We start from the raw sequence: 144,179 nt of genomic DNA on the forward strand, positions 1-144,179 counted from the left end.
TAACTCGGGATAAGTGAACCTCATCTCTGTTTTGTGGTTATTTTGTGTATTGATGTTGCTGAAATGAGAAATCCACCCTGCAGTCCTCACAATGATTTAAGAGATGCTCAGGCACTTTTTTCACATTATTATCAGTACTTATAAAGAGTGAGAGAGGAAATGCTTATTCAAGTTACAAAAACATGAAAGAGGAAAAAAAAAAAAAAGAACCTGCTTCACGTTGATTTTCCACATTAAAATTCTTTGTCTGTTTCAAATTTAAAAGCGAGTAATAGCTAAAATATGCATTGGGCTCTGAGAGATGCAGAGCATCAGTGCAGACCCTGGTGCTCTTTTCTACCCTGAGTTCTTCAGGAGCCCAAATCCCTCAGGCTATTCCAAAAATATTCCAGCTCCTCAGTGCCATGCCAAGGCAAACCCTGCCAGAGCCACGTTTCATTCTCTGTTTGCACAAATATTGCACCAACCCTTCCGAGGACAGAGGTGTGTTTTCTTGGGTGTTTGCACTTTGCTATGTAAATTCTCAACACTCAGCACAGCCAAAAACCTGTTTCCTTCAGCTGAAATTGATACCACAGGGTTTTTTTCTTTTCTTGTCTTTTTTTTTTGTTTTGATTAAAAAATACCCAACAACTTCAGTCATTAAACCCAAGCCTTTATTATTTACATAAATTGAAGTCATGGGTATTTTGCTTGTATGTAGACTGAATTATAGTCAGTATTTTTGATAAATATGAGAGAATTCAAATGAGATAGAACTAGGTAAAATGATATATCACATTTTCTATAATTAAAATATAGTAAATCTGGAATTTCAGCAGAAAATAATCCAAATTAAGCCCTGAAATCAGCTCAGTAACAGTTCCATTAACTGAGTGTTATAGCCAAGACAGATTTTGCTTTTTTGTTAAAGAGTGAATTTGTATCATAAATTAAAAGTTTCACCTTGCTATAAGGTAACCTTTGGAAACAGGCAATTCTAATTTAAGGCTTATGTTGAAAATGAGACTTCCAAATAAAGCTCTGACAATTTTTAATTTTGTTTTTAGTAGATAAAATAAACACATCAACTGAAACCCTACAAGAGGAAAATAAAACAAGCTCTACATAGGTAATACTAAAGAAATGTGAAATATCAATTTTCAATATTTTTCCATTGAAATATTGAATTCAAAACATTGAATATTTAAACATTGGCTCTTTGGTCAGTGTACACAGGAGTGTTTCACCCCAGCTGCCTTTGCAGCTGTGTCACAGCACCATTGCCACATCTGCCATGGATTACTGCATGGAGGAGAGCAGTTTCAAGAGGAATTAAATATGGATTCAACCTTCTGGCTCAAGATGTCCCTGAAGTGCCAGGAGCATCCCTGGGGACAGGGGACAGTGGCTGAGTGCTGGCTCTGCTTTTCCCAGTACTCCAGGAGGGGCTGGGGAGAGGCTGGCGTGGCACAGCCTGGCAGGACCTGGGCTCTCAGCAAGGTGACCCTGGGGTGTTCCTGCGCCACGAATTCGTTCTTGAGAGAGGCAAGGGGCTGAGAGCAGCCTTTCATAAAGGGACACAGATGTTTGTGTTTATTGCACCACCTGAGCTAATTAAAATTCTTACCTTTTTCAAAAAAAAAAAGGAAAAAGCTCCCCGTGGGAATGAGAAGTGGCTTAAAAAAAAAAAAAAAAAAGAAATTACAGATGGGATAATGAAAAAGGACTATTTTCAAAATAAATTATTTGGTTTAGAGTTTTTGAGGAAAAAATGAGTATAGTGACAGTGATGCCCAATTTCTCAGCTTGCTTTGTTTGAATCAGGATATAAGGAAATGGATTTGTCAGAAAAGTGCCTGAAGATCCAAGGGAGATGTGGAGCACCTCGTTTGCTTGGGAGGTTTTGTACTCTACATTTGAGAGGGAAAAGAGAGGAAGAAAGGATCCTATCCTGGACACCTAAAGGTGGCAGCCTTTGGCAGATAAATACTGCCATGGTGCTACTGCTGTTACACGAATTCTAAAGATGAAAAATCTTGTTGTGCATTTCCCAGATGTTCCTGAGCTTTGCCATATCCACAGGGATTCCTGAGCAACACCCACAAGAAAATACCAGTGAAGCTACAAAAATTAATACCTCAGTTGGAGGCGCACCTATCTGACATTCTCTTTTCTTTCATTGCATGTTTTATTTTCAAGGACTAAATTCTTTTTGTAGTGAAGTAGTTACTGACTATAAATTGAACAACCCCCTCCCATATTTCAGTGAACTGCTCTTGAAACCAAAATTTCAGATAAAAGAAAAAAAATAAATCTTTAATCTGAATTAGTTTTAGAGTCAAATTCTTTTGCAGAGATAAAAGATTTCTGTTCACAGATAGGTTTCTGTTTACCTAACAACTGACAAATATTTTCTAAAGGTCTGAGAATTTTCCATACCATCTTGATACAATTGAATAGAAGACCCATTTAGACTAATGAGCATTAAGATTAAATCATTTACTCACAGATCAAAGGAGATTTTAATTATGTAAACGAGTTGTTCAGAAACACAAAGTGTTCCATTAAGCTTCACAATTAATACATACAATATTTATGAGTTCAGACTCTTTTCCTTGTTAAAAATTGATTGTTACATCAAAAAAAGTTTCCCTAGATGCACTGATTGAAGGAAAAAATATTTTAAGCCATAAAAGTAGCAGGCATGCAAAACATTTTACTGCCTTTTGCTTTTCCTCCTCCTCCTCATTTTCCCCTTCTCTTTTTTTTGGTGCTGTTGCTGCTCTGAGTGCCTTGTCACCAGATGTTCATTATGTGTACAAAATATTGAGTTCCTTAAGTCCAGGCTTGCAGAATGGCCCTGCCAAACTGCAGGGCTGTCACTGGGCTCCCAAACCAAAAAACCTCCTAAAACACCCCCACTGAAGGTGTCCACACTTCCTCTTTCTTAGAACATGGGACAACAACAGCCAATGGCACAGTGCATAAAGGAGCTGAGGTTTGGTTCACTGGTGAGAATCACAAATTATCTTTTTTTAAGGGAACAACTTCAGGTAAAATGAAGCATAAAAGGTCCCATCTTGCTGCTGACAGCTATTACAATAGTGCTGCACAGGGTAGATTCTTAAATCACTACATTATTTCTAACAGGCAAGATTAAAATAAATGCAAAGAAAACAAATGATGGAAAGAATGCTGATAAAATATGCAAGCTGGATTAGTTATAGAGTAATTTATTTCTACTAGAAGTTCTACTTAGGAAAGCAAATCAAAAGAATGGAAATTTGCTGACACTAAGTAATCCTGGAAAACACAGAAAGTGCTTGTAAGAAAACTGATGACTGGTTAAGAGGGATGAAAAATCCATTGCAATTCTCAAGACCAGAGGTTTGCATCAGAAAAACTTTCTATGAGATTAGCTTCTAAACTTGAAAACTTCATTAAAAAAAAAAAAAGGCAGAAGTTTTACTTGAGGTGCTGGGGCATAATTGTACCCCTGGCTGCAGAGTAAGCCCAGGAAATTAAACCAGATCACTGGTGCAGGTGCATCTGAAACCAGAGACTGCTTTCAGTCAGAGTTTGCAGCTCAGGCTCTGACAAATGTGGAAATTTGACCAGAATAGTCACTGATGATTCCATGTTAGATTTACAAGGAAGAAGCATAAAATATTTAAATATGTTATGAAATCTGTACCATTGTGCCAGAGAAAAATTCCAACACCTTCAACATTCTGTCTTAACAGAGCAGCTGAATTTTGTGGCTTTTTTCCCATATATTAGGAGCTCATCATACTTTAGCTTTTTCACTCAATACCATGATCTTATGATTGATCCTATTTATTTCTGGTTTGTGTGCAATTTGATGCTGATGCCAGAGTTATTCTAATTATAACACAGTCAACAGAATGACAGAAATCTTATGTCCTGAAACTCCATAAATAATTCAATGGAATTCAATAGTTTATGTTCATTGCAATCCTAATAAGGCCACAAACTTATGGTCAGCTTTCAGGTATTTTCTATGCATTTACCTTTCCATTGAAATATAACTGCATCCCAAACCAGCATCACTTGCCATGCTCCTAATGCTCCTGCTTTTGGATACAGATGGTGGAGAGAAAAAGTTTAATTCACTACTTATCTATTCCCTGCCCATCAAAATAAGTGTGAATGTAAATTATCCCAATCACTTTCATGCGTGGCACATGAAAACTGAGAAATCTGAGTGTTTACATTTCCTTTTGGCAGAGGAAAAAGTCAATTGAAAATACTTTCAGTACCTTCTTGTTAGATGTTTTTCTCACCCCCAGTGCTCTCGTTTTCTGTGAAGCCTGGACACAGCCTGGGCACCAACAACTCCCCCCAGACAGAGCAGGAGAACACTGCAGCACATTCTCCTTCCACAGCAGGGCCAGAGGGGCTCTGAGGTGAGGGAGGGAATGTTCGGGGTGTCCCATCCATCCTGGAGCAGCCCTGGAGCTGTGGGCTCACTCCTGCTCCTCTCAGCCCTTTGCAGGAGCTGTGCCCCCAGGGCAGACAGGCCCCAGGCTGCACCCAACCCAGCTGATTAAGATTTTCCCAAGGGATTTCAGCTGAGTCCAAGCCACGATCCCTGTCTGCTCTTGGCAGAGCTGGGTGTGATGCCTTAGGACTTCAGCTTTTCTATTTTTCGTGTATTTGTAATCCTGCAGTTCTTTAGTGTGTGACTCTAAACTCCATGTGCAGTGGGAGCTGCTGCTCTCCCATCTTGGGCAGACACAACAATTCCTCTCCAGGCTGGGAACCAAGGACATCTCACTGCCTCAGGCCCCAGAGATGGAAACAAATGTGAATTTGGGGGGGGGGGGGATTGGAACTGGGGGTGAATGACTTCATTACCTGAAGCGGTAATTAGAAAATTAACCCCCGATATGCAAATGGACCAAGCTTATAAAAGTGTGCAAACCTGTGACCTGTTGTCAATTTTAGGATGTAGCCCCTGGGGGGCTTCATCTGCCCTAAATACACCTGAAGACCCTTCAATAAATGTAACTGCTTTTTACTCCCTTAACTTTGTCTGGCCTCTGTTTTTAGGTAGCCCCAAAAGGCACCAAGTGCACCCTCAGCACCTCAGTGCTCTGGTTTGGGTGGGCAGAGTTATTGAGACACAAAATTCACATCTCCCTGGGGCTCCTGTCATCTTTGAGGACACTGACTCCAGTTCAGCCAAAGGAGTTAAACATCTCAGCCTGGAAGAGGAGGACAGAGCAGAGGGAGGCTCTGAGTTGGAGACATTCAAAGGATCGGGATTTCCATGTGGGTGACAGCTGAAAGGAGCTGGAGCTTCAGGAATTTCAGATGGATGAGATCCTAAGGGGCTCCTCGAGTGCCTCAGGGCCGCCTAAGGTACCAAGGAGCCAGGACAAAATGTGCCATCAGTGCTGCCTCGTGGGCTGGACACGGCGGCACCTTTGAGGTGCTGATACTCAAAACACTCCCCAGTTCTTCCAGGTCACAAATAAGAGCAAGCAGCTTCCAAAGTTGTTGTGAGGTCTTTCCTCCTTCTTATATGTTTGGTAGAAAACAACAAAAAAATTCTGTCTTTCAAAAATATAATTTCCTGTTTTTCTGGGAAGGTGGTGAGTTTTTAGAGGTACTTTTTAACACCCAGCAATATCCAGTATTGCAGAAGTAAATGCACGAAGAGCACTGGTTATACATTCACATCATTGTTATTTCTACACAGTTATGTCTTTCTCCAATGGATAAATCACCTGAAAACTCAAGCCCTAAAACTGTTTTGGAAATTTCCTATTTTTAATATCTGTCATTTACATATTCCAGTTAAGTGGCAGAAGGAAGCAGAGTTCAGAGCAAGAAATGAGGTGATGTAGCCTCTGTCACTGCAAGGGTTTCTGCTCTGTATTGTTCAGAGCTTTCCCCTGCCCACTCCTAAAGGACTCCAAAAGAGAGCATTCATCACTTTTATTAGAAAATGATTCCCTAGTTTAGCAGCTGACAGCCACAAAAAAAAAAGTTTAATTTTTTCTTAAGTTTTAGCCCATTTGTCCAGAAGAAAATCAATGCTATCCCAGCTGCTTGCTCTTTTAATTTGTGTATATCCACTTTCCTTACATTATCTTTTCTGTTTAGTCTAACCAGACCAAAAAGGATGAATGTCATATATTTGTTTTTAGTGCGCTCTTTAATGAATCTTTATTTCTTCTTCTTCAGAGTGAAAAGACAAGTAGGAGGATAAGAAATTATATAACGTTAAAAAAATTTAAATATTCAGAATATATATATGCCTTAATTGAAAGTGCTTTTACAGCAAAACTATTATTAAAAAACACACATAGTAAAAGAGAAATCCAACTGAGCTTCCTTGTGAGGCAAATTGAAGCATTCAGGCCCTTCCTTAACCCTTCTACAGCAGTTTGAATATGAAAGAAAACCCATTTTATCCACCAAAAGAAAATTTATCCAGGGGGACATTAAATGAACTGAGCTAAAAAGAGAAAAAGAGATAAAGCTACTATGTAGTTTTCAAAAATCACAGTTGTTCACACAAGAATTGAAAGTGAATGTATTTGTAACCTGTCAGATTCTTGAATTTAAAAGTCTTAGTCCCATTTCTCCCATGTTCCTTTCCATGGGATTAGAGCAGTAATGATATTTTTATGTCATTTGCTGCTCCCTAGTGGAGATAAAATATAATTTCAAGGTTAAAAAGAACAAGAAGACAGAAAGAGATCAATTATTTGTAAATTTTGAGCCGCAAGGAAATCTGAGTTACTGAGTCTGTGCTGCAGTGCCAGGGCCTCAGTTCTGAGGTGCAATAACCCCAAGGTTGAGGGTTTGATCCCTGCATGGATCATTCATTTAGAGCTGGACTCGGTCCTTGTGGGCCCCTTCCAAACCAGAATATTCTGTGATTCTGCGATGTCTCGTAGAGGACAGCCCTGCAGAGTCAGGCAGGGCTTTTTTGAATATAAATGTAAAGTTCATAATGGAATTAGTGAGAGTGATGCTTGCGTATCAAAACCCCAAATTTGGCTCCTGTTCTGCTTCAGTTGATGAAATACACTTTAAAATCTAGACATTTAATAACCCTAAAAGCCTCTAGTGCAAAATGAAAAATCACTCGACAAAAAGAAGAAACTTTTTTGCTTAACCTGCACAACTTTTTAAATGTGAATATTCCTGTGCTAACCCAGAGCTTTCTGTTTGTTTGTTATTGCCTCTCCCATGAAATTGATTCCCTAATTTCCTTGAGTGCAGAGAAGGGCTCATCTGCTTTCTCTAATCACAGAGGAAAAAGCAATAAATTATATTCAAGCAGAATGCACTTACAGTACCTTCCTGCAGTTGGTACAGCACGTGCACTTCCAGCTGATTCTCCCATCAAAATCCCATCAGTGTGGCCACGTCACCTTATTCTCAAACCTTATCATTTGCACAGGTTTTGCTTCTGGAGGGGCAACCAAACTGTCCCAGGGTACAATGTGAATTCTCCAACCTCAGCTGGACTGTGAGACACCTCCCAGAGAGTCCCCAACAGGATTTTGCTCAGTCCTACACAGAATTTGCTTTTGAGCCCTCAGGGATGACTCCCACACTTCCAGGAATTCTTCCATTTGCAATAGCACTTGGACCACTTGATTTTCAGCTAACTCCAAAATCAAATCAAATTTTCAGTGGAAAACTGACTTGAAAATTTTGGAGTTGACTGGCAAGGCTGCTCTGAACATTTATTTTAGGAGTCCGGGACTTAAATAGGTGTTTGGCAGCTGAGCTGCAGAGAGACTCAGGGCTGAGTCGCCTTTCAGCCCTGCTCACAGTTACCTCAAACATTTTCCCCATTTTCACCTCCAGACTTGCAGTACTGGGGAAGAAATTAGAAACCTCTGACAGGCAAAGGGTGAAGTGTGAACTGTGAAATTTGGTTTAAGAATTGCTCATCTGAACAGAAAGGGCATGGAGAAGAACAACCCCATTTTGGATTCTCCACCATTTCCCCCTGGTATTACTCTTAGAACAAGTAATTACACATTTAAGTACTGGCAAGTTTAAAACTTCATCTCATTTCCCATTTGTACAGAGCAATTTGTGGGGGTTTCTCTGCAGGTTTGTACAGACACAACATCTTCAAGATCTACCTTGTTTATTGGACTCTTCAGCAATTTTTAGAAATTGTTGCCCTGTGCAGTCAAACAGAATTCAATACCTTATTTATAGCACACATTTGATTCTTGCTTTGTAGTTGTTTCTTCATTGGCAGTTTCAGTAATTACTGGAGTGCTCTGCAGAGCAAGAGCAACGAATTAAGCTTACTGTGAGCACAGATAAGGACTCAGTGAAATAAAAAAAAAAGTTGGGAAAAACAGGGAAAAGGTTAAGAAAAATCAACCTATAAGCTGGAAGAAGAGAGTTGCGTAAAACTTGCTTAAAAAGCCAAGAAAATACTAAATTTACCAGTACTGAAACTTCAGTATCTTCCACACAAAAGTTTGATTTGGAAGAGTAGAAATTGGCTGATTTGCAATATTAGATCCTCATTTCCCTTCCAGCAATGAACTTGGTAAATGCATGACAGAGGGCACCAAAGGCACCTGCAGAAACCAGAGCCATTGCCAGACTTCTGTCTCCCAGAGCAGAGCTGCACTGAAATGGTGACATCTCCTCTTTTATTACCTACTAATGTTATATTTTATCAGATAATTAATTCTCATTTGCTATATAGGCCTAATGCTTTAATTTGCCTTTTCAATTTATCAATGCTTCTTCAAAACCAAACAGCATTAACACCGATTTTACTCTTCCCTGCCAAACTGATTTTTATTTGCAATATCACCCCTTCCAACTTTACCCCCAAAAAGCCACTATTATTACAACTGGCAGGTGTAATTCTCCTGATAGCAAAGAAACAACACTCATAAAATTGTATTTTGTGGCCACTAAAGCAGTGTCAATATTAAGCAGACAATGAGAAAAAACAGAGTCCATCCTTGCTGAAAGAACTGTCCAGCATGGCTCGGTAGCATTGCCTTCAATAATGTTATCTGTTCCACTCAAGGCTCAGAGAGGAACAAAGCAGCTTTTTTTTCTGCTCCTATCCCCTTTCTTGGAGGGCTGAAGAGGTGATGTGCCTTTTGTGTGTGTCAAAGTTCTTCAGGTGGGATTGCCAGTTCTCTGTTTTTAAAGGTTTCCTGGCTCAGTGGGGATTTCACAGTATTTAAACAGACAAAAATTCATCTTGAGAATTATAATCACATCTTAGGAAGGCCACAAGACAAGAAATGATCAGTGTTTTTACAGGGGAACCTCACCTTGGCCTTTGGGTGCTATCATCAACCTCTCAGAATTTCTGCAAATCTGAACACCTGAAAAAGCCCAAACCTATCAGGAAAAACAAAAAAACCCTGGGAAAGACCCCTTGCTTTTGGAAATAAAGTTTACTGACTTTGGATGTACGATCTCTCAGTCTAGATCCCATCTTTGCTGCTTGAATTGCAAGATGAAAATAATATGAAATATGAATATGACAATCCGCGGTCTAACCACTACATGGCACAGAGAGATGCACTCAGCTACCATGGGCAGCACTCAGCACCACCTCCTAATGAAAAATGGAACTCAAATTTTGGGTTGGGGACATAAATTTTCTCCCAATTTTCTATTTCTGATCTCTCAGCAGCTATGCAAGTACAACATCTGTCAGTATCAGCCTTACTTGCACTACAACATACCAGAAAATTCAGGACCAGCCTATGCACCCTGCCTGCACTGAAGAGCATGGAATGAGATGTGTAGGAAAGTAGAAGGTAAACAGGGGTTTTTTCTTGATTTCTTCTACAGTTTTTATTAGTTTTTTCTCAAGAGTATAAATTTTAATTTAAAATGCAAATTTGTACCCATATAATTAACTAAAATGTAGCGGAATTAGTACTGTTAGGAGTGATTTATTTCATGTCACCAAGAGAAAAATCAAAAAAACTAACATGACACTGAAGAAAAATTCCTATTAGTTAAAAGCTCTGTAGCACAGCAAACAATTCCCACTGATGAGTAAAAAAGGAGTTGTTACATATACTGAATGTATCTGAAATGATCAGCAATTAAAAATTGACAAGACTGCTCTAATGGAATGATAATGGCTATCAAGGGTAATATCCAGCCAGAGAATGGGCAACTGAGCTAATAGATCAATTAAACCTACAAGAGAATTTGTGCCCACTGTCACAGTGGCTGTTCCAGGAGCCGATGTTCTACACAGAACCGTCTCCCACAGCCAAGGGAAAAACTAGATTTTTAACAGTTTTGTCTCAGAAACTCAAAGATAAGGAAAAAAATGGAGAAAACGAGTGCTCAACTAGGTGAAGAGAATATTTTGTAGGAAGTATAAAAATTTGCCTTTGAGCCACTGGAATTCGAAATTCCTACAAGAAAAAAAAGGCGTTCTTTTCATTTTCTTTCCTTGTTTTCCCTATGGATGAATCTGAATATTCTCAGAAAGACCAAGAACTTGTTTGAGCTGAAAGAGAAGATTGAAACCCTTGGTTCCCCCACTCGAGAAGCCTCCACCTCCATGGCAGCCCTTGCTGTTGAGCAGCTGAAGCAAACAGATCCACCAGTGTTTTATTTATTTAGTGCATCGCCAGCGCGCGGGCCGCACTCCATCACGGTGACGGCTGAATCCATCATCCCCTACCTGCAGCTATAATAGGAGTGCTCTCAAATCAACAAGTCTTTCCTTCAGAGTAACTGAACTGTAAATTGTCCTTGACCAGTCAGACAAACAAAAACAACCTTCCCTGTTAATCTGCTGAAGACAAACGGCTCGGAGTCTCCCCTCCTGCCAAGAATGATGCTGGTGGCAGGGGTGGTTTATGCGCCACATCCCTCGCGCGGGGCCATTCCGCCCCGGGTTCACCAGCTCAGTGAGGGATGGAGGAAAAGATGCAATCCGACCTCTAAAAAAGTAAATAATCAGTTTGTTTCTAGGGTCATGGGGCTGGTTTTAATGGAAATGAGGTTTCCTGGATCGTTAGGATATATTAGAGAAATGTTAGTTTTTCTGTTGGATAGAGGGAACTTCCAACACCACATCTTACGTCAAACACAGGCAAGTTTTTACTCTTGTGTATGATCAGGAAACCAATTTCATAAAACACAGTTAGCAAATTAACTAATGATGCCTAGGCTTCACTTTTCTGAATTTCTAGTTAATACATATGTGCATAAATTACTGGAAATATTTTTTATTTAGATTATTTTCTGTGTTTCTTGTGGCAGCAACTGAGTGCAAATATTTTCTCTCTCCTCATCACTCTTTGTAACTGACTTTTTAAGGTGTTTTACCAAAAAAAGCATTCCTGAAAGGCTCCATTAAAGAAATGCTGACACATTATGTTACAGTATGTTACAGTATCTTGGGTTCTATCAGTCACATTTCATTACTTTTACATAACATGGCTCTATTGATGCAACCTGATGTGACATGTCACACTGCAGTGTCAGCGACAAACTTGGGCTAAAAAGTTTTCCTCCTCAAAACCCCCGTCTTGACAAAACACAGGAGGGATGACTCCACATATTCCTTTATTTATCACCACAGGTAAATAATTTAAATTAAGACTAAGGCCACGCCTGTGTGTTAGTGTATAATTCCCTGCCACATTTGTGCACACTATGTGCAAAGTGGGTGATTGTTGGAGTGTTTTACTACTGGCACATCTTTATTCAGAACATCCTGAGGTGTCTGGGTCAACAGCTTCCTATTTATTCAAATTTATATTGACTAGCTTCAGAAGGCAAAGCTGACAAAATGATTAATTAGACTTTATAACTCATTGGCAGCCTGCAGTTTAATAGAATTAGCAGAGCTTAAGTTCATCTTTAAATACCATGACGGTTTTAATTTTAAAAACGTCAAATTACATTTTTCAGGCAGCCCCAAATACAAGATGACTTATTCCAAACTTAAGGGAAACCCAAGAAGGCTAAACAGGCACCATGTTTAATATTGGATTTTCATGACAATTTAAATCTTTGAGGAACAGATTAATATTTTCTTTTTCCCCACATTAAGCAGCTGCACTCCTTGGGTAGACGGTGAGTTGAGCAAGGATGAGGGTTTTTATAGTTGGCATGTAGGATTTTTTGTGATCTAATAAAGATTATGTAAACTGGACAATTTCAACAAAAATAGTGTCCAACTCTACAAGGATGCAAAACAGGTAAAAAAATCAGTAATAACGGTGGCATTTTGGTCTTAAATGTAAAAAGGTCTACCTGGCCCTCCACTGGGGACATGACTACGAGGGGTGTCACACGTGCTTGTTTCATTGCCAACTCTTAGTGTAAACTCTTACAATTCAAATACTCATATTTAACTAATATTATTACATTAAAATATTTATATTATGCTATGTATGTGGTATTATACAATAATATTTATGGTGATTCATACTGACAAGCTCAAATTTTTTCAACAAAGCAGCGGATCTCCAGGACACACGAGCTGCTGGAATTCTAGATAGCCTTGCTGATGTGCCAAAATTAAAATCATAGAGAAGCACTTTCAGCACCTGCCTGTACTGCATCGATCTGAAAGTAAAGCTTAGCACTATTTTGGAAGAGTTTTTCACTTTTTCAAGGCAAATTTAGAAACTTCCAATTAATACACACACAGCACACCTCCTTTTATGCTTATAAAAAGTATTTTAAATTGTGTGGTTACCACTTGGCTTGGTATCAAATTAAGTGTAAAAAATGTGCAGTTTTTGGAGTGAGCAGATACTCCCCAAAACCTTCAACTCAGTACAAATGAAATTCTTGTCAGTTTTTGCAACAGTGAACAAATGCCCACGAAGTTCAGAACACTCCAAAGCACAAAACACAAGCTCAGTTTTATAACAGAAAAGTGTCATTTTTATGGACTGCAGCACAAACCTCACTGTATTTCAGATACTCTGAATTAGAAAAGAAAATAAAATGCGCATGGAACACCTTTTATGAAGCCAGAAATACATCTACAAGATGTAAATAGGTTTCCAAGAAACTGCAAGGCATTAGAGAAGCATAAAAAATATAAAGCTAGTGTATAAATATGCTAGAAATTCAGGGAAGGGGTGCATATATATTCTCAGAATGTGTAACAAAAAACTATCCTAACTTCTCTGGATATAGCTGTCTATGCCATGAGACAGGAATTGTGGTGATTCTGTGAATTAGCAGGGAAATGATTTCCAATGGAAAATGACACACTAACTTTTGAACAGCGACGCTGCATTTTGGTTTGCACTCCCTTTTCTGCCATGAGATTCAAGGTTCCCTCTGAACCTGCAGAGTATTGGGAGCAGACCTGGTTTGTTGTGCCGACCAAGAGGAAACTGCAAACCCACAGAGCTGCAGTTTCAGGGGGTTGTTCCAGACAATTCATTTTTCTGCGGCATTGATGGAATTCCCTCTTCATTCCAGGAGCTGGACAGAATTTTCCTCACAGACAGAGTGGAAGTAGCAGAGTGTGAGGGCAGGGAAACAGTAAATGGCCAGGGAGGGGAACTGTGTCCACCTATAAGCAATGGTGACATGTGGATAAGGAAAACAGATCCCTGGAAATGAAATTAAATGAAATGCAGCAGAAATTTGCAGGTTGGGTTTTGATCATGGACATGCTAAGTCAAGAGGTAACAGAGAAATAAAGCATTGCCTGTTAGCAGTGCAATAGCTGAGTATGTGTTTTATAGAAAATGCCACCAGACAGGGCTGATGGTCCTTCAGGAAGAGGCAATTTTCCACTTAGATGCATGTGAATATTAACCTGTGTAGTGCTGTGCAAATGAAGAAGGCAATCTATAAGGGACTTAGAGCAGGCACTCTGAATGAGATTCAAAAGAGCCAATTCAGCATATAGGGGATACATGGCTGATCATAGAGCCATAATGAACAATATCCCTTTGATGTTAATTAGTTGCACTTGATAAGGCAATGCTAGAGAGGCTTTACAGCAGTGGAGTAAGGAAAATCAGAACCTCAATAAAGCTTTCAGCATGCTAAAAGAAATAAGGATTTTTTAAAAAGCAAACCAAAACAGGAGCCCCTAAATTCACTGAATCATCCAGAGAAAGAAGAAAGACTCCATAAAAAGCAGAAATAGATATATCAAATGTACAGTTTTGTCAGAAACATCTACATTTTTTATTTTTTTTAATTTTTTTTTTAATTTTTGTTTTTTTTTTCTTTTCCATACTACTGTAATTATATCTTTGCCTCTTTTATAATCCACTCTTTACTTTCCCAAATTCCAATGGGGCACAAACAGGGTTACCCAGCCTGGCAAGTTGCCACCATCCAAACACTGAACTTGCTCCCTGCTCCTGGATCTTCGTCCTTTGCTGTTTGTGACTCCAGCCAGACACCAAAGTGTTCAAAGCTGAGCATTCCTGCTTTGGTGTGAGGCTCAAAACCCCCAAATCCATTTGAAATTCAGGATTTCAGTCACTGTTGAACACTTGTCCTGAGGACAGGCAGAGCAGGGGCTCTGAATTGCCCCTACACCTTGGTGCTCTTGGAAAACAACAACTGCTGCTGCTTCTCTGCCTTGAAAATCCCATGGGAGAGCACAGCTCAGGGTCACAGGGGCAGGAAAGGAGAAGGACACATGTGGAAAAGCAATGGAAGAAAGGAATTAACCATCCCGTAAACAGTCCAAAAATCAGACCAGCAAAATATTTCACTGAATGCGCTCTATAAAATGTCCAAAACTCCACTAAACTACACTTTCAACCTTTATATTATAGAAAATGTCTTCAGTTTGGGTAATTTTGTGAGTAAATCAGGTTACAAAACAAGTCAAAATGATCCTAAATATCAAGTACAAATTAAAATTATGGTAGAAAAATCCCGTGTTCTTACTGTTAAATATTAAACTTCTGATATCTCAACACATTTGCAGTGATTGTGTTTGCAGCATTAGTTTGATCAAAAAATAAGAAAGCAACCTTATGCATTTCTTATTAAAACCCCAACCCCCTCCAAAAACCAGATCATACTTTGATTTAGGTTCTTATCAGCTGATAGCCTTAACTTCATGGCTATGTAAGAAGATGGAGGGAATGATTTATTGTTGACTGTCATTCTTTCTGGAGATGAATAATCTTCTTCCTCAGTATTAAAGTGGCTTTCAGGCAAATCAATCAACCATAGATCATGTCATAAGACTGTCTGCTGATGTTAATAAAGCATTTGGTAATAAGGAGCTTTATGTGTTGTATTTATAGACACAGATATGCTATAATGTCCTCTTTAAAAAGGGGACAATTTGCCTGTGGCATTGTTTAAAAATGAAGTTTAACACACAAGTTTCTTAGTTCTCCAGCATATTTTATGTGCAAGAGTGCAACAGTTTGCCAGGAGTGCTGTCTCAAATAAAGGGATCAAGTGAGAGAGACAAAAGTGCAGCCTGAGTAATGGACATAATGTAAATTATTATGGTATTTCACTTTTATTTATAATTAGCACTCCTAGTCTTCCTCCATAACCCAAAGATTGCCTTTTAGGTTATAAGGAAGAGAGGGATTAATGTGGAACAGCCTGTATGTGAAGGCTTACTTTAAACCTGGCTCTTCTGCATTGTATATATCATAAAATGACAAGATAATGGATTGTCAGGGCTGCAGAACACACAACATTGCCCCGTGGAACTCCAGCACAAGCACAGAGTAATTTCCAGGTCAGGTGTGCTCAGGAGTGGGTAATTTAAATTATCTATGAATTCTTTCAAGCTAGTGAAAATTCATTACCTCCATACCTCCAATAATAAGGGAAAATGACATTTACTGCAGAATTTAAATATTTAGAGGAATGATTGAGTAATGACTTATGGTCATCAAATGCAGTTTTGTAATTGAACAATGAAAGCATAAAGAATTAGGCTTCTGGGAAATAAGGGAAGTGAATTCTTTCTAAATCCTAAAATTTTGACTTAAATTGTTTGCATGTGTCAGTTGTTGAGCTCTGCAAGATGATATTCATGATTTGGACATTGTCACTTTTGAGTAGAGGTTGGCTACTAAGGAATAGCTTGAATAAATAGCATTCAATAAATGGTCAAGTAGGATTCCTCAGAATTTCTGAGTGTCATGATCATGTCTGTAAAATATTGCAGACATTTTCCTTATTGAGCAGAGACTTTCCCTGTGGGAGTGAAAAAGCCAAAGCCAGGAACACTGACACCACAAGGAGAAATACGATAAGGTATAGCTAAAGCAGCAACCACACTGGGAAGCTCCTTGTAGTGCAAAAAAATCAGTTTTGAACCACAGATGGTGGAAAACAAATACTTGAAAGATTTAGAAGCTCTTTGCAGGGGCACTGAAATGGGGAAATAAAGTTATCTGGGGAACTCTGAGTTTTGTGCTCACGAGGAAACAACTTAATCATTGGTAGGGCAAAGATTAGGAGAGCACACAGAAAAAACTAGGAAGAGATGATGGATAATTGATCAGTTTGGTTGGATTTGGAACAACTGCGGAGAGAGCAGTCATAGAACCATGGAATTGTTAAGGTTGGAAAAGACTTTTCAGATAAGCAAGTGCAGCCATCAACCCAGCCCCATCCTGAGCTCACCACGTCCCATTAACCCTACAGGAGCTGTGGGGGAAGAGCCAGAGCCTTGGCGTTTCCTTGTCTAAGGCGAAACATTTCACTGCATTTCATTGCAATAATTTAATTCTGATTCATGTGTGGGTTTTTGGGTTTTTTTTCCTCCCCTCTTTTCCATTTCCCATTTTCCTCCAAGATGTTGCAGTGGCTCAGCAGCCTCCTGTGTGGGCTTAGCTGGAGAAGCCAGGTAGATTGGTTACCTGGTTATGCTGTGGAGTTATTTCCTACCCTGATGGCACTGAATTAGATTGCTGGAGTACAACCTTTACAATCTGTCACTTCTCCAGATCTTTTAAGTGCCGTTGATATCATCCTGGAAATTTCAATCACTGGAGTAGGAATAGCTCTGGAAATTATTGATGTCTATAATAAGGTAATATGTCACGGCAACAATGTCATTTTTGTATGGATTCCAGCTGGTGTAGATATTAAAGGAAATGAAATGGGAGATAAAGCAGTCAAAAAAGCTTTGCAAAATAATTCAGAAGTCATTGAGAAAGAGGATTCGGGCAGTCAACAAATAAAAAAGGCAAAGCCAAACAACTAATTTTGGCAGTTGAAGGTTAAAAAAGGATAAGGCAATTTACAACAGTAGAATATTCAACTTCTGTGCCCAGCTACCAAACCCCACAGAAATGGCAATAAAACATTGCCCAAGAACCAAATCTGTGAGCAGAATAATTACATCCAGGTGCTGCGATGCCTTTTCTTGGGTATCCCTACCAGAACATCCTCACCCAAAACTGCTCCAATGTAAACTCATCCCAAAAGACAGAACATTGTTCAGCAGAGTGCAGGATTTCACACACCATTTAAGAAACCTCTTATTTGTCCAAGTGGACATGTGCTCTTGCTTGAATAATTTGTATTAAATCCAAATAAAAAAGATCCAAGAGGAATGAAAAATCAAATTTTACCTTACAGCTTGCAATTAATGGAGCTAAAACTACCTATTAAGTCATCCTTCCATATTTTTTCAGCTGAAGTATAAGTAAAATATTAATACCATGTGGTTTACAATATATGCTTTCTTCAATGGTAGTATTTACCTGTCTAAAATAGGTAAAAGTGGGATATTAAGCTCATCTAAAGGCTGGATACCTTTGCAACAATAGCCAGAAAAATTGAACAGCCCTATCTACACTCACACTCCCAATTCAATCCTCTGGCCATGAAGCTCAGGGTGCACAGACACTCACAGGAACCTAAATAAAGGTAGAAAGTAGATTTTTGGAAAATGCAGTTTGGAAGGGCCATGGTCAGAGCACATTCCTCTTTACTGCTGAAGAAGCAGCATATTTAACACGGAGAGGCAGTGTTTGGGGACAGCGTCAGCATCAGAAACACTCTGTGGAGAGTTTGCTTTTATTTTACAGGCAGGTTGGGGGAGCCAACACCTGCCCGTGCCAAGGCATCACTTTCAATGCCCTTATGCCAACACCAAAGAATTTCCATCATGGAAATCTTATTAAACCTTTGATCATCAGCTCTGGCCTCTTTTCCTGCCTCTACCATGACCGCAAATTCCTGTACACAAGAGCGAGAAGGAGTCCTAAGAACAAAAGTGGAAAAATCCTTATTACTTATAAAACCTGGAGATGGCGAGCTGGGTACTGTGTAAATCACCTTTTAAAAAATATATACATGTTTTAACAGCAGCTCAAACATTAAAAGGAAAATTTTAAAAAGTAAAAAGGGAAAAAGAGAAGTTGAAAATATCTTACCGCCCTCCAGTGGTAAAATGCGAGATGAACAAGAGCTGACAGAATTTTCAGGGAGTAAATGTTTTATTTCTTCACCTTTCCTCAAATCTCTCCAAAATATTGCAGATATTAGAAATTTAAATGCTCAAGATAAGATAATACATGTATATTTCAAAACCAGAACAAGTATGTAAACGTATGAACATCACTGAACTTCTGCAAATCTTTCTGTCCCTCCCCCAGTCCAGGCAATGAATTCCTAGAATGGAGATATTTATATTCTTAGAATTCTAATCACGGGATATTAAATTTTAGCATGATCTTGATAAATTTAACCAATCTTAGTGTGGGGTTTTTAATTATTTAGTTCTTTTTTTAAAGTAGGTGAATAGATGGGAACCTCAAAAACATCTTTTGATTTAACATGAAAGGCTGAAAACAATGAACTGCATTGATGTCAATTAACTGAATCAGTACACCCAACATCAAAGCATCCCCATCACCATCTCCAAGCATACCAATATTGTATTCTCATGCCAATGCTCAGTCAGAAGGGTCCAGGGAATGGTTTTTCTAAGTGGTTAATAATGAAAATATAGCCTGATCTTAGGAAATACCTTCCATGAATCACTTTTGATACAATATATTTTTGACAACTTTAACATTTTTTTTTATATTTCCCCTCCAACAATTAGAATCCATCCATAGTAATTCTTCCTTAGATCTAGGTCACTGCAAGGTAGCCATTCTCTTAATGAATTTACATCAAGTTGTTTTGGGTGAAAATTAGAGATACCTTCCAATGCCTCCTCAAAGAGAAGCAAAATCAAACAATAGCTATTGTTCCTCCCCCAGAATCCCTAAATCCAGGGATTTTTCACTGCAATGGTGGGTGCTGGGACGCTGTGGGGCATGAGGGCAACCCCAGCAGTGCAGATCCCAAAGATCCCAGTGTGGTGTCCTGCAGGAACACCAGCTCTGCTGGAAACCACCCTGATCCCAAAATGTGAATTCCTGCAGAGTGTGCCAGGCCTCTGAAGCACCGTCAGATGAACCAGTGAGGGTTTCCAGAGGCTCCACAAACCAGCACAGACTGAATGGTCTCTTGGTGCTGCTGCAGCTTAGCCAGGGCCTGACGCACAAGACGTCAGCCTGGAACTGCCCTGGGCTGCCCAGAAACACAGAGAACACAAATATCTGAGATTGCATTGCATACAACCTGTCTGCTCTGCTGCTCATTAATTCCTCATTCAGCTGTAACATCTATAGCATCACTTTCAGCCCTGGCTGTGAAGTGGCCAAGAGAACAAGTGTTCACTGCTCTGGGGACGAGCTCAGCTCCCTCCCTCCGTGCCCCTGCTCCAGGGGAAATTCCACTACTGCTCTCCTTCTGTTGAGACAGATGACTGCAAACATGCTCTTCTCACAAGCACATAAATGTTTCCTCTCCATCACAGCAAACTATGTCTGTCAGCTGCTCATTTCCTCACAGTACTTCATTGTGTGTTTTGTATTGAATTGTATTTCTGTACCGCAGAACATTGAATTTCTGCGATGAAATTTTCTTGCCTTATTTGAAATGGAAAGAAAGACAAAACCAAAAACAAACCCAAACAAACGTAAAACACTGAAAAACCCGAGGAAAAACACTGTGGTGTTTGATTACTATGGTATATGATTTCTGTGAGGAGCTGCATTTTACAAATTGCTGAATATCTGTGCTGAGGAGCTCAGCAGCTCTCAGGACATACCTGTGAATAATTGACAAAATCAGTTCTGAGCCTGAACTCCTCTTTTGAAGGTCTCTAAACTTGGGCAGTCTGGGGAAAAAACATTTCTCATTTTTCTCCTTTGTTATGCTCTGCTGTTCCTCCAACAGCTCCTGCACTTCTGTGACAACAAAACATTAACTGTGGAGCAGCAATTGCAAAAGTTCTTTTATGAAATCCCATCCATAGCTGCAATCCAGTAATATCACACACAATATCCTTGTGCCAGCCAAACACTCTGTGATTTTGATATTTTTTCACAACTTCAGCTCCCTGTACAAAGCAGCCACCAAGTGAGAGACCACATTAGCCTTTGGACCTCAGAAGTATTTGATGCTTAGCAATTTTATTCCTATTATAACTTATACAAAAATACAGCTTTGAATCTGTACAAACAACTTTTCTGCCACATTTTTTGTCTGCTCAATCCTTTTGTCCTTGTGAAAATGGCAGCTATCAAGTTCACCTGGGTAGTATAAATGTGCTTGAAGAAAACAAAATGTCACTACTTTCAATTACAAGGGCAGCAGATAAACACCAACTCATTACAGACTACTTAAAGCTGAAGTCTAAACTTACTATGAATTACTTTCTAAATCTAAATGCCAATATTATACTTAGGTGTATCGATTCAGGCATATAAACCTATTTAACTCTCTGGGTCAGAGTTTATCTTTTGTCAGGAACAGATTACCAAGGCAAGGAGCACAGTGGTGGGTTTGGATAATGGAAGGAGTTTGCCTTGAGCGCCCAGCTTCATTAGGAGCTGACAAAAGCCTGGGCTTGCAATGCATGTGACATTTCAATGCATGCACCAGGCTATTTTTATATTTTACATAATGCTCAAGTCTGAAATTGGATGCTGAAACTCTGACTGAAAGCAGCTCTGTGCCATACACAAACAGTGGAGGGACCTGAGAGCATGCTCCAAGCTAAACAAGTTCTCCATTGTATTGAGGCTTCAGAGAGGCCCCTGGAAATTCAGTTAATTGGGCAAGAACCATTGCATCAAAGGCCAAGCCACACAATGGAGTTTGTTAGTCACTCTCTGCCATTCCTTATGGAATTACCTGCCTTGCATATTCTAATGAGAATCATGAGTCTCTAAAAACACAATTTTGTATCCCCATCCCCTCAGGTACCTCTGTTACCTGACCTTGGCTCCAGAGGTGACAAAATTAAAGGGTCTAACAATTCCCTGGAACATTTCAGAGCTTTTCTCAGGACGCTGGGAAAACTAAATTACTCTCCTGAAGGCCCACAGACAAAACTCACTACTAAAACCCAAATTTTAACTCAAAACAAGACCTTAGCAGCAGGAAGAGGGATGAGATTGTCCCAATGAATTCAGTGGATGGAGCCAAAATATATTTTTTAGAACAGCAGCACTTTCATTCCTGGCTGATCAGGGTTCAGTTTGTTAAGCTAAATAGAAAAAAAAAATGTTTTTTTTACTTGACTGTATTTCAGACATAGTATGAAATTACAATTCATTCAAAATTCCATAATATTATTTTCAATAAAAGGCATTCTTCAAAGATAAGAGTTTCCACTATAAGCAGTTGCACTCAAATTCTTAATATGATTTATGTGGTACAGAAATCACAGAATTCCTTGTGTCATTGAAGAACTACCTAACTTTCTATGCATTACAAGCATTATTATTGATGTTTCAGTTGTTTTTACAGAAATTCTGATCAAAACCACTAAAAGCTGAATGTACATCTCCAAAATCCCAGCCCAGGGCAGATGTCCATATTTAAACTAGAATTCTGATATTCATTTAAAATCTAAATAATATGGATAAACACAAAAATTTAAAATTTTTCTCTTCTAAATATCTTTGAAAGATTTGTAGGCAACCTAACACATAACTGGAATTAGGCTCTAAACAGACAGGGAGATTACTTCACCCAGATAAATATTTTTATTGTTAGCTTCTTCTTCTTCCTATAGAGATTAACAAAAAAGAAAAAAGACAGTAATTCCCCCCCACCCCCCGAACTTGAAGGGTATTATTCTCATAATTTTCTTCAAATACAGTTATGGTGTATTTTATGTATCATTAAAATACCATTAGGAAAAAAATCATCTTTTTCTTGCAAATTTATAAAACTAATTTCTAAAATCATATGAAGGCAGCTGTACTCATGTGTACTCACCATGAAATATTTTCTTATTTTCATTATGAAAATGCTCTATGTTACTAAAGGTGCTCTTAGATTTCTAAGGCAACAACTCCAACCCCTGGTGACCCCTGGAAAGGAATTTTGGAAGGAGCCAGCAGAGGGACCCCTTCAGTTAAAAATTAAAAATTATCCAAAACTCAACCCTTGAATCCAAACCCACCAGGGTTTTATTTAGGCACAGGCCCAGATAGTGTCTAAAGTACCAAAAGCACAAAAAGCAGCAAATTTCTGATACAAGACAGTGAGGTTTCAGACAAAATAACAAATTCTCCTTTTGTGTTTGCACATTTCCAGTAAAAACTGTGATTTTTTTAACATTACCATTCAATTACATAATACTGAGGATGACTGGAACCCATTTGCTAAATACCACAGTGCCAGGACCAGAGCTAAGGAAATCATCTGGTTTTCTGTTGTTCCTTGAGACTAAATACAAAACAGGGCTGTGGCAGGAGCAGAAATTATCTCCCAAACTGCCCCTTCCTTCTTTCCACCAGCACTTCCTCAGGGTGCAGCAGGATGCTGTCGTGAACGGCGGGAGAAACGCGACACACCATATGCGTGAATAGCAAATCTCGAAGTTTATTGAAAGCTTACACATATTTATATTGGTGTTAATGAAGCTTATACATATTGCAAAAGCTGAGCTCATCATTGGTTAAAGCACACTTAGATCAACTACACCTACTCTTATTTTCTAACAATTATTTTGCTTCTATATTTGCATTCTTCTAACTTCTCTACTTAAGATAACTACATTTTCTGGCAAGCGATTTTCTCCCCCGTCTTCCTGTTTCAGAGAAGGTCACTGTGACTTTTGTCAGTGTTTGGACACTGGTTGCTCAGTTCTCAGCTTGTTTCTTCTATCTTTATCCATTGGTATCGAAATGTCCTTTCTCAGCTAACCAATTATCTAAAAAGCTCTCTACAGGATGCCCACGGCAATGTGGCCCCACAAGGACAATCCCAAGCTGCAGAGAATGAGTGCAGAAGGATCTGCCCTGCTGCAGCTGGGGCCTGGGTGCTGCTGCAATAAACATATCCACAAAGTGTGGTTCTGCAGCAAACACTTCCCAACTGCACCTTTAATTTGAGGGGAAATTCTAGCAGGGAATGTGTCTTCTGCAATTGTTGCCATGGCAGCTTAGCCAGACGCGCTGTTGTAGAAACAATTAATTTTTCACATTGCATGAACTTGGTATTTTAAAACTTTCTGCTTTTTATTCTTCAATTCTGGGAACTCCCAGAATATTATTTTTAGTTAAGAGTCATAGCACCTTTACAACCAGTGCTCGTTCACACTGCTGTGTGACAGCCCCCACACTTCTGGAACATTTATTCTAAAAAAAAAATTTATAAGCTATGGAATTCTGGAAATGCAAATTCAGGAAAGATCTCATTGTGCTGTGTGGTTTCCAATGTTCTAAACCACCAATTCCATGTAAAAGGCAACATGGGCCATCACACAGCTCTGCCTCACACTGAGAATGAAAAGCAAATCAGGTTCCAACCACTACAGATTTAACCTGGTCTTGTCCCTTAAATACATAACTCAGTAAGGTTAAGAGATCCAAAAGAGATCCAATTTTCTAATTACTAATAATGTTTCATAAGTGATCTTATCTACAGAGAAAAAGGTAACCTGGAATCTGTAAACCCTTCACCTCTACAGATGTGCCTCTTTCCACAGATAAACAAAATTTACAACCCAGTAAGTCACTCTGCACAGAAAACTGATGGCAGGTGTACCTTTGAACCTATTTATTAATTATGATACAAAAAGATTCATTTTTGTCAGTGTAAGAGTGATATAATAACAACAGCAAGACACAAGGAAGCCATTTCCTGCGTACAACACAACACTTTCACCCTGCCCTTTGTCCACAAATTCACCTCCTTCCTCTTCAGGCTGTTTTGAAACTTCACTTCTTCCCTCCCTGCAATTCTCCCATTGCCTTGTGTCACTTAATAACTCAAGTCCTCCTTCAAACCTTCTTACACTTGCAGAATAAAGTGATTGTCAGCAGAAAGGCATTCTATTTTTTTTTTCAAATTTTCATCATTTTTGATGGACATGTAAAAATTTACCCTGGGTTGGAAAAAACACTTGGGGAAATAAGTTTTTGATTATCTATGCCAAGGTGATGGAGAAATTTATATATGTACCAGAATAGCAACATGGGAAATAGCAGGAAACAATTTGCAGAGAATTATTTCATGACAGGACAGTTCTGATAATTTGCCAAGATAAAATTTTCATTTAGCATTTCAACAAAAGAGACAACCTAAACATTAAAAATATACCCTGTTCTCTATTCACTGATTGTCTTGAGCTCTCTTCTCCACATTCCTGATGCCTTTTGGCTTCTCCTGCTCCCAAGAACTGCTAAAAGGGAATGAAATCCTGTTGTATTTGCCAAAGCATACGCAGGAATTCTTTCCCCCCTGTGCTGATAAGGATCCCACTGAGGACAGATGGCAGATGCTAATTCCACCCAGCTGACACACTGAGGGGCTTTGATCACCACATAGCAAGGAATATAATAACTTGTGAGTTACTTTGAAAAACTCAGGAGATGACCAGAATTTGCTGGGCAGAAAGCATATGGTCAGCAAAACCTGAGAGAGATGAGCAGGTTTGGGGTTATTGTGTCTGACTTCTCAAATCTGCCCATTTGAGCATTTGGGGCATTTCTACAAAGGTTTCTTACTTCATACATCTATAAAAACATGCAAGAAATTGAGAATTTGAGGATCTCTAAACAGTATCTCCATATATCACTATCTGTGGAAACGATATATATATAATGATATATTTTAGAATCTCTACCCTCATTTCCAATTCTTGAAGGTTTGCAGCACTTTCATAGTAAAAGCAGCTAAATTCTTGGCATTGTGGGATTACAGAAACTCCTCACTAGTAATTTAAATGTGTGTGACATTTCTGGAGTGCACAGTTAAAGAGAAAGGGAGGAAAATATAAATTCAGAACTAAAGGTCCCTAAAAATCCTTCCTGTTTTTTAGAGGTTAAGGTCTGAGCGCAGTTCAGTGCCTGGTTATGCTTGAGGAGCATCAAACCCCAGCGTTCCTGTAGCACAGGGGTAACAAATTCAGTTCCAAATGCATTTAAATATGGATTTTCTCCTGCACATTTGTCTGTAATTAAAGGCTGCCCCTGCCATAGAGCCTTTACAGCAGAACTCTGTTTTCTATCTCTCAGCAGCAGGTGGCTTCCTTCCTCCTGTGTTAAAATTCAACAGCTTAGTCCTACAAGACACCACAGATTTAAACAAATGGCCTTTCTGGATGAATAAAATTTACTTTAACAAGCAAATTAAAAAAAAAATTTGAATAAATTATCAATAATAGGGAAAAACAGAGTAGAGAAAATATGAAATATCTCAGTTGTTTTTTTTTTCTTAGAGAAGTCAGTTGTAATGCATTGGGTCATCACAATGAAATACCCCAAAAGTATGAAATCTCTAAAATAAAGAATTGTACTGTTCTTGTTTCATATTGTCAATCCTTACTTATTTAAAGTTTTTGCAGTATTATCTAAACTACACTACTCTGAATCCAATGGAAAAACAATTTTTGAAAGCTCAGCTGGGGAGATGAACTTGCCATAAATTATTTTCCAAAGTATTGCTTGTTTTTTTTTTTAAATTTATTTCAATGGCATTTATTTTTTCCCCAAAGCAATGTCAACTATTGCCTTACATAACTTTTATTTAATTGAAAATCAATAGAACCATACTCATATAACCTTGGCATTCAAAAATGACATTTCTCCTTTGTTTTTACAGCACACGCAGCAAACAAAAATCAATGCTTTATCTCTCCACACTTGGCTAAAAAGGATAATAAAGCAGCAGGCTCACAATGCTGCATGATATTGATCATGGAGTCTCTCAAGATGAATTACTGAGATTTAAAAATTGTTCTTGGTAAGCCAGCACTACATATTTTTTTATCAGTTTTCACAAGACTCTGAGGGAATATGGGCATCAGCGCATGAGCTAAAATACATTACACTGGGGGTAATTCTTTGTAAAACCCTGCAATGCAAAATGCACTCAAGGAGCACATTTAGAAGTGAATATGTTTGATATTTTTTTCTGTAGGGAAAAATGGTTCAAGTTGTATAATCAAATTCATTGAGACACTCCAATACTTGTGCAATACATGGAGAAATACATTGAACAGATTTGCATTTGCTTGCAGTTTTTAGCAAAAGAGAAATTTAGGACAAGAACAAAGTTACTTTGTAGGCATTACTTCATTTATACAAAAAAATAGCTTTTCAAGATAGGATTCATTTTGAGTGAATACTATAGTAGAGGTCATATCTACTTTAGGATTATTTATAAAGTATGTTTTGAAGAGAAATTTAAGATATGAATTTTTTCCGTGCCATCTTAAAGGGCAACCTTTTATATGCTATCTTGAAAGGATTGCTTTAAGAGATTTTTAAATTTGAAATTAATTGCAACACGAATGTAGCTTAGCAACTTCATTTTCACAGTACAACTCTAATGAATCATTAGCTGCCACTTAAATGTGTACCAAAATACCTGAATCTTAACTGTTACAACTGAAAAGTTATTAAAACCTTTGACTCAGAGGAAAATGGAAAACACAAAGAGGTTTTAGCAGGCTGGAAGGGCTATATTGCTGAATATTAAAACAAATGAAAGCTGCTGTGAAAGAGTCTCACTATAATTCATCTTGGTGTGTTCTCTGCTATGCTTTGATTCTAATCACCTACCAACAGCAGGGGATAAAATACATAATACTGTACCTGTGTCTTGCTCCTCCAAGGACATCCTTAGCTCACAAAAACCCCTCAAAGTCTAGCTCTAACCCTCCAGAATTGTTATTTCACTTTGCATTTATACTGCAGGAAATATTTCTATAATTTCGATGAGGATTTTGATTTCTGGGGAGATTTTCTGGCACAATTTTTGAGATAACGATATTTAGAGACTGGGAATGTCCTGCAATCCCAAGTTCCACTCTGTGGCACTGGGCAGGGACAACGTGGGCCTTTTCCAGCAGCAGAAAGTGGAGGAGGCCTCAGGAAATGGTCCCTGGAAAGGCGTTTGTTTAATGTGGATGCAGAGGGAAGTTCAACGGAAAACATTTATCAGGAGCTTCCGTCCAGAGAGGAGATATGTTGTAGGGAAAAATGCAAATATTACTCAGCAGGCCAAGGGCAAAGGAAATAGGAAATGGGCTAGAGAGTTCTCTGAAATAATCTGTCACTGAAATGTGAGAAAACAGCCCCGTGTGCGCTGCCTGTGCTGTTGTTTTAAAGCCTTCCACAAGTCAGGATCCTTTCGCAGCATTGTGCCATTATCTGAAAGTTGGCTACTTCCAATTCGAGCTTCTTCAAGGTAGGATAAAAAGCTTAATTTGGGTCTTATCTTGACACATCATTTGCATGTTTATTATTTGAGCCTTTGGAGTAACTCATAGGAAAGTCATGAGCTTATCACGGAAACAATACATCTCAGAAATGCTGTGACTGTTGGCTTTGGGCTCTGTGCAATGCCAACCATTCAGCCAAAATCTTTTGGGAATGCCAGGGGGACAGAGCACAGCTCTGGGAGGGTGCCACCTCTGAGTGGGACAAGGGGTGGAGCAGTAATTTTGGGAGCATTGAGGAAAGCTCCTCCAATGCAACCACGAAGGGATAGAATAAGAGATGGTGATCTGAGCTCTGTGTTTTTAACCTTGAAATGCTCAACTCTGCAGGCACCAAGTCTCAAGTATGCCTTCATTGCTGGTAATAAAGGTGCTTGTATCAGTGAAGACAAAATAGATGCTTATTAAAGTTTGATTTTGGATGTTTTTGTGATAATAATATTGCTCAAATGAACAGAACTGTAAGTCCTTACACAAGGGGATATGCTAACAATCCTTCCTTCAGCCATATCTTATGTTCTCCCCATTGATTAAAAAAACTCCAAACAACTTTCTCAAAGGTAAAGAAAATAATATTAGAAATCATAACTGCTGCAATTAGTGTTGCATTATCTTTTGAATTCCAGTATCCTTGTGTTCCTAGTCAATGAAATCTTACTGAAATTGTAGCAATTCCCCAGGTTTGACAAATGCTTTCCATACTTATCTGAAAACACAGCAGGAAGAGAGAGAAGTGCATTATATGGAATATTCACACTAATTCCAGATACCAATAATATGAAACAATGCTCTCTAGGTGCTTCAGCAGAGGAGAGAGGCCCCTCCAGAGGGTGATTTAGAACAAGCAAATTAGAGTCTCTGTCATGAATGGCACTCAGAAGGCTTGTGAAGCCAGGCAAAGTGAATTTCTCCTACAATGGATGGTATCAAGAACATACAAAAAAATGCAGGCCAGGAAGAAGTACAGGAGGAAAATAATCAGCATGATTGCAATCTTGCACTCAACTGGGTGCTTGTCTTTGTCTGTCTGCTCTCCTGTTTCCATTGTTCACTCTCCATATCTTTGCCCTCACACCACTTTCTGTTTTAAACTGTGTTCCTCACCACTTCCTTAATTTATAATGTGGATAAATAAATGACTTCATCCGAAAGGATTGCACTAGACAGTGTGCTCAGTGCTTACCACATCTCTGAAGTAGGCTTTAGTTTATTGTAAATGAGCAGAGGAAGTGGATCTTACAAAGCATCTCCTCAGCGAGGAACAAACAGGGTAAAGGTATCTCATTCATAAAGCTTGAGAACAACAAGAATAATAAAATGACCCTGGCTGATGCAGAGAAATTTGACAGTAAAATAGTGAGAGGCAACAGAACTGAAAAGCAGGGCACAAGTGCAGGAAGAATTTCAACTTAGATTGGCTGAAAAAAGGACAAAGCAATGACACAGATTAGTGGGGAGATGAGATCAGAAAGCATTAAAGATATTCTTAGATATTCTCAGTGATAAAGACATTCTTGGCTTTGTTTTTATTTCTGTAATTGATTGTGCTTCCCTCTGCTCCACTGGGGGACTGGCAGGGGTCCCAGCTGTGCGTGGCTGGAGCTCTGGGCACTCTGAGATCCCACCAGGAGCAGATGCTCTGTGCTGGGCTGGCCACTCCCGGCTCTGGGATGAGTTTTGTTAAACTCATCCTGAGGCAGCTCAGAGCAGAGCTGAGAGCCCCACTGCACCCTGGGGCTGCCCAGAGCCCTGCCCTGGCTGCTTTTCCAGCTCCTTTGGAAGGAAAGCTGGGAGCACAATGGAGCAGGGCACCCCACAGCTGCCCCTGGGGTGCAGAGACAAGGCTGGAGAGCTGACACTGCCTCGAGGGCTGCTCATAGCTCAGATTCAGCAGGTGATGCCAACACAGCACAGCTCTGTTGTGAATGGGAAGGATGAATGGAAAGGATGTGATGCAATTTTCGTGCTGTGCTTTTTATGTTTGTTGGGTAAGTCAAGTGGCTTGGCAGCAAAGAAGGAGTTAAAATAGGGAGAAGCTGAATACACGAAGAAAATAATCCAATTACTTCCGAGATTCATGACTTTTCTATATAATTAGAGAGTTCTACCCTTTTTTAAGGCACTAAAGCTCTGTAGGTAGTGATGACAGCTGACTGTTCATACGCCTGCATGAAGTGAGAGATCAGATCCAGGGAGATTTCTTTAGGAGAGTTCATTCCAAAAACCTCCACCACCTTGCTGGCAGCACCAATAAAAAGCACAGCTCTTGCCTAATTTGTTTATGCAGTAGAGCTGATCCCCTTTGGAGCACATTTGGAGAATAAATGTGGGAATATCACAGGGAGGAGGAAGGTTGCAATCCTCTTGCTTTTCCTGTAAATATTGCATGGATATCTAGAAGATTTAGATGCAATTGTAGAAGAACCTGTCTGGTTATTTTATTTTTTTTAAGCAGAGCATGATTTCTGCTATTAAGTGTTGGTAGACATATTGTGCCATCTACTGAAAAACAGCCAATATGTGTATTGCTTTGTAATCCTAGAATCAAGAGATTTAACTATTTCTGTTAAAATCTGAACAATTTCAGACTGCAACAAGAACATATTGCCTTCACTCACACTGTCAAAAACTTACCAAAGAAAAAATGCCCCTCAGAAAACTCTGCACAGAGCAAGACAGTGCATCATTTTAAGCAGGATTTGTACAAACCATGTCTAATAAGTATTCTGTACTCACAGGAGCATACTCTGGGGCAGGAAAACAAGAACTAATAACTTCTGAGGAATTGACCATTTTCCATTTGGAAACTGCCTGTAAACACAGCTACAGCCCTACAAAGCAAGGTCCTTATCTCTCAGTCTCTTCTGATGAGACATAATTGATTTCAGGCTATATGGGGTCAAATATACTCTGTGTAAATACAGAAGATAAAAACAGGCAGTGATGCCAGGATATGTGAAACAGCTGAATCCACAGGTGCCCATTTTAGAGAGCAAACACCAACTTACTGTGGGCTACAGAAAAGGTGAGTCATCTTTATCTAAGCCATACATGTGTGAGCATATATAGATTTATGAAATTATTATAAATTTATGAATTATTTTTAAGAGTTTGCATTACCCACTTGGCCACAGAATGTACCTGGATAAAAAAAAATCCTTTTGGCCACTACATGCTCAGCAGCAGTACTCAAAAGGTTGATGCAATGAGTCTTCAAGTCAACCAGATAGGGCAGGATCTAATTACTTGACTACAACATCAGAAATAAAACTGCATCATGTGAAGTGTGCAACACTTGAATGTTTTGCTCAGAAAAGGAACAGGGCTGTCTGCTTCTGTTTCACTTAAGAAAATGTGAAGGCTTTACATAAAACCTTGTTTACTACATGTGGGATAATTAGCTTGTCAAATATTAAGACAGTGTCAGTTCTGTTTCATTAGCTAGCTGAAGATACTATAAATTACATGGAAAATGTCCAAGGAATAATAATATCAAAGAACACCATCCCCTGGAGGAGTTTTGGTGATGGTTTTCTTCCTCTCCCTCACTGTGTATCCTCTGCAGAGAATTTTTAGACAGAAAGGTCCCCAAATTTAGCCCACAGACTGGAGTGTAAATACCCAGAAGGGGAGATCAGCTCCATCACAGTCTGTGTGTCATATTCTATTTACAACCCCACCCAGGAGTCTGATGGCTGGGATAACATGATGCAGACAGGCTGAGCGAGGTCAGTGGGGTGGAGGAGCTGGGATCCCTGTCCCTGCCCTCCCACAGCCCACGGACACACATCTGCCACAGCAGCACAGCCTGGCCAGAGCTGCCGCTGTTCCCTGCATGCAAATGCAGCTCAGCACCTTCTCCCAAACGCTCTGGAGCGCTCACCACAAATAACTGCACTAAAAATAACCTGCAAAAATATGCACCAGGAAAAAAAAAAAGGCAGCATCTCAAGGCAGCCGGCTGCTCGGTTCTGCTGGAGCTCCAGGAAATCTCAGAGAGCTGAGAAATCTCAGAGAGCTGGCTCACCCTCTGAAATGAGCAGTGAGATGGTTCTACTCTCTAACTCCATTTAAAGCTGGCTGGATCAATACAAATAAAACCAGTAAATAAAGCATGATTAAAGGCTACAGCACCTTTGAAGGTCTTGGTAAATTTTACTGTTAAGCGATGCCAGTATTCATAACTAGGTGGCTTCAAAAGTCACTGAGAAAGGGATAAACCCTTTTAATTGCAGCAATTCTGTGGGGCCTTTTTCTCAGGGTAAACCTGGATTTTCACAGTCTATTTCATGGATCTTTGCAATTACATGTGTAACAATTTAGAATCATGGAATAATTCAGGCTGGGGACATCCTCTGAAGGTCCCAGCCCATCTAGCCCAACCTTCCTGTCAGAGCCAGGGTCAACTATGAAATGATAGTTAAAACTAAATTTTAATAAAATCAGGTAAGACTTATGCAATAAGAGCAAAAAGATGATACTCCAGTAAATACTTCTATATCAGGTCTTCAATTAGTAACATTTAACAATCATTGGCACACATTTACCAATATTAGGGAAAAGATTGCTTCCTATAAAAAGACTGAAGTATTTTTTTCTATCTATTCATACTTTCTCAAGTGTAAGAATTGGGTACCAATAGTCTGCCTGGTTTGCAGTCCTCTGGAGGAAGCAATGTGGGATCACATGAGGAATGGAGAATTGGGTCTGCTCATGGCTGATCCAGACACATCCACAGAGTCTGGTCTGGCAATAATGGAGAAAACAGCTCGAAAATATCACCCTGGATGTGGGCTGAAAAGACTGATAGAAGTTTCTAGCAGAAGGAAATGTTCTCTCTGTCCCTTGAACTACCTCAGGCCATGCATTCCGGGGAGCAAAGCAATTAGTGACTGCCACAGGCACCCTGGCTCAGGAGGATTTGGTGTGGCTTTGCTGCCTGGCAGGGTGAGCTACAAAGGAATGCCAATGCCTCCCAAACCCAGCAAAATCCAAAGAGAAAAGAAAATTGCACTGCAGATAATATCCCAGCTTTTAGTTTAAGGGATTTGAGGATCTTAACTTTATAAAAATGTTTTTAAAAATCCAATACTTAAAACTGTAATTACAATTCCTATATTCTCAGTTCCAGTTTTTGCTTTTTTTTCCCATGTGCCTACTGTTCATGCTGTCAACACTTGTCTGGTTCATTTTGGTGTCTGAGAACTTTCAGAATTACAAAATAAATGTACTGTATCAAAAAGCCCGAGACACGAAGACTTGTACAACAGCTTGTATTACACTACATCAAAACGGGAAAGAATTTGTGACACCGTTATCAGCTTGTGAGAGCTGATATCACACACAGGGAGTCTCTGGAGATACCAGGAGGGGATTAAAGCTGCTCCTGTAATCCAGCAAGCAAACTGTGTGCTCAGGTCAGAAAGCATTGATAGGCAGAAGTAATGGTGCAGAGCAGACCAGATAACTCCCAGCAAATAAATAATCTGTGGTGGCTCTGAGAACTTTTGCACCAGTGAGCAGAAACTCTGCAAGTAATGTGAAATATGATTAGATCCTCTCCTGATTTCCATTCTTGCTTTGGAAGGCATCATGAAAAAGTATCTCTTGAAAAAATTAGAAGTTTTTCCATATGTCACTTTTGAATGTTGACTTGATCCATCTGTCAATAAGTCAAATGGAAAAAAGTGTTTTGTTTTTTTTTGTTTTCTGTACATGACTGTTCAGTGGGGCTTGGGATAAACATGTTCCATTGCCTTGTGGGGTGAAAACCATAAGGATGCATCTATTTATTTCTTTTTCCCTAACAGCTTAAACAGTTTCATTTTTTCTCAATCCCACAAACTGCTCTTCATTCAGACTTTACACAAACTCTTTCCCCTCCACTGGCTCAGAACTTGCTCATCCCGAATCCCTCAGGACTGCCCTTCCCCAAGGCTGTGCTGCTGTCACCTTTCAACTCCCAGCCTTTCTCTGCTTCCCTGCCTCCTCCTCTCCATCAGCCCTGCAAACCCTTCCTCCTTTCTGGCTGCTCCTCAGTGGGGACGAGCAGTTGGCAGAGGAGTGGAGCCAGAACAGAACCCCCACATTTTTGTGGGGTTTGCGCTTTTGACACTTTTACAGAGCCCTGACCACAGTAAACATTTGCTGTGGCTGAAGTGAATGTGGAGTGATTGGCAATGAGCTGTGAACTGGGACAGCCTTGGGAGGAAGAACCACTCTAAAGTTGAACAGAGGTAGAAAAGACAGAAGAAGTAATTCTTACATAACCCCAGAATATGTCTGGAGGCTTTTTCTGAAACATGGTTTCAGTACTTTTTCAGAAATTCTGTCTCTTTGCTGACAGCAATATTTTTATCATTTGCAGCACAGCTTTATTATTCATCTTTTACTCAGTTATTCTGAGTTAGTTATTATTATTATGAGTTATTCTAAGTTATTAAAATTTGGATGTTTATTCATCTGGTATGGATTAGAACCTTTCACTAAGTGTTAATTAAGAATTTGAATATATCACTTAGTTTCCTAAGCAGATATCCAGTACAAAACCTCTGCTAAAGAAAGGAAAATCTGCCTGGTTTTAAAGAATAGCAGATCAAAGCTGCCTGAGAAAAGGAATGGTGTCTTGTAAGAGAACTGGGATTGCTTTCCAAAGACTAGTCTTAATCCTTTCATATAATATTCATACATGGAAGTAAACTCAGGTCATGCTTCAAATAACTTATTTCAGAAATTAAATTCTGAAGTCTAACTTGAATATTTGTCTAAAAATAGTAAACACGTGACCACAAAAAGCTTAAAGCTGAGTTCCTTTAAATCCTAATGCATTTTGGAGTATTATTTGGGAAGGTCAGAAAAAAAGTTCCATGGAAATGAATTCAGTGTTGCTGATATAGTTTGATGACAGATATTTTTTAATACACCAACTTCAAATAATTTTTGAACGTGGCTTTAATGCCCCAGAAAAGCTGTGCACAAGTTGAGGTCTCTAACCACACAAAAAGCAGGAGCTCATTTATTTGGTGACAAACATCTTCAAGATTTGTATAAATGAGAGAACAGGAACTGGACAGAACTGGTAAAACTGGAAAACATAGGAAATAAAACTAGTATGTCTCCATTTCCATTCGTAGTGACTTAAAATCTCCTCCTAGACACTGGATTGAATTCATAAAACATGCCATGATGTCACCTACTAAAGTCACTAAATGCTTTAACAGCAAGTTGGGAACAATTATTCCTGGATCCTGGATACTTATTCTCATCCTCAACCTGTTTTGTTAAGCCATTAGCTCAATGCATTCAAAGTCAGACAAAAGTTACAGCAATTGCAAAATGATAAAAATATGACTGAGTTTTCTTATTCACCAAAAGACAGAAGCAGAAGGGATAGATTTTATACGAAATTTACTTCCTTGTTATAGTTTGGTGTTTGGAAACATCGTCATAAAGAAGATTTAATTCCTGTATCGCTTAAATAGGCACTGAAAATGATTTTGCTGGTATCCCCTACTGAATTGCTGAAAAAGAATCAGCTTCCAAGGGGAATCAAACAGTTGGAGGCCTTATTTGAAAATCTAGGAAATAAGAAGAAATTTAGGGAACCATTTTCTCTCTATCTAAACATCTCAGTGATGCTTTCAAATCTATTTTGTTTGAAGAAATATTTCCTAGATAAGAAAGAATTACTTGTCTTTCATCTGCTTGGTTCATCTGCTCCTCCAGTTAATTTCTCCTTCAGCATTTAATTGACTCCCAGAACTGCTCCTACTGAGGGAAGCACTAAGTCACAACAGATCTATAAATGTTATAATTATATTTTAAGAGGAACCAGTGGGTTTGTTATAAGTATTGTGCTGTAACAGAAAATGGGTTAGCTTATGTTTGAAGGGTTTGGAAAACTGATTGTTTAGAAACAAAAATATCTGATGTCTTTGTGGCACACAAGGCAGACCCAGGACATGGCAGCACATTTATGAAACCATTACTGGGTGTCCCATGGTCCCCCTCATCCATCCCTGCCTGCTCAGAGAGCTCATTACAGAATTCAAACCTTGGTTCTGCTGAGCTCACAGCCCAGTGTGAGCACACCAGGCTGGGATAACAAACCCAACCTTCAGCTGCAAACGCAGCCCAGCTCTGCCCTTGGCAAAGATGTGAGGGGTACAAAACCAGCCTCAACCTCATCCTGCCCCTTGGGGACCCCAAAAAGGCTCCTGCCTGTGTGAAGCTGACAGGGTTCTGTACCTATACGGCCTGGGCTGCTTTGGAAGCCAGAGAGATGCACATCCCCGTTCAGCAACTCCTTTCTTTGTGCTTCTTACACTCATCATTGCCCAAAATTGCCCATTGTAGCCTTCTCCCTAAAGGCTCCACCACAGACTCCTGACAGCTTGCTTGGGAGAACTTTCTCCTTCCTGCTTCATGAAGTTATTCCTGAGCCAATGGCACTGATCTGTAATATTGAAACTTGAAACCAAAAGTTTTAATTGGACAGAATTTGCACCAAAATTTTATACAACAAACCTCAGCACTGTGTTGGAACAAAGTCCAAACCTGGCAAACATCTTCTCTACAAGCTATTGTGCACCATTCACCTTTGATCTTGGAATAGTTCCCTCTCTGTTGCAAATTTGATGGGCTAAATAAATACCAGGCCATATGCCCATGAGATGAATGCCCACAAAGAGCCCCAGTGTTGGAATAAAAACTATTTATCAGAGAGCAAAAACCTGTTCCTGGACCATGTTTTTGTCACCTCTCCATCGTGGTATGAAAAAATCTAAAAGCTTTTTGTCTGGTGAATGGGAAATGGCATGAAAAGCACAATAATGAGCCCTATGAGCACAGGGCTGCTGGAAGCAAGAATGGGAATTGCTTCTGACTGGAAATTTTAAGTATTTCTTGAACAAAGTCCATACAAAAATCTTCCATTTGAAAATACCAGCCCTGCAAGCCACAAGCTACAAACCCCATTCCCTTCTAAAAAATCTAATGACAACAGTAACCACAATTATCATCCTGCAATCAGCTGAAATTGGATCTCTTTACACCACAGAACAGATAAATGGTTTGCAACAGCAGCATTATTTCTAACCCCCCTTCGTAATTTACATAAAGAAATTAATATTCTGAAAGAATAGTCTCTGGTGTATTGGTGGGAATATAATTAACAAAATCAAGACAGTAGTTACATGAGTATTTGTTTTGATAAACAACAAAATGTGCTGAAGACAATTTTTGGGAATAAATTGGTATTTGTTTTTTTTTTTTTTTTAATGGATGGCACCAGTTGGTCTAAAAGCTTGATTTTCTTTCAGGATTTTAATTACAGCCATAGCAACAAATGCTTGCAAATTCTGACAATAGCTGTCGAGCTTTTTTGTCTTAATCACTCTTCCCTGACTGTGGGGAATATATTTTTAAAAGTATTCATTGCTTAAGCAGCAATTCACCCTAGAGTACAGGACATCTGTCAGGAAGATCAATAAAATCTCAGCCCTAAGGGGTTTGATCAAGGCTGACTAGCATATAAACCACAGATGATGCTCAGAAACTAAGCTAAAAACTAAATTTAACTTCAAAAACTCTCAGGGTAAGAACACTGCCCCTCAAATCCTATCTGTTTTTAGCTCTGTGGGGGACCAAGGGTTTCTATTCCTGAGAAGCAAGAAAAGGCTCTCATTTTGTCAGACAAACCCACGTAAATGTGTCACAGCCATGACTCTTTTGGGGTCCTTGAAAGGCCTTTTTTTTGTCAGCATCTATAATGATAATAATTTTCATTGCTGTTTGTTCTATATTAAAAACTGCTGAAGTTTAACAGCCTCTACTTAAAGTACATTCATAATTAATTTTCTACCACTTGATACATTTTAACTGTGCTTACAGCACTAATCTTTGAACTCAGCTGAAAGGCAAAAAAAAAAAACCAAACCAGGAATTCTTCCATTAGTACTCCAAGCTATTCCATTTGCCATCCTTCTACATCACTCAGGTTTTTTGGCTGGAATAATGGCAATATAATTAGAAAATGAAATATAAGGGCTATTTCTGGAGTCAAGAAGGGAATGACCTTAAAAAATTAAATAAATCTGTGGTATTTTCTTTGCTGTGTCTTGTGGTTTTTTTAAAGTTACATATGACTCATTTTTTGCTTTAATATATATTACTGAGGTTGTGCATAAATCCTTATGCTTGATCTAATAATTTTTTTTTTCCAGAGCGTGCATTTGTCATATGTACAGGGCTTACACCCAGGGATTTCAGTACTACAAGGTGCATTTTTTATACAAAAATTCAACATGTCTTTGGGTTGGGTTTTTTTTTGTTGTTAAACCAATAGCTCTGCACAGAGAAATGTGGTGTGAATTCCTCTTTTCACTCCATAAATTCAGTCTGAAATTAGATAGAATTGTAGGGCTTGCTCATTTCCTGGTGTTCTTCCACCCTTTTTCATCTGTTTTATGCTGGGCTGCTCATAGTTCTTGTGTTTGAGTCCACAAAGCAGGGAGAGCCTGCAGAGCAGGGTGTGCCACTGGGAGAGCACCTTTGGGGTGACACCCCAATATTATTCCTCTCTCAGCGACCACAATCAGACATCAGGAAATCCTGCAACAGCCAAACAAATGCAGCTGAACATCCCCAGAGTTAATTTTTTTTTTTTTTTTTTTGAGGGGGGACATAATTTTACATTTTCATGATGTTATAATGATAACCCAGGATCTCTTTTATTGCCCAGTTTCTGAACTTTTTGTTCAAATCTACAATTCTTCCCTGCCAGGGCCTGAGTGTGATAATCTGCTGCTCAGCATTGTCAGGAAACGTTAACAACTGAGAACTCCAATCCTTCTCCCAGATGTTATAAATGTGCTGGACAGCAAAGTTCCAACCTCCAAGCCTTATATAACAACTAATAAATTCCCTCAAGGTTCAAAATGAGCTTGCACTCCTACCTCATTTTGCACTTTAGCCAATTATTTTTCCTCTTATGCGTCTTCCTTCTTATCACTTATCACAAGAGGATGTGCAGAGCAGGAAATATCTGTGAGACACAAGCAGGCAGCAGGAGCTGTAAACACAGATATTCATTCAATAATTATTGGTGCTTGTGTGCATGCTTAATGTAGAGAAAAAATGAGTAATCAATCAGAAACTGAGATGCGTGACAGATGAGAGCAGATAAGAAAAGAAGGGAAATGGAGAGTTGTAGCTTGGCCCCTCTGGTTGTAGAACAAAGATAAGACTTTCAGTGCTGCTCATCAGTCACTCTATAATTCTTCCCACCTCAGATGCAGCATTGGATAAATGTATTTCCCAGCAAATCCAATCTTGAATCAGATCCTACTGGTTTAAAAAAAAAAGCCTACCTAGGCCTTTTCTTGAAAAATACTCTGGAAAAACTGCCATATTTGAGCACATGCTTTAATGACAGTGCTGGCATCTAGATACTTTCTAGAACTACAAGGAGAGGTGTTTTCAGTGCTTTGAAATGTGGGACTGAAGGCTGTATTAATTCACTACCAAGAGGTTTTGGGAGCATCTTAGAATAGCCAAACCCAGCTAGAATGGGTTTTGTTCTGGGGTGTTCTAGAAAGTTGAGTTGTTCCCCTCCTATGGGTTAACATTCATTATTTCTTTTCCAGCTTTGTCCCTTACTCTCTACTGACATTCCCATGAGCAGTCAAAAGCAAGTTTCTTTCCTTTTAAATATCTTTTCTAAACATCAATGTCAACTTTTATTCAGACATTTGTTTTGAAGAAACCATTACCCTTTGCATTTTTACCCCAAATGATACTATTTGTATTTAAAAATGTCAGAACTTCTGCAGGGAATCCCTGCCCTATAATTAGATCTTTTCTAAGATGTCAGCACTTGTTAGTGCTGCAGCAGAGACAGACTGGTGCAGTTATCACAGTTTGAAGTGATAATGCTTTTCCTAGCATTTGATTATTTAAAAAGTGCCTTTTGTTAATAGTCTGTTTCTATCTTAATATCCTCTGGCTTGGAGGCACTTAAGCAATCTTTCTTGAATCAAATATCTAAATAAGCACCATATTCTCAGTTTGCCCCTTGACTTTCATGTGGACAGGGTTAGGTTCTGCATTTTTAGGAAAAAACGATGGTTAGAGCTTTTAGCTTTAAGATGAAACTATTCCTACCGAAATACAAAACCTGCTGCCTCTACTTCAAACCAGTATTTAATTCTTTATTTAATTCTTTATTTAATTCTTGCACCTTTCAGTCGGTTCCCACACCATCATGTGTGCAAATGCAATGCAGCTTACACATGTAATTGAATTAGTGTGAAACTCTCATCAAATAAAAAGCTGCCTTTAGTCAGACTTCAGAAGAGAGCCCTTGCTAGAGCTGCAAAGACAGAAAGTGGAACACTTGCTCTGAAGTACTCGAGTTTTCTCTCAAGGTGCTATTTTCTCACATTTCTGAATCATCTCAGGCTTCTCTACCACATCGAAGGATGTCTGACACAGATCTACCCAAATCCTTCTCTAACACCATGAACTCCATTTACAATCGTCTCATTTTAATTTAAAACCTGCTCCTGAAGAAAAAAACCCTGCCTTTTATCATGGCAGTTTTGCTGTGAGTGTGATGTTTCCTCCACCATTCCTTACAGAAATTGGATTGCCTACAGGTGCATCATAATGAAAAGGAGCTCTGTGCAGTCTATCTCCAGGTTTTCCAACAAGGTGACACTGAGAGACTTTCATTTTTAAGTTGTATAAAATTGGCTTCCTTACTGAGCTCCAAGGTATGAAGCAGTTTGTGTTTTGACAGCTTATTTAACAGGCTTTGCTGGCTTCACAGACAGTTTTATCTTTGGCCAGGAAACAAAGCAACCAGGGACAGTTCCAGGAGGGAGAAAAGGGCTGAAATAATTAAATAAGAAATAGTAGTGATTCATACACTAAGAAGAAAGGGAAAAACCCATCTTTTCTAATTTAAAAAATAAGTAATTTCAAATTTCTCCTTCTCTTTTCCCTTCTGCAACAGCTCTAATATTCACTGCAATTTGCTCCAAACTCCTGTTATTCCAAGGCACGTGCCATGACTGGGTCACAATTGTCCTGTCTAATTAAACAGCAACAGCTCTCAGAGTCATATCCAAGGAGGCACAGCAGTGCTGCTCACACTCCCTCATGTTCACTCCAAACCAGCCTTTTATCCACTTGCACGTGGCCAAACCACTCACACCCCTGCCTGCATTTCCTTTCAGAGGATTCCCCTTTCACCCTTCAATGTTTCACATTGCCTCCGAGAGCAACCTTGAACATTTCCTTCCATGGGAAATTCTGTGTTCAGTACATGACTTAAACAGGAGATTTTACAGTTTGAAGGGAAAACAGAACAGGACTTGAGCAGGAAAAGCAGCCTAGAACTAAATTAATCCATAAAGTCTGTTTCCACTGTACAGGCAACAGAATTAAAGAAAAAGGTTATTAAGAGTTAGGGATAAACATGGAGCTATCTCCAGCAGAGAAGCAATTCTGAGAGCTCTGGTAAAGAGTTTTAGAAAGCAATTGTATATTAAGCCACGAAAAATGACACTTAAATGTTCATCCCTGTAATTACCCTTCATGATTCAAAAGCTTTGCTCAAAATCTTAACTTCTACTCAACCAGGCCATGTGTTTTGATTTTCTCTCTAGTAATATTTCAGAGCTTATGAGAGTTTTCTATAACCAGGACTTCCAAAGTGGGCGGTTTTAAACCTGGCCTCCAGGAAGGAATAATCTGCTACCAACGTTGGTAGCTACAGTACCCAGAAACAGTCTCATTAAAGATGAGCCCAGAATGGGAAAAGAAGTGTTTGTGCTTGTTTTCCTTACAAAACAGAGAGACTACAGCATCCCCCCAGGTGTGAGGAGCTGCTCTGTGCTGTCCTTGGCCTGGTGGAGATCCATCTCTCCAGGGAAGGGCTGTGCCACCATCAGATGTGTGCAGCACCAGGGTCAGTGTCACCAACCCTCCTGCAGCTTGGGCACTGAGCAGGCAAGGGCATTAAACCCCAGAGTGTTCTGGGTTGGAAGGGGCCCACGGGGCTCATCGGGTCCAACTCTCAGTGAATGCTCCATCCAGGGGTCAGCCCCACAGCCCTGGGGCTCCCAGCACCAGCTCTGGGGCAGCCTCAGGGCCCCAAGTGACAAAGGTGGCAGCAAGGCTCACAGCAGCACCTTCTCCACATTGGCCAGGTTGGGGAAATCCCTTCATTGAAAGAGTGGTTAAGCAGTGAACAGGCTGAGCAGGCCAGTGGTGGAGTCACCGCCCCTGGGGGTGTTCGGAAATGAGCAGATGTGGCCCTTCACACTGTGGTTTAGTGGGTGTTTAAAGGTTGGATTCACTCTTGAGGCCTTGTCCAACCCTAATGGCTCTAAATGTTCACTAACTGTACTTAAATTAGCAAAGCACGGTGGAATGACCCTTTAGAAGGTGTTTATGTGATGTAATATAATGGCATTTCCATGCTGTATAATTGCAGAAAATGTAATCACAGCAGGTTAAACCATTGATCAATTTGAAAAGCAGGGGTTGACCTTTCTTAGCTAATCAAGTCCTTCTAAAAATAAAAATAGATTTTTTTTTTAAACTAAGAATAACAGTGTCATACAAAAGGACTGAATCAAAGTTCAGCAACATGGCAGGTTCATGCAAATAGCACAGGGAAAAAAAGCAAATCAGAATCCAAAGCTCTAGTTCAATTTGCATCTTTTGTGCAATTTCCACTTAGAAAGCTCAGTTCCATTGAACAGAGCCAAGACTTACTCATTAAGTACTGCCAGGTATGAGAAACTTGGGAAATAACTGAGACTCTTATGAAAGATTACAGTGAAATAATGTGGGATCATTCCAATTACTGAGCATCATGGCTCAAATCCCACTGCTGTCATTGTCACGCGCCACACAAGGTTCAAAATGAGCTGGTAAACAAATGTTAATTAGGAATTTCTTGGAAGTTTGAAGAGCAGGAAGGGCTCAGTGAGCTGTGACAAACACTCTGCTGAGCCACGTGTCTTTTTTGTGGCATGGCTCACCCCCAGGATTTATCCTGGTGCAGCTACAGGAGGATCCCTGATGTGGATCCAGCCTGGGCCCTGCTCAGGCACTGAAGAACAAACTCAGCTGTGACTTGAGCAGCTCCACACAGTTATATCAGGCTGTAAATGTGGCTGACATGCCCTAAAAACATTTTATACAGAGTCACAAAATAGCCACACCAATCTGATCAGAAACACCTTTGGCAGTGCCCAGTTCTGTTTCCCATGAAAATCTCATTTAGAGGAAGGATCATCCCCAGGACTAACAGAGCCATTTCCAACAAACTGAGCTCAGGAACTTCCCTGGCACCACACAGAAAGAGAAATATGAAATATGAAATTTGCTGCACATACCCCAACAGCTCCATGCCGATTCAAACAGAGACACAATCCTATTTGCTAAAGTTAAATACATTCCTCCAACTCAGATTTTCAAGCATGACCTGATCAATACCTTGTCAATACTTGGCACACTTCGCACATTTCTGTATCACCTGTCAGTAACATTGAATTTCTTTGCTGTGCAGAAGCCCTTGCCTTGAGTAGTCCCGTGAGTATTAATTACTCACCTCACTAATTTCAGTAGAGGGAGGAGTCAGAGAGCTGCCAGATCCCAGCTCTTGTCTACAATTAATTAACCCTGTGGAAAAGATGTAAAATGCTGCACTGCTGCCTAAAATCCTCATCAGGCCCATCCAGGTGTGCTCTCTGTGCCCACTGCTGTTTGTACAGCTAAGAGTGCAGGAGGCTTTAGGAAACAAAGGTCAAAACCAATTAAAGAGAGTAAAAAATCCAAGCAGTTAATTCATATTTTTATGTCTTTTTCTCACCAAGCTGCAGGCTTTAAACCATGGAGGTAAGGAGCGTGAAGCTGCTGTACCTGAGACCTCCTTGCACACATCCCAGTCCCAGAAAATTGCCTGTCTGCTGTGCAATGTGACCCACAATAATAAAAAAGCTTTGCAGCTAACAACTGCCTACATTCTGTAAAAAAAAAAAAAAAAAATCCTCCCCAAATAACCAAAAACCCATTCTCTCTCCAAAAATCCTGCTAACTAATATTTTTCAGGCTATAAAGCAACTTATAATTCCAATTCTAATCACAACATCATGCACATTTGTAGATCACATCTGCATTTGAGTATAAAAATATTTAGGAAGAAAGCAATAAAGAGAAAGAAGAAAAAACTAGAGGCCCACTGAGTTTCAAAGAAGTGTTTGCCACAAGTTTTAGTACATTCTCTGCTTTAAACTCATTTTCTCAGACAGAGAAGCAGCATTTTGAGCCATGTCATTCAGAGAAATCTCAATTAACAGAGCAGTGGATGTGCCATTATTGCCTAACAGGTTAATAGAATTATTGGCAAAACCAAAACCAATGGACTTAAAACTGCATGGAGAGAAAAAAGAACCAATTTAATGTGTAAGTCTGGAAAACTTTCAAATACCACTCTATTTTTCCCTCTTTACATACTGCAGCTACCCCTCCACAGACACACTTAATTGACTGGAACAATTCTCCTTGGCTTCAGTGACTTCATAATTTGTCATAAGCACCTCACGAGCTGCTGAGGAGACAGACTCTTCCTCATACTGCCAAAACAATCCTATGAAATATGGTTGGGTTTAATTAAAGTATAATTAATGCCTTGAATTTTAATTCTTTCTGCTGCGATCTGGAGATGAAAATATTCCTCTGCCAGAATAACACATTTAACAGGAAATGGACATGTTTTGTATTAATTCCCACTCTAGATCAGCTTCAGGGATGAGGTCCTTTGGTTGAACAGGCAGAACCTGGGAAAAAAGTAACACCCAAAGCATCAGCTCTTCTGCCTGTCAGAACATAGATGTTGAAAATAAAATTAATTCATTTAATGCAAAAATAAAGCTGAAATCTGTTTTCTGAATGTTAAAAGATATCTGAGATTTTCCCTTTTATCTAGAGATGGGACTTGGAAAACAATATTTCATGGTTAACAGGGAAAGAATGTTGAGTGACACACTGACATGAAAATATTTTTGCTAAATGTGCATGTGCTACATTTTAATTCTGCTCTGGAGAGACTTGAAAAGAAAAAAAAATCCCCGCTGAAATAAATACAGGGCACGTTTTTTTTTCCAGAGCAGCAATTCCATGACAGGTTGCTTGGAAAACAGTGGAAATATTAAGTGTACTGATAATTTGGTATTTGTCAAAGGGGGCATGGTTAACATTTGATTTAGTACTGCTGACCAAAATTGAGCAGGTGACAGAATACTGGAGCCAGGGGAAAACCAAACCAGTTCATCCAGTGCTTACAACTTCAGCATTAGACTCTGGGTTTATTCCTCTCTGAGCCTGTTAACTATTGCTCCTTTGGGAAAGAAAAATCCACACAAGCATAGAAGCAGAATAAACTGAATAGTAAGTCACAGAAACCAAAGAAATAAATTAATAAAAATAATCTGAGATCTCTCAAAGGCACCACCAGTTTTCTGCTGGAGCAGAAAAACTTGGAGTTTAATTTGCAGGTTCATTTGAGATGCTCAGTCCTTTAGAAGACCATGAGAGGGGGTTTTGGTTGCAGTAATTAATTCAGGGGTTTTTATTAGCTAAATTTCATGGCTCAAAATGTATTTTGAATATGAAAATATGGTATTTCTATCGCTGGAAATGAATATGGAGTATATAAAGGATTTCTAAGGCAGTCTCCTTTGTACTAAATAAATGATCTAAAAAAAGATGAGCCATTGTTGCCACCATCTGCCTTTCTTTCTTCTCCTACCTTTGTTTCCATTTTTACCTCCTTGGGATTCCTTCCCTGACTCCCAGGGGAGCTCTTAACAATCAAACCTAAAATGAATTCAAACAGTGACTCTAAACATTAATTCCCCCAGGTTCAGAATGAAATACCAATATATGCCAAAAAATCTTACACATTCAGAAAAGCAGAGCTACAAACATATGCAGGAACATATGCCTTGAAATGAGCAGTACAGTTATTTTAAATATTGAAACGTTTTTAATTTTTGAAGACACGAAAACAGCTGAACCAGTAGCAGCATCATTAAAAATCTGGCAGTCAAAGTTTTCAAATGTTAAATATTAAAATGTCTAACAAATGTATCCACTATAGAGCTAACATCACCCAGCAGTAATTGACATTTACCCCAGATTACCTCCTGTCTTTAACAGGAGCTTTTGGATAGGCATTGAATAAATGTATGAATTGCAAAAATAATTGCAATATCCTTGGGCATTTGCTTTAAAACATTAATTTATTCAAAGAATGAAATGCAAATGTTACACCAAGACACAATCCACCTGCTTTAGTGTGCAAGGGGAAGGTTTTCCTCAGCCTTTTTCTCCTCTAAAAGCTGCTACTGCACCTGAAACCTCCCAGTGTCAGACATGGCCCAGCTCAGCGGGGAAACAGCAAAATTCCCTCTTGGTGCTCCACAAACAAGGAGCTGCCTGGTGAGGAATGGGACAAGTGGAACTCTCCATGAGCACAGGAGCCAGCTCTGTGATCCTGATTCCATGGGTGGAGTGGCTGTGTGGAGGACAGGATTTTGCTCACCCCAATGCACAGAGAAAGATCTTTTCTCCTTGGCAATCACTGAGATGACTTTTCCTTTCCCCTTCCTTTGTATTTTTCCTTTTTTTTTCTCCTTTCCCTTTCCTTCCTTTCCTTCTCTCCCAGCTGTGCCCTGGGTATGCATCCAGAGCTCCTGGAGGTGCTGCAGGAGCTGAAATAGTGAATTTGAAAGGATAAACCCCAGCTGATGGGGTTTGCATTCTACTTTACCACACATGAATCAAACTTTGAATTTGGCAGGTATGTTTTGGCTCTCATGGGACAGCAATTCCATTTATTTTTCCATGGGTTCTGTATGATAATCCTAAGACAAAAAACCTCACTCTTCATAGAGGCTAAAGAAAGACAGGCTTACCATGGATTGTTGCCCTCCCTTAGATCCCCAGCTGCCCATTGGAGCCAGGAGGATCCATAAATCCACTCTGCTAACAAGCACAAACAAAAAACTCTCATGGAACAGCTTGTAGCTGGCAGGTGAGCCACTCCAGCAAACATCATGAAAATTATGCTTAAAAAAGGGAAAAAACAAACCAAGAAAGGCTGATCTGAGCAGTGGGATTTATAACCTGCCAGCCCTTGGCTCCTGTTTTGGCTGCTTTCCTCAGGGCAAGGAGCCCTCCTGGGAGAGCAGGAGCTGCCCTGGCTCTGCTGCTGAGCCCCTCACTGGGGATGCCATGGGATGGAGGGAATGGATGGGTGGGATGGAAGGCATGGGATGGGATGGATGATGGCTCCTGCCCAAATCCAGACCCCTCACAGAGACTGGACAAAATCCTGCAGCCAAACCAGAGGGGATTTGGCTCCTCTCCTCAGCTCTGTGCCTTGGGGCTCTGTCAAGGTCTATTTTCATGGTGTCTTCCAGAACACAATTGAAAAAAAACCCCAAAACAACAAAACTTCCTCCCCTCCCCCCTCATTATCATTTTTCCTGCAGAAGGATCTAAAACTAATTTAACTACACTGAACATATTTGCTCTTCAGTTACTCAGAGGAAATATTCCAATTTTTGCAAGGAGTGCTCATCACTAAGGTTTGTAGCCTCAATGTAGAATGAGCTTCAGGTGGAATTCACATTTCATTTGTTTGAAAGTGTTTAAAATGTGAAATCCAATGACATTTCCTATCTCTTGCACTACTGTAATCCCTTCATATCAGAATCAAGGTTGTGTTTGAGCTTCTGTTAAACAGCACCTGCAACCCAGCAGGAATTCTGCAGCAATTCCTGTTTGGTGCCTCCTGTGCTCCAGCCTCAGCCACAGAGCACAGCCCTCTCTCAGCCTTGAGCTGTAATCTTGTGCTAGGTTTGAAAGATAAATTCCCAATACTACTCCTCCACCTACAGATCACCCACAAAGTTACTTTAAAATATGGAAATTTTTAGATATAAACTTATATTAAACTATGGATCTCATGCATAATGTATTAATACACACATTATATAATATAAATTATACATATATATATATCAGCTTGCTAGGAGTAGAGTAGAAAATTCCATGTCATGAGGGGTGTGGTATTTTGTTAAACAGCACCACTTTTAGCTAGATAATGAAATAAATAACAAAGAATTTGTGTAAATACAAAGTTAACCTTGTTCATTTTGTACCACCAAATGGAAAAAAAGTAATTCAACTAAAAAAAATATTTTTGCCTGTTGCCAGGAAGAAAATGTTATTGGAAGCTTTGATGCTTGTGGCAAATGGTATCAGTCATCATTAATTTGACTAAGCCTGACAGTTTTGCATTATTTGACAGGCATTTCTAGTTGGGGCTTATTTTCTGAGAACATTTTGACAAGTGTATCACAGTACAAGTATTTCTAAATACAAAGCAAGGGTTTAGGAAGCAGAGTGATGCAGAGCAGGGAAGTGTTTGGGTTAATTTCTCAGGATCTGGAGAGCAGAATGCCAAAACTGAGATGAAAATTTCCTAAGCAATAATAAACACACACAGAAAGCTGTCCTCAAGTTTTGCATGTGAGGGTATGAGCACAAATAATGTAATTAATTCCACATTTTTAGAGTTTTTGGGTGTTTTTTTGTTGACCAGCACTGTGCTTGTTTGTGAATAAAAAAGGAAGAACGAACAGATGATACTGAGGAGTTTGGATATTAAAAATTGGCTGGACTGAGGATGCTTCACTGCAACCAGCTGGCTGATTTTGCAAACAGAACTGGGCAGAAGCAGCATCGTGGGGCTCACAGAACATCTCCCAGCTCTTTTGGCACCCTGAGAGATGGATCTGAGAGCTCTTCCTCAAGGACAGCCCTTCCAAGGGCAGGAGAAGGAAGAGAACACATCCTGAATTCCAGAACCAGACACCATCACCATCCCTCAGACTGAAAATATCCGGGAGCCACCTCTGCTCACCAGAAAGCACCAATGGTTTAACCAGGAGGCTGCAAATTCACCACCAAGACTGGGAGCATCCATTCACCCCTAAAAGGGAAAACTTTTCTCCCCACTTTTCCCAGATGCTGCTGGTGTTCTCAGGTCCCAGGCCATTTTTGGCAGGGCCTGCTGCACTGTTCCAGGACAGAGCATTCCCTGGCCTCGGAGGGCGCCTGCAGCGTTCAGCGCCGGCTGAACTGGCAGCAGGTTCAGTAGCACAGCCTCTGATCAATGGGTTGCCACAGCAACATCCCTGCCTGCTGCCAAATTCTGGAGCTCAAGTTTAAAAGCTGATCTCAAACCAAGGTCCTTTTCCAAAAAAAAAAAATCTCTAAGCTCTTTATTTAATAAAGGCAAACGTGCTGCCATATTGCTCTCAAAAAAAAAAAAAAAAAAGAAAGGAAAAAGAGAAAAAAGAGGGAGGAAAAAAGAGAAAAAAAGAAAAAGGAAGAAAGAGAAAAGAAAAAAAGGAAAGAAATGAACAAAGAAAAAAAGGAAAGAAATGAACAAAGAAAAAAAGGAAGAAATGAACAAAGAAAAAAAGGAAAGAAATGAACAAAGAAAAAAAGGAAAGAAATGAACAAAGAAAAAAAGGAAGAAATGAACAAAGAAAAAAAGGAAGAAATGAACAAAGAAAAAAAGGAAGAAATGAACAAAGAAAAAAAGGAAAGAAATGAACAAAGAAAAAAAGGAAAGAAATGAACAAAGAAAAAAAGGAAAGAAATGAACAAAGAAAAAAAGGAAAGAAATGAACAAAGAAAAAAAGAAAGAAATGACCAAAGAAAAAAAAGAAAGAAATGACCAAAGAAAAAAAAGAAAGAAATGACCAAAGAAAAAAAAGAAAGAAATGACCAAAGAAAAAAAAGAAAGAAATGACCAAAGAAAAAAAAGAAAGAAATGAACAAAGAAAAAAAGGAAAGAAATGAACAAAGAAAAAAAGGAAAGAAATGAACAAAGAAAAAAAGGAAAGAAATGAACAAAGAAAAAAAGGAAAGAACTGAACAGAGAAAAAAAGGAAAGAACTGAACAAAGAAAAAAAGAAAAGAAAAAAAATCCATCCCACATAGAAGGATGCAGTCCTTGCTCTGGCATTTACCTCCAGAGCTGTTACTCCAGCTCTTCTGACCTCAGTATTGGCTTCTCTTCTGCTAAAATGCTGCATTTCCACTCTGAATTTGCCTGGCTTAAAATCAAGCATGCAATATTTATATACTTCTAGTCAAACATGCAGAAGACACGAATGCCATTTCTGAGGGAAGCAGCAGAGTTTTAAAGGCAGTTCTGTAACTGTGGCTTTTCAAAAGCACCTTTGGTCACTGCCCTGTGCCCCTGGGAACCTCAGCAGAACTCAAACCAGAAGTTTCCCAAGAACTAAACTTTTTTCCCCCTCGAAGTTCTGATCAGGAGAAATAGTTGCCCTAATTTTATAAAATTTAGGGCAGTGTGAAAAAAACCCTAGACCTCTCAAACAGGTTTTATTAATACAGAAAGGAGTTAAATTTATAATGGAGCTTGAATGTCATTCACAAACTGCAGTGATGGCACAATTTTGTCATTATATTCCAATTCTTAGAGCTTTTGAATTTGGGTTTCCAAATCCCAGCTTGAAGTTCTCAATGTATTTAAACTACATTACAATCAAAAAAACCCCAACAATCTGTGTTAACTCAAACATCCTATTACATATGAGAGAATGCCAGGAAATACAATATATAAAGGGTTTTTTCCAAGGAACGTCGATCTCTTTCCACTCAGTCTTCAAAAAGCATCCACACTTAGAACCAGCTCAAAATGAGAGATGCAGCTGAACAATCACTGGCAATTCAGATAAGAAATATCCTCAGCATCTCCAAAAGCCTCTCAGGGATGGACATTGCTGTGGCTCTTTCCCAGTGCTCACTGTCAAGCAAATGCAACAATCCCTCTGTCAGCTGGCAGGGCAGCAGCAGAGCAGAATTCCCTGCCCAGACTCTTGCACATTTCCCTTTTCCATGGTGACCTGCCTCTGCCTCACCTCTGCTCAGCAAACCCTCCAGCACACACCAGCACCGTGGCCTTGTTGGTATAAATTCAATTTAGTCACTACATGGACGGTGAAACCCCAAGAAATAGGAGGAAGTTGCCTTTAGCAATTTCATGTGGGGTATATAAAGCTTTCCCCAAAAGTTTGAGATCACTGAGATCTGTTTGCTGCGACAGAAAATAATAAAGAAGAACTTCAGGTCTGGCTGATTCATGCATAAGTTACAATTCAGATTGCCTGACAAAGCATTTAAACAAAGATCTTGGCAAAATACCTCATTCTAGGTGGTTCATTATCCAAATAACATCAACTGACAGCAGAATAATTGCTTTGCCTCCTCTCTTTCTGCACTGAGTGCGTGCATTATTATTGTACGACCTTTCCTAAAGCAAACAACCTCCTCCACTGGCCATTAAAAAGTCTTTTAAAGTACCTGAATCACAACCCTCCCTGCTTCTGAGTGTGCTCTGCTTTACACAGGGGTCCTGTTTGTACTTCCTATCATTCTGTGTCTGCACATCTGCAAATGTGCTTATTGTGAGCAGATTTTAGCAACACTCCGGGGTCCTTGGGGGAAAGTTCAAGGATAATGTTCCTCACGCACCAGAACACAACAGAGGACTGTTAAAGACACATTGTTTGCAGTGATTTAAAGAAATGAGCCTTTAAAACCTCTGTAAATACTTGAGGCTCTCGTAAATCCCAGTGACAGAGTGGTGCTCACAGGTTCCAATGGTTACTGGCAGATTTTGAGCGTGTAAAAATAAGGAAGAAATGTCTTTGGGACATTTGGCTCTGCCACCCGTGGCTTCCCTTCTCCATCTCTCCCCCTTTTCCCCATCTGTGGTGATTTTTTCAGGACCTTGGGGGAAGAGTTTGTGTCTGGTTTTGCCCTGGGATGCTCAGAACCAGAGAAGTTTAACAGATTACCAGGGCAAAGTCAATTATTGCCACCTCTCCTCTCGCAGCATCTCTTACATCCTCAGGAAAGTTTTCTACTGAAGCACACCACATTAAAAAAAACAATCCCAAGTGTGAGTGGACACTGTCATGGTTTAGCAGACTGGAAATATTCATCAAAACTGGTGAAGTTATGCCAATTTTTCCAAAGATAGTGGGATTTAGGCTTGAGTGTTTTAGGAAATTGGGTAACTGTAAATACAGGCTCCTTTTTGGTCTCTGTGGAGGCTCAGGATGGGTATTAGGAAAAGGTTCTGCCCAGGCTCCCCAAGGAATGGGAACTACCCTGAGGCTGCCAGAGCTCCAGGAGGGTTTGGGTACCAGGGGCTGGGGGTGGGTGGGGTGTCTGTGCAGGGCCAGGAGTTGGACTGGATGATCCTTGTGGGGACCTTCTCACTGAGGATATTCCATTATTCTATGAAAAAGTCCTAGAAAATAATCTGGAGTTCAAGAAAAATGTGCCTGCAGTGAAATTTAAGAAATTAATTCCAGAGAAGAGATCAGTAGAAACTTTTCCTGTTTCATTTTCAGATGTAGGATCCAAAACCTCTCCATCCTATCCCATAACAGAACTAAAATTGTGGCAGTTTTGAAAATTCTCCCATGACTGATACAATCAGCTGCCAACATCTCACTGATAATGTATAGCAAAGAGATATACATATATATTTTGTTTATTTGTTTAATGCACATTAATTATACACAGTGTAAGTGCTGCAGAGAGACATCTCCAAAAGGAAACAAACATCTTCCAACTTTGGAGGTTATGTGTTACAAGTTTAACAAGAAAGTAGATTCTGGGATTTTTTTTTTTTTAGTACAAACACAAAAATATTCCCATTTTCTTTTGATGGTCTTGATCTTAAGACAATAAAAGTGCATCACAGAATCACTTATCTATCCCTAATATGGTTATTATCTACCTGAATTATCTACCTATAGTTTTTATCTACCTATAGTTTTTATCTACCAGTTTAGCAGTTGATGAAAACACAAAACCTTTGAATTTCTGCTCTCTCCCAGCTCAGACTGACTTTAAATCAGGCTTTTTACAGAATTGTGTTTTCCTTTGGCATCAGCCATTTCTGAAAGCACCCCCACAGCCTGACAGGCTGCACAACATTCTGCCTTTTCACTAAAAACTTGTGGTTTTTATCAGGACGGATAATCACCCAGATGAATTAATTGGTAACAAAATTTTCTGAAATACAAAATTCCACGAGGCAAAGAAAACGATGCACAATTCTTTGAGTACCTTATTTTAAGAACAAAATACAAGTAGCACAATGGTTGCACCAAACCATTCTGTTCCATGACATTATTTTCCAGTAAATCAAAAATCCTGCCCTGAAACTTCCCCACTGAAGGCACCCTTGCCATGATCAGAGTGTGCTGATGAGACAGAAATGTTGCATTGCTTTCTTTTGTGGCATTATTCTGCTCAGGGGTGCATCCTGCCTGGGAAACAGAATGGAGATTTTGGCCTGTGGCTCTGGGTTGGGGCAATGGCACCGCTTGGAAAAGTCAAGATATTTTCTGTCCCAGTGCATTTCTTTCTGGGTGATGCACATAGACAAGGGTCAGGCCAAATTAATTATTGGGGTAATCAACTCTCTGGTCTCTGCTTTAAAGAGAGAAGGGCCACAGAGAGCATAAAGTTAATTTATATATGGCAAAGTAAAGATAGGGGAATATTGCTTTTCTAAGAAATCGTTTAAAGATTTCTGAAGAGGCTCCCAGAGCTTTGGATCAAAGATAATGAAAAAGTACCCAGTACATATTCTCATTATAACTTCTAGACCAATACTCTGGCATTTTCATCAGAAAAGTCTCAATTTTCCAACCGATTGCTTTTGCTTACTAGGAATTGAATTATTTCTTATCTGTAGCTGCACACCCTCACAGGCCTGATTTGGTACAAGGAGACAAGTGAGACATTGAAATCTACCTCAGATACTTAAAAATATCAGGAAGCATCTCATTACCTTGACTTTTATGGCTGATCAAACAGAGCGAGTAGTCTGTAGTTGTTGAACACAAGATTATTTCTCTCCACCCAAAAACGTTTCCACAACTGTACGCAATGAAAGCTGCGCCCAAAAGCAGCCAAGAAAGCCCTTCCAGTTCTGCAGCACAGCTTCAGTAACACAAATAATCACCTGAAACTGGGTATTTCTGACAATTTAATTTACTATACAGCATTTGCAAGCTGTCAGCCTGTACCATGTAATTAAGAAAGAGATGCCTGGCAAGATTTATGTGTTGGGGAGAGCCTACTGAAACTTAATAGGTTTTTGACAGGACTGAAGAAGTGAACAAACTTAATGACTCTACTGGTGGATCATATAATTTCCTAAGTAAGAATTTTTAAAAGTGTTTAAATTATTATTTTAAATTATTTAAAAACAAGCAATTCAGGGAATTTCAGGTTCAAAATGCCATTATTTCTATTAGATAGGTTAGCAATGGAAGTTTATGGATTACATAATACCACACAGGAATTTCCACCTGGCTGTGTTCATATCCCACTGCTAAATTACAAAGGTGGGAAATGTGCCTTCAGCCCAGGGGTAAATAACGTAGGAAAAATAGCAGAACTGGCTTTGAGGAAAATCAGGAAGAGAGAGAAAATAAAGAATCAAATATTAATAATAATATTAAAGCCTCGAGCTAAAGCAAAATAAATTAAGGCAAGGCTTTAGTCATGCTATGGAATTCAGCAGTGAATTCATTATAGGAATGACAGCACAACCAAGCACAGAAAAAAAGAAGAAGGTTTAGTTTGGAGTTAGAGAAAGTGGGTCTGTTCATACAAAAGCTCTCTCTTTTGCAGGGACATGGATGCTGTATTTAAAGTACTTTAGAGTTTGCTAAAGAGAACATCACATCAGGACAATTTTGCACTGACCTGGTCCATGTGCACAAGATCTTCCCATTTGCAGATTATCTCATTAAAAATTGAGATGGCAGCTCTGATCCATTTTACACCATTTTACCCCGCTGGCAGTAGTTTAAATAGGCTCCAACAAAAACAAAACCAAAAGAAATTAACAATTCTAACCTTCTTTTCCATGTCTCTTTTTCAAAGCGTGCTCCTTTAATCCTTGGGCTGAAAGGGTTCCAAACCTGCGCCTTGCAACCCCCCTGGCAGGGCCCAGGCAGCGTTTCTGGCATTTCATTCCCACCAGGCAGAGCCTGTTTGCCTGGGGACGTTTTCAGGTGCCACACAAACCACGCTCAGTGGTTTGAAAAGTCTTTATTGTGCCTTTCAGACCCACACCCCTCCTCTGAGAGGCTCAGCTGAGATGTGCCCTGCACTGCAAAACCCTCTGTGGGTGTTATGGGCTGATGCACAAAACCTGAGCTGGGCTGAGGACCAGCAGCTGTTGAGGGACACCATTAAAATTTGTAAAGACTGGTGAAAACCTTTTATTTTTCCTCATTCTCCCTTTACATTTACGTACTGCTGACGTATATCAGCATCACAGGTGAATAACGTCCCCAAACAGCCTGAAGAAGGGGGACACAAGGCAAAAATCTCCTTAAATCACAGCAGCACTGAGTAAAACTGTTAGTTCCTACATGCTGAGAATTCAAATGCTGTATTTGTTCTAAATACACAATTTTTCCTCTTCAGACACAGCCAGGGAAGGGGCTGCTCTTTGTTTTTCAGACACCTCTGCCATTAAACCCTCTGACACGTGTTGCTTTCTGTGCTTTAGCCCTCAGTCCTGCAAAGCTGATTTGTGCAGCCAGATTAATGAGTCACCTACGTGCTGGCAGTGCTACTGAAAGTTCTGTGCAGTGTTAATCAAAATATTGATCAAAATAAGATATTTAAGTTAAAGGATTCTCTGCTTTTGAGCTAGGTGAAAAGGCAGCTAGAATTTTGCAAGTTGTGTGAGAAAGAATGTAAGTCCTGTAGTGGTATTAAAAAGCCAGGCAGAATAATCTCCTCTTGTTTGTTAAAACTTTTGGACTTGAACAAGTTGGTGAAAATAAGGTTATTAAAGATCCTGATATATAAATGATGCGAATCACACCACAGATTTTTGGAATTTCAGTATTGCTTCCTCTTGGAGGTAAAAGATGTGTTATTTTCCAGAGGACTGGATGTCCTGGTAATCCAGCAATGCCTTTGCTGTGTGTGAGAGCTCTGCAAGGCAGAATGATTAGACTGTCAGCCAGAAGAACAATGAGCTGTGTTCCAGCACACAGAAAGCAATTTCAGAGGGAAAAACCACCTCGATGGAGCAGCAAGAAGCAGTTATTAAGCAAGGAGAGGCAAAGAGCTTTTCTTTTCCCACTGCTTTCTCCCAGAACATTTTCATTAACACCACACATAAAATTATGAAATAAAGCACTAATATAATCAACTGCTGGCAGTGATTAAAAAGCAATCCCATGTCCAAGGCTTTTTTGCATGTTTCCATGGCTGGTTGAATTGAGTAGTTTAGAGCAGTGGAATTTGGGAGTTATATTTTTCCTGTAATCACTAATTCCACATTAGCACCACCACATTTACAGGCTTGGTTCTTTAAAGACAACTTTATTTTACATGAAAATGGTGATGGCACCCAATATTCCTGAATGTTCAAGAAAGTGGTAAACCATCAGGAACTCACTAACAAGTGTGTTAGCAGTAACTTAATTCTGGAAATTAATGCCACACACTGTCAATCCTACTGTGCCAAACAACTCAGTATGTGTTCTAAAGTAGAGTTAAAGTTTTTTATAACCCTGGTGTGCAAATTGAGACCTCCAAATTATTTGATGCAAACAGCCTTTTAAATTGACACTATCAGCCAAGAGCATCTCTCTCATTTGTGACATATGCTGAACTTTATTAGCTAGATATTACCAATTTATTTCAGCAGAAGCTTAATTTCAGGAGGCTTGCTACCCTTAATTTCTGCTGAAACATTTTCCTGGTAGTGTGCTTGCAATATGATTTAATTTATTACAGCAGAGCCGTCCTTGCTATAGAATTTCTATAGTTAATGTATGCAGCTGCAAGTATTTTCCTTAATCAAAGAGAAAAGAGCCACTTCCCTTTGCCAGATCTCATCAGAGCACAAGCACCCAGCAGTGATGGGGATTTCTGTCCTGCTTTGAATTCTGCACATCACCAGAGGACCTTTCAGGAAATGGTGCCACTTGACATTTTCACCCAAGCACCAGAAATTGCTGCTGCCCATCCCAGGGCTGGAGAGTTCCCCCTTCCAGCCACGCAGGACTGAGCAGCTGCACCCCACTCAAACACCCCAAACTGGCCTGGGAAACTGAAAATGGACTTGAAGCTTTCGGCTGCAGCTTTAACACTGAAACTCTGCCACACCTACAGGAGCTCCTCTGCCATCACTGGGGTTTGGGGTGCCACAAATCACAGCAAAACTCAGGTTTGAGTTGAAGAGGTAAGGAGCTATATCAAAGCAGATTGCTGGTGAAGTTCTGAAAAAAATTAAACCAGCATAATCTACACTAAAAAAGAGGTGATGTTCTCAATCACACCCCTGTCCCAGGACATAACTGCATTTTTCAGCCATTCTATGCTAAATAGTCAGATTTAATGTGTTGGTTTCTGTCCTTCTGTTTCTCTTCAGCAGGCTGTGTATCTCTGGCCCTTTGGGAATCTGTCATTAATAGGCTTTGTCTCAGAATGTTGTGTGTTAGATTCAGTAATCTGTTTTCCAGAGGTTTCATGCCATCCTTCTCTCCCTGAAATTTGCTATCACTTGCAAATATAATCACATAAATATAATATAATATAATATAATATAATATAATATAATATAATATAATATAATATAATATAATAGTTCAGTACCATTTTATTATTAATAAATAGATATGAAGAGAAAACATATTCCATTTTCCTATCAATTCCTAGATTTCCCCTTATGGTACAGTACTTACATGTACATCTCTTTCTTCCCCCAGAAAACACAAAACCACTAAAAATTCCTTACACACCAAAATAGAAATGCTGAGTCTCTCTGCTCTAAAAACTGCAAATGTGAAAGAACCAAAGATTATTTTTGCATGAGAAGGATAGGACTTGAGTGCTTTAAATGTAGTTCTGTATTTTTATATTCCAGGCCAGTATCACACAGTGAAAGTGCAGCCTCAAGGTGTTTTGGCGGCTGACAGCAGCCAGAGCCAGGCTGAACAACAATAACATTGTGATGTGGATCTGTATGGCTTTTTGTCAAAGTAAAAATTGAGTTCTTGTGTGCTTTTACAGGGGACATGAGCAAAGCAGTGGTGTCAGGGTGCTGGAGACAGGCTGCTGACAAGGATATTGGTTCACAGCACTTTTTCAGATGAGCTTTGACTATGATGCTTTTGAACATGTGATTTTAAAAATTATTCTGTCCCCTGCATTCTTATGGAATCACAAAGGAGAGATAAACCTCTGGGAAAATTGGTAGGAAAAGTGATGACAGCTGGGAGGGAAAGTGAAGGTTGATGGATTGTTATGTTACAAACCCAGGCAGTAGGAGCCTCAGCCTGTAAGAAATGACACTGTTCCCTTGGTGCTGCAAAGGCAAAGCAGCTGCTGCTCCAGAATTCCTCTCTGCACCCTCGCAGAGACAAAACCCCAGCTGGTGGGAGCTGGGCTGTGTGCCTGAGTGCCAACCAATGTCTGCACCTCAGAGAAGCCATCCAGGAGAAAGGCACCAAACAATTGTCTCAGATCTCTCCATCACCTGCCCCAGGCTGCTCATTTTCCCAGGAATTATTGAAGAGCTCTCCAAGCCCTGAAACCAGGGATTCAGGGGAGATGCAGGACTACATATTTTAAGAGGCTTTATTGACATACAGCACCTTTCATGAGCCTCAGAACACATTTGTGGGATTAAAACCTAAATACTCCTAAGAAACATTATATTTACAGTGCACAGAAATACAGCTGCCTCCAGCAGTCCCCTCTCCTGCAATTAAAGGTGCCATTTATCACTTTTTAAGAGAGAAGGAACAAGAATCACATTAAAAAAAAACTTCCCAGAGAAGACTGACCTTGGGCATAAGTCCTTGTTCTGCCAGGGCTTTCAGATGGCAAATGATACAGAGCTGTACTGACAAGTGTCAAATCCACACACTGGCCTTTGTTGAGGGTATGCCAGATCCTTTCCATGCTCCTTTGTATCCAGCAGTAATCACTGGGGGTTAAACAGGGCTTGTTGTTGTTAGCACTGAGTGTGCAGAAAATTCCAGTATTTTCTGCAGGAACCTGACCACTGTGATCCTTTTACATTTGTGGAACGAAAGCCATCGTATGCTTGTTTGATCCATCTGTTTCATGGAAGAAATGCAAGTTGCAGCTACAATTCTACTATTTTCTGGCAGTTACTAGTAATTTACTAGTGGTTACCAGGTAAGCAGTAGTCACCTTTAACAAATACTGCCAGGTTTGCACAACCCTGCCCCACCAGCACGAGAAAGATGTTGAGAAACTGAAGAGAGTTCACAGGAATAAAACTCAGTACAAATAATTTTTATACATCTTTGCATCAATCCACATTTTCCCATTCTTTTATATCTTCTTCTTCTTGACCTGTGGCCGGTGTTTCAAGTCATGAGTTTGAGTTTTATTTTTGCTGCATTGGTGGCATCACTTTCAAGCCCTTGTCCATGGGAGACTCTTCTGGATATTTCCTATTTCTTATTCCACTCCAATATTCTGGCTCCATTTTGAGGGTGACAGCACTGCCACTGTTTTTCAAGATCTTAGTCAGAATTACTCATACCAGGCTCATGTCTCACATGCTCTTTCCTTGGATCTTGTGGGAATGCTGTGATTTTTATCCAATTTTGGCACAGGGCTTTGTAGGTGGGTTGCAATCTGTAGGACAGCTCCCAGTTATTTGAGGAAGCAATTGTGTTTAAATGTGTCAACACCTTCCCTAAAGTGGATCATCTCTCCTGCCTCCTTTATGGGGAGCATGGGAAGCCACTGACTGTCTTAAATGATTGGAGTCTGTGGCATTGAAAGTTTTCTTTGAAAAGAAAGCAGGAGTTTTCCTGCAGATTTTAAATAGACTATTTGTTTTGGGTTTTGTCCTGTTCCCTTCCCCTTAGCTCTGAATGCTGCTGCTGTGCTATGCAGATGTTTCCTGGCCTATCTCTTGCACAAAGGATGGACTAATGGGAGTTCTTTTTAGCATTATTTTTCAAAACAGGGTCATAAAAATATTCAACTTCTTGTTCTCTGTGTCTGGCCTGATCTGCAGTGGAAGTGCTGAGCACACAAAGTGTGCAGACCCTGTGGGGCACAGCCTGGGCACAGAGGGAGCAGTTTTTAAAAAGGGCTTGATTCAGTGATCAACAATCTGTGCACATGTGAATCTTCTTATGCTGTTCCCCCCCAATGCAAACTCTCTAAACAATATTGATACCAGTAATTAACTTGACTTTCTAAATAATGCAATATCCTAATAGACAAAAAAGTCTTGAAAAATATGAGAAAACATTCTTCACTTTTTGTGCTTTGTGATTGTCTCATTCAGCCTATGCAGATTTTCCCCTATTTCACTCAGCTACCTGGCATTGAAGAACTCTACTCCAAAGCTATCCTTGACTTTAATAAAAAAATTCAAAATTTTTTATGGTCTGTCTCATATCCAGCAAAGAATTACTTTATCAGCTCTTGCTACTAACCTTGCAATACTCCTGGCTCCAGACTCCACAAGTGGTATTTTTCTGGGATTATTTTACAAGAAAGGTGGATGATTCCTCCTTTTATTACTCTTGTCTAGGCTTGTTGGATCAGAGAGATATTTTTCTAACAGGGTCTCCATACATGCACTGTACTACCAGGCTCAGGGCAAAAAGAAGAAGAAAAAATAATAATTTTCTGGGTCTCTATTGGGAAGAGACTAAACATTACATAGCTGTATGGATATATTCCTCTTGCTTCAATTTTCAAAGAAATTACTGAGTTATTAACTGAAAAATTCAGACCTTTTGAAATGCATTACAAAACTCCTTTCTTTTAAGTGCTTTGGTGGCAGACGAACTTGGGAGGCAGCTGTAGCTAGAAGTAATTTTGTAAGGCTCTTTAAAACATGATTTGTGACAAAGTTATCAATTTTTTATAGGTAGATTATGACCAAAGTGCTTTCATAATTTCCTAAATCCAGTGGTGCATCAGGTATTCACACATGTACTCTTAAAATGATTACCAAAACCTATTTAGACTCTTAATACATATCATCCAAATCATCTGTAAGTTCAACATGTTTACACAAAGCTTTTCAAATCATTCCCACTTTCCTGCTGGGGGCCAGTCTACCATCAAATTTAATGTGTTTTCCTAATGGGAACAAAGACCTTTCTCCAAATCCTGTGTGGACTGGATGGGATGGAAGATTTTTTGTGGACAAAAAGTTCTTTTTCCTCCAAGTCCTGGCGAGGCTCCCCAGGGATGAGCAGCTGGCCTCGCTCAGCCCTCAGGCACTGATGCTCTGCTGCAGGACTGCAGGGCAGGTTTCTGGAGATGGATTTGTTCCTCACGGCTGCCAGCCACATGGATTGTGCTTGGCTGCACCACAGCCGCGAGATAAAGGCATCAAAGAGTCCCTGGCACCTCACACAGGCACAGAACAGCTCGGGAGGGACCTCTGGAGCTCATCCAGGCTGATCTCCCAGCTGGAGCAGTGACACTTGGGATCACAGAATCCCACACTGCTTTGGGATGGAGGGACCTTAAAGCCCATCCAGAGCCACTCCTGCCATGGCAGGGACACCTTTTGCTATCCCAGCTTGCTCCAAGCCCTGTCCAGCCTGGCCCTGGGCACTGCCAGGGATCCTGGGGCAGCCACAGCTGCTCTGGGCGCCTGTGCCAGGGCCTGCCCACCCTCAGAGGGTCTCCCTTTCCCTGAGGAAGGAGATGCCACAGCCTCTCTTGGCAGCCTCCTCCACCTCCCTGCTTGCCCTCACAGGTAGAAAGTTCTTCTGACATCTCCTCAGCTTTTGCCATGGCCCCACACGGGCCTGCTGTCCCCCGTGCTGTCCATGGCTCCTCTGGCACAGCCTGGTTCTGCCTCTGCTCTCCCACCAGGTACCTGCAGGCAGCACGAAAGTGCCCCTGAGCCTTTTCTTCATAGGGCTGAACAAATCCTGCTGCAGCTGCCTCCCCTCATCCATCATATGCTCCACCTGCCTCTTGGTGGCCCTGGCTGGCCCTGCTGTGGTCCCAGAAAATCCTGTTCTTTGGAGATTTCCAGCCATGAGGGGAAAGAATAATGCTGTTGTGTGGTTATTCATCTAAATGAGACCAAAGGCCTTAAATTAGGGCTAGTAATAACAGAAAAATCTTGTATCTTGTCTCTTTTCTCATTTAGAAGGTTGAACCCAATCAGAGATACACCTAAGAGTATGGGAGAGATGCAGAAAGAAATCACCCAGAAGTAAACACTCATCGCATTCAGGTTGAAGAGAACTAATTTTCTCACCAGGGGATAAATGAAAATGCTGAAAAGCAGGTACACAGCATAAAGCTCCTCCAGGGTTATACATATACATGCCACACTTCCAATAATTTCAGGCCTGAAATTTTGGGTTATCAAATCAATTATGTTGACCTGGTACAGCACACTGAAATTTTAGCCAGAACACTAACAAGCTCTGTAAAAAAATAATCTCCTTATGCCCCATGTGAAACATATCCTGTGCTGACTCAAGCTGACTTTCTGAGCAAGATGGTCTCTTCAGCAAATGTCCAGTTTGACTATTTTAGTTTTAGCTACATTCACTACATCTGCTAAAAGCTGTACTGAGTTAGCAGGAACAGGAATAATTCACAAGCAGAAGTGCTGCTTGTACATTCCCCAGTAAAATACAAGGAATATGCTTTTGATGATATCTCAGAGCAGAGGATGAGTTCAGCAAAAGAGATTTAAGGGAAGAAAACCGACAGAAGCTTTGTGACATGGTGGAAAAATATGGATTAAATGTATGAGAGCTGTTGCTAAGAGGAGCTGACAGAGCTGCTGAGATAGCTCAATGACCTGATTAAAGAGTAGCAAGAAACCGTGTTCTCTGTCCACCTCTACAAGATTTCATCATGAATTATTTCATTAACCTGGTATATAGAGACTCCCTCCCTAAAATAGATGTCAAATTGCCATGTAGGCAATCCTCAGGAATATACTGAGATACCACTGAGTCTCATTACTTGTGTGAAATTGAAAAGAAAAACATCCTTAGGTGTGCAGGCTGAAACTGAGCAGTTGAGAAACATTATATTGAATATATGTTTCAATATTGAAACATTATATTGAATATTATACACATGTAACGCAAGAAAAAAATACCTGAAACACTTGGGTCTTCAGAAAGTCTTAGATAGCTGTATAAGGTCACCAATAAAGTGTGAAAACATCTTAAACTGACTTTTGGATATACAATAATCTCTCCTGCTCAATGCCCAGCCTTTTCACTGATCCACTCACTGTCTATAAATCTTTTAATATCCCTAAGTTTGGTTGCAGCTTCTTTATTAGCTCATATCCTCAACAAGCTTGACTTGAACCCCCTTGTTAAATGCACTTTAAGGCCTTTATACACCTTCTTCTTAATGTAACTTATTAGAAGTTGAATAAGTTTTCTAGCTTCTCTCTATTCCTAGAACATCTCAAAGGAAATCTTGTTAATGTACATTTAATTGCAACAGCTCAGCCTCAGCGTTCTCTATAGCAACAAATATGCATTGGCTGCGTCTGTCAGATCTTCCCTCAGCTCCTTCCTTTCTGCCTTTTATGGCCAAGCTTTTCACACAGGTTTTCTTTTGTACAAAGTCTTTCCCTCTATGGATCTAGATAAGAAAAGATCTTGCTATTATTTTGATGAGTTCTTCACTCATCCTTTAATTTCTCTCACATGCATCCAGCCCATGATGCTGCACATCCTTTGCTTGAATATCATGAATAAGACAGGAGCAGGAGAGCCCAGCATAAAAACTGGAAATTCCTTAGTCCTATCCTCTCGTTTTGCTTTTTCTTCTTTTGTTGTTTTTTTTTTTTAAACTCTACTTCACATTTTCTTGCTTGTATTATATGAAGTCCAAAAGAATAAAAAGCAGATTTTATTTGATGGTTCAATGTCCCATCATAGAATTTTGGTAAAAAAAAGAAGGAAAACTCACAGAAAAGACAGAGAAAAATGAAATTTATGCCAGAAGGTCAGAGAGGAGAGGTGTGTTAGAGAGGGGTCCTCTCTGAATCATGTTGTACTGACTTTGTGTTACAGCTTTTTCTATTTCTTCACACTGCTTACAGTTGGATAGACCATCAGTAACCAACCTGGGAGAATATAACAGTAAAAAAAAAATCCAGTCCATTCATTTCTTTTCAATTTGCAGAAGAAAACATTCTGTGTACATTATTTCAAACCACACAGGGGACAGTTCTCACAGCCCTGCCTGGTAACCAAGGGATGGGAATGAAAACCTCTCCCCTGTTAAATCTGCTGAAAACGCGTTACGGCGCACGCTACTGAAAGAAAGAAAAGAAAGGTGTTTTCAAAAAAAAAACCCCACGAGTGTTTCACAGCCCGTGAGAAATCAAGAGCAGGATGGGAAAGGCTGTTGACACAGGCACTTAGCCAGGAAACTGTGCCTGCCACAGATCCAGTCATTCAGGGAGCACATCTCCGATTTTCCTGAGCTCCCTCCCTCTCCTCTCCTCTCCTCGCCCTGCAATTACATGGAGAAACCCATCGGTAGGTGAGAAAACACAGCCAGTCCTGCAGCATGCATCCAAGGGCTGCCTCTCCTTTAGGTAAGTGCTACCACACCGAGGCCATTTGTAGGAATTTTACACGGCCAGACAAACAAACGCAGCCCCTTAAGGAGCCGCGGGAGCCGCGGGAGAGTTTCGCAGCGAATCGCCACCAAAAACCCGCCTGGAAGCATCCTCTGTAAATCTCCCGTGAAAAGCAGCATTGCTGATTAGCAGGCTGGATGGAGAACGCCCTGAGATAGATAGAAAGTCTTGTCACTTTATTTGTGCGTGCTCCCCTGCATCTTAAGTCGCAGCTCGGGCTCCCTGAGGATCATGTGAGGCTGGGTTATATATGGGGAGCCGCGCTGTGGAGCTGCGAGTGTGTAAGCCTGGCAGCTGGGGAGTGTTATGGTTGCTGCTTTCCTGTGCTAAGCTGATTTACTTGTTTAAGGTCTGACCTCATCATCCTGTCAGTATGGATTCCCACCTATACAGCTAACAGCAGCTCAGCATCGCCCGCGGTGCATTCAGCAGCAGAGAGAGGCACAGAGCTGCCGGTGTTTGTTCTGCTCTTGCCTTTCCTTAAGAAGAGGAGTTGAAACAGAAGAGATAACAAAGAATCCATTTCCTTCCTGAAAGAATAGGCTTTTGTCTTTTTTTTTTTTTTTTTTTTTTTCCCCTCTCTGGAACAAAACCATGTCAGTCTCTGGGAAGAAGGAGTTTGACGTGAAGCAGATCCTGAGGCTCCGCTGGAGGTGGTTCAGCCACCCCTCGCAGGGCTCCGCCGGCTCCGGGGGCTGCCACCAGCAGGAAGGGTACGAGCACAGGGGCACCCCGGTGCAGAACAGGCTGAAGAGCCACTCTCGGGACAGAAATGGGCTGAAGAAGAACAGCAGCCCCGTGCACCACAACATCCTGGCCCCCGTGCCGGGCCCGACGCCGGGGCACCACCGCTCCATCCACAGCTGGCACCAGCAGAGCCTCATCGAGCAGCTGCGCTCCAGCGAGGACAGCCCCAAAAGCAGCGCCCAGGAAAACTCCGGCAAAGAGGATCCAAGTAAAACCACCCAGGAGCTGCAGATGATCACAGAACAAAATGCAGATGAATCTGCAGAGAGGTAGGAGTTTTAAAGTGTGCACTTGGAAAGGCAGGCTTGTTCCCGAGTTATTCCCTAAAAGTGTCTTTGTTTTCAGCCAGAGTTCCTTACTGCATTAATATCAGTTTGTGTCTGTGCACACCCACACTCAGAGGAGAAGGAGCACTTCTGCATCAGAAAAAGGAACAGAAACATTGTCATGAAATTGTGATCTTTGCTTAAGGTACATCATTCCATAACTCTTCCACATGCATACAATCTGCCAGTTTGTCAAATTTGCTCTATCAACATTCACAGCATACCAATTTCTTCTCTTGATTTGTTATGTGTGAGTGCAATGAAAAAAGGAGCCTCCTGACATCCTGTCCTCGTTCTGACTTTATCAATGGGTGCAACTTTGACAAATGGGAGCTGCTGGAGGGGCATGGGCTCTGTGGTTGCCGTTGATCTCTCAAATTTCTCACTGATTTTCTTTTACTGTCTTCCTGGCAAGTAAAATTAACCTTGAACTAAGTGGAAAGGAAGCATCATTCTTTGCTTTTTTGAAGGTTTGTTTGAAATCCCAGTACTTTCACAGCTTATTTAGTAGGCTAAGACAAATCTTTTCTGCAAGGTCAGGTGAAAAAACATTACAGCTATGAGATCTTAAGATGTAAGCACAAAGGAAGAGCTATTTTTTAGTTGTGAATAACAAAGAATACAATGTCAATACCACTTATTTAATTCAGTTTTTTTTATGTTTTCTTTTTCAAAACTCATGTCAGTATTTTTAGCTTATCCAGCAACATTTTTACCCCACCTTTCCCCACCTTGGACTCAAATCAAACATTTATGATATGATTATTTGCACTGTTTGATGAGATTGCTATCAGTCTTTGGACATAATTTAAATGTATTACATTGCATTTAGATACAAATTTATCTCAGTTGAAGTTACAGTTCTCTCAGTAAAAACCAAGCTGACAGCTTGCATATTTTTAGCAGTTATTATTTTTCAAGTTGTGCATCTGCTGTGGGGAACATCTGCAGATGGAGCAGCAAAAACTGCATTCCAAAATGTCACTTGGAAACCAGTCCCAGTAGTCCATAGGTACCAGATAAAATCATGACAGAATAAAAGCCCTGAGGAAGGGCTGTGGGAGTTCTGTGTTTCCAAGGGTGCTGGTTTGGAATGGGGAAGCAGCAGACCCTTAGTACAACATTTCAAATGATAGTACACATTTTCTGGGGAAAAAAAAAAAAAAAAGAAAAAAAGAGGTGATTTGAGACACGCCTTTGAAAGAAAATTGATTTAATTTGAAGAATATAAGGAACACTTGTTCATCCAAATAAGATTCTACACCATGTGAAGAAGGAGGTAAAAAAACAAAAACCCAAACCCTTATCAGTTCAGTTTGGGAGGTAATAAACCACTGCCTTCTAAAATAAGATGTGACATTTTCTCCAGCTATAGATGAAGTTTCTGCTAAGACCTCCTGAAGTTTTGTACCTTCATATCCATTCCAATTTAAGTTCTGCTCTTGAGCTGTTTAAAGTTGCAGCTTTTAGGATAGTTCTGGAACTGCATCTATCATATATTGTTATAGTCAAATAAGTGGTTTTCTTTAGAATTTCAGTAAAAGCCATCACTGCATGTAGTAGATTAAAATCTATTTTAACATACATCTTCAAAAGCTGAATTGGTAATCAATTCTTTATAAAGTGATTCATGGCTATGAGTTTCTCTATAATTAAAATTTATTTCAAGAAAATAAAACTGACCATTAAGGACAGTGTAGCTCAAATTTCTTAAATATGTATCAACAGAAATCATTAAGTAAAGCTCTGTTCCCTTCCCCTCCAGCATCCAGCACAGGCCACACATTAATTAATACGTTAATTGGCTGGGTAGAAATGAGATACTGATAAGAAATAAGGAGAAGCAACCTTATACCTACATCTATCTAAATCTAGGATGTAGATATCAATATCTGAATATATTTCCATCTCTTCAAAACAATGTCTCATCCTTGAAATCATGCCTTTACGTCATTCCAGGTCCCCTTTTCCTTTAGAAGCTCCAGATAGTCCCAATCAATGGTAATTAATGGACTCTGCTGGTGATTAACACACAAAAATCAGGATTTTCCAGGATCCCCTGAGCCCACACACTGCCAGGGCCACCACAGCAGGAGCTGTGCAGTTATTTCAAAGGTTAATTGGTCAAATTGCACACCCACACCTGAGGACACCAAAGACAAATTTACCTTTTAGACCACAAAAGCTCTGTACCTTCAAAGCAGCTCTCTCTCAACCAGTGGATTTTCCTCTGCCTGGAAAAGTCCCATTTTTAGGTGGATCTAAAGCAGGACTCTGCTGAGTATCACATGGACATCCAAAATAGCAGGAGAGGAGAGAGAATCTGGCCAATACCTCAACACTTAGCAGAATATAAAAGCAGTTTCTACTAAGAGTTTAATGCTTCCCATGGAAAACTTTGGAAACGCAAAAACAATATTCTGAATTTCTTCAGAAAAGTGTGAGCTTTCTTTCTCTCAAACCTCAGGACTGAATGTTGTCAGTGCTGGACAGAGAGCGCCCTGGGGTTTGATGAAATAAGGGTTGGCTATTGAGGAGGAAAGTTAAATAAGAAAGTGCCAAACAACAGTTCCATGCATGATCATTAATACACTTATATCTGCTTTCTTCAACCCATTTTGGCGTTCCTGTCCCCAGATTAAATAGTGCAAGACTTAAAAAAACCCTTCTGGTCCACAGGCTTGCTCCTGAATTATATCCCATGATAAGTGACAAAGTCAATGAGGCTCCAGTGATTAAACCTCATTAGTTTTGTCCTAATCATAACCAGTTAATGTGTGGTCGGCCAATAAATTTTGGGCCACAAAGGGTTTATTGGCACAAGGGTAAGGAAAGTTTCTCAGCACCCTGGGACTGCCTGGCCCAGTGCTGCTCAGGGAACCTGCTCAAACAGGAGCATCTGAAATGAGGGGCCTTGACCTGCTCTGAGATCCCTGTGGAAGTTCCATCTGTAGTTTGGCAAAAAGATAAACAGCAGACAACCTTAATTTACTGACCTCATCTGATTCTCACCAATCTGCTCCTTGAACGAGGCCTGGGACCTCTGCCCTGGGTGAAAAGAGAGAAACCAGCTAAAGTCTGCATAGCCACCAAGTAGTTTTATTTGCAGAATGCATTTCCCAGCACAGCATTTTCTGATATTACTGGGGTGATCAGCGAGCTAAACCTGTGGATTATGGCCATGCCAAGGAAGGGAAAACACCTCCAGAGATTTCAGGCTTGGCTTAAAGAGGCGCTGAAGTGAGTGAGCTCTGTAAGAGCCCATGGGGAATCACCTGTGGGTGGCTCAGCAGGCAGGGCTGGGGGAGCGGAGCACTTGAGCTGCTCTGATCTATCTGACAGCCCTGACCTATCCTGCTGGAACCTTGTGAGGTTCAGGCTCCTCTGCCAGGGGAAACAGGAAGAATTTCCATTCCTTCCAAAGAAAGTGGTGTGGCAGTGATGCAGAGACAGCAGCACGCACTGGGAGGAGTTGATTGTTAGATTTTGACAGTCAACAGAAAGTTTGTGTGCTCCCCATGGACACACGTGTGCACACACAGACTGACAAAGCACTGAAACCTCCAAAAAAGGATAAATTTTATATTGAATTACTTCAACTACTTCTCTTAATAATGTCTAGGCTTACAGATATTCACTTCCCCATGAGAGCACTGTGCCCAGCATTTATTAACACCATACCACATTACCACATCCCTTCCTGCATGCCTGCCAGGTTTGTGATTCCACAAGTGTGCTATTGCAGACCTTATGTGCTGCTTAAGTATTTCCTAGTTGCCCAAAGGCACTTAGTTTTCAATAGTAAATGTAGCATCCATTCACCATTTTTCTCTTCTGCATCTTTTTTTCGAACCCTGTGGCTGAAAAATTGCTGACAAACTCTAGCTTGGGACAAATTCTAGGACAAATGTTTTCTGATTTCCCACATGAGACAAAATATATTGCTAATTAATTCTAATAGTATCTTTTGATGTTGTAATCCAAACTGTCATTACTGATGCACATGCAAACAGATACTTGGGAGGTGCCTCCTCCCAAAGGCAATCCTTTTCTGTGGTGGCTATTTTTGATGTACAGCTATTTTGATACTTTGTCTCAAGACTTGAAAACGCACATTTTTTAGTTCTGGTAGACATATGGAAATAACCATCAGATTATTTTCTTCACTGTCTCTGACACACACATAAACACACACACGTGTACATGACTATTTCAGATGTTGTCCCCTATCTGAGGGTTTTCCCTTGAGTTCTGCTTTTACCTCCAGTAGCAGATGACAGCCTTGGCTCCCACTCCAGAGTGAAATAAAGAAAAACAGGTGATACCTTTCCTGGTGAAAATGGAAGATATGAGTTATCCTGTGAAACCACTGGTCAAACCAGACTGAGAGGGCTTTTGGGACTGTGAGTGAAGTTCTGGGTACCCAAATAAACAGTGGAGCACAGGAATGACTGATAATGCATCCCAAGCAGCAGTGAAAGGGAGGACTGAGGTATGCCCTGGGCAGAGAAGGTGATAAAGGAGGCAACACACCCACACTGCTTCCCTGTTCTGGTAAGAATTCAGTTCCATGAGCAATCTCTGATGCCCAAGGTAAAATTTAGAAAGGATGATTCCAAATCTCACATCATGGCAGTCCTTATTTTTTAAAACAGAACTCCTCCAATTTTATTTTTACTGAACCTCCAGCATTTTGAAAAAAACTTTCAAAAAATCTCAAGTTTAAAAAATAAGTATTTTAGAAGCAAGATAAAGAATGCTGGACATGTAGTCAGACAGCATTTCAAGTCAGAAAGCTGCACCAACTGGGTTTAGGTGCTTCCTTGCTTGTCTACAGTACAGTTTAAGCTCTTTAATGCCTTGGTCTTTCCCCATCAGTGTATATATATATATATATATATATATATATATATATATATATATATATATATATATATATATATATATATATATATATATATATGTATATATATGTATATATATATATGTATATACATATATATATACATATATATACATATATATATACACATATATGTATATATACACACACATTGTATTATATATATATTGTTCTACTTATTCTTCTTATTGCCACACTTTCCTTCTTGACACCCTTTTCTCATGTTTGGAAATTGCTGCAAGTGTGAAGGGCAGCAGTTTGTGCAGTCTGGTCCCAGAATCCCTCCCCTACAGCTCTGATATTTCCTTGCCTGTGTCCAGCAGGTCTGTCTGGGCTCACAGCTCAGTGGACAGAGCTGGATGTGCTCCTGTTGGATCTGGCAGTTCTAGGGGAGAGCTGGATTCCTTCTGTGCCATCCTGACTGAAATCTGTTTGAATGTCCTCAGAAGTTGTTTTTCTCTCATCAACAATGCGGTGCTGTTGCTCATGCCTGCCTTGTGACTCATGTGGAGCTCCTGCCTCTGTACCAGAGACCTGTTCCCAAACCATCTGTACATTTTTGCAGTTATTTGTTCCCAAAGGCAGCACTTTGCACAAATAAATTCCATCTTGTGTTTATCAGAGAATGTCTCCAACTGGCCGAGCTGGTATTCAGTTCTGATTTTATAACCCTGATTCAGTGATTTAACATTCAGTTCTGATCCAATACCCCACCATACATGCAGCTCTTCTCAGCTTGAGCTCCAATTGTAATATATAATATCAAAGACTTCTCTTCATTTTTTCAATTAATTTGGAAAATTTATGAGAAGATAGAGAGGAACTTCAGCGCTAAGTTCCTCAGGAGCCCAGTTTGATTTACCTTCCTATTTGTCAGTGATAATTTAATGCCATAGATAATTTAATAGCATGACTTCAAACCAGTTTCACCCTTGTTCCAAAATGGGTGACTCCAGACAGACCTGGAGGCTGAACTTTGCACTGTCTGATAGAACACACTGAAAAATAATACTCTTTTATTCAAGGTATGCATGACAACTATTTATTCCCTGTTCCCCATAATTTCTAGTAAAAGCTGTTAATGAGGCACTTCAGTTTACTTTGACGTGTTATTCTTGGCAAATTCTTGTTGACTTAAGTTATGTTTCTAAGTGCTTAGAAATAATAATTATATGAATTTAACACTGTATAATTTGGCAAGAAGCAGCAACAAGGAAAAGAAATTATGTTTGTGTCTTTTGGAGAATTTTTCAGTTTCCATAGCATTTATAACACTTTAATATCAATTCCAGCAGCATGTTTTAAAAAGATGATTTTCTGCAAGCCTGCAATGGACAAAGAAAATGCTCCCTTGTTACCTCAAGGACAAGCAAAAACCAATTTTCTTCTAACTAGATCTTTAGCTAAAGGTCAAAATATGAGTTGAAACTGGATTGTTTAAGATGTTTGTCGCTGATTTGAGAGGGGTCAGAAGTGACATTATTTTATGGAAATTCACTCACAACTATTTGAAATAGGGTAGCTGGGGGTAACCAAGAAAACTTGATATCTAATGTTTGCTAAGTGTGGAAAATCTATAAAGTTACAGGAAGTGGTATCTGGTGCAGAATTAAGTTTTAAGAGGAAAATTACCTTTTTTTTTTTCTTTTTCCCAGCAGTTGATAATTCACAAAGGGGAACAGGCCTTCTGAGGCCGAGAGCAAATGCACTGAACAGTGACCAATGAATTAATTCTGACTAAATAAATGCTGTGTCCTCATACAAGAGCTCTTGGTACAGAAATTAGAATCACAATGTCTCAAAGGCATCCCTGGGATCTATCCCTACTCTCACCTTCTATTATGACACCTTCTGAAGAACTTGAAAGCAAAAAAATGGGGTATTGAAGTGGGTTGAAACAGCTATTAAAGATGAAAGGAATGAGAAGAATTGTATTTTGAATTTAATTTTATATTCACCCTGTGGAAGGACTGGATATTTATTCAAAATATATTTTTTTTCATAGCTAGATAAACAGACTCATAGGAGAATTTAAGCTGAAAAGGAGCTCTGGATGTCATCAAGTCTAACCCTGTCTACCCACCAAGAAGAATAATGAGAAATTATCTGACTTACTAGAAAACACACACTATTTTACAGGCCTACATTTAACAAGCCTAGCTTTCAAAGATGAATTATTACAGGCAAGGGAAAAAAAATGCCATTTAATAGTAATTTAACAATCTAGGACAATTCCAGTCATTTCAAAACAATTTTTTTATGATTCAATTATCTTCTCATTTTCACTCCATAGAGCTTGCTCTTAGCAGAGACAGCTGTTAAATGACTTTTTAAAGAGTTATTACTGTTCTTAAAATCACTTCTTAATGTCTCCAGAAAAAGTTAAGGAGATGATTAAACACATGTGCCCAATGCAGAGCAGTTTTTAGAGACCCACTGAGATTATGCAAGTGAAAGATCAACAAGAAATGAGATGGTTGGTGAAACATTCTGGGAAAAGGAGGAGAAGGTTTTGCTTGGTTTCAAAGTTATAGCCAGACAGGATCCTAACAGAAGCAAACTATTTATTTTCACCCTTGGTTTGTGGCTGAATTGTTTACTTTGGAATATTGCACTGAGGAAAATACTAAAATCCTACACATTTAAAAAATAAAGGGATTTATTTGCTATATCAAGCAGCTAAATTTGCCCAACTAAACTAGTCCAGTTTGGTTTAGCTCCTTTCCTTCTGCTAGAATAAAACAATTCCCCAATGTATTTAGACAATGATTATATCAGGCAATTAAATAAGACTGCAGCTCACTTATTGTGGACCTGTTGGTGTGCAGGGTAAAAGAATTAAAAATGAAGTTGAAGAACTGTTGGGATTCACAGAAAGAGCTGAAGTATAAGATATAAACATGAAGAAAATAATCTTGAAAACAAAGTTATAACCAAATTTAACCTCTCTGACATCAGATTCCCCCTCAGTGACTCCATCAAACACAAACACCAGCACTGGAAATTCCCACCCTGCTGTGGCAGCAAATCTGCTCCCAGACCACCTCCTTCCCTCCTTTTCCAAGCAAATGCTCAACAGTAAAACCTCAATTCAAAACAAATTGAAGTAGCTAGAACAAGACCAGAGAGCCTGGCTCTTCACAAAAATTCTGCCCATCCAAGAATTCTTACCTCAAAACATCTTTGATTTCTTTGTAGGAATTGTTTCATCCTAAGGGACAAATCAGGACATTTCACTAAACCTGTCTGCTGCTCCCAGGGAGCAAGAGGAGAACTAAAAGTATTTAAAGGAACATCCTGCCTTCAGTTCAGGTTTAAGAATGTGCTAGAGCATCTAAATGGATGCAGTTTCAAAGTGTTTTATCAGGAAATAGGCACTGTATTCTCACGCTGTTTTACAGGATAAAAGTTCATCACATTCTCCACTAAAACCCATTTAGGCCAAAGAAACATTTTTAGTGGAAAACAAAGCAATGGCTGATACCTGGTCCTTCCTTCAGTTTTGTTGTACATGTTTGAAAACCTTGGGACACAAATCTAGATGTCTTACCTGGATATTAACATTTGATTTAATCAAATTCAAGTGCTCTCAGCCTAAATTTTTAGCTTCATGACCAGGATCTGAAAATCAAGATATGGGTTATGTCTCAGATTTGTTGCCTGCTTCTTTTATTACCTCAGAGCAAGTACCCAGGCTCTTGGTATCACAGCTCCCTCATGTAAAAGAGCATTTTCCTGGGGACACAACAGGAACTGAGCAGGCTTTTCAAACATCCAGACTTGCCTGCACAAAGCTTTTGCAAAGGAAAGTGGAATTCATGTACACTATGATAGATCCATTATATTCAGAGTTGCACAATTTATCTTCTCATTATACTGACATCACAGAAATCAAAGTCTGCTGGGACTTCCCATTATAGTAATATTAGAGACCAATATCCTTCCAATAAAATGTTTTGAACAGCAAACAAAGGCAACACATTTGAGAAAGGGGACAGCCACTGCCACCCTTTGCCACGCTTCAGTTTACCTGATAAGTTACAAGTTAAGAGGAAAGGAGACATTCTGACAAGAAATGAGCATTTTCAAACCCTGTTCATTTTAATAGAAGTTGGGAAAATGAAGAACCTTTTTGAATGGGGCAAATATACCTTGATTTAAATGGAAATTGTGAGCAAACCACTAAGAAATCCTAGGAGTTGGAGAAAAGCTATTTTAAGCTATTACATATGGTTTGAGTTGCTAGGGAAACCTCTTTTGCAGTGTTCATTTAGCACAGATGCTCAGGAAAGCTCAGTCTCCATGTCAGACCATTTCAGAGCCTTGCAGAATGGGAGGAAACAGAGATATGCACACACACACACACACATGCAGGCAAAAATACCTCAGCAATTTTACCTTAGTCATGTTCCACATCCTTGGGGGCAGCTCCTTCTTCCCCTTTCTGCCACGACCAACAGAGCAAAAGCTCTGACTCCAGACTGAGCATATTTGCTCAAACATTTCCTTCAGTTTGGATCCATTGGGGTTCATGTTTCAGACATTCATCTTTGTAGAGCAGGAGCTCTGCCTTTGTCATGCACTCAGGGAAAAGGCAAAGGACAGGCTGGCTCTTTCTGGTCACCCTTTTGAGCAGGGAGATAAATACATTTTATATATCTATACATCTATATATCTATACATCTATATATATCTATATATATATATATAAATATTTTGAACAGACAATAAATATATACTCTGAACAAAAACTGGGGTGCTCTATCATGATGTGTATAGTGATCATTTAAAGATGAAAATGCTGGTTCTAGGTCATGACTCTCATTTCTGTCTCACAAAAGGATTCTCTCCTGCTCATCATTCACTATATGGCAAACTACCCCTAAAGGCAGAAACTCCCTCCTGTGCCCTTCCTTACCCCCAGCCATGTCTGTGTGCTGGTGCAGTGGCTTAGGATGCACTTTAGACCTTCCTGAGAGGCCTGACCCAGTAAATTCCCCAGCAGTGCAGCCAGTGCAGTCCCTGGTGCTGTCACAGGGGATTTAGGAGCAGAGCAAAACAACTTCCTGGGGAGTTCCAGCCTGGTGATCCTGCAGGAGCCAGGCTGCTCAACCAGAACACAATGAGCTGCTGAGATCAGCGCAGAAAGGACAAGGCTGTAAGTCAGGATTAATTTTTTTTTTGCCTTAATTTGTTTTATTCACTTAAAGGATCCCCGATTTTCTGCTAAAAAAGAGATGAAGAGTGGCTTGGTGGCACAAAATGCCAATGAAGTTGCTTGGGAGGAAGCTCCCATAGGATGCCCCAAAGCAGGAGAACTCAAATGTGCCACTCCCTTCCTCTTTCACATGGAGCCCAATTACTCCTCAGCTGTTTAAAGTTTCCTTATACTTTTTCACTTCAAGTGAATCCAAACCTGACTTTAACACAATTTAAAAAGTAACAAATTCAGGACTGGAAGGACAATATTTTATGACTAAATGCAATAAAATTGCTGTGTTATTATTTGTATAACCACATTACAATGTAAATTTGCCTCTTTCCAGCCTAGTGATTACTGCTGGCACTCCAGGAAAAAAATCTGTCATAATAATAATAATAATAAAAGCAATATTTTTCACAGTTCATATCAGTTACATACTTTTAGCCTTTCTTTGTTTTTCTTTTGATTTAATGTGCTACATTTGTTTAGATTTCATGTTTTTATTCTGATTGAATTACAGTGAGTGAGGCTGACACAAACCCTGGCTTGTTGGAGCAAGTTATCACTATTATCTGTCCAGATAAATGCCAAGCCACTAATGGCATTGAGAGAACAGCTTTTATTAAGCCATGTTGTCAGAAATACTGGTAAATACACCTGATAGTGTCAAATTAAAGCAGCCCTAATGTTCTAAAGGTTGTAAAGACAATTCTCTCTCTGTGTTACAAAGCTGCTGTGGGCTCATGAGTAGAGGTTTCCTCACTAAGGAATTCCTGTAAGGTGCTGCCTCAACCCCCTTCTTTTCTAAGCTAGCACAGTAGGTTTTCAGTGGATATTATTTCTTACACTGGCAATGATAAATAATAATAAATTCTAAAATATTTCTCAGGTGTTAAAAAGTGCAAGTCAGTGACCAAAGGTAAGAACAGGAGCTAAAGCACAGCTGTCTACATAATTTATAACATCCAAAATTCCCTCCAGTAAGCATGGAAGGGCATTCACAATATGCTGGTTTGGTTGTACTGACTTGAAAAAAATGCCCTCAATCGAGCCAGAAATGAATACAGCATGCTAAGTTATTTGAATTCCTTTCCAGACCTAGGTTTGAGTTATATTTTCTGACACAGAAGCTCAGAAGATAACAACTGGCTGGAGAGTACTTTGGTATCAGCATATCTGTACCCAGGGAAACACAGAAATATTTGGCTTTAACACAGGGAAACTCTCTCAGGGTGTAATTGCACAATTAAGAGAAGGAGAGGATTGATCACAGATAAATTTATGTGGCTTACAAAACCTTCAAACAGAATAGAAAACTTCAGTCTACTTCTCATCTCTGATTTCTACCTGTGAGGCTGCCCAGACTTTTACACACATCCTCTTTCCCTCATTTCTGATAAATCTGTAATTATGACAGGGCACTCTGGCTAAATAGGTTAAAAATCACACTTTTTGTCCCCAGTGTTTAGCTTTGAAGGAGGTATCCAGCAGATCAGCTGAATCAGGTCAGGAGATATTTTGGAACCAGCCCGGAGATTTTTACGTGACTGGGGGTGTCTCATACAGCAAAATGAAATTTGAAGTGGTGCCTTCATCTAGGGGATCGTGTTTCACTTGAAGGGGAAAGCGTGATAAGTCTTGTTATTTGTTAGTTAGGATCCAGCTAAATGCAGGAAAGGAAAAATGTAAAAAAGGAAATGCTCATAAGAAGCCCAAGAATAGTTTTCCTTTGCCTTTGATGAAAAACAAGAAAGAGGTGAGAAGCACGTATGAAGGTATGAGTGGTTTGAGGTTTAATAAATCAGGATATCTGCAGAAATCTCCCAGCAGGATCCATGCTTGATGAGCTGCAAGGCTCAGATTGGCAGGGCCAGGGATAATTGCTATTGAGACTGTTACTCTCTGTCTTCCCAAAGCTCTGCTCACTGGAGGCACAACCACTTCACATTTCTTTTGTTCTCATGCTTGGATCTCCCTTTGCTCCTCTCTGCTCCACTTTCCCCAGTAACAGGCAAAAGGGACAGCATAAAGCAGGGTCTTCCTCCCCTCACGCTCCCCCATCAGGAGCCTTTCTGAAAGGTGCTTAATGAAGGAACAAACATGGAGTTAATTAGTTTCATCTGCCAATATCTTGGCTTGGAGTGAAAACCAGTTCTTCTTGCCATTGGCCTGTATTTTGTTTTCTATGTCCTCTAAAGAAAAATGCCACGGGCTCAGATCCAGCATTAAGCCATTATTTTTCATTTTGTACATTCTGACAGCTCAAAATCATGCTATATCATGATTCTGGTCATGATGCTATATCATGCCTTCTGGTCACATCATCTTTTGTTCTTTAGAAAGATTATCACTTGCTCCCAGGAAGTTGAGCAGGAAATACTCAACCTCAATGAGTTTCTCCTTCACTTTTAATTTCCCTCCAACACAATCATGTACTACAAATATGAGTTTGGAATTCATGCATTGCAGTGACCACTTGGCATTATCAGAACAAGGGATAATTTTAAGATGATAATATATAAAATACTCCTATCCTTTTACCTGAAAGGTTTCACTCAGTTATTCTTTATTATATAATCTAAATGAATACAGGGTTAATTCTCCTGGAGGATAATGCTCTTGAATGGTGATTTAAACTGGCATTAATTGAAATGATTTGTCTGAGACACTCACTTCACCCTTGAATGTAGAAACATTTCTATTAAATAAAACACTCCGGCTGTGCAGGCAGTGTTCTCTCCAGGCTGATTGGATATTGCTTCAGCTCCAATTTCTATGCCACAGAAATAAGAGTTTTTAAGTATTTTAAAAGTGTTTATAGCAAAGTTTTATGTTCAGATTAGTTCTGTACCAGGATGAGAACCATTAGAAAGTCCTTTCTATTTATGTAGGATTATTCAATTTCTCAATTATCTGCAGAAAACAAACAATGAGCATAAAACCCTTCTGTACACATGAGGTCTTTCAACAGTGGAAAAGTAGATCAACAATCAAGAGAGTTCACACACTAATCTGCAGAGACTGGAAAAGAATTTTGCAATTCCTCTGTAAAAATAAGAAATATACAATTTCCAGAGGGAAGCACCTTACTGAGGAGATGTTTGGATTGGCTCATCTTTGTACCTCAAAATCAGAGTGGCCACAGCTGAGAGAAGGCACAAAGGGCTCAGGGCTCTGCAGTTTGGGTGCAGCTTCCATTTCCCACTGGAATTACCCCAAAGAATCCCTGATTTCTATTTCTGGCGGGGATTCAAAATATCCTCACCCAAATTCATCCTGCTCTGAATCACGATGACATCTGTCTGTATGTTGTCATGTCTGGGGGAAGAACAAAACTCAAATGAGCTAAAAGTGGTTTGCAGTTAACGAAAATCACATTTACACTTCTAATCCCAAATGGGAAAAGTTATTTTAACTAACACTGACTGAGATAAGTGGCCAGTTTTTGCTGGCCTTGGCAATAAAAATTGCGAAAACCATGCAGTTTCAAGAGCTCCAAGCTCTAAAGGAATTGCCAGAGCTTTCAGTTTAGTTGTGAAGTCAGGAGTTTCTCCGTTAACTGAAATAAATTATAAATTTTAATTAATTTTTTCTTCATTTGCTACATGATTTTCTATCATTATTACCACCTCATGTTAATGTTATGACCTGAGCAGTCATCAACAATTTCCCATACTCTTTTAGGACAAATCTTTTCACCCATACCCTAAAAACCACAATAAAGAATAAAAAATGAAGAAGATGACTGCAGCAGAAATTTCAAGGCAGAGGCTGGGACAGTTACTGATGTGCTAAAATTTTATCAGCATCAATTAATACATGAATACAACTTTATCACTATTTTATGCAATATTGTGCTTCTAAGCTTCCTTGTCATCAGGTTTTCTTCTTGGTTTTGGCCACAGACACACTGAATGAGGTTTAATAAAACACTGAATTTTAAAAATGGTATGGCAAATAAATGGCATTTATGTGTTATCACATTCCAATTAAATAATGAGGAAATCTGGATTTATCCTTTATATACTGATTAATGAAGAGTGCTCTGCTGATTAGCGTGAAGAGTTCTCCATTATGACAGAAAATTAATTTAACATAATTCAGAAATTTAAAGAATTGTAGGCCTGGAATGAATCACAAAACTCATGCCATCAATTCTGATTACAGAAAAGATGAAATTGTACCTCCACACACCATTTCTGAGCCCCAGCTTTCTTAGGATCCAGAAAAATCTTGCTGTTACCTGTCATTTCCTCCCTTGTGTTTCATTCAGATAATTATAGGAACAGAGGTGTAAGCAGCTCTTTGAAAAGTAAAAAAATCCCCAAAGTTTAATGAGAAAAGGGCAAAGATGCCTTTCTGTATTTAAATTCTGTTCCCTCTCTGTATTTAAATTCTGTTCCCAGAAAACATTTTTTCTTTCTATGATAATAGCAAGAAAAAAAATACATACAATATGCTATAATTACCCATAATAATAATTAAATATTATTAATAATTACACCCTCTTTCTAGCACATGATTTTCTGTGATAAAATCATGGAGCAGCGTGAGGAGCAGGATTTGCCTGGAATTCTCTCAGCACCTTGTCCACCTTTGGAACTGAATCCCTGGCAGATTTCAAGCGTGGCTAAACAAGTTATTCCTATCTCTTGTATTCATTTCACTCAGAACCTGCCATCCCAGCTCAGTTTTGAAAATGTCATGTGAAATAGTGTCAGAAGCCATCCAGAAGGCGAGATGACTTCTGACAATTCATGTTTTTCTCCCAGTAAGCTTTGGTACCTTGGAAAAAAAAGAATAAAATGCAATTTTCTGACATGATTCATTGTGACCAGCCACGCTGGCTGGTATTTATGTCCTCCTTATCATCCAGACCCTTAATGCTTTTTGATTATTTCTTCAAGTTTTCAATGTATACTTTCTGTTTCAAAATTCCATGTTTCTTTGAAAATGGACCATATTTTGAGTATCCTTCACAAATCCTTACAGGAAAACTCTGGAATGATTTCACTCGGTTTTCTACCTGAAACGAAATTCATACAACTCAGTGAGTTCAGAATAATTTAAATACAGATTTATCTCTCCGGGCTAATCCACATTTTAAGCCATTATTAAGAATGCTAATTACAACTCCTCATCCCAGTGAACACCAGCACAAAGATAACATGAAACAATTTGGGCCCCTGATTCAAACCGTTGATATTTTTCCGCCCTTTTGGAAACTTTTATTCCTGAATACTCAGCTTTTGTTTGCCCAAACCTCTGCACATTTTATAGAAATAAATCTTTATCTGTGCTACACCCTCAGCGTCCTCTGCCAGAATTCCACATCAGACTCCAGGGGCTTTTCCTGACTCCTTCCTTGAGGATATTTTGATCTCTGACTTTAGTTCATCATTACCCAGTTCTACACTCTGAAGGTCAATATTTGAGTCTGACAGTCATACACTAAGGAAAATATATAAATATTTATCTTTGAATTTAATTTTCCCCCTCCATTATAGATCTACCATTTCAAATCAGCTGCTGAAGATAAACCAGAAATTATATTATTAATTTTAATGGAGAACTTGTTTTTGCTTCCAGTATTTTTCAGTCTCTGAAGACCTTTGCCTTTGAAATAATTAATTATATTAGTGGCATTTATAGTGTAGTTAAATGTGACTCCAATAAACTTCTGAAAAAAATACCCATGACTAAATGAAATAATTAGACTTTCACTCCCTTGGAAATGATTCTCTAACCACAAATAAATCCATGCTATGGGGAATTATTTATTTCAGACAACAGTACTATCTATTTACAATTGGGGTGGCTGAGTATTATTTGAGGTTTTTTCTGCAAACATCAGGGCTAAGTGCAATGTACTGAGATACAACAATTAGAGTGCAGCTATTGAATCTGAAAAAAATATTTTTTTCAAAAAATAATTTTCTGAAAAACGTTAAAGGATGCTTAAGAGGTAAATAACAAAACATTCCAGAGTATGAATTTGGCACCCAGTAGCTGATACAAAACTAATGAGCATATAATCCAATTTTGCAGCTTTGTCATTGCCTATGAAGCATTGAAAGAAAACAAATAAGAAAGTGGAGTCATTAAATACACTGAGACAAATTCATTTTTGTAAGTCAAAGATGACAAAGGAAACATATTAGAGGTGAACTTGGTTTTCCCATTTTTCTTTAAAACTGAACTAAGCTAAGCTAAAATGGATTTGAAGTTGCAATAAAGACAGAAACATTTTGCAAAGGGGATGGAAAACTGCTGTGTCTCAATTCAATATTACATTATAATTTGGTTTTTAATTATTTCCCTTGGCTTCTATGAGCTATATAATGAGGTATGATCTTTGAAAATGAATGATCTAACATCTCTGTTTTCTGATACTACCAATTCAACCTGACTTACCCTTTTTTATTTCTCTGTTTTCTGAACTAGATGTTAAATTGTGGATGTAATCCAATATTCTGCTAAATTTGATATGCCAATTTTGTGAAGAGACCTTATCTCTCCTAATCATTTATGAATTTGCATTAACAATATCAAAGACAACCAGGAAATTTAGTCAACAGCTGTCATTATTTCCCAGTTGGGCTTGGAAATTTAAAAAACAGGTGCTATGCACTCTAAAAAAATATGATATTAAACTGAGAAAATGTTTTTCTAACCAATCTTTAGATAAAGTAGTGTTAAATATTGCAGCATTTTCAAGCTATATGATATAAATTTATATCAACAAATGCATTATTATTTACTAAAAAAAAGACGAATGGAAAAATAAAGATTTTTCTAAGGAAGTGTCAGGAAGGTGTTTCAATCTACATCAAAATCCATATTTAATGGCTGTAAGGAATGATGTTTTGAAAAAACAATATGGGTTGTCTATAATTGGGAAAGCTAACAGAATTCTGGAGTGGGAGGAATATATTTATATGGTACATTTCTGTGAAAGGTAGAGAAATTAATTTGTCTCCATTGTTTGCATTCAGATTCTAAAGGCCACGTACAGGTTCCACGAGCTTTTCGTTCGGAAATTTCTCTAGAATTACATGGTGCTCATTAAATTGTCCTCAGATTCATTACTATTGACTCAAGTAATTCAATGGACAAAGTAAGAAGAGATCAGAAATAACACCTAAAGATGTAATATCCAATATTTCATGCCAAGAGGTATTTTAGCTGTCAGTATCACAGGAAAATAGGGGTTTTTTTTTGAGGATTCTGTTTGTGAGTGCCCAGGAGGTTGCATTTGCCATGTCAGTGCTGTGCCATCCACTCAGAACTGATGGAAGCAGCCAAATACTACGCACCCTACTACTAGGGGGAAGCACCCCTTACTACACACAGCTGTAATAAAGTACAGCTGTTTACACTTTAATAAAGTAAAGTTTATGTGCAGGTTTATGAATAAAAACTTCCAGATAGCAAAGAGAAAAAAGTGGGAAGAAGCCGTGGTAAGGCCAGGACTGTGGGACTTTAAAAAATTTCTGTGCTGCCTTTTGAATAAAAATCAACGTCGTCAGCGTTTATAATGGATTTCTAACTCTGTGTTCATCCCTGCCTCTGTCCCTGGCAGGCTGTCCACCACCAGCAGCTCTCTGGGGATGAGCACCAATGGCTCTGATGAGTATTTCCAGTCCTCAAACCACGCGGAGCAAACCTTCCGCAAGATGGAGAGTTACCTGCAGCAGCAGCAGCTCTGCGACGTGCTCCTCATCGCTGGCGACCAAAGGATCCCAGCCCACAGGTACAGCTCCCAGGCTCCTTTCTGCCTCACGTTCCCAAAAAAGCTGCCTCAGTTTATGAATGGCCTGGTTGGTTGTGAATGGAGAGTTACTCTAACTAGGACCCCAGCTAATCATGCGGTCAACTTTTCATGTCTGTTATTTTGAACACAATAAAATTCAAATGCAAACTGCTGGCACTGCCCACCCTCTCTTCTTGCTGCTGTCAAATCACAGCAAGATCAGCGAAGAAAATCTGCCCAGATAAGCACTCTGGGAGAAAATTAGATTACTAATTACTCTTTTAACTTCACTGCTGCAAGATTTGACTCCTATGCTAATTGTTTCTGTTGTACACACAGTTCATAACGTAATAAAGCTGGATTTTCTGGCAGGTACTGAGATGATGAGGTAATTTGCTGTCTTTGCTGTTCTGCTGATGCCTTGTGAAGGCTGCCCTAGAACAGAGGCTAGATGGAGTTAAAGAATAAAGCAGGGATTTATTTAAAGGCCTCAATGGATCCACCTTGGACAGCACAAGAGCCCAGCCAGAGCTGCACCCAAGATGAACCAAAATGGTCACAAAATGCACGATGGGTCATGAGGTGTGACACTTTTATAAGTTTTGCATATTGGAGTTAATTGTCCAATTATAGTTTTAGGTTATGAAGTCCCATCCTGCTCGTTTTTCTCTCTCCAGCCCACGGTGTTTGTGCTCTTGGGGCTGAGATTTGGATCATTTGTCCTTGGTCCCCAGCTGGAGCAGGAATTGTTTTGTCTCCCTGCTCTGTGCACAGAGCTCACCATCCCCTAATATGAAGCTCAGACCCACACACTAACACAGCACAGAATGTGAAAAATATAAAATCTAAAACCTTGAGGCATCTCTGCTAACCCTGCCTCCCCTGCAGGCTGGTTCTCAGTGCAGTCTCTGATTACTTTGCTGCCATGTTCACCAATGATGTGAGGGAAGCAAAGCAGGAGGAGATCAAGATGGAGGGAGTGGATCCCGAGGCGCTGAAGGCTCTGGTGCGCTACGCATACACAGGTAACCTGCCCCAGAGCTGCTCCCAGAAATTTATACATGGTTCTGTTCATTAATGCATGAATTTTCATACTAAAGTTCTGTTTGTAGAAATTTATATACAGTTTTGTTCATTAATATATGAATTTTCATACTCAAGTTCTGCTTATAGAAACTTATATATACTTTTGTTGATTAATATATTAGTTTTCATACTAAAGTTCCATTTATAGACATTTATACATATTTTTGTTCACTAATATATGAATTTTCATACTAAAGTTCTGCTTATAGACATTAATTTATATTTTTGTTCATTAACATATGAATTTCATACTAAAGCTCTGCTTATAGAAATTTACACGTATTTTTTGTTCATTAATATATGAATTTCCATACTCTACGTTGGAAGGGAGTTTAAAAAACACCCATCTACAGCCATGACTCCCTCCACAAGACCAGGTTACTCAGAGCCCTGTTTTGGGAAAGGTTTTTTCCCTAATCACAATTTTCTTTTGGTTTTTTGTTGGTTTTTGTTTTTTTTTCACCATCCAGATTGGATCTAAAGCTGTTAAAGTTCCAATAAAAAGGTCCCAATCATTGTATTCAAAATCCACCAAATCGTGTAAGTTAAAATATCTTTTTAAAGACCCCTTCAGCAAGAAAGGAAAATAGATTTGTGCACCACAGGACATCTCAGAGAAAAGCCAAAGAGCAACAAGATTTTAAAAAACAAAAATACAAGGGAAATGACTTAAAACTTTCTTTTCTTTTTTTTCCTTTTTTTTTTTTTTTCCTTCCCTAAATGAAAATTGCCCAGGTATCCTCGAGTTGAAAGAAGACACCATAGAGAGTTTGCTGGCTGCTGCATGCCTTCTGCAGCTCTCCCAGGTCATTGAGGTGTGCTGCAATTTCCTCATGAAGCAGCTCCACCCCTCCAACTGCCTGGGGATTCGCTCCTTTGGGGACGCCCAGGGCTGCTCCGAGCTCCTCAAGGTGGCCCACACGTACACCATGGTAAGGCGAACAGCCGACAGCTTTGCAGCCACCATTGCTTACAGAAACACCCACTTCTGTTGTTCCCCACTTCAGGTTTGGCCCTGTGGAAAGGCAGCCTCAGTGGAGTTAAATTTGCAGTACGAGGGGTACCTGCTCCTGCCAAAAAATGTAATAGGGCCTTAACGTGGCTCATGTCTAGGGGCAAACAGCAATCGTGCCTTTGATTCCACACAAAGAAAATTCTAAAGCTGATTTTAAGGTGAGACACTCATAAAAAGAGTCAAAATAAAGAATGTATTGGGAAGATTTGGAATGCTGAAAAAGAAGCACGTCCCTGACTGGAACACAATCCTCCTCTGGCTCAAAGCAAGAAATGAATATTCAGAGCATGGGAAACAGAGAAGTGAGACAACTTGCTATGAAACCAAATTGAGGGATAAATATTCAGGGCAACAAGATGTGCTATCACAGCTTAAAACACACAAAAAGAATGGCAACTGCTAGAGATAAATAGATATAAAAAGAACTACTTGTTAGGAGACCCATGGCAGCTTTCTGCTCCAAATATTAGGGGAGGATGTCAGAACCAGTTTAGAGGCTTCAAAATACTGAGAGCTCTCCAGCAGGGCATTGTGCCTGTGCACCTGCTGAAGGAGGCATGAGCAGATGAGGGCACTGCCTGTGCTCCTCCCTGTCACAGCAATGAACTCTCTGTTCAGCAGCAATTATACCCCCTCTACGTTTCAAGGTTTGAAACGGGGCATTTCAGATAGAGGTTTGCTCAGCCTGTATAAAACAGTGCTGTCCTTGCTGCTCCAAACCTTTTTGTACTCATCCAAATTCAGGAAATCCCCCTCTACTGCTGCTTCATTCCTCCCACCAGTGCGAGATCGTGGGGTTAAAATTATGGCTCAGATTTCTGCAAAACTGAAATAAAATCATAGGGTTGGATTTATGATTTTATGACAGTAAGAGATGTTGAGACAATAAACAACAAAGAGATGATGACAATGATTTTTGTTTATAGTTTTTTTAACCATTTGAATCCTCCGGTCTTTCCCAGGAGTTAACCCTTTATTATTTTTTGAAACTATGTGTCAAAAATTTGAGAGTTGAGTCATTAAGAACTTCCTGAAATGAAGGATCATGATGACTCTGTGACACTCAGCAGCACTGGGCATAAGTTTTATATTATTTTCCTTGAAAACAACTTCTAGAATCACTTCCTGTTCTGGCATGGAACAGACTGAAAATGCTGCCATGAAACAGCGCCTGGACCACAAACCCACCCACCCCATTTGCTACTGACAGCTTAGAAAGAGAGGAGGAAAACTGCACCTCTGAAATAAAATCTGTCTCAAACCCTTGCAGTGATATCAAAAAAAGCCTTTGGAGAACAGGAGATGATAACAATGCATAAACACATAAACATTGTGGAGGGGGCTAAGTAAAACAGTCAGGTTTGTTTTGTGTTGGTGAAAATGTGGAACTCGGGGAAAGGCTAGAACGTTGTCCTGTAAATACAGAGCCCATTCCATTTCCAGATGTGCTGTAAACACCAGAACCATTCAATAAAACAGACACAATGGGAACCTTCCCCTGCAATATTTTGGCCACAGAGGCAGAGTATTAACAATTTCCTGCCTGGTATCTTTTCGTGCAGATAGAGCTCGTTCTGATAAACAACTGGGGCTATATTTGTAACTAGAAGTTGACTGGCCTTCCTGTCCCTGTTTCTGAATGTCACAAATATTAAAGCAGGATATGCATAACAGACCAAAGTTGACATCTCCTTTAATCAGTGATACTTCTGTATTTGCATCCTGGCTACACTTGAAAAGAGTTACAGAAAGTGAAGAAACTGCTGAAAACAAACAATAAAATATCAGTTACTAAATTTCTTCAACTACCCTATTTCAATCTGGTTCCTAAAGAAGATATATTAATTCTAGGTACAGAAGTAGAAATTATATTTCAAATGCACTCATGAATTCCTACATGAATCTCTTTGAAAGTAACATAACCTCCTCTGTCTCTTCACTAAGTTTCTTTTTTCCTTTGGAATTTGATAGGGAATGAGATAATATATATTTATATCCTATATATTGATATCAACTATGATATTGTTGTAACTCAATTGTACGATATTTTTTAAATGAAAATTAATTCTATTAAAGGCTTTAGGTATTTAACACATGTGGTCACTTCTGGAGTTGGGGAGTTTGATCAGAGCAGTAGCTAAAATGCTGATAACCCTTTACTGGGGTTTGTCCAACTTTGTATTGCCCAAGAGAAAAGTGAGCTGGATTTCCTTTGCTGGATTTTCTTGCCCTAAGAGCACGGTCACAGAGCCAACAGCTGGCACAGCTTGCTGTAAAAGGATTGGAAGGTTTTGGTTTATTTGGCTCAAAACCTTTGAATCTGCAACAGAAGGGACACATTTTATTTGAGTGCCCACTTGGCGCTTCTAAAATGCACATTTTATCTTCAAATAGTATTTCTATCAAGCCACAGAGCTAAGATCACCCTGATGAAGAAAAGTGCCAATGGCAAATCCCTAAGCCAGGACAAAGACATCTGCAGCATGGTGGTGTGAAAATGAGCATTATTCCTCAGTTCTGCAAGAGCAGGGCAGCAAAAAGCAACCAAAATATCCCTTAAAAAATCTACCAAAAAATCCCTACCAAAATCTCCCTGAAATGATAGAAGGACATTCAGTGATCTTTAAAATATCCACAGCATTTTCCTGAATGAAACATTCACAAAGCCTACATCATCGAAGAAAAAGCTATTTCTACCTGTGAAAATCACCAGTGCATTGAAATCTTCTTTTGTTTTTAGGAGCACTTCATAGAAGTAATAAAAAACCAGGAATTTCTTTTGCTCCCAGCTAATGAAATTGCCAAGCTCTTGTCTAGCGACGACATCAACGTGCCGGACGAGGAGGCAATTTTCCAGGCCCTGATGATGTGGGTGAGGCACGACCTGCAAACCCGCCAGCAGGACCTGGGCATGCTCCTCTCCTACATCAGACTGCCCCTGCTGCCGCCCCAGGTAGGAGCACGAAGGGTTAACAGGTGCCAGCTGCAGTGCCGGTCCCGGGCATCCTGCAGGCAGAGAGGAGAGCTTTGTGGGAAGGTTCTGGTCGGGACTGGAGATTAGTGGTATTTTTTTGCCCTTTTAAATTTTTTTTAATGATATATTATTTATCTTCATTGTTTTTGAACACAGATGAAAATAAACCCCCCAGTGCCAGTGAGATTACCAGGCTCAGGATTACCTCTAAAAAATGCGGGTCTATTCCAAAAGCCAAGTGTTCCAATGCTGGGTTGGAATAGCTCCCCTCTAACAGGACAGCAATTTAGATAACATGCAAAGATATTTCTTTAGATTTATCAAACTGCAGGACAGATAAGCCACAATGCTTCTTTCTTTATTGCCACAAAAAAGCAGACAAATATAAAAGGGCCGAAATGACTGCTGACAATTCTGAGCACTGACATTACTTGTCCCTTAATTCTGGAAGGGACTATTCATCCATCAAGCTCCAGAGCTGGTCATTCTGTTTACAGAAAGGTGACACTGCTGTGTCTGTGTCATAGAGGAATCTTTATATTTCCTCAACACTGCATATAGAATATTGAGACAGTCAGGACACTTTATGACTCTGCATGATTGATGCTGCAAATATTCTACCTTCAATAACATATAAAAGTACCATAAACACTTTATTTTAAATATATTTAGTATGTTCTAATACTCATCATCTAATACTAGATTTATTTACTCACATAAGGAGTTTTGTATAGAGAGTGCAGTACCACAAATTTCTGATTTGAACCTTTTTTAAGAGTTAAAACTAAGAGGTAGGAAAAAATTAATCAAACTCACTGACTTTTCCCTTCCACCTTTGTACAGTTTTGCTTGCATGAAAGTAGAGTTCCCAGCCAAGCACAAGTGAGTGCTGAGCTCAAAATGAGTATTTGTAGCTACAAATACTTCAATTATTCAAGTACATGCAATTTTAATGATTTAGCTGCATATCAAAATGTTTTTTCCCCCCTCATTTCCTAGCTCCTGGCTGATCTAGAAAACAGCCCAATGTTTGCAGACGACCTTGAGTGTCAGAAACTCCTCATGGAGGCCATGAAGTACCACCTGCTGCCAGAGAGACGCTCCATGATGCAGAGCCCTCGCACCAAGCCCAGAAAATCCACAGTGGGTGCCCTTTATGCTGTGGGAGGCATGGATGCCACCAAAGGTAAGCCCACAAGTTCATTTGATTGGCTTAATTCATTGTATTACAGACACCCGGGGAATATATGACATTTAGTGAAATATTTCCCATAGGAAAGTGTCAATTTAGGGGTAAAAAAGTAAAAAAAGCAAATCACAGAACAGAATCCTATGTGTCAGAAGTGCTTTCTTGCAAGAATCATATTTGTAAACAATACACTTAGGTGCAAACTAAAGAAGTTTGAGTCATATGGTGATTTTTAAGATTAAACTTTGCATGAATTTTTGCAAAAGATAGTTGAATTTAGAAATCTGAAGGAAAAATAAATATTTAAAATGTTTCAAGATTTGTTTAATATTGAACCTTGTAGTCTGTATATTCTGACAAAGTAAGAAAGCTTAAATTTCAGAGAAGCAGAAAAATAAAACCAAAAAGCATCACTGAACTAGAGAGAACTCCTACCTAATGCTTATAAATCCTTATTAGAACATTCCAGGTGGAAAGATTTGTATTTTTCATGAACACAGCTTTTCTTCAGGACTTCAAACACAGGGGTTTGGTTTTTTTTCCAGATTTGTAGTTGAAAGTTAATTATTATAAATATATTCCAGTTCCTATTATTTGATTTTCACAACTGCAATCAGGTTACAGCTTTAAACATTGCACTATTCTATTTAGGAAGCAGAATATTAAATCATTTTCTGCAGGAACCTCAACTTCAAACCCACAGCTTGGAGCCAGAGAACTCTAATTAGTTTAAAGTCTAGCGACTCGCAGCACAGAATTACTTTTAGCTGTGTGAGTTCACTTTTAATAGAATCACACAGAAGATAATCCATTTCATGGTTTACAAAAAGCTGCTGACGACTGATTTTTCCCCACATGAGAGACCTTGCAGAGCTACCTGCCTATCTCTGTGCAATCAAATCAGGTGCAGAATACACATTCATCCCCTGCACAACATGAAAACACTCATTCCTAGCACAATTTAGCAAATTGGAGTTAATCTGGTGCAATTAAGCAGATTCATTAGCGATACTGAGTATTTATGAATTATATCAGACAACCAGGTAATCTTTAAAGCATCTTCCCCTGAAATAAGAACACAATTTTCCAATCCAATCATTTTTTCCTAGTAAAGGTTATGCGAAGAAAGGGTTATTTCAGTCAACATCTGCACTTCCTCTTGGTGCCTCTCTTACTTCTTACCTTGGAGTGAAGCCAATTGTTTGAACTTTTGCCTTTTGATGGGTAAGAAGAGCAGCACTTCTGCTCCTCCTGCTGTCCTCCACAGCTCTGACTCAGATTTAGAGCCTGGGCTGGATTGGGAGACAAAGGAACAGTAGAAAGACACCAGGATGCTCTGGAGGAACAGCTCTGAGAAGGGAATATCTCCCACCCCTGGCAATAACGCACTGCCTGTGATGGAGACAGGCACCAGGCAACGCCAGCTTTGCCTTTGTGCTTATCTCAGGTGGGATACCAAGACAAATCTCGAATTCCAATGATCAAAAGAAGATCAAAGAGGTGCTTTTGGGCTGGAATTTTGAAAAATGGGAATGTGCCTAAACCACGTTAGGTTTTGTGGCTTTCAAATCTTCGAGCCTCTGTAAAAATTGCAGCCCACAGGGTATGGCTGAACACACTCAAGCCTGACTGCATTTTCCCTGTGTTTTAGTTAGTGTGAGAGATTTCCTTTGAAGTGGAGAACTTTAGGGCACTCACACATTAGCATAGAATAAATGAGAAAGAATCAAAGCAAAGAGCAGCAAACAGAATAACAAGACGGAAAGAACAGGCAAAGAAACCCAGCTGCTCTGAATAAAGGGGAGAAAGCAGAATTTCTGTCTTTTATTGCAGATGGAGCTGGTTTCTTTCCCAACCTATGCATGTGGAAAAACATATAGATAAGAGAAAAAACAGCATGAGATAAACTCTTATTTCACTGAATTTCTGGAGTACATCAGGTGATCTCTTACAGATCTCTGAACCAAATCCTACCTTTCTTCTCTGCTTTATTGCATGGTTGCTTTCTTGTTGTAAAAGTAATTTCTTAGCCACAAACTGCCTGTTGTTATCTCCCAAACACCACTTGTCTGGTCTCAAATCCCGGTCAAGGAACAAGAAATCAGCTCTGTTTTCCTCATCTGGTTGCCTTTGACTGAGCTGAATTTGAGCTCTGGGGTGCAGTGGCAATTCTGCCTCGGATCTCACTGAGCTGTGGCCTCGCTGTGCTCAGCAGCTCTCAGAGGAGCAATTGTGGCTCCTGAGTGCTGATGGGAGCCAGGGTGTGGAGACGTGTCAGGCTGAGTGGCAGAGAGCTGCTGCCTTAGGAAAGGTTTCAGTAAAATGTTAGTGCAGGTCCAGTGACCTGAAAGAAATGGAAAATGTGTCTGATGTGTTAGAGCAGCCAAGCAGATGCTGCACAGGTGAGCCTCAGGGAAGATACCTGTGGGAACCAGGTGTGCACTCACACACACCTGCCTCCTGCCTGACTCCATCCTAAGAGGGAAAATACCCACAGGATTCCTGAGGATGCTTGTCCAGTTCCTCAGACAGATGGGTGGATGCTGGTTTTAATATCACTAATGCTTCAGGCACAAACATGGTTAAAGAGTAGATTGTTGTGAGGCACTGTATTCATAAGGAATAAAAAGAAGCCCCAAAACAAACCCACAAACCCCCCTACTCTCATGGTATTTCAGCAACAGATTTAACTCGCCTCCAAAATGTGCAGTGCTACAAAAACTGCCATATTGTAAATGCTCGGGCACCCCCGATGAAGGCAGGAATGTTGAGGAGGACTCCAGGTTCTCAGAAGGCTAATTTATTACTTTATTATACTATATTATATTAAAGAATACTATACTATACTACAGAATACAGAAAAGATACATACTGAATGTTAAAGGGACAATAATCAAAACTCGTGACTCTCTCCAGAGACCCGACACAGCTTTGCTTGAGTCAAAACAACTCACAGCAGAATCCAATGGAACAATCACCTGTGGGTACAGAATCTCCAAACACATTCCACACCAGCACAACACAGGAGAAGCAAATGAGATAAGAGTTGTTTTCCTTTTCTATGCGGCCTCTCTCTCTGCCTTTCAGCTCCCAGGAGAAAAACCCTGGGTGAAGGAATTTTTTTGGAGAATGTGAAGGCCACACTGCCACAATTTAATTCTCCATTTCTTGCCACCAGTTTATTCTCATAGACTTGCCAACCACGCATGCAATTAATGCAGCTTTCTCACTGTGCTCACACGAGAACTGAAGTTCACAGCAAAACCTCATGCACAAAATTTCAATGTTTTATAATTTGCTCACGTTTTGAGCTGGCTGCTGGTGTCTGGGCACTGCTCCCTCCATGGCTGTCTCTGTTTGTCACAGGCACCACCACAATTGAGAAGTACGACCTCAGGACCAACAGCTGGATCCAGATCGGGACCATGAACGGGCGGCGGCTGCAGTTTGGGGTGGCAGTGATTGACAACAAGCTCTACATTGTGGGGGGCAGGGATGGGCTCAAAACCTCCAACATCGTCGATTGCTTCAACCCCGTCACCAAGGCCTGGACCGTGATGCCCCCCATGTCCACACACAGGCACGGCCTGGGTAAGAGGGGCTCTGCCCCTGCACACCTCCCAGCACACACTCAGGGGTTTGATCCTCTCCAGCACCGCTGAGAAAACTTTTAACAGCGTGCAGAGACACGCAGCAATATTTGTAGAGGAAGTTTTTCAAAGAGATATTTGCCCATTGCCTTGATTTTATGATTTTATTAGTATCCACCTAACTAGCACTGGTCTTCCAGAGTTAATTTTGCTGGTAGGAAATTCCACAATATAAACTATATAACTATATAGATTATTTTCACTATATAAACTATTGCGAAAATAATTAACTTTTCACATGATTTAATGGTCAAGGAATACGTTTGCAATACAATAACAGCCTGATTTTATTATTTTTTTTTAAATTAGTTATGAAATAAGCCCAGAGATATCAACCACCTCTGTAACTCAGATCAGGAAATTACCCACACTGAAGAAATCAGTGTATGGAGATAAGTACAACTTCACCAGTTCTAATTTTGTAATTAAAAGAAGTTTTACAAAGCTCTGCTGTGGCTTAGTATCTATGGGTTTTTTTACTGCGAAATAATCCTTAATATTATTCACACTGAAGGAATAATATGAATATGAAATCTAGAATTTATTTCCAGAACTATAAAAAATAAGGCTTAGTAGACTGTAACAGAGGAAATATGATGATTTCTGAAAAATTTATATATCCCAGGCTGGCGAAAAAGCTGGCTTCTCTTAAGTTACAGAAACAGGTATTGCTTGAAATCATCAGTAAGTTCAAATGTCATGGAATATTTCTATTTTTATGGATAATAGAGGAAGATTGATCCAGAATTATTTGGCAAAACAATGTGGCCTATGTCACCTTCACCACCGCTTGACAGAGAAAGGGTCGTGTAGGGTTCCTACCAGCTAGAGCACCAAATTTATGAAACCAAATACTAGTAGGTGGCAAAGGGGAAGAAGACCAAACAGATGAAATAATTTGCATTGAAATATTTATAATTCCTGACTGCAGGGGCATAATTCTCCCCAAAAAGTAGGTCACAGCCATAAATTGGAGTGCCCAAAGTTTGGCTTCAATCTGTGCCTGGTTTGCAAAGCTGCCTCACACTTACAGTCCCCATTACCTTCAGGGAGATTCTGTGCAGTTGGTGCTTTTGAAGAAATCAGGCCATGTATATTTAGGCCTGAAAGACAGATTTAGAAAACTTTTAAGCAGCTGGATTGCAACATTTTGCCTCACCTAACAAAGGGAGCAAAGAGCAGCAGCAGCTCGCAAAGGGAAGGCACCAAAGCCCTTCTCTGGAGAGGCACAATGGCCCAGGCTTTGTCCACACAGAGCTTTGCAGTGAGAGCCAAGCTGGCTCTCCTGTGCCTCAAGGACAGCTGATAGGAGCCAGCTCTCATCCAAGAGGCATTAAAATGTTGTGGTGCTCTAGCTGGTAAGGACAGCCAGCTACCCACCCACCCAGGCTTCGTGCTGGCAGCACTACAGAGCTTCCGCTGGCTCAGAATTAGGAGACGTTGTTGGTTTGGGCATGTTTTTCATTGCCTGACTTGAATTTTGCCTTTTTGTAGGAGAACAACATCGTTCCCCAGTTAGGGGCTCAAATTTGTTTCAGAGCAAGGTCACCAGAAGTGAAAGAGATAAAAGTCCAAGAAGAGAACATCAGAACTAAAGCAGCTTTCCTCTAATCTTTTGGCAAAAGATAATGGTTATTCAGAAGAGCACTGTATGTGAAGTGCTTGTTTATCTCTATTTATTCTTCCAAATGAAAAGGCAGCTTTCAGATCATTTAATACCAGCCGAAATTGCTTATCTGCAGGCAGGGAATTAACGCACGGAATGAATTCGCCGCTGGTCACTGAAACCAGGAGATAATTTGTCCCTAATTCTATTCTATGTCCCTAATTCTATCTCTGAAGGAGTAGCAATGCTTGAAGGACCAATGTATGCAGTTGGAGGCCACGATGGCTGGAGTTACCTGAACACGGTGGAGCGCTGGGACCCGCAGGCGCGGCAGTGGAATTACGTGGCCAGCATGTCCACCCCGAGGAGCACCGTCGGGGTGGCAGCCCTCAACAGCAAGTATGGAAAAGGAAAACCTCTCTCGGGGCTTTCATTTGCTTCCTTCCCTGCAAATGCAGCTCCTCGAATTTTATTTTCAGGCTTATGGTTATTAATGACCTCGAGGAAACAAAGAGAAAAATGTAATGCGTAGAAATAAGAAAGGAAAGCCTTTCCTCTGCTGTGTGGTAAATTGATTTCAGGCTTGCAGTCAGGTTTGAAAACATTTCAGCCCTTTTAAATGATAGCAATGTGGAAATGTTATTACATGCACATCAAAATTTTACCTAGAATGCAACATCTGGGGATATAAAATCAGCTACTTTAAAAAAATATTCCAAGTTTTTGTTTACACTTTAAGATCATTGTGTCTAAATAGACTTAATGTGTACGGAAACAAAATCTTTCCTTTGTCATACAAATTCACAGCCAATTTTTAATAAGGTGTACGAAGTGTTTAATGGAAAGAAGCTGAGTTTATTAATTAGGTATGGAATAAACAGCCTCCTATAAATCTTATCCTATCCAGATTTGCTCCACCCTCCATCTCTTGCTTAAATACACAAAATCAAGTGTTAATGTATTTAAAGATTCTGCTAAGATGCTAAAGCCACTTAAGCCCTTTTACATGGGAACAGACAACTGTGGATCTTACAAAAACCTTGTAAAAAGCCTCTGGTTATGGAGAATACAGTTTGAGCCAACATTTCTTATTTAACCCTGTGGGAAGCTCTCAGCAGTCTGTAGGGGCTGGGAACACTCAGTTACAGACAACTGCATTTACCTGGAACCTTTGCCACTGGCTTCCCTGATCTCTTTGTAAATTCCCAAAAAAGAGAAGGATAAAAAGCAGAAACAAAGATGCCAGCAGAGGGGTATTTGTAAATGCAAGCTGGGGGTTTGCATTCATACAAGGCAGGACTCAAACTGTAGCTCACAAGTCCAAGAGAGACACAAGTGCCTTTCCAGGTCCCTGCTGTAGCTCAGAGGAAATGCTCTCAGCAGAAACTCCACCAGAAACTCCTCCTGGTGCCTTCCACAGCAACAACATGCAGGAAACCACTTTGTCAGAGAGGAAATCAGCCCAATCCTGACTCTGTTCTCAATCATTGCTGATACAAACTGTCTCCAGCAGGGCTTAAATCACGTCTGTTAGTCTGGTGATGTAATTTCTGGCATAGCAGGAGATCAAATGTCCATCACTCAGTGCTACTGCTGCGCTCCAACCAAGAGAATGCTTCTCCTTTTCCTGTTTTCCTAAACCACACCATATTTTTTCCTGTTTAACCCCACCAGAAAAGCCTTTGCATATCTGTGGAGCAGCACTTTTGGACCAATAAATGGTCCATTGAAAACATCAGTCAATGATGCTATATTTGGTCTTTTCCTTAGAGAATGGGAAACACCAAAGTGTTTGTAGACATGTTGTGGAAAACAAAGGATCCCAACCAATCACTTTGTATACACAGAGATTTCCATGCCCTGTGAAAGCTGTGTAAACAAGCAGGCTCTATCAATGGCATGATGTGAAAAGAAAATAAATCAAAGCCTCAAGTTTTGGATGGATCAGACAACAAACTGCACAACCAAACTCAATTTTATCAAGTGAAAAAACGTTAGGAGAGAGAGAGCTGGGGATTTTTTATTATTCTAATGGTGAATAGAAGAATCTTTTAGTTAAAATATGCACCAGAGAAATCTGAAAGCTTTTAAAGTCACTGGAATAAAACAGGCAATTCCAAAAAATTCAGCTGATCTGGTTTACATGATTTACTCTGGGCAAGTTCCACATTTCCCTAGTTCTCTAATAAGCTGCACTAAATAAATTAAATTTCAAGGCAGAAAACAATAACAAAGGTGTGAAAGGGAGCAGAAAAACCAGCACACTCAACACCTGGACACATCTTCCATTACATTCCATCCCAGTCCAGTAGCACACAAGTCAGCTTGAGACCAGAAAGAAGTTCAGGCTTTGGAAAATTCATTGAGAAAAAGCCACAACCCTCTGACATTTTTTAATATGGATTACCACAATTTATTCCTAAAAGTTGCCCTGATATCAGCTGTTTAAATCTCTGTTTGCTAAATGCCTTTGGGCTGAATAGACAAGATGACACAAGGTGGTACCTTCTGTCCAGCAGATTTTCTTAAATACAGACTTAGAGGAAAATATATTTAATATATGTTTTATATATGTTTTTGATATCTATTCAAGTTATTAAAGTTAACTGCACAGAAAAAACTTTTAATGTGATGATATGTCTGTACTCTGTAACCCTGTCCCAGGGAATGCCACCATATGTTTCAAACATATGCAGCATCTTTCAGTTCAGCTCTTGGCTCAAATAGCTCTTCAGCTATTGGCTCAAATTTAGAGAACCTGACATGAATTTTTAAGCTTAATTTTCATGTGTGGCTGCTTGAACATTTCCACTGTAAGTGAAGAATGCAACTTCATCTAAAATGTCTTTATGTTAGATGGCAAACATCTAACCTGTTTGCCTTTGAGCAAAGGAAGTGCCAAAGCACAGCAAATAATGACAATTTTAAAGTGTTCTGAATGAAGTCAGCCAGATAAAATTCTTATTAGTGGGAAATAAAGACTGAAATTGTTTTCCTGCTTGTGGGCTGCTGTCCCAGGCTGTACGCCGTCGGTGGGCGAGACGGGAGCTCCTGCCTGAAATCCATGGAGTGCTTTGATCCTCACACAAACAAGTGGAGCTTGTGCGCCTCCATGTCCAAGAGGAGGGGTGGTGTTGGTGTGGCCACCTACAACGGGTTCCTGTACGCCGTGGGAGGCCACGATGCTCCTGCTTCCAACCACTGCTCCCGCCTCTCCGACTGCGTGGAGAGGTAGGAAATTATTTTGCTTTTTTTTCCTTTTCTCTTTACATCCTGAGAAGGGATTCTAGAATAAATTCTCTTCACAGTTGGAATGTTGTGTTTTTAAAACATATCTCACCTTTTTGAAATAATGTTTTGAGCGGGAATAACTGATTTCCAATGCTTTTGTGATAGAAAAAGAATTAAACATCAGCAGCAAATTCCTCCCTTCTGCCTGAGGTACCCAAGAGCCAGGCCAAAGGAGCTGAAGTACTGAGACAAGTTAAACATGTGACCTTCCTACTTCTCAAATGCCAGAGCTCAGGTTGAGGCTGCTTGGACATGTGCTGTAGGAATGAAACACTTTTCAGTCGTTCTTCCAGTAATTTGACTGATACTGATAAAAGTTATAAAAATATGAGAAATATCACAGTCTTGTCACATGGGGAAAAGAAAGGAAAACTGAGTGGGTGTTAAACCCTGTTGTGAGCAACAACAGCCAAATTTTGTTCTCAGTTACACAGAGTAAAACAGGAATTATCTGCAATTCACTGCAATTTATATTGGAATAGATCAGAAATAAAATCAATATTAATGTAAGATGCTGCCACGCATTTCATGTGAGAAACTTAGATCTACTACACAAGATATTTACCTTCTTCTATAGTAGATATTTACCTTCTTCTATAAACTTCTCTGAAAACAATAATTCTGACAATAAACAGAAAACCAAAGTCTTTATGGAGGAAGAAAATAAGAATACATTGAAATTAGTTTTACTGAGTCAACTGGTGCCCATGCCATCATCCCCTCAAGTCCCATTTGTGTTTAAAACGTATTGATGGCTTAATGTAATTGAAACGAAGAGACTGTAATCAAAAAGTGAAAACAGGAGCATTTTCTGTGTGCTTGAAGGCCCCTCTAGTGGCTAAATCAGAAACTGAATTGTGGCATTCACATTCTCTGAAAAAATCCCTTCGCCCAGGATTTTTCTCCTGGGGAGCTGAGAGACCCCAGAGAAAAAGGAAAACAATTCTAATCTCATTTGCTTCTCCTGTGTGGAATGTTTTTGGAGATTTTTTACCACAGGTGACTGTTTCACTGGATTCTGGTGTGAGTTGTTTTGACTCTTTGGCCAACTGGGGCCAAGCTGTGTCGGGACTCTGGAAAGAGTCACGAGTTTTCATTATTATCTTTTTAGCATTCAGTAATATTATCTTATTAATTATAAGATATTTTATCTTATTGGCATTCAATAATTCTTTTTAGCATTATTATCTTTTTAGCATTCATATCTTTTCTGTATTCTTTAGTATAGTTAGTATAATACTATATTATTTAGTATCCTTTCTGTACTCTTTAGTATAGTTGGTATAATATTATATTATATAATATAGCTGGTACAAGACTAAATTATATTAAAGAATACTATACTATAGATAATATAGTTATACTATATTTAGTATAATATTCTTTAATATAATATAGTATTATAAAGTAATAAATTTGCCTTCTGAGAACATGGAATCAGATACATCATTCCTGCCTTTGTTAGAACATTCCCAGCAAACACAATACTGAATCACATCTCAGTTGTACTCGTTCTGAACGGCAGCACAGGAGAAAACAAGCAAATATCAGCAATTTAGACCTGAAACGTGTCTCCACCACGCATTTCTCTGAATTTGCCCCCCACATTTCCCAGGTATGACCCCAAAACGGATGCCTGGACCACGGTGGCCCCTCTGAGCGTGCCGCGGGACGCGGTGGGGATCTGTCCCCTGGGGGACCGGCTCTACGCCGTGGGCGGCTACGACGGCCACTCCTACCTGGACACCGTGGAGTCCTACGATGCTCAGAACAACGAGTGGACAGAGGTAATGGGGATCCAGGGGGTGCCTCAGGAAGGGCAGGGGCTCTTCCTGCAGCTAGGAATAATTCTGTCCAAATTACCAGGAAATTGTTGTCATTTTGGGGAAAAGTGTCAGGATGTGGGTAATACTATTTAATACTGGAGGTGGGCTTCAATAAAATATCTGTTCCCTCTCCTGCAAAATAACCACATAAAACTTTTCACACTGAGGGGTGGAGGAAATGCATGGGCCAGCAAACCAGCTTGCACAAATCACTTGGGGTTTTAAGTGCTTGGATTCCCTGTTGGTAGAGCTGGTGTGTTTCTCAGCCCTACTCTCTTCTGGAGACACCTCCAGACTTTTATATTTATGGCCCTCCCCACTGAGACCGAGAGGAAAGCCCTGCACTGCCAGGATCCTTTTGCAGCCATCTAAAATGTCTTCATGTTAGATGAAGACCAAAACCAAGTCCCTGGTTTTGAAGACCAAAAACATTCCCCGGTTTTGGAACACTGGATGTGAAGGGCTTTGAACATGTCAGGGGGACAACCCCAGGCCAAACACTTGTAACTGAATTTTGCCAAAAAGCCCAAACTGTGTTTTCACAACTTAGTTAAACCTAATTTTTTAAGCATTACATCAATTTAACCTGAAAGTAATTTCAGATTAAACTGATGTAATGCTTAAAAAATTAGTCATTACTAATTATTCTGTTATATTAATCTGAAAGTAATTTCTTGTCCTATCCATAGGGTGCTACTGAAAATGTTTCCTCCTTTTCCTTTTCCTTTCTAGGAAGTTCCTGTCAACATTGGCAGGGCTGGAGCGTGTGTTGTTGTTGTGAAGTTGCCCTGAGGACTGTAAATTATCCTGAAACTGAACTGAGTGGAGTCTCAGAAGTCAAGAAACATTTCCAGGACAGGACAGGCTGCACACACCTCAGCAGCCCTCCCTTACAGACAATATTTATCCCTGAGCCATCACACCATTCCAGCACAGAAGTGTCTTCCTGCATCACAAAAATCAGAAAACTTTGCAGAAGTGAATTACTTTGTTATGCCTAATATATAAAATCCAGTAAAATGGTTTAAATGTTTAAATGGTTCAGGTTTGTTACAAAATTCTATCTGTTATTTATAAAGTGCAGCAGTGAGAGATGTGAATAAGATTTCGAAACCTTTTTTCCTTTCTATGTTGTCAGGAATGCTAAAGTTTATAAAAAAAGCTTTTATATTTTAAGTACATGAAAATGACTATGAAACAGCTCCAGCAGGGAACTGCACAAAAAGAAATATTTACTCCTAAGTATTACTGTCAACAGAATATTCTCTGCAGAAGCAACTTAATTTCCATATTCAGAAATTAAACTCCTAAATTAACTTTAAGATCATATCAGAGAAACAGATAATTTGTTTGTTTTTTACTATCCAGCACTGCTCAAACTGTGACAGAATATCCATTTTTAGCAGTGTGTTAAACTGAATAGCAGGGTTAAGGTACCTTTATCCTATTGTGTGCCAGCAGAAAGAAATCTCTCTTGTCAAAACATAATGCAAATATAATTTGCAATAATTTTCAGTGCGTAGATTTGTGATATTTTAATGCTGCTCTGTGTCAGGTTACTCATGGATTTCTCCTTGCCCACTAACCATCTGTCAGTATGTGTTAAACTAACCTGACTATTCTTGGGATAATAACCACGCATTAAATTTTGAAACAATCACATGATTACATTCCTTGAATATAACTTACAAAATGAAAATTTATATCATATTGATATGACAATCTTTGACCTCAGCTGAAGATTACCAGCTTTCTCTCATGTACAGTAGAAATATGGTAAGGAATAAACCACACCCACTGTGTAACTTCAGACACCATTTCTGTGAACCTGTTTATGTTCTATCTGGAATTAGTGGAATGAAAGGAATCAAGAACAAACAGGAAGAGGATCACCTGGGAACAGCACATAGTATTCCACATGCATGATAGTTTCTTTTTTGTGTGCCAATTTCTACTGTTTTGCTTTAATTTCATTTTTTATAATTTCAAAATGCTGAAAGTGTACTCTAGAAAAAAGAATGTATGTAAAATATTCTATGCTGTAAAGCACAATATTTGGTCAGTATCCACCTCAGTGTTATGTTGTTGTTTTGTCAGTATCAGAAAATTCAGGACAGAGACAAAGATCTCTGAATGTGTAGGCCAACTTTCCTGATAGAATACTGTGGTTTCAGATTTTAGCAATATGCTATTTTAAAACAAATTTATAGTATTAAACCTATTGAATGCCTCTAAAGAAAAAAAATCTCATGAGCATATTTATAAAAAGAACATTTTTAACTTTAAAAATCAATTATGTTTATATATAGCATGCTACATTCAAATAAACTTTCTCTGCTAAGAAAATTTTGGACTATATTTTGGACTATGTTTTATATTTGGATTATACTTTCAAAACTAGAAGACACAGAAGCATCAATCTCATTTTTGTACTCTAAAAGAACAAAAGATGCACAAAAATCCCCTTGCCAAGCAAATGGGGAACGAACCCTAAACCAGATCATGGGTTCCAGAAGTCACTTCAGAAGAATATCATTGAATATTTTGATTTCCCAGCAGATCAAGGATGTGAAGCAAACACAAGGGGTGAAGCACAGACAGAATCTGCCCAGTGCACTGGGGAGTAGGAGGTGGGAGTTGCTCCTCTCTCCCTGTCCATAGGGGAGTTGTCTGTCCACCTACCCAGAACATCTTGCAGAAAACATTAACTTTTAAACATTAATAATAATAATTCTAACATTTCTCCTCTGTTCTTTGTCATCCTGCTTCGGTCCTGCAGCGGCCACGTGCAATCTTTTATATGAATAAGGATTTGTGTGGATGCAGGGAGAGAGTCACTGCTGCTTTTCACTCAGGCTCTAAATCATGCTTTTCTCCTAAAACAGCACAGCCCCATGTGTTTGGAAAACACTGGTATTGAATGCTCATTTTAAAAATGAAAATTAAAAAAAAAATTAAAGTTTTTATTTTAAAATAAAAAATAAAATAAAAATGATAAATTTTCCAATAAAAATTATACAACGTGCAACTTGGTGCCAACATGGGCAAGTGGCACATCAGGACAGACTGACAGACTGACAATGCCAATGGGCCTGACCCACTGAGCCTTTGCAGGGAATTTGAAATTTTCTTGGGAAAAAGAAGGCACAAGCCTCAAGTGAGAGAAAGCAGCCATAGCTCCTGAACTAATTCAGAGGTTTATAAATAAAAGCCCATCCCCAAAAACCTGTTCAAGTCTCTAGAACCTTAATTCATACACACAGAATCTTGGAGACATGACACAGAGCTCCCCTGCCTTTGTCCCCTTCTCAGCTTGTGAATTTTATTAAATGCTCTATCAGTAAACAAGACAGGAAACACTTAGGGAAAACACTTAGATTTAAACAATCCCTTTAAATATCTCTCAAAATACACACTGCCATTTGTGTAATTTAATAAAGGCTCACAGGGAGTATTAGAACACTTCTTGTATTTCTTTACAGCTCTCTGAAGAAATCCTGTCATGAGATTTGCTGATGTAAAAAATAACACAAGGCAGAAAAAATATTGTCATGGTTTTAGCTTTCAGAAATCAGCTCCATTTATCAGTTTAATAAATTCAGTAGCTCTTCCTTGCATGCTCTACAACCTCTGAGGCAGAGCATGTGAATATTTGCATGTGTGTTATGAGATGAGATGCTCTCATTTCTGTGGCAAGGCTGCAGTAACAAGTGCACTTCTCCAATTTTAAGTTTAAGGCTGCATTTTGTTATAGAAACAACACCAAGATAAACACAGCTATGGGGAAAAGGCAAAGGATGGGAAGGATATGGTGGTTTTAGTACTGAACTTGGGTTTTGTTTTGTTTCTTCCATATTATTTGTACAGCAGTGAAAAACCATGTGAAAGGAAACCAGCACTCCCCAAAAGGAAACTGGGCTCTTAACAGGAAGGTGGAAGGAAAGAAAGCAAGAGAATTTGAAGGTTTGGGTGATAACTCTACATGAGCTGCAGCAGCAATGATAATTTATGTAAATGTAGTGTATGGGGAGCAGGAGCAGCGCTTACCCCTGAAATCAGCTCTGAAAGGCTGAAGATGCAGCTTCACCCTGTCTCTGTCTAGAGAAGATCTTTAGGCCAAGAGCATGAGCCCAGAAAAGTCCCTCCCACAACTTTAGCAGTGACACTTGGAGGAAAGCAGTATTGAGAGCTATTTATAGCTGTCACAATAAAAATAAATTCTATTCCTGATAGAATATAATTTTTTTATTTCTTGCATAACACAGCTACACTAAACCCCAACCTCAACTGGTCAGTTCTGAGTGTCTTCAAATTGTACAAACCAAGGAGTGAGCAGCCTCCATTCAGAGTTTATAGGAACTTGTAAGGATTTACTCAATCCAGGCAGTGACACAAGATTTTTTCCCTGACAGGGTCACACATACTACATTTTCCACAAAGGATATTTCAGTGTCAGATATTTCAGATATTTCCTTGGAGTTGCCTGATGTTTGCCCATGAATTTTTCACTCAGGGCAGACATGACACTCTTAGACCCATTTCTTAACAATGACTCCTCTTCCTCAGCAAATTGGATAAAACTTTTCCTACCCCCGGTCCTTGCAAAGTCCTGAGCACCGGGAATTTGAGCGAGACTCGAGCTCAGCTCAGGCTTGGTTTGCCATTCAGGCTCTGCTCAGAAGATGGTGCTATGTGACAATTTTTGGAGAATCCTGGCTCTTACTGAGAGAACACGAGGCTACCTTGGAGTAATATTTATCCTTGAAATATAAATCCACTCTTTAATACTCTCCAGAGCCCCCTCCATTCAGTGGAGCTGCCTCACAGACACGCTCCCCGCACACACAGGCACTGCTGAGATCCTCAGGAAAGTTTGGAACCAAAGTTACTGAGTTACAACAAAGCCCCTTCTGTAAATATCCCCAAAGCAGCAGCTGGTGCTGCTGCCCTGGTGCCTGTCCTGGGGTTTGGCACAAGAAAATCAAAAGTTGCTCATGTTTGATTTCACTGAGCTCCAATAATGGAAACCATTTCTGTGGCTGCAAAGGCTCGGGATGAAAAGCCAAGGATGGGGGTAGGTGGATGAAAAGAAGGGACTATTTTGGCCCATTACCCATCAACCAGCCAGGAAACCCACAGCACCCACCCCTGACTTCATCCAGACATTTTTAAGCTGCAGTTCCTGATGTGGGGTAAAACTGCACAGCTCTGCCCTTTAGAAAATGCACACGACACATCCATAGGTGTTAAAGCCATAAATAAAATATAAAAATTTTTTGCCCTGTTTCCCCATTTTCCATACTAGGATAGCCATGAAACAGAGCCAGAGGTGAGTACAATGTGCTTTACATGAAAGATAAGGAAACTTCATACAGTTCTGATAATTCTTTTACAGGGGATAAAGCAAGGCTTCATCCTTCCACGGCAGCAGGGAACAGGGAATATTGAATGTTTCCAGATATTGGATGCAACTTTTCCAGGATTCAGCAGTCTCACCTCACCTCTCTAAACACAGAGCTGGAACTTGCTTTTATATGTAGTTCTCCCTGTCACCTTCAATTTATAGATAGTTCAATCATACTACTTCCAGAATTCAGAAAGATGTTCTGAAGCAAAACATTAAAAAAGTACAGCTTATGAATTATTCCTCACAGAAAATAGAGACTAATTCACAATCAGCTTTATACTGTTTATAAGACAGTTCTAACTACAAACAATAATTTTAAAAATGTTGGGGAAAGTGAAGTGTTAGAGCAGTTGAAACTGACCCTTTTCTTTGCTATACTTTTGATTAGAGGGGTAACTATTCCTCACTGACCTCTGTCAGCTCAAGGTAAGTCTGAGCTCAGAGACATTTGGCTGTGCTCTGTAGAGAAGTTAAAACACCACAATAAATTAATAATCTGTTGTGAACCACCACTGTTACATGGCAAAGCTTGCTTTTGTTTTTTCAGGACATCTACCCCCCTCAAAAACATTTCCTCAATAATTACAACCATGGGGCAAAAGAAACTCCATAAGAAAACCTCTTTATTTCTCTGACACAAGCAGCAGAGGTGGAAAGAGAGACAAAAATTCAAATTTATTGCCTCAGCTTTCCAAACTCTGAAGTGTCCAACTGGTCCCTTTTAAAAGCCAGAGCTAATATTTGTATGCAGCTCTTTACATATCAAGTCTCAGTGGCTCTTCCCCTGCCTCCCCTCCTCACTAAAAAGGAGCTTTCTTCCAAAAAGCTTGGAAATATCATTTCCCTAGAGGCTCCTCTATGCATTACCTCCCTCCTATTCTCACAAAAAACATCTCCTATGCTCTTAAAAATGAACATCCTGTCCCCAAATCCTCCAAGCCTCTGCATGCCAAAGGCTTTCCTGCCCTTGAGATTCCCGTCCCAAAGCTCAGCTTTTATCTGACAGTGCTCCCATGTAAAATCAGGCAGGAGAAAATAATGCCAATTGTCACCAAACCAGTCCAAGTGGGAACAGTTTTAATTTCAAGCATTCAAATGTAGGCTAATCTTTCTTAAAATAAAGATAAAATCAGCACTTCTAGATGAAAAAATAAAAGCCTATGTACAGCTACAGAACAACTGATGATAATTGAAAAACCCCATTCTGCCCAAGGCATCTCTGATAAGAATTGATTATCAAAGACCTCATTAGTTTCTTTCACTCCACACTGTTTGTGCTGAACAATAGTAAATAAAAAGTCTTGTGATGATTGTGTCTTTACAACCTTAAGTATTGCACGAGCTCAGAAAAACATGTGCTTGTCTGATTCACTTGGGGAAAACAGTGTGCCATATAAAGAAAAATTCATTTTAATCACACTCAGTAATCAGATTCCTTTGTGGGGAAAGGGGCCTGCAGCTGCTAGATGGAATCAAACGTGCTGCAAGAATAGAGAAAAATCACTATGGCATGTTCTTCCCAAGCAACATCGCACACACTTCATTAACAACGTCCTGCGAAACTGGGAGAGATTGGAGAGAAGAGGTCAGGAGCTAAAAGAGACATTACAGAGGAGAAAAAAATCCTAAAAAGTAATTCCTCTGAGGAATTACTGTCAGACTTAATTTGATCCTTAAAATACAATAAAATACAATAGAAAAATCTCATCTGGTGCTTTACTACAGGAAGTAAAAAGGGCCATGAAGCAAAGCAGGAGCAATGAAGCCCTAGGTGTACACAAGAGCATTTCTTACAGACTCCTTTCCTGTTTTCTTGCTTCCAACAACAGAATTGTCAGATGAGAAAGCAACATTTTATTTGGAATCTGTTTCACTCTACACTTGGTAACTTAGAGATGAAAATTGTATACAAATTCACGTTTCAATTATCTAGCATGCAGACATAGCAACAGAGTTAAAATTCATGGTGATTAAATGCCAAGAGGTTTTTATTTCCTTTAGCAATAAAGAGCTGAAGGCCTTTAAAAAAGGTTAAAAAGCCAACAAGATCTAAAATGTAATGTAATTTTCTTAAGTTTTAACAATCAACCTCTGTGAACTTCACTTTACATACATTACATTTGTTTGGGATCTCCTTGTATTTCTTCTCTTTTTTTCCTGGTCAAACCTTTTTTACTTAATTTTATTTTTGTATTTTCTCCACTAGGTTGTCATCATAAACCCCTTATAATTCTCTTAGGATTGTTGAGTTTATTCAGCCCTCCAGAGACTGATATAATGCAAAGTTCACTACAATGTTGGCATCTTCTCATAAAAGTACTGTAGCTACTGATGAAAGCAAACTTTTGCTAGAGTTGTTTCAGGAATATTGTTTGGAAACCTATTTGATAATTCTCATTATCTTGAATGGTTTATAGTCCCCTAACTTATTGACATAGCTCATTGTTGTCATTCTTTAAAATGCAGAGCTACATGCTTTGCTCTCAAATTCTCATTTGACAACAGACATTTGCAAATGTTTAAACAGAATTTTGTAGAATTGTGTTGGGATATTGATTGACAAATGCAAGCAACAAGCTCTTGATTTGAGCATGCAAATAATTTCTTTTTCAGCTAAAAGCTTTTTTTTATACCTTTGTATTGACAGAATCAGGACTTTAAGGGGCAAATTTGATCTGCAAATTAAGATATAATTTCTGTGCAGTGTATTAAATTTTTTTTTCTCCACTGTTAAAAGCTCTTTTGCTCCTGTCATAAACTGTGAAATAAACTGAGTTCAAGCTGTTCCATCAAATACATCAGCCCATGCCTTACCCTTATGATAAACAGATTTTATTTTCTGTGTTTCATGACCTATGAGAAGCCCAGATGCACTTCATAAAACAATAACTTCATTTTAAAATGAAGCAGACACCCATTCCAATGTGGTCCCATTGGAATGTTGGAGTGTTAAATAAGGGATGTTGAGACAATTTATTTCTCAGTTTTTCAGAGGGAGCTAAGGGAGCTTTGTGGGCAGGTGGGGGTCAATCTCTTCTCTCAAATAAGAAGTGAGAGGATAAGAGGAGGAGAAAACTGAAACTCAGGCTCCCAGTGTGAAGGACCAAAGAGGATCAAACAAGAACAAACCAGCAAACAAATGATTTGAGGAGGATCAAAGACCAAAGGGTGATATTCCACATTATATGTGTAAAACCCCTACACTCTGAGCCTCCTGCATGTCTCAAATTTCAGTACAGAAAGGTTTTATTTTTAGTCTGCCACAGGTGAAAGCTCGGAAAGTCACCCAGTCTAGCCAGTACAGCTGTAATGGCACTCCAAGCTATTTTTACAAAGCAAATCAATTTTTATATATGGTATTGAGTTACAATATCACTAATTTAATTTTGACTTGAAAAAAAATACCCCAAACAGCAGACTGTTTGTCTGAAAGCTCAAAGGAAATGAAAAAACTGCATCTCAACCTCAGAGAAATCATTGTTTGCATTGGATAGAGAATTCAAAATAGGGATGAAGCATTTCAGGAGGAAAGAAGGAGGAAAGAAAGAGGAAAGGAGGAGGAAAGGAGGAGGAAAGGAGGAGGAAAGGAGAATGGATGTGGTGTATCTCTGACTAGATATCCATTACTTTTATGGTATTTTTAAAGTTTAAAAGCTAGTTATGTCTCAATAGTAACAGATAAACCAGAAAATTATATTACTAGAAAAAATATACATACAGCTCTTAAAAAAGGAAAGTACTGTCTTTGGGTGATGGAAGCTGTGACCATTTACTCCAAAACTAACACTAACATTAAATTCAATATGCTAATTAGGACACTGAAATGCACAACATTTTTAAGGAAAAGTGGTTCTTTCTGTGCATCTTCATTAATTTGGACTGACAGCAACTTGATGATATAACTGTTTCAATTCAAACTGACATCCACTCTGCCAGGTTTAGTAAATGAAATTAATTTTCAGTTGGTTGCCAATAGGAGAAGTATTTCTGTGACATAAACATGGTATTTATTTATTTTAATATATGTTCAGGGCTGGAATTGACACAGGCCCTCAGTAGCCTTTATTTTGGAAAGAGAAAAGAATAAATATTAGTGCCACAGGACAATAGGAACTGCAGGGGTTCTAAACCTTTAAATTTTAGGGAAATTCTTTAGTTGGGTCCATCACCACCAAGCTCCTGCATTGTGTAGCGCGAGCATGAAATTTTTGTGTTCTTGAAGAAAAAGAAGGGACAAAAGGAAAAGTTTTCATGACTTTTAAATAAGGAGGGGAAGCAACACAATGAATCAAATGGGGAATGAGCCATGGTGGTTCTGCATTATTTATCAACAACTGAGGTGAAGATTTTGCACCATTTAATAAATGTGCAATTTTTAAAACTCAAACCAATAAATTGTTTCCGGCATGACCATGAGTTTTAGACATCCTTAGAATAAATCCTTCCATCAAATGACTTTATCAATCAACATCCCAGTCGTCTGGGGAAAACCGATGAATCAATGGTCTTGCTGTAAAATTCTTCTGCAAGGTGAGATTTGGAAAGGTCAGGAACTGCTGGGGGTTATTTTTACAGCCACTGGTGGGGATCTGCTCTGCACTGCTGGTTGTTGAGGCTGAGTGTGGCTCCAGCAGACCTGGTGCAATGAGCTCTTACCGAGAGTGAGGAAAGCACTGAGATCTCACACTTGGTGTCAGAGGATTTCAATTTCAGGTACAGCTGCACCAAAACAAAATTTAAATAATTAAAATGAAATTATCTTTTGAGGAATTTTCGCACTCCACTGAATGTTTCTGTGGTCTTGGTCAACACTGAAAATGTTACAGCCTGGGAGGAAAGGAAAGGAAATCTCAGAGCTCAGTCATGTCACACCTTGATGTCGTGCTGTGATGCTTTAACACAATCACAGAAAATACCAATAAACTGCACCATTATTTACAGTAAAATCAGTAGGATCTGAGTGTGTGAGTGGCCATACATAACTGGACATAAGGACTGGAGCAAATCCTGTAGCTAACTCTTAGTTATCAACTCCCCATCCTCTGTGCTAATATTACTCCTTTTGTACACAATAATAACAACAAAACACCTTTAAAAAAACCTATAATTTATTCTTTAGTACATTAAATTCCCTTAGATTCTCAAGTTTGTCTTCATGAGGAAGGAAAAACCATTTTTCTGCAATCCCATAAAGGTTGTAGCCTTGAAGGGAGGTTGCTGAAACATTACATATGTGATTTGTATCAGTTCTTTCTCTCTGTGCCTATTGCACAGACAAATAATTGCAGCTTAATAGACTTCTTCTGAATAGTATAATTTCTATAGAGTATAACTTTTAATGCAGACTCAGGTTACTTTAAGAGGAAAGGTAAATTAAACATTTTAGAGTAAAGATTGTAAGCAAATGGACACATAATTCAAAGCTGGAGAAGAATTATGCTACTTGTTGGAAACTGAAAAGTACTAATTTGCATTTCTGTAATCATTAATAGGGGTTATGAGGTGTCAATTATGTTCCACGTTGTGACCTTTTTAGTTTCTAGGTAATGCACCTCAATTAATTGTCTGTGGCACCATAAAGCACCTTTTCCACTGTGCCATGGCTGTGGAAAGCAATAAAATTCCGCCTCTGCAGCTGAAGTCTGAAATGCACAGCTGACCTTAGCACTCAGCAGAGCTCACTGATGCTAATGCAGACCTTCCACTGGCACAAATTCCAGCGCAGGCAGGAGCTCAGAGCCCAGCTGATGCTTTCCCAGCTCAGGGTGGATTTCTGCAAAGTCACGGCAAGGAATGGCCGCGATTGGAAATTCCAGTTTCAGTTCTCAGCTGAGCTGTACACTGAGAATTCTGCTGGAACAAAACTCAATCCACTGCTCTAAATTTCAGTGCAGAAATTGCTATGAAGGGAGAAACTATGATCCAGTCACACTGTTCCTCTCTTAGGAATAGAAATGAACCAGAAATCTTGGTATTTGGCAGGCATTCTGAACAACTCTGATGAACAAAATCAGAAGAGTATCACGAAATATTTTCTACCCAAGAGCTCTATGCTGTAAATTCAATATGTAAACATAATCTATGGATTAAAACATGTCATTAACTCATTAAGTACTTTGAAAATATTCAGATGAACAAATAGTCATAAGATTATTAATTTTTTAAACCCCAATGACCATATATTAAACTTCTTGAAGGAAATCACTATGATTTTCAGCTTTCAAATTAATTCACTTGCAAAATCACACAGGAGGAACAAGAGAATAAAAACAAATCTGGTCATTAAGAGTAAGGTAATTCCGTAGGAAAATATAACCCTAAATGGCAGTTGCATCACCATTTCAAGAAGGAGAACATGGTGAGAAAATTAATGTATAAAAAACCTTTAACCTTCTTCCCTCTGCTCCCCAACATGTACTACAGAACTGAAAATCTAATCAACAAACTGAAAGCAAATAAAATCCAAAAGAATATTTCATCTTTCTCAGCTTTCTAAATCTTCAAATAAATGTCATATGTAAATGTATTTTCCAACCTGGCAATGCCAAGGTGTAAAAATCCTCTTGGGCTCATGCAAATATTTTTTGCTGCTCACAAAGACTTTATGAATCAATGGTGAGATATCTATTGAAGTCTATATTTATTTTGTAGTTTAAGTTTATAGTTATATTTATTGCCAAATAGCTTCTCAAAGCCCACCTGTCAGTAGCAGTTTTGTTTTCGTTAGTTATTGCTCACATGTCCCTAAACAGACATGGCAGAGGATTTATCTCAAGTTCATAACAACAAGGCTGCTCAATAAATTCATGAAGTATGTACTGATACAGATATAAAGTTGGCATTACTGGAATTTTTAAAAGAATAAAAATATTCTGAGTTGAAGTACAAATATAATTTCAGAAAAGGTTTCAAGGAGTTCTATGAAAAGTAAGACATAATAAATGGGATCAGCATCCACCCAGATCAAAACAGAACTTCCCTAAAACACCTACTTTTTATTATGTCCTGACATTCTTACCTTAGGAAATTAAACAGTTAAAAGTGGAGATTATTTCAGTTTTAAAATACTCTGAATTTCTGGTATTAGAGGCAAGGAAATGTGTTTCGGTTCTTTGTCAAACTCTGCCTTAGAGCCCTCAGCCCTTGCATTCTGTCTGAAGCCTGAATACGCTCATTAGATGGGAGAATATTCTCATGTGCACTCCATTGTATGGCTCTGAGGAAATGCAGACATCTCAAAGTCAGAATTTTGGCTTTCCTTCCCACATAATGCTGTTCCATCAGCTGCCCTGAAAATAGGGAATCCTGGTCAGGAACACACCCCAAGCATGCTCAGAACTGGTTGGTGCCTACCACACTAAAGCTACAACAGGAGTGACAGTGCCTTAAGATTTGTCCTATTAAAACAAGATTTAACAGACACCAAAATCTATTTCATGTACTCAAAAACTTCCTGGCAGATCCCGTGAACTCATTTTGCTTTGCTGGTTCTCTGTGAGCTCTCCCTCACTGGTAAATTTTACTTTATGTAACAAAATAAAGGTGTTTTTTTTATTGAGTTCCTTTAGGAAACGCAAGGTTTCCATCAGCATCTTGTAATAAATAAGATGAGTGAAATTAAATTAGATCAATTCTCATGAAGTGTGCAGCTGTTTTTGAGAAGGGAGCTGGTGGATTCAGTGGGCCCAGTATTGCCCAAGCAGCTCACTTTGAACAGCCCAAACAACTCCCAAAGTAACTTTTCCTCCAAACCACTGCATGTGACATTGGAAAATGTCCATTTTTTAAAAGGAAAACGGTACAGGAACAGCAAATGACGTGTAAAATTGAGTAAAAGATCTTCACTTTTTCTCCATATTTATTGTTGCCACCTATTCTCAGAAATGTGTGGGGTTGACAGAGGATTCAGGACAAGTTCCATCCATCTGTAGCTTATTTTCATTAAACCCTCTAATTTTATGTCAAAGGAATTTATGTGCTGTTCTGACATGCATCATACTATATGTCCTAGACATAATAAAGTAGTTTCTGATCACCAGAGTTTGAGAGAGATGAATTCATTGCACTTACATTATCCAGAATATGCTCTGTGACTCTTCCATAGCAATTTCTGAAGCTTTTCTTTTGCAGAATGGTGATTCTGCTTGTAGGATATTTCTTTTTCAGAAAGATATTTAAGACTTTATGAAGTAAATATGAAAAAGACTCTTATGAACACTGGAAATCTGAGAGGAGATTTAAGTTTTACCTGCAGTAAGGTGAGTGCAATTAAACTGAGATGTGAGAGAGGTTTTAAACCTAGTCTGTTAAAGCATTTTATTTGCTTTCATGTTCATTAGTGCAAGCTCACATTTTAAATTAACCTATATCTTCATTTTGAAACTTTTCAGGTGATGGAGATAATAATGAATTGTTCCAGCACTCAGTTCTTATAGAAAGAGCATCCTTAAAGCCTGGCTCTAGGACTGCCTAACAACTTCTTCTCATTTACTTAAAGCCCACACCCAGGGTTAATTAAGGCATCCTTGCAGAACTGCAAAGACAGAGGTGAATCAAAGGGCTCCAAAGAGGGATAGAACACCTGCACCAAAGCCCTGCCACCTGCTGCAGGTCCCAGGGGAGCTGGAGCACGCCTGAGCCTCGGGTGGCACGGGATGGGAACCCAGCAAATCCTGGCTCTGCTCCCTGAGCCATCTCTTCCTTCGTGCTGGGAGCCTCTCTGGGGGTTCTGAGCATTTTGTGCTTTTCTTCTGCCTAGAGGTTCCCCAGGAGCCAAAATGCTGTTTGAAAGGCTGAACAATACCTCCATGGGGTGTTTCTTTATGTGTACAGCACACTCCTGATCACGCTCTCAGTGTGTTTGGAAATTCATTAGCAGTGTTTCAAGGTGCCTGACTTGCTAAATCGCTTCATCTCAGAGGCAGCCAATGAAAGAAAAGAAAAGAAGGAAAAAACCAGCTATAGAAGAGACCCCAGAAAGCATTTGCTATTTTTCTCTTCAAGAATCATTCTGAATATTAATCACTCTCAGTAAAAGACATTGATCCACATGTAAGATCATCCTCTGAGCTGTAGCATTTTTAATTCACAGCCTATACTGGGACCTGAGAATGGAAAAGGGAAGTAGTTTTCCCAAGTCTGGGTGCAGGCTCATTGGTGGCGTTTTGAGCAGTAAGGGAGTGAAGGGTCCTACTCGCTGGGAGCTTTAGTTTTGGGGAAATCCAGCAAAATTTGCAAATTTTTAGGTTGGCACCACACTGTCAGCCCGTGCGAGTGGCAGCAAAAGGATGTCATTTTCCATGGGAAGAGAAGTCATTTCCCCAGAGGTGGCATTTGGGGCTCTAAGGCAATGCGGGATCCTAATTGCTGGCAGCTTTAGTTTTGGAGAAATCCAGCAAAGTTTACAAATATTTAGGTTTCCCCATGGAAAATGGACTCCTTTTCTGGCCACTCACAATGGACGACAGTGTGGGTGCCAGCCTAAAAGGGAAAAGGAAATAGAAACTGTTATAAACAAAAATCTGCCAAATTTTTTTGTGAGAACAAAGTTACAAAAACTAGTCAGACCAATGTTGCTGCTGAAGCGCTGCCTGTTTGTTATGATAATCACAAGTGGTTGAAGTTAATGGTTCTTTTTGTATCAGTAAAGGCCCTGGCTAGGGCTAAGTTAGTGGCTCTTCTTCCCAGACAGTGAGGGGCGGGGCATCAGAAGATGCAAAATAACTTCGGGACCAGCATGCCATGGGAAGTGTCAAACTTACTGAAAAGACCCCAAAAACAACGAGCCAATGCAGAATTAAGAAATTAGAGTGATGCCTGGAGGTGAAGAACAGAATGCTGAGCCTGCAGAGATGACGAAAACCTTTGTTGCCCCTCGCCCTGAGCACAAAACCATCTTAAACCGAGGCCCAGAGCTAGAAAGGGAGGGAGAGGTGAGATTGGGGTCACGCCAAAGGCTCCTATGAGGACAGGACCCTTCAGGTCTGCCCTGAGTGGACAAAGCTGTGCATTCCTCCTCTGAGTCACCTTGGGAGAGACAATGGAGACTGAAGCCCCATTGGGCTTCCCAATCTCGAGCTGATCACATTTAATAAAGGCATTAAAAGGAGAAAAAGTCTCCTGCGCTGTTTATTTCAGAAATGAGAGGAGTTTTTTGAGCAGTTGAAGCCTGCCCATGCTGATGCCCAGCCTGGGAGAATGACAGGGCAGTGAATTTCTGCGTCACTGCCTGTCCCAGGAATGAGCAGGATCAGCTGGTGCTGGGGTGGGATGTGAGGATGGCGCCTTGTGGGGCCATATTTAACTGCAGGGTGCCCTGACTGTCTGCCCTGAGGGCTGGGGATCAATTCCTGAAGCTTTAGGAGAGCCAGGTGTATTTACCAAGGATTCCTTGGGCTGGGGCCAGGGTGACACAAGGGAAGGTGTTATGGACACAAAGCCTCCAGGCAAGGCTGAGAGTATCCATCAGCTTTTAAACCTCTCAGGCATTTCAGTGCTTTCAGCTGCAAATTCCAGCCACCTCTGCTGCCATTCCAAATGATCCAACTAATCATTTGACGAAAGACTTCATTCTTCAAACCTGATCGCTTTAAACAGGAGGGCTTTGCGAACTGATCCTCCTTAATCAACTGCACTCTTAAAGCTTTAATTGTGTGAATACTACTCATTTCATTCCAAAATTCCTAGTGAACAATTATCATCATACTGACTGTCACTTATATGCAAATCACTCACAGGTCCTGATCAACTTTACAGCAGTTTCCTGCTAAGGGTCATTAATGTCATTTCCATGTTCTCTGTGATCTCTCTGCTATTATTGTAACCGTAATGAACGCTTAAATTCATAGTAATGAACCAGAGTTCTTTTTTTTTTTCAATATATCCTGATGACTTTTTCAGAAAAAAAATTCTTGGACTTAGCCTAGTGATTCAAAAAACCCCACAGCCAATCAGTATTGAATTTTCTTAGAAAGGAAGTTTAAAAAACCAAGACATTATTTTCAAATCATGAACCGGGGTTTTTCTTTCACAAAAACCAGTGTAAGTGGGGCTGGCAGCTTTGTGCCTGTGCAAGGGTTGTATCATAATCCACACCAGCAGATCAATGAACTGTTGGACAGAACCACTCAAAATCACCTCCTTTCCCATTATCCTGCTTTCTGGCCTTCCAAGCACAAGTTACCCATCAACCTGGCTGCCCCAGCTCCAGAAAGCTGCTGTAAGGAGCATCTGTCAGAGTGATGCATGCACAGCCCGCTGCAGTGACAGAGAGGAGGCAGGAGCGCTTTTCACAAGGAATAACACAAATTTAGCCACAAATCTGCCTCAGCATTAGGCTACCTCGATTTCCTGCTGTACAATCCCAGAGCTGCTACTGCACAGGACATCATGGTGCCAAACCTTTGTGATTCACCACAGGACAAATTGCCACTGAGGGGTGTGACTGCAGGGATATCCACCAGCTTTTTAAAGACCTGACACCAGATTATTTTCTCCCTCAGGTAAAGCCTGGAAAAGACAGCCAGGAGGAAATACACCCCACTCTCCTATCAGATCAATTTTTAGAGTGGAATTCACAGCCTGACAACCCTAAGGGTGCTCACCACTGCAGTCCTGACTATGTTCTGCCTGTAAAAAGTAGAGCTTAATTAAACGCATATATGCTTTCAAATTGCAATTAGTCACATGTGAAACCTCCAGAGACGCAATGCTTGGCTTAGATTTTATCCTTATCTACTGTTTCTAAGCTGGAGGGACAAAACAGATTTTCCTACTTGACATTTAGTTTTGGCATTAGTAAAGCTAAGCAAGGCAAAAAGGACAGACAGGAAATTAATTGGCTGTGTCCATTAGCAGGAAGCCCTGAAGTGATCACTACAGAAATTGCGATGGGGAGTGTGGCACGGCGAGAGCAGGCTCGGGTGCTGCTGTCACCTCAGAAATTGCCAGGGCACAGGCCAGGGGATGGGAGGTGGATGAGCCCCTCAGGCACAGTCAGGGATGGGCTCTCACACACTCATTTGTGGTTATAGCTGCATGGAAATTAAAGTCTCTAATAAAGGCTTCCATTTCCATTAATGAATTACTGGCTGAAGTTCACCGGGATCATCTGAAGTGAAAGTGGTTTTGTCAGTGGTGGGGATTTAACCCACTCTCGAACTCAGTGAGGGCTGTGAAGGGTTTCACATCCTCCCAGGTGAAGGGAACTCAAGCCCAGGGCTGAAACTTGGGGCCTTCAGGACAAATGTCCCAGGCTGTGCTCAGAAACAGCACCCAGGACTGGTGCTGGGCAAAGAACAGCCTTTGGTCATGCTGGAGCCACCACAGGTAGGGCAGGAGGGAGATTCCTGCCACAATTCCTCCCTCACTCTGGTGGTGGATTTTCCAGAAGGCTGATTACCTGCTCCTGCTGCTCCTGCTGCTCCTGCTGGAAAGGAAGGTTTGTCTCTGGCAGAGGGAGGAAAAGGAAAGCCAGTAACAGCCAGAGCTGGGGAAAATCTCTAGGCCAGCAGCCAAAAGGATGAAGGGACATCTCATCTCTTCTGTTTGTTTGGTGTGTGTGTGTAAACTTCATGGCTTACACGAAATACATCCGTACATCACCAGAATTACCTAATTCCTCCCCCAGCCATGCAGAACTCAGGGCTGTATCATCCAATTTCTCACAGGCACTGAGTGAAAACACTTGCCAAGACCCCAAATTCACAGTAAAGGATTGTAAATTCTGCAGAAATTTATCTAAAGGCCTGACATTTTAAGATCCATGTTTTGGCATTTCTCTGTTTCAGCTTATTGAAAAAGCAGAAGGTGAGGGTAAAATAGATTGTTAACACCAGAACCCTGTTCTTTAGATGTGGCACATGCAATACATTAAATCATGCCAAAGGAGAAAAATCCTATGGATTATAAATGAAGCAAGTACTATGCTAACCTTCAATACACATGCAAGACATTAATTAAATTTTAACATTTCCACTACAGATTCTAGCAACAGGTGACTCTCACCAGCTCCCACACTGCACACAGAAATAGGAATTGCTGAAGTTTTCAAAGTCATGTTTCTAATCAAGAAGCAATTTTTACCACTCTATCCAATTTTCAGTTTTATACCAATACAAAAAGGCATTTAAAAAATCTATTCCTAAAGCTCAGGTCAAGAGCAGACATCTGTGTGAAAACCTTGGGAATGCGCTGGAGAGAGAGCTGAACACTTTGAGCTGGTGACCAGTAGATGGTGGCATAAGCTAAAATACTGAAATATTTGATAAAAAGATGGCAACTGTGATAAAATGACAGCTTTTGTTTTTCCTGAGACTTCAGATCTTTTATCTGATACCAGGATCCTTTCTGCTTTGTTCTTCTTATTGCAATTGCTGTCTTTGTTCAATTCGTTTAAAGTTGGAGAGAAAGGTGTATTTTATTGTCTTCCATCAAATATTAATTTTCATGTTCTTTGGTCTAATATTTACATTGCAATTCTATTGAATCAAAAAGCCTTCACTTTCAAGACTCCTGATTAATCAGTTTGTTATTTATTTATGGCTTTTAATGCAGGAATAATAATTTAAAAAGGGCAATACCACTGTTAGTTTGGTTCAGCCAGAGTTAAGCATTAGCAGGATGGGGCAGCGCCAGCCTTGCCTTGGCCAGAGGAACAACAACAGCAGCACCCAAAGGACTTTCCTGCAGGTATTTGCTCCACAGTGTTCCACCCTGCAGTTCATAAATCATTCCTGTTTCAATACCAAGGAACAGCGAGAGAAACAAAACCAATTTTCTGTTCTTCATTTGGACTACAGCAATTGTAGAAGAACTGATGGATTTGGTGGGACTGGAGCAAAAGCAAAGCTCTGTCACCATCCATCCCAGAATCAGCTAAAGAGCACACAGCTTTTCCCAAAATCAAGGAAAAAATTGGCTCTTCAATTAAATAAGTGCTGCCTAGGTGGATCAGGGTGAGATGTAAGTGGAGATAAAATCAAATGAGCTTCCAGAGCTCCCCAGTGTTTGTCAGGGCATCTGTCAGAGAGCTGCAGAGGGATCCAATATCTGCAGGCACCTCTGTGCTCTCCCCGTGGGAGTGGGAGCAGAGCCCATCCATTGTCTCTGTCACTCACAGCAAAATCTGCTAGGGCTTCACTGCAAAGAACACGGCAGCAAAACCTGCTCTGAGCTGAAATACCTGGAGGGCTCAGCGAGGCAAGGCACTGTGCAACCACACAAGCAGTGCCCTCATACAGTATTTAGTTCAGGAGTTCTTAAAAAGCAATATTTCCAAAGTTTCAAACTGCCCCAGATCTCTCTTACACAGAATTACCTGCAAATATTCATTGCAATCATGAAATAAAGAAGCTTTACTGTCAGACTTACAGTTCATAATTCACTTCCACAGGAAGTGATGACTGCAGAACTGTTGAAATTTAAAATAAAAGTCTTTGCTGAATTATGCCTCTATACACAAATAAAGGTATGATACACATGCTCACAAACATAAACAAAAATCCCTAAAGGCAAGACACCTTTACAGTGCCACAAAATAATCCTAAAAGAGCATTATGATGTCTTTCAGGATATAACATCTAAACCTGACCCATCATTGTAATTGTTCTCGGATGGTTCATGCAATAAAGCTGGTACACACACAAAAGTTTCAGGTTTGCCCTTCTGCTGCAGTTCCATTTCTTTTGTCTGCAAACAGATTCTTGCACTGTTAGAGAAACTTTAATGCCATGGTCTGAAAAAACTCAGTTTCACTAAAACTTTCCCCAAACTACTTCTATTGTCAGGGCTGAGCTCTTTAAGCATCGTTTATTACTATGTAATAAGAACATGAAAGGAAAGGAATGTCCCTTAGAAGGGGCCAAATCAGTGACATTTCATTAATTCTTCAAATTTCTTCCAAGCATCCCCATTTTCCCACATATACATGAAAATGAACACAAGTCTGCACTTCTACTCTGATTAACAGCCTTGAGAGAATTGATTATAATGGCAGTGCTTACAGAGAATGGTTGGGGTGGAATTTTTTCAATACTTTTAAAGGAAATGTGTATGATGTATTTAAACAACTAAGAATTGTACAAATTAAAGAAAAACCCCAAACTCTACACTGGGAAGAACTGGGGGAAAAAAAAAAAAAAAAAAAGCAACAGTGAGAGCAGTAAAGACCATTGTAAATGAAAATGCAAAATGCTGAGAAATATTACAACCTGTAGTTCATGCATTGAATGACATTAAACAAAAAGAGAATATTCAACTCCCTGTAGGGTGGAATTCTTCCTTAGCAGTCCATGAGGGAAAATGATTCATTGAGTTATTTACAGTGAGATGTAACAAAACCCTGGCAGGTTTCTGATGAACTACTTGTGTGTTGACAGGCAACCAGACAAGGGTATTATCAGTAATCATCTTTTTCCATCCCTAAAATTTCAGCACATCCTTTTTTTGCAGATATTCACTTTGGATAACTTTAGGGAATGACATTTCCTCTAAGGAAGTTACTGCATGACGAGAGAATCAAATTCTTTAATATCTGTTTATTTTACAAATTATTTTAAAAGTAGAGGTGGAATAGATTATAAAGCTGTTCTTATGAGAGTTCAACACTATTTGAGTTTTGTGCCACTGTGGGGTGGTGGACTCCCAGAAGCTCACAAATCCAGGAGCAGAAGCTTATGGGGTAGCAGGAAAAACCCAAATGTGCCTTTGTTTCTCTGATAAAGCCATGCAAGAAAGGCAAATTTACAGCAAGCACATTCACAATAATCCCATGTCGTTTTTCAAAATACAAATCCACAGTAAAGAAATGATTTGTCCAGTAGCAACAGCTACTGTAGGAGAGAAACGATAAGACATTATTTTTAATTATGATATTAGTGTCTGTTTAAGCATGCACACCTGCAAATGAACATCTATATTTTAATTTTGCCACGGTAAAACCAGTTTTTAAAAATGTTTTTAAACATTTTTCTTAATCTTAGATAGTTGGGCATTACTCAAACACGTCTCTCAAAGCGAAAGTGAGAAAATTTGGCAGCTGTAAGACCTTCCCAGGTAACTCCCAAACCACTGAAGTTATCAAAAAGAATTCAAAAGTGAAATGTTATTTGTCAGTCTCTTCAGTTTTAAAGCTCTGTACTACTTGAATTTATTTCTTTTTGTCCTGAAATCAGAATATTTTGCCCACTTATATAATGAGCAAGCGAGCCTTGTTACCTTCCTCTTAAAACAACCAGATTCCTATCTCCACTGAATGACCAATCTAATATTTCTTTTTTTGACATTTAATATTTCTTCAGGTTACAAAAAATATCATCTTTGATTTTTCTGATGCTGCAGCTGTTAAACTCTGCCATTCCCACAGAATTTTGCTGGGGATGCTGTTTGCCCACCAGCACTGGGGCGATGCTCTTTGTGTGCTCTGCGTCCGTGCCACCAAAATTTGGAATCTGTCCACTTTACTCAAATGCTGGCATTTATTACCTCCTCGTGTTTTGACACAAGGCTTACAGTGAAGTAAAAGGTGGCTGCATGTCCCTAAATGTTACAGGGATTCCTCCTGAGTGAATGCTGCAATTTTCTCTCTTTTTTTCCTTTTGTTAGCTGTGGGATAATCACAGCAACCACTCTCCACCATCAATTCAAGTGGTACAAAACAGTTCCTGGACAGAGAATACAGAATTCATTTGAAATGGCAATATTTCCATTTGACTACTTTAAAGTGAAAAAACCATTTCTAATCTTTTGAAGCTGCCTGCTGGAAAGGATTACGGAAATTGCTAATGTAGAGGAATTGGGAAACAAGAGGTGATAACTGTGGGAAATGAGGTGGCACAAAGGTGGTTCCCCTCAGTTATCCAGGGAACCCTTTCTGATACCCAACTGCATTTGTGCTACATATAAAAATAGAAAATAATCCAGTGACTTTAGAAGGGGAGTGCTGTGTTAAAAGCAACATGTAAATCTGAGAGCTTCACTGATCCTTGCGTTTGTTGTGTCAGCAATGAAAATATGTGACCACGTGAAAGCTGAGGCTGCTGCAGGATGGGAACCTGTGCATGAAACGCTACCAAATTTTACAGGCTCAGCTGCCACTCCCTCCTTGTAGGGATCTTGTGCATTCCAGTGCCGACAGTGAATTTCATGAGCTCACTGGGAAGTGTTAGAGATCTATCAAGAGTAATGCAGACACAGGCTGGATGAGAACTGTTTGTCAGTTGTTGTCTGACTCCAAACCTCATCCAGCTCCTGTACTGCAAACAGGCTGGATATAGAAAAGGAATGGAGCAATGATTCAAAGTTCTATGTATTCACTGAGAGTAGATCACATTAGAAATGGAAAAATCCACAATCTAATCAAGAAAATCCACAAAACAGGTACTCAGTGCATATAAATAAAGAAAATTCAGATAAACTAGTCACTATTTCTGACCTGCAATATAATTTCATTTTCTTTATTTAACCCCCCTTAGACAGCAGTATACTCACAAGTATTTCTGGTATTTAGTTATTTTTCCTTAGGCTTTTTTATTACCTTTATTCTTTTTAAATTTCAACATTAACACAATTTAACTGCTACATTTTTCAGTACTTCATGTGGTACCAAAGTAAAGGGATGTAAGATGGAAGCTCTTTTAGCTTCTGTCAGTCATTAACATCAGTTAATTTGGTTTTATAGTACCTTTCTCATTAGACTCTTTTTGCAACTTCCATTCAAGTCACAGAATCCACCTAATAGTGCTCATCAAAAGGTGCTAGGCCTTATTTTGTATTACAGGTATTGTTTAAAATAACTCCAAGCTCATGTAAATCTAAATTCCAGTTGATTATAAGCCCTTCACAAAGATAAATTATTGCAAACCAATCTTCTGCAGATGAAAATGATTGCAAAGCTGATTTTATGCATGCTACACATTCTACTGCTAACTCTTAGGGTCTGGAAGAAAATAACTTGCTCCTTACTATTAAAATATAATTGAAAACATACGGCATTCTTTCCCAGCTAATTTCCATGGAGCAGCTAATGAAAGTGCTGCAGTGAAACTGGGCTTCAGTGGGAAGCAATATCACAAAAGTAATGCCAGAGCAGCATGGGTCTAATTACTCAATTTTTAAACTAATTCTGAGGGCCTTTTAGTAAATGCCTGATTTAATAGTTTCACCGTGCTTTGGTTAATATATGACCCAGATGAAAAAGAACAATTGTTTTAAGCATGATAACAAAGACTCCCTCCAGAAATGTACCCACCCAATCATTCTGAGATGCTTTTCATTTCCAGCTCCATCTTTTCTACAGGATCTACAGATTGGCTGTGGCGCAACCTGTGAGGAGTTTTGCAAACATTTGGAAAATATTGAGGTCTCCATTGGACTCTAAGACTTCAGGCATTAGTGACTGATGAGATTTCCCTCAGCCCCTACATTTGATGGCTATGCAAGCTCTACATTTCCACTTTTGGTGCCAGAAAATCACATATCCAACCTGGATTTAATGCAGCAGGTCTGCAGTAGTCAGGTGCTAAATAAGGTTACTTGCTAATTATGCTCAAAGTATGACTTGTTAAGAGTTGAGTCTTTTAAAATATATTTTAAAAGAATTACCTAAAGAAATGACATTTCACTTTATGAATCTGATTTTATGGAAGTGAGACTGCTGTAAAGTAATGGATGTTGCAGTTCTGTGGAAGCACTCTGTGGGGATTACTGCTTGCCCTTACACCATGAAGAACTTTAATGTGCTTTAGCTTACACAGTGACTTCATGCTTTCAGCTGAAATCCCCTGGTTACAGCATAAGTCACTCTCACTTGGAGAGAACAGCCATATTAAAAGGGGATAAACTGTCCAGGAAAGTATCTCCTCCTCCCATGTACAGATTTACATACGGTTTCAGTGACAATAAAACATGGGAACCCAGCTTTATTTATTTCTGATATATGTGTGCCAACTCTTCGGTTCATCACATCATCTTCTGATAACAAAGCTCTAAGTTCTCCAAAATTCTAGCAGTAGGAATATCTAGAAAATGTAATACTTGCAACAGTCTCTTGCTTTGTATCATCTTGCTTTTGTATCATCTTGCTTTTCCCTCAAACAAATTTAACTGATATCTGGTGTCTGTATTCTCCTTTGAGACAGTGTCTAATTATTTAAATGCATATTTTGTTAACAAGGGATAAACAGATAATTACTTATTCCAGACAATTTCTGCTAGAGGGCTCTGTGGCAAGAATCTCAGAGAATTTTAGGAGCAGGAAATTAATACTATAATTTTCAACAATCTTGAATTCTCTTAATCTCAAATGCTTAGCCCCCTTCCTGTGCCCCTGTACCTAAGCAGAAAATCTCCCTGCCTACAACTCTTTTCCTGTTTTCCTTTATCACATCAAATCACCTTGCAGTATTTTATAATGGACTGGATTTCCCTACTTTCTCTTTTTGCACCTTGAGATAAAAAAGTCTTTAAAATAACTAAAATCTCCTTTTGCACAATTGATGCAAAGTCAGTGGTGTTGGTGCCGTGGCCAGCAGCAGGAGTTCTGTGGGACCTACCAGATTTACAGATTTTACCTCTGGTAAATCCAGATCAGCCCTACAGAGAGCACAAGTTATTGAAGCTGCACTGCACCATGGACCAAGCCTTAACCATTAAGTGCAGAACTTGCAGATGAAATGCAGTTGGCATGTGAGAATCTTCCTGAGAAGCAGCTTTCCCTTTATACTGGATCTGTCAGGATTTGATGCTAATTTTAGTCAAATTTCACCAATAACTAATTTGCCAAACATGCACTCAGTTGGTAAGAGCTGTAATCATGGTGATTTTTGTGACATGAAAGGTTTAAGACCAGTTTATTTCATATTCAGTAGGCAATCCAGAAGATAATTTCTAATTTGTAAGTCTGAAATCCATTCTCCTTGGGAAGCACTATGGAGAAATCATTACCCTGCTTTCTGAGCTATTCTGGTTTCTCTGTGAATGCACAGTGATTCTCTGCACAGGCACTGAGAACTGTACACAATTAAAAATCATTGAACTTTTGAGTGTCTCTGTTAATTGCATAGCAACCACAAAATCAAAAAAAATAAAAAATAAATCACAAATTCAAGTTCAAAACAACCTCCACGAGTTCTGGACGTTATTTTTTTGGTTCAAGCTCTACCTTTTCCTTCCCAGCCTTCCAGCAATAATTGGAGCACACAACAGAAATCCAGAAATCCCTTTTAGGAGTTCCCTGCCTCATCCTTTTCCCTTTATTGGGACCCAGTGATAAATGCTTGAAGCACAGCACAGGGACCATGAACCATAATCCTATAAACAACCCTTCCTGGGAGATTCAGCAAAGAGAAACAGCTGCAGATTTTAACGCTGGGCTTTGAGGAAACAAAAAGTTCAGTTTTGGGTGGGAGTTTAGGGTAAAGGCTGTGGAAGCCCTGAATGAAGAGAAGGAGGAAGGTCAGGAATCTCCAGCAAAGCACTGGATATTGGATCATCCCCTGGTTGTGTTTTCTTGTCTGCAACTGCACAGAATCAGTGACTCTCATAAGCTTAGGAAAAAGCCCCAAAAAACAAAAATCAACCAATCTTTCTAAAGTAGATATGAAAGCCCAATAGGAAGCACATTTGCAGCCATTTCTACTGGATGTGGAAGTTTCTTCTACCATCCTTTGTGTACTTTCAGACTATCTTTTTCACCAAATATTTTTACTATACTATCAAAAATAGCAAGCAAAGACTGCACTTGAGCAGAATAATAGGAAAATACAAGTAAATAAAAGAGGATTTCTTAAAATTTACATTTTCAAAATTTGGATTGTTACAAACCATAGATTTCTTAAATGTAAAGGTTATAATAAATAGCTGATCTCCTCAGTAAATCAAAGTTTTGTATCATCACAAATCCTTCAGCACACAGTGTTTGATTGCACTGTGCTTGAGAAAGGCCTTGCTCCATGGGCACGATAAAGAACAAGATTAGTGAGGAAAATCTCTTAGAATGCTACAAGACATAAAGCACCAAAAATTCTATTTCAAATTATTGAAATGTATCTCTCTATTCCACGATCTTCCCAAGCCAGGAGGAATTGCAAGCTGTTGTGTGCACCAGTTTACAAATGAGCCTCCATGGCAAGGGGCAGCAGCCTGTCAGCGGCACAGGTGCCTGAGCAGGAGCACACACTGCAGTGTCAGCTCAAATAAAAACACAGATCACCTTTTTCCCCAATCAGTAAACAAAAAACACTTACAAAGGGCAGCAGGAGCAGAGGGAGAAGAATATCTTCCCTTAATGGTGCTTTCAGAAAAAAAGGGAGAAGGCCCTGATTAAAATCTAAATGCCAGGAGCCCAGACATTCGCCGGACATGCAACAATTTGTAGCAGCTAGAAGAAAAGAATATTGGAGGAGAAAATAAGTCAGACCTGTCAGATAAGGGCAGTGAGTTCATGATTCAGCAATGCTTCATTGTTAGCCCAAAGGTCAGGGATGCAAGGGAGGACATTGGAACTCTGCATTGGAGCAAAATGCTAAACACACGCTCACCCAGCAATTACAACTTCCAAGCCATAAATTAAAGCAGGATAGCACTGCCTGCTTGCATCTCAGTGCTGACTGCACTGGGACCAAAGGCAGCAGCCTTTTTCCCTCTCTTTTTCTTTTTTTTCTTCCTTTTTTCAGCTAAATTGACTCTGAGAAGCAGCCTGTAGCTTTTGCAGGCATCTGGTGCCCAAATGCCAATTCTCTCTGCATCTTGACATTTGTACAAGGTGAGCATCTTTTGAAGCTTCTTCCCTCTTACCACGACCAAGAATATGAAATTATTTCATCATATTCTCTCAGGATTTTGAAACTATTTCTGAATTATGAAATGTTAAGTGTCATATCCTCAAATTGCAATTTGCAGATGCAATTGCCTTGGTAAGAATATAACAGTGACAAGTTTGTGCTGTCTCAATTAAAACAAAAGGGTGAGTGAGATCTTGACATCCAACTTGGCAAATTTGTTGGAACATCATATTTTATCATTCTGATGGAGACCCAATTTTCCTGTGAGTGAATGGAAGGGTGACACTGAATTCCCAGCTGGCTGGTGAGGGCTTTGTGCCTCCTACAGAAGATTGGCAGTGGAACCTGCACTGAATATTTCCCTTACAGATATTATAATGTTTATAAATTAATTCAGAGGCACACAACAAACTGTACTGGCATCTGGTGGCTCTGAACACAGGAGAGTCTAAATTATAAACATAATTGGCCAAGAATCTACTTATTTACATGTAACAATTTATGAAGCTCATTGTAACTACTCCTGATATAATCAGGTGACATCCAGACTAGGCATGATCAAAAGTGGAGTAAAATTATTTTAATTGGGAGAGAGACTCACTTGTGCAGTATCAAAACAGTAAAATAACATTTTTAAAAGGACTTGAGTAATAGTTGGTAGCAGAATTTAGCTGCAGGCTGAGATCTAAGAGATAATTATTCATAATGGAACCCTGGTAAAAATTTTGTCTCGTTTTTGCACTTTTTTCCCCTAATTTGGAATGTAAGCCCTTTCTTGTGGATAAAATTACTGTCCAGCTTAAGGGTAATGAAGACAAACAGCTCCTCAATTACTATTTGTAAAAAGCTTATCACAGACCTGCTTCTGTTTCAGTAAAATGAAAAACGAGAATGTCTCCATCATCGGTTGTAATAAAAGTTTAAACAAAACCTCGGTTATTGCAATAATTTTCAATGTCTCTCCTTGTTCAAGTGAACTGAAGATCTGAATTCTGTTCTTATTTCCTGAAAAAGCCACAGGATAGGGCAGCTTCAAAGAGAAATTGCTGAAATCCCCAATTTTCCAAAGCAAGTAATGAAACCCATATTTTGCAGATGTTTACTTAGTATCTAATAGAGAACAGGCTGTAATCCTAGATTTTTTATTAAAAGCAAACCATCCCCTGACCACTGCCACAGCTCAGCTCACACTGGTTTGTAACTGGATACACGAAACCTGACATTAACCTAAATTGCATTTATTTTTCACTGATTTATTTAAAATGCAATAAAAACAATTTTACCATAAAATGAGCAGTGCTGTGTCTGTGTTGGACAATAATGAGGTTTTTCCAACACTATACCAAGAAAGGCCAAGCTCTGCTTTTCCATTTAATTCCAGCTGAATGGCAGAGCTTAACTAAATCAGGGCCCTGTACCAGGATGAGAGCAAAAGCATCCTAAAGGTGCAGATCCTTTCAGGGCTGAGACACAAAAACTCTGGTTTATTTATTTTTTTTCCTTTTTCACATCAACTGCTGGACTGTATTTTTTCCAGGCTCAGGCTCTGAATTTCATAAAGGAAAAAGAATGGGTGTAGCTGTCAAGGGATGGCACCAAGATGATAATTTTACTTGGTTTTTGCCACAGATAAATCATCATTCACCACTTGTAATTGCTGTTCCAATGATGTGACATAATTTTTACCGTATCATCATGAATAGCAACACTGCAATTACATCTAAGAATTCACTGTAGTAAAGATCTCATTTCTGAAGTGTCAGGCAACAGGCAGCATCCTGCAGCTCCACATCTCACTAGCAATCAATGCAGCCAACAATAGAGCTGATTGACAGGAAGCTTGATGCTATTAAAAGACAAACAACAAAAAAACTGATTTTGTCCAAGTGATAAAAAATGTATGGACCATCTACACTCCCCTCGTGATGTCTTCCTGCAGGAAAAAATAACAACACAGCTGAAAACCAAAGCAACTTTTGGGCCCATCTGTAATTAACCCCCAATCTGAGCTGCTGCACAAGAGTAAGAACTGGCCAATTTCTAGGCTACATTTTTTTGTGAGCTGCTGTTTCTGAGTCCTGGATAACCTGCAAAGGAATCTCCAAACACAGATTTATGCAGTGGTTACTGCAGGTTAATGACTCCTCCTGGTTTGGTTTCTGGAGCTCAGAAGCTGCAATCAGCACTTGGGGTGTGGAACTGAGAGAGCAGCAGAAAACCTCTGTTCTCACCAACAGAAATGTTTATTTAAAAACACCCCAGTGGTTTGCTGTGGTCCTGGTACACAGAGGCAAACAGCAAACAGACAAACTGCTCTGCAAACACAGCTAAAGCACAAACTCCTTTTCCAGCTCAGTCCTGAGGTGTGTTTTTCCCTATTCACACTGAGAAATAAACAAAACAAAATCTGCCAGGGCAGCGTGAGGATCAGCCACAGAAAAACAATTGTAATAACCTGGAACTGTTGTCTTCTCCCCTGACCTTAGAGGTTCACTGCCATTTCTCCATGCAGCAGGAATAACCTGAGCCATTCCATCTTTCTGACATGAGCAATGAGCTTCGATTAAAAGGAGCCAAAAGAAGAAAAGCTACTAATGTGTTTTATACAGTCACTGATCAGTCCCTGACATGAAATATTTCATTTGCTTTAGGACATTAAGAAGTGTTGTGTACCTAAAAACAACAGCTTGGACGATGGTATATCTATCATTACATACATCATAAAAACAAGCAGGACATAAATTTGTTTCTGCCTGTTAAAATCTAATTACCTGTAAAATCATTACTTGGCACTTTAACAAATTGACACAATCAACTTAATGATCCTTAACATATTAAAATTTGCAATGTGTTTCTGCTTGCTGCCTGTCCAAACCACAGTAAATATTTGCTGGTTCAGGTGACACCACAGCAAGGGTCAGATCTTCATTTTTCCTGCTAAGTACGAGTAATTGCAGTTTTGTCACTTGCCATGGTGCCTGTATTATCCCATCAGTCCTACAGCTTGGGAGGACAGCAGAGAGAGCTTTGTAGCATTCTCTCTTTAAAATCACATTAAATATTTATGCCTTGCTTCACCTTCTTTCTTAATATTTGGAAAGACATGCAGGAATCCTGTTGAGAACGTGGCCTTCAGATAATCCTGTTTATGACAGCACAGCCACAGTTGTTTGCCATCACTTTCTTTTAACACCTGAAATATCCATGTCCCAAAACTCACATTTCAGCTGCCAGACTATTCCCCCTGACCACCCACCCTTAGCTCCATACACTGATTTATTTTCTCCACAGCATCATCTAGCAGTCCAAGAACATGACCAGACATAGTTTATTCTTCCCCACTGATATAAAAGTTTTCTCCTCTGTGAAAATTACAATATCCAGATCCTTGGGAGAAAACCAAACCCCCTCAGAACACATCCAAGATGAAAATCTTGTGAGCCAGAATCTGCTATTTTATCTGGGAGATAATAACTTTCTGCAGCAGTTGGTTTTAACTCTCAAAAGTCCTATGTTCAAGGCTGGAACATTTTCAGACATGGACTACTTAAAATTAATGAAGTGACTTCAAATAAAGTGTTCTGTATCAAAGTCATGAAGAAAGAAACTCATTAGATACTGAAGGAATGAGATTTTACAGGTGTTCTGATGCTATTAAGTGCATGTACCATCCCTTCTGATTTCTAAAAACTGTGCAGAGCCTTTAAATAAGTTCTTGAAAATTTAATTTTGATTTTTAGTCACTTTAAAGACCCTTTTCCTAATATTTAGAATGTACAACAGAAATTATTTTAAGTTTCTTTTGCTTGTCTCTTTATAGTACTTCCTTAATTTCCCCCATAGGAGAATTTACTTCCCATTTTCATGACCATCCTGTGAATCTTATCTATTTCTAAGAGATATATTATATCAAAAAGCATAATTAACCCCAAAATCAAGAGAAGCCACTGAAGATCAAATAATGCTTAATGAAGGCGCCAGAGAAACTGAGAAACCCTTTAACATTAATAAATAAAATAAAAGCTGACAATACATTTTACAATCTTCCACAGTTTCTGTGATCTCTGTTTAAACATATATAGATGTTAGAAAAATGGTACAACCTCAGATTGAATAACTCTTTTTTAAAGTTATTTTGAAGCTGTTGCACTACAAAAGTAATCCTAAAATTAGGGGAAAAAAAAGAAATCTTTTGAAAGACTGAGTTGAAGATGGCAGTTCTTGTGTTTAATCAATCCTTACACTGAAATATTACCAACTGTTCTTCTAATTAAAACATGACAGTGTCTTGATCAACAATCAGAGGCAGAAACATCAATGGGAGAGAGTCATTATGATTGGATTTGTAACCTTCGTAATTTTTCATTTCTTCTTTATCTTCTTTATAACAAAAATTAGCTAATAAATTGCACAATTTGATTAAAACAATAAAGCATTTTTACCCTTTTCTTGTTAAATATCTTATTCCTGCATCAGTAAGAGCGGAAGCACCTCTATGAAATTCTACAGGTAAAAAAATTTCCTATTTACCAAGTTCATCCCTAAAAGAACTGCAGGATCCCCTCCTTAAATTCAGCTTTCTGTAACTTCAGGGAGGTTTTTGCCCCTCTGTGTCCACCCAGACCATGCTGTCAGCCGGTCCAGCTGCAGTTATTGATGTTTGCAGCCACTTGTTCCCAGCCCAGCATTTGTACCTCACAAAGCTCTTCCTCCACTGCTCCTCATCCTCACTGCATCCTGACTGCTCTCAGAAGGAAGAAGCAGAATATTCAGAGGGTTTTCCCAGTCTGCTCTCTCCTCCATATGCCTGGCAGTTTGTGTTGCGTTTTAGGTGATTTGTCACCAAATGGGTTTTGAGAGCTGGTTCTTACATCTGTACACATTCAGCTGAGGATTAAGACAAAATAATTTAAATTGAGTGAGGAGGCTGATGTTTTTCTTGGAGCATTCTGCTTTAATCCTATTTGCATTTTCATAAGAAGCCAGTTCCTGCTGAACAGCAAGATGAGGATGGTGCAAGGTCTCCTCAGGGGCTCTTTTCTGAATCCATTCATGAAAAAACTTACTCGAGGGAAAACCAAAACATTGTAAAGGATTCAAAATGTTCAAAACAAGAAAGGAACAAATCTGCATGTAATGCTTAATGAAACACTACACTCCATGGAAATGGCAGAAAGGGAACAAACTTGTCCTTCTTTCCACCTCAACTGCAAAAATCACATTGAAGGTGAATCCCAGGAGCAGTGCAAATTCCCACAGTGTTTCTTAACATGCTGGGGAGAAGGAAACCAGGAATGGCAGCTTCAGGCTGCTCTTGGAAAACATCACCATGCTAGGAAAAGCATTTCTCTGCAATAACCAATTTTCCTAACACATCAAATGTTGTCACAGCACTGACTAGGGTTATTACCAGGGATGAAAAGCACAAAACAACAGCTCTGACCTTCAATAAATCTCAATCTCTGTTGCACTGTTACACTCTTACAAAAGCAGAAATCATAAGTAAAAAGGAAAAGAGCTGTCCCATTGTCACAGCCACTTTCAATAGACTGGAAAAATATGATAAAGATTGAGAACTACCACTATGGGGGAAAAATAGAGACCCACTAACAGAAATGAGGGCAAGATTGCCCATGGCCAAAGAAGGAGCACGGCCCCTGTTTTATAGAAGTTCTTCAGAGCATGCCAAGTTCCCAATTTCTCTCTGATATGACTGCAGTGATTATCATAACCTGCATCCCATCCCAAGAGCTCCATATGTGACATTTCCCACTTTGCATAAATTCACAGGGAATTCTCAGTTCATATGTTTCCTCACAAATGTCTCAGCATGGATCCCGGAGATGCAGACTTACAGAAGCTGGGCTCCGTGGAGTAACTTTCATATCTATATTTCATTCACATCAAACACTTTATTTCTTTGACATATATCATGTATCTTTTGGTCTTGTCACTGAACTTTCATTAGATGCCTAAGGAAAAGCTTTATAAATGGTGTTGCATTTAATTTTACACTGTCCTTGCTCACCACACCTGCACAGTAAAATAAGTGTTTCATAGTTCTAGAACTGAAGAAAATGCTCTGATTTTAAACATGTGAGCAGGAAAAACAGTAATTAAATCTTTTTATGGCAAACATATTTGAGGTATATAAAATTGGATGCAAATTAATTATGATTCATTTTTATTTGTAATAATTTCACTATTTTATTCATATATCTTTGGGGAAAAAAGTATTAATTGGAATCCAGGGTACCCATATTCACCAAAAAGTAGTAATGCCATGTATCTACATGAATATGTATGGGTGTTGCAATGGTGTCTTGACTACAAATCCCCATCTGTGTGTGAAGTGTGAAATGCTGTGTTCTGCCATGCTGGCTGCTACGTCCCTGAGCTGACTGCCCCAGGCTGAGCACATGAATTCCAAGCACTGCCAAGTCTGGAGTGGCAACAAGTCCAAAGGCACATTGGCAAAAGCCATATTGCTGAATTTCTCACTGGCAAGGGATAAACTGACAGTGCTAAGTCATCCCCAGAACTAACTGAAAAATATGTTAGAATTTACATGTTTAGAGTCCTATACGCAAAAAAAAAAAAAAAAATCCCAAAAACTTGTCTCCATTTAAATTCCTGTCACCGTTTTTTCAGTGATCTCATTTTCCCAGTGGGAAAGTTGCAATTCCTTCTTGCCTGGGTAGAGAAAGGCACAAGTGATATCTGCAGCTTTACCACAATTTGTTGGTCAAGAAAAGAATAAAAAATTCCCTGCCTCCAGCCTGTCAGATGCACTACACATTTCACATTCTCTAGAACAGCCACAGATTTTAGAAAAATCAGTGTGATGGCTTTTCCAAAAGAAATGTCACTTCAGAAAACACTCCTTTAAAATATAGTTATGCATACATTAAGAAAATTATATACTATCAACTTCTTTTTTGATTAAGTGTTCTTTTAGAGGAAAGACTGTATGCAAACCAATTCATACAATCAGTTACAATATTTAACATCACTTCATCAAGAAAAGCAGTCCAAAAGTAATCTTGCTAAGATGATACCACACAAATTACACCAGACTTCCTTTAGAATTTGATTAGGTGAAGAGATAAATCATAATCAGCGCTTGTTATCTCTGCAGTCTATTTTTATTAACAATAACCTTCCCAACGTGAGAAGCAAGAAATCTGTATTTAAAGTCAGTTATTGTTAATCTGAGGAAAATTCTGCCTTTTAAAGCATGATGACTCAACTCAGCTTTCCTATTTCTGTTGGGTTCAGACTGACTCATTGCTTCTCAGAGGACAGATCCCTGCAACAATCCTTCATTCTGCAAAGGGCTCCAGATGCTGTGCAAGATTTATTTTTGCTTTCCAACAAATAAAACCCACTTGCAAATCCAGATGTTTAGTGTTACTCATCCACCACAAAGGCTTAAATCCCACTGAATTCCAATTCAATGCCATTTGGTTGCCTGTTACAGAATATAAAAAACAGCAAAGATTGTGTGAGACCAATTTTCTCATTACACACTAATAATGAGGGAATAATAATGAAAAACCCAACAAAGGCTCCAACTCATTCAGCTGTTAAAACGAGCCAGATTTGAAATACTGGAATCTGCTGAAAGTCTGTCCTTCCTACAAGTGCAAAATTGATATCTACTTAAAAAAGAAAAATCATACTATTAAATTATAAAGAATTACCTAGCTAATGTAAGTTTAATTAAGCATACACTTCTGGCACAATATTTTAATATTCTACCCTGTTTATTCCAGTGCAGAGAGATTTTGTTTTAATAAATTGATAGAGATATCACTTGTCATGGGTTCTGCTGGCCCTTAATTGGAAATAATTTATTATATTTACCAGAAGTTGCAGTTAAAAAGGAGAGGGCCACCAAATTTCTCACCAATAATAATATTTAAGTAAACACAGGGTGATGGGGTGGGCTTTTTGTTTGGCTTTTTTTTCCAGAACCCTTTGTACATTAACATTTCTCCTTAAAATAAAAACTTCTGGAATTGGTTTAAAATATGCAATGATGAAATATTGGGACAAAAATTCTACTGTATAACCAGCAGATTTTTTTCAGAGTAATACATTAAAAAAAACCCCACTATTGTCCAGTGTTTCTGCTCCAGGCTATTTGCTGGAAATTCAGATTTTCATGTATTTGGTAGCCTAACACACCAATTTTGTTCCACATGGAAAATTGTACTGAGGAAATGCAATTATAAAATTCACCAGTTGTACTATTTGGGTGGCTAGGGCTGTTTTTATTTTTTAAAGCAACAGATTTTGGTAACTTGTTCAAAGAAACAGGAAGGTTATTTCCATCTTCAAGGGAAAGAGTTTCAATAATGAGTGTCTGTCCTCAGTTCAGCCCTTGGATGGGATTCCTCATGGAGGAACAGCAGGTTCCCTTTCAGCCCCTTACAAAGTGACTCAAAGAGATTCATATTCAATGCACAACTTTAAATCTGCCCAATTCAACGCTTAATTTTCAAAAAATTAAACCATCAGTTTGCCAAATACTGCAGAGTGCAAGCTCAGCCTTGACATGGAAAGACACCTGGAGCTGAACATCAAATACAAAACAATTCATTATTCACACTCAGTTCATGCCATAAAGGAGCAGTGAGCAAACCCATGTGATTGAAATTTGATCACTGAGTAAACTTGTAATGATCTCTCTTGGAGCATCTTCTGTGAGATTCTGTGAGAAATTGAAAGCACCACAAACAGCTAAATGCCAACCAAGTGTCCCAGTTGCAGGATGCTTAAATTTATCAGAGGCAACAAAGAGCATCTTCTCTCACACTCAAACCAAAAAGTTGGAAAATTGCTTTATTTGCATACAAGTATGAGAAATGTAAGAATTTAATCTTTGCTTTAAGGGAAAATATTCAGCAGACCACTACCTGTGGGTCTGCTGGACCCTTTGTAGATTGGGTCAAGCTAACCTCGAAATGCTGATTAGATAAAATTAATAATGCATTTGCTGCTGTAATACTGGGTATCCATACTTTAATGTAGGAAAGGCCATCCTCAGTGTTTTTGTAGACTCACCAAGAACACGTATTAGCACAGCAGTCTGTCTGGTTGCAGCAGAAATACAATTATGTAAATTAGATGTGTGCTCCCTGAAGACTGCTAATAGAATGATTGACCTATATACTGTTTAATTTGTTCTCGTGCTTTCTCTTTATTTTCTTCCAGCTGCACCAGAAATTAAAACTTGTTAAACTACATCCCTCCCCAGCTCTATATCAAAGGTGCTTGTGTCACTTTTTGTCAAAAGCAATTCATACTTTGCACGCTCTTTATCAGCAAGACATTGAGAGTTGGGTGGTTTTTATTTTGTTTTTATTTTTTTTTAACAAATCAGTGCCTCTATAGACCCTGTATGTTAAAAACACAGGAAAACATCTCAATTTATAGTTAATAGTAGTAATAATAATAATAATAATAACAACCCTAATAAAGTTGTATAGTACACCAAAATTGTATAATACACCAAGGAACAGGTAATAAGCTAAAAAGAAGAATCTTTTTTTTTAAATAAAGTAGGGAAATTGCAAGGATTTCACTGGAAAGAGCTGGTTTTATTTAAGAGCTATCTAAATATTCTCTGTCAATACATTGGGGTGCTTTATCTATTCAGCAAATCAAAGTTCAAGCAGGGCAAGAAAAAATTGTCGGTAATTGTCAGTGGGCTGTTGGTGACACCATCATTATTTGCAGACAAAGCTTATTTTGCTTCACTGTAGCAATTTCTTAAACCCAATTTTTTTACAGTTGATTGCCATAAATGTTTGCAGAGAGGTAAAATGCAAGTGCTAAATGAGATATGAAATGACACACATTTACTTCTAGTTGCTAGTCAGAAAATGGATTTGCTTAGCATTAAATAAGCACAAATCTTAGATAAAAATGACCAGAACAACTTAACTGTGCCACGCTGATAAGTTATAAAATGGCAATCTAGGCAGAAAAAAAGAGTATTACTTCTTTGACTTCACCATTGATTATGTATATCAGAATTATTTAGGACCACATCCCTCTCAAGGAATTTCAAAACATGTTCAGTGCTTTAGAATCCTAAAAAACAATTCAGAGTTTATGTGAATTACACCTGTCTTTTGAGGTTGAACAGGTCAAGAAATTAAAGCAGCCAAGGGGGTGCAAAATTCTCTGTAGTTTGGGGAGCTACAACAAGCATCCAAATTAATGTTCAAATGGTGTTTGCACTTTGACATTTTAAATCTGCTGCCAGTGGCATGGGAGCCTCAAATCGATTGCCAGGTTCTGGCCCACACTGTCTGGGATTAGCTGTACTTTTTAACCAGCTTTGGTTTTGTGTGCTTGTTTATAGCAAATTTGCTTTTCTTAAGCTGTAAATATTTGATGGGAAACAAAGCAAGGAGTGAAGAGGACATGCAAACACTCCCACGGAGCTGCAAGGTTCAGCAAACGCCAGAGGCTGAAGGAGCAGGACAAGAGCAGCACAAGGTGGAGCCTGGGCTGGGCTTGTCTGGGCTGGGCTTGTCTGGGCTCCAGGCTTGGCTTTCTGAGAGAAACTGCCAAAAACCATCCCTGTGTCTGATGGCATTCAGGTCAGCCAACGCCAAGACCCCATGGAGACTCGTTCTGGAGCAGTTTGTGAAGCACTGCAGCCCTTGGGAAGGACTCAAGGTGGAAATGTTTGTGGAGAAGGCTGAATCCCTGTCTAGAACAAAGCAACCACCGCTTCCATCACAGGAGAATACAGATAGGTACAGAGAGGGATTTCTACTTATCCTGAAACTAATGAACTGCAGCAGGTCTACAAAAAAGGACAAAACCAGGAAAAGGAGATTTAAATCAGAGGTCAATGACATATCCCCAGGACTATCTTAAACTATGAACTTTAGGGAGGTTCAGAGAGAACCCAGCATCCCAGCCTTGCAGCCTGGTCACCAGAGAGACAAACTCCTCTGCAGGGCACTTCCAGCAATTTATCCTCTGGAAGATTCTCAGCTGAAGCCTCCCACTGAGCTGTGACATTTAATGCTCTCATATGCATTGAAAAACCTTCTTGATACACAGTCCCTGCTCAGACTAAGCATTCAGGTTGGGAAAGAATTTCAGATATTGAAATTGTAAATGGAGATAACATTGAAAATGTCAGCTGTATCTGAAAGAAAAATCATTTGACAAGATGGATTCATTAACTCCTCATTCTTCTTTGATAAAAGGATTTTGTGTTGTGTTTTTCAGACGTTCACACCTCTCAAACACTGGGACTCATTAAGGTTGTTTGTTTTTTTGTTTTTTTTCTTTTCCTCTCTCCCCAAGAAGACTCCACTGACAGCAAAGCAGCTGTTCCAGCAGCCTGAGACACCTGGCAAAACCGTGTGTTCACAAATTCTGGCCAGGTCAGAGAAGGAAATATTGCAGGCACTGCTGTGGATGGAACCTGCATGGAGAGATCTGGCACAGAGACATCAGCTTTGCTGTGAGGGAAATCCCCCTGAAGAAAACAGAATTGGGAGTTACAGGAGCAGTTACGAAGTTCTGCTCCCACACCACCACTCAGAAATAACCCTGGAGGTGTTTCCATGCCAGGGCCTCCGTCCTGCATGGAGGTGCAAGAGGATGTAAAGAAGGGGAAAACAGACGAAAGATGAACCATTCAATCCCTGTCTGAGCCAGGGAAAACCAGACTCTGCAGCAGCCTGGCTCAGGATTGCTGAGAGCTGAAGTAAGCAAGCTCCAGAGGGGAAGGGCCACCCATCCCAGCTGGATTCCAGTGGGACATGGATGAGCAAAGAGGGGATGGAAACTCAGAACTTGCCAGCTGGTGTCCCTTGTCCCCTGTGCTGTGAACAAATTATCCTTGCTAAACTCCTCCTGTGCATAAACCACCCTGGTACAGGGAGAGCGTGGAGTGGGTAAAATCAACGCACCCGTAGATTTTGTATAACAAGATCGACTTCCTTTTCACAGCATCTTGCATTCAATTTATTACAGTCATTTCCCCGCACAAAAGTCCAAAATATGTATTTTTCTCCCCCCTGTATTTTCTCACTTCCTAAGCTCACCATAGGAGCTGAGAGTTATTAGAGGCCATGCTTCTAAAAGGTGAAATTTAGGCCAAATAATTAAGTTTATTGACTGCCATGTCATATTGTGTAGCTACACAATTATGTCAATTGTCAAAATGTAATTTAGGCCATACTGTCTGTTACAGCATAAGTCTTCTAAATCCCACATGATTTATGCAACTCATACTAAAAGTTTTGAATATTCATAACAATCCTCACAATCTGTGGGCAAAATATACCCATAATAATTCACAAATCATTTAAAATAATTAGTACGTTGGAGGATTTTCATTCTGTGATCAATAATTGAACAGTTAAAGGGGTAAAAATCTGTCAAGTGAATTATTCATGGTGAATCTCACCCACTGCAAGCAAAAACTTCAAAGAGCAGGGCCCCATTCTGGTCCCTCAGACAAGGAGCCCTGGATTGCCAGGGCTGCAGATCCCAGGAAGAAGAGCTCAGGTTCTGTGTTTTGTGGGAACCACACGAAAACTGAAATATAAAAACTTAGCCCAGGTCACATAAGCCAGGGTTAAACAGACATCAGAATCTTAATCAATAAACTGGATTCCATGGCTCAGTGCCAATACTCTGCATTTCCAAGTACAGAACCAAACCAGAGCCAAATTTAGTGATCCCACTGGCAGACACAGGAGTGCTGCCCAGCCACTCAACTCAAGCATTTTTGAGTCAGTTTTTGAGCCATATAAAGTGTGAGGGCTTCAGACAACAGAACTAAGGCTATTTTCAGTAACAAACGGCCCCTCTTTCTTTTTTTTAATGTATCTTTGTGCCAAAGAGATGTAACAGAAGTTTTGAATCATTGTTTTTAAACCAATTAACTAGTTTTATGGTTATTTTATTTTGTTTTCCTCTTCCAAGTGCTATTAATTGTCATTATCTACTGATTAGATAAAGAGTACAGAAGTCTGGAATCCTCTGATGGAGGTTCCAGATGTATTTTTTTTTAAACTCAAAAATAGTTGCTAATGTCATTCATTAACATAAAATTACATTTCAAAATTGCATTATTAATAGAAAAATAGCTTGCCAATGAAGATTAATAGAATACCATTAGAAGACATGGATTTTCTAGCTTTATTAAATCAGTCTCCTAGGAACAAATTGTGTTAGGAAGAGATAATCTCACTGAATATTCCTATGCATGTGTTGAAGATTCTTTTTTTATTAGCTACAGTCACGTGCAAGAATTAGTATCCTGATTTCTTATCAGGATAAGGTGGTACAGAGCACCAAGGCAGTGCTCTGCAATGAGTACTTTGCCAAGGAATATCTCATTCTTGGTTTAGAGAAGAAGAAAGATGATTACAATTTCTAAATTGCTAAATTCATTTGAAAAGAGAAAGAACAGAGACAGGGAGCAGAAATGAAAGATGTGCAAGGCCTGTGTGTATGGCACAGGGTATAAATAAATCACTACATCTCTGAAAGCAGAGAAGCTTCCCCTCACCTGACCTCCATCCAGTCACTCTGAGGAGGAGATCGAGGAAAATGATGGATCTTTCCTCATCCCTAGTATTTTCTATTTCACAGTCTGGAACGAAAAGATGAAAATCTCATGTGATGAGATTTTGATGTCATGAAATATGAAAGACAGTTAAGACAGGAATCCTGATCTGGTACCTGAAAACTCTGCAGCACTATTCTCCAAAGCTCACTGTAATAGAGGATTTGGAAATGCTTGTCCATAATTTGTACCTCTATTTCTGTTCAGGAGGAAATAGAGCTTGCTCTTAGTTTAATAAATTCACTTACAGGCTAAAAGGAAGCACCAGGAACAGAAGGTTTAAAGGAGCATTGGGAATAGCTGCTTACAACAATACAGCTGAAATAAAACCTCTGTGAGGTGCTGAATGCAGACTCTTTGCTCAGGGCTTAACCAATACTTTAGAGTTGGCATCTGTGACAAATTGGTTCTGGATTATTAGTCAGACTTCAGGCTATTGTTGAGGCATCAATCTCTCATTCCATGGCATCTGCTCATTCACTAACCTGTGCAGCTTTGTGTCACAAAGTCAATTTTTGTCCAAGGATTTGATAGATGTTAATGTGATTGTTTCAGCCTCCATCCTTTTGTTCTAGTGATGATGGCTCAAGCTTTACCCTGCAGAATCTTTAAGACTGAAGCTTGATTGGATAATAAGGCACAAGTTTGGAATTCATCTCCCCCTCTCTTCTGCCAAAGCACAGATTTCTCTGCTTGATGCAATTCAGTAACCAAAACCCAAAGAAACTGAGTGTAATTCCTCCCTGTGCCAGGCTGGAACGTTGTGTTGTTGGCAGTTGCTGATGGATCCCAGTTTGATGTCTCTGTGACCCAGGACATGGCCTGTGACACTGCTCCTGGACTGAGATTTATTTTATTTTATTCAGTATTGCATTAACTTTACTTACACTTTAATAGTAAGAGGGATAATTCAAGTTTTGGAAATGTTTGACTCAAAATGGGATGGATTTTACTTGGGTTACCCTAACTACAAGGATATGGTTTAAAAAGAAAAATGATTATATGTTTCCCATTCTTTCCCATTATCACCCAGTGAATTAATTTCTGGTTTTAGCTATAAATACCAGTTGAGAGATATTTGATTAAATGACTAACCGAGTATTAATGAATGTTCATAACTGTATGAAATAAATTATATATTAACATAAGATTCCTTATGATACCTCATCACCTTTTAAAAACACAGTCTCTACCCCAATTATTTTTTAAATCTCTGTAAATGACAACTAATTTTAATGCTCATATTCAGCACTGTGGAGTCAAAATCAAAAATATATAGTGGAAAAATCAACCTCACTCGAAAATTAGATTTGTAGTTAGACCAATTATACATCTGATGGAATTCTTTTCTAAAAGTGATGAATTCACCTTTAGATTTTTAAGAAGAGATCTATTTCATATATTGCTTGCTGTAAGACTGTAACACACGGAATTATTTCAGTTTTCAAAATGTCTCAGACAGGGTTAAGTGGTTTGTGTGCAACGTGTGGCACAGACTGCAGCTCCAGGATAAAATTGATATCTGTTGGGTGCTATGGTCCCCCTAATTAGTATTACTGCTCTTACATATCTGTCAAACACAGGATGGACCAAAAAAACCTAATTAGCTGCTTAAACTCATTTCTGTGCCATGTTTAATCTTGAGCTTGTCACATTTAAATTTCTTTAAACCTTAGCAATATTCAAGATCATGCACTCGTGTTAAAGGCAACATGTGTTTGAGCAATAATGAATGGCTGATGGGGAGGTATTCATTATGACTCAGACTCAACTTTTTTTCCTTTATTTATCCAGGTCAGTAAATTATCTTTTCTATAAGATTTATGAGGTTGCTTTACTCAAACCAGTGGAAAACTAAAATCTAATAACTTGTTTTGCATTTCATATATTGCTAATTCTGCTACATTCTTGATCACTAATACTATAATTTTAATATCTACTTGAAAAGAAGTGCTTAACTTAATACAAACATTAAATTTGTATTTCACATTAGGCATATAGACTACCTTAATTGCATTCAAAGACTAAAATATCTGGGAAAAAAATTACTGGAATTTCTTAACTTTAGAAATTTTTTTCAAGGAAACTCTAGATGTGAAGCTACTTCAGTTATCAACATCAAGAGGTAAAAACTCTCTGCAATAAAGAGATATTAAGAATTGCCATAATTTAGAATTTGCATCTTTGATTTCACAATCTGAAAAGCAGCTGCAGATGTTTGCTACTCTGAGATGTGCTCCCAGTGCTCCATTTTAAGCATTGGTAATTTAATAAATGTTATTAAAAAAGCATGTTATTAAGAAGCAATGGAAAGTCATACCAGAAATAGAGCAGTGGTTACTGTACAACACTTGCATTAAAGTTTTATACATAAAGTGGATGTAGGAATTCTTGTTGGAGGGAAATTGAGCAATTAATTTTCAAGGCTCCTTAATGCTTTTGTCCAACAAAGCTGGATGCGGAACACAGGTGGGAAAGGCCTTCAAGAGCTTTTTGTAGAAGACTGATGAAAACTAAATAAAACTAAATGAAAACTAATAAAAACTAAACTGCAGCAGAGCTGAAGCTCAGTGTGTGACACAAGAATCAGCCTTGGGCATCTCCAGGGGCTTAGACCAGATCCTGAGGAGGATTTTTGCAGGTGACGCCACTGATGTTCCCAAGTGGATTTGAGCAGCTGAGCCTTAGAGCTGGAGTCCCAAAAAGGCCCATGGACAAATGTCACATGCCACAGGAAATGCAGCCTCACTCCTGAGGCTTGTCCTGCTAAGGAGCAGTGCTAATACAACGTTAAAAGGCTGTTTCCTGTTCCTCTGGACAGCTCCTAAATAAACACATGGCTGCAAAATTTTCAAGCTCTAAAAACATGAGTACCATTAGTGCCTTGTGGGGACTGTGCCAAAACAAATAAATTTTAGACAAATACTTTCTATATTCACTAACCCTGCACACCCCCTGTCATCTGTCACATAAAACCATTAAAAGACATGAGGGGTTATCAAGAAGATAATTTTCTTTTTTTTCTGATGAGGTAATAATATTGTACATCATTTTGGATGAGGATATCTACAGGATGGATGGATGCCCTGCACAGGGCACGTATAAAAAGTTTGAAAAGGGATGATTAAAAAATAGCAATATTGCAGTAATTGAAATCAATCATTAGATATTTTTGCCTTAATGAAATTAGTTCATGTATTCTACTTCAGGATCTCAAAGGAAAGAAGAATAATGTGATATTCAAAGTTAGGCA

At 39.4% G+C, this 144,179-nt stretch overlaps 1 protein-coding gene across 1 annotated transcript; it reads left to right on the forward strand.

Moving 5' to 3' along the window:
* The first annotated feature begins 64,441 nt into the window (after window positions 1-64,441).
* On the forward strand, window positions 64,442-102,481 carry KLHL4 (kelch like family member 4). Its single transcript, XM_066559477.1, has 12 exons — window positions 64,442-64,511; window positions 65,158-65,572; window positions 83,318-83,488; window positions 84,377-84,513; window positions 85,310-85,506; window positions 88,330-88,542; window positions 89,563-89,749; window positions 93,119-93,343; window positions 95,245-95,407; window positions 98,027-98,239; window positions 99,915-100,086; window positions 100,858-102,481. Exons 1-12 carry the CDS (start codon window positions 64,484-64,486, stop codon window positions 100,915-100,917), a joined length of 2,181 nt encoding a protein of 726 aa, XP_066415574.1. The 5' UTR covers window positions 64,442-64,483; the 3' UTR covers window positions 100,918-102,481.
* Window positions 102,482-144,179: the final 41,698 nt, after the last annotated feature.

This window comes from Molothrus aeneus, chromosome 14, assembly GCF_037042795.1.
Source record: "Molothrus aeneus isolate 106 chromosome 14, BPBGC_Maene_1.0, whole genome shotgun sequence".
NCBI classification, from domain to species: domain Eukaryota; kingdom Metazoa; phylum Chordata; class Aves; order Passeriformes; family Icteridae; genus Molothrus; species Molothrus aeneus.

Bases quoted from the DNA above. Each gene is read 5' to 3' on its own strand.
- KLHL4 (XM_066559477.1), top strand. From the start codon at position 64,484: ATGCATCCAAGGGCTGCCTCTCCTTTAG. The intron at 83,489-84,376 runs GTACAGCTCCCA...CCTCCCCTGCAG, and splicing joins CAAAGGATCCCAGCCCACAG to GCTGGTTCTCAGTGCAGTCT. The intron at 93,344-95,244 runs GTAAGAGGGGCT...CTATCTCTGAAG, and splicing joins CACACACAGGCACGGCCTGG to GAGTAGCAATGCTTGAAGGA.